This window comes from Myripristis murdjan, chromosome 8 (genome assembly GCF_902150065.1).
Source record: "Myripristis murdjan chromosome 8, fMyrMur1.1, whole genome shotgun sequence".
Classification (NCBI taxonomy): Eukaryota; Metazoa; Chordata; class Actinopteri; order Holocentriformes; family Holocentridae; genus Myripristis; species Myripristis murdjan.
Genome location: NC_043987.1, coordinates 27,652,940 through 27,776,614, shown reverse-complemented (window position 1 = coordinate 27,776,614; position 123,675 = coordinate 27,652,940). Strand labels below are relative to the sequence as shown.

General features: G+C 42.5%; 4 protein-coding genes and 1 pseudogene across 4 annotated transcripts; 2 read left to right on the top strand and 3 right to left on the bottom strand.

The window, feature by feature from the left end:
* Nucleotides 1-10,333: 10,333 nt before the first annotated feature.
* On the bottom strand, nucleotides 10,334-16,061 carry LOC115363972 (uncharacterized; annotated as a pseudogene).
* A 3,447-nt stretch (nucleotides 16,062-19,508) lies between these two features.
* Nucleotides 19,509-27,482, bottom strand: LOC115363658 (apolipoprotein L4-like). Its single transcript, XM_030057936.1, has 5 exons — nucleotides 27,421-27,482; nucleotides 22,032-22,499; nucleotides 21,824-21,943; nucleotides 19,931-20,493; nucleotides 19,509-19,885 (listed from the first exon to the last, which is right to left on the bottom strand). The coding sequence occupies exons 1-5, from the start codon at nucleotides 27,480-27,482 to the stop codon at nucleotides 19,509-19,511; spliced, it is 1,590 nt and encodes a 529-aa protein (XP_029913796.1).
* A 3,823-nt stretch (nucleotides 27,483-31,305) lies between these two features.
* LOC115363929 (amine sulfotransferase-like) lies at nucleotides 31,306-36,423 on the top strand. The gene is made up of 7 exons (XM_030058280.1): nucleotides 31,306-31,503; nucleotides 32,543-32,702; nucleotides 32,857-33,062; nucleotides 35,328-35,454; nucleotides 35,708-35,802; nucleotides 35,963-36,134; nucleotides 36,214-36,423. Exons 2-7 carry the CDS (start codon nucleotides 32,558-32,560, stop codon nucleotides 36,342-36,344), a joined length of 876 nt encoding a protein of 291 aa, XP_029914140.1. The 5' UTR covers nucleotides 31,306-31,503; nucleotides 32,543-32,557; the 3' UTR covers nucleotides 36,345-36,423.
* Nucleotides 36,424-39,972: 3,549 nt separating this feature from the next.
* LOC115363657 (uncharacterized) lies at nucleotides 39,973-43,963 on the bottom strand. Its single transcript, XM_030057935.1, has 4 exons — nucleotides 43,908-43,963; nucleotides 41,861-42,328; nucleotides 41,639-41,758; nucleotides 39,973-40,960 (listed from the first exon to the last, which is right to left on the bottom strand). The coding sequence occupies exons 1-4, from the start codon at nucleotides 43,961-43,963 to the stop codon at nucleotides 39,973-39,975; spliced, it is 1,632 nt and encodes a 543-aa protein (XP_029913795.1).
* A 10,577-nt stretch (nucleotides 43,964-54,540) lies between these two features.
* cacng2a (calcium channel, voltage-dependent, gamma subunit 2a) lies at nucleotides 54,541-119,931 on the top strand. Its single transcript, XM_030058264.1, has 4 exons — nucleotides 54,541-55,811; nucleotides 98,046-98,129; nucleotides 117,868-118,008; nucleotides 119,396-119,931. Exons 1-4 carry the CDS (start codon nucleotides 55,586-55,588, stop codon nucleotides 119,929-119,931), a joined length of 987 nt encoding a protein of 328 aa, XP_029914124.1. The 5' UTR covers nucleotides 54,541-55,585.
* Nucleotides 119,932-123,675: the final 3,744 nt, after the last annotated feature.

The following is a 123,675-nucleotide window of genomic DNA, read 5'->3' as shown; positions in this document are numbered from 1 at the left end:
CTGTCAATTGATTGGTGAGCATTGTTGCACATGGATCCCTGACAGTATAAGTAATCTAACCTAACTACACTCACATCTATTAGCTTTACAAAAATGCATGCAAGATCAGACTGATACAGGAGTGGGATTTAACTTGTGGAAGTGGCTTACTGATGGTTCATGGTTCTCTGTGGCCGTGAAGGTGCTTACACCTGTTTTGCTGGTCTTGGCTTTGCTGTTTCTCTTTGTTGTCTGTTATATACCTTGTTTCCAGGCGCTGATCCGGAGGCTAGTCAGCGGAATAGTCAGAGACACACTGTACACCGAGCACGGGGAGGTGTACGTCCGGCTGCTCGTCGGAGGAGACAACAGCAGCATTTCTAACAACACTGAAGACGCAGCTGTTTGAAATTTATGTGTTGATCTCTATGACGTCATTACAGAAAATCGAGAGAAGTTGTAACTGACTGACTTGATGATCTTGTGCATATTTTTTCTATTTGTATGTAAATAATGATAAACAGGAGGGAAATGTTATAAAAATTGCATTTTAATCTTATAAAATTACATTATATTACCATTATTTCCATGACACTATATAAAAGTGTGTAGACAGTAGTTTTCCACTCTTCACCCAAGTGAGAGTGTAATATGACCTTGTATCCTTGTATTGTAGCTGGATTGTTGAATATTACCATATAAGGATTCATTTCCTGTTAGAATAGAATAGATAACTGTTGATGTGTGAACAAGTGCCTCAGTGAGAGGTCGCTGCCCAACGGGGTAAGCTACTCACTCCTTGCAAGTAAAAATTTACTACTCAACTGGGCATTGTCTGTCTCCTTTGTCAGTAGGTGATCTCAGAATTTTAGTAACACTAACTACACTGACCCGACCTCTGTTGCTCATTTTAAGGTGTGAAGAGAAACATTTCAGGTGACAGATCTGCTCTACTCTGCTGTTTATGCACCTCTTGTGAGCTGAACTATCACTTAGACGTAGACTTACCAACCGCTGTTTAGAAAATGGAATAACAGTGTTTTTTTTTCCTAACCACCGTATTTTAAGTTTTAAGTTGAATAAAAGTTGCCATATTATTGAAGAAAAACAATCATCTATGTCTGATCTATTATCATACTTACCACATACATCATGTGCTTTTACCTCTTCAAATGATGGGTAAAATTTAAAGCACTGGCTACACTTAAATACTACCTTGGAAGCCATAATGGAGCACTGTCGTTTTAAATCACGGAGGCTTGAATACAGGCTGATGCTGATTGGATAACACCTGTGACACGCCCACAAAACGGAGGAAAACAACCTCAGAGGCATGTTGCTCTCTGTTACAAAACGTTACGACCAAACAGATCATTCAATGAGACAACGTCACACAACATTATGTCGTTGAATACACCCGAGCATAAAGATCCGTGTGCCCAAACACCTGACAGTCAGTAACCTATCAGCAGCCAATAACTTTAGACAATGTGAAACATCGTATACCCACATTTTGTCGCAGATTACACATTTTACAAACTGGTTACTAATAACAATAGGGCTTCGCACTGTTCCAGTGCTCGGGCCCTAACTATATAATATTTAACTTACTGGATTGGGCATTTAAAATATACTACAGGAAAGGATATATTTCAAAGTAGTTTTTATTCAGATCTACTGCAGTTTGTTGGGAGTGGGCCATTGTTCTTTGAGTAACTTCCACTTTGACTTCTAAAGAAACTTCTTATGTCCACTTTTCTTTTTCGGGACCCATCCTGGCTGTGCCTTATTACCAAACACACACACACACACACACACACACACACACACACACACACACACACAAATGTGAATGTAAATGCAACCACTGATATTATACTCTGTCTAGCTGACATGACTTAGGCAGAATAAGCTCCAACAGATGCACATGGACTGTAGCTGCTGGCCAACCAGCAAACAAACTCCGCTGTCCTCACGCGCTTTTTACAACCAGATGGAGTGACAGCGGGGACGGCCAATCACACATTAGCAAGAAATGGCACAGCCAATCGATGAGTGATATTACGTTAGAGGCGGGACTTCAAGCAGAGACTGACTGTTAACCCTTTGTGTACCATAAGCATTGACTGAACACTGACGGTATACTGGTAGGGACTATACAGAAGTGGCTAGTACGGACGTGTCCTTGACATCCCTACCCAGTTCTACGCCCCTGCTGTATATGCATGGAATGAAAAAAAAAAAACGAAAAAAAAAAAAAAAAAAAAAAAAAAAAAACGCGATGTGTGTGTGTGTGTGTGTGTGTGTGTGTGTGAGAGAGAGAGAGAGAAAGAGAGTGTGAGAGAGAGAGAGTCATAAACATGCATGTTACGGGCCTAATAATGTAATTTCATTGTTTTATCTTACTCATACATTGAATTGTTACTACATTTTGTCAAATTATTTATCATTATCGATATTATCACACATTAACAAAGATAACTCTTAATCTTTTCAGCCCATTCTTCCTCTCCAGTCAGCATGTCGCCTTCAGGCCTACAGAGTGCGTGTACCTTTCGAGAAACACCCGTTCGTCTGGTTTCCTCTCGTCAGCTTCCTGTGGTTCCATCTTAGTAGTTGCCAGGAGGGGAAAAAACAAGTCAAATGTAAAAATCTGAGGCCGTACAGGCTGGAAAACTCTTCGTCTCAGCTGAAAAAATCTTAGGACGGAAATAAAACTTTGCCGTGCGCAGCGCCGCGGTGTGTTGGGTTTAGTTTTCCTGCATCCACGTCTCAAGCTCGAGCCACGCCCCATTTCTACCGCCTGTTTGTGTTTTTAGGTGTTCAGCTCTCAGCTCTCAGACTGACTGACAGCTCCTACACAAAGACAGGAAACAGAACCGAGAAGAGCCGAGGGAATTAAGAAAACCTACTGCACCTTTAGAGGTCCAGCAACATTAATGAGGCCGTTTCTTATACTGCCTTCAAGTGATGTCGGAAATATTAAGCGGGGCGCTCATGAGCCGGTTCTCCAATACTTTTGACATTTGTTGAGCGGAGGGTATGGACTTTTCTAGTTTATGGCAAAGGTATTTGTATTAGTGCGTAAATAATTAATGTTTCTATACTGTTCAGTTTTCTTTTTTTTTTTTTTTGTTAGGATTAGGGTTTTTTAATGAACCCATTAGACTGACAGGTATCCCCCATCTGCATTTCTTCTGTATATTATTTTTTATTATTGCTGACCAAAAGCACTTTTAATGGACAGATGAGTCCTCGCACTTTAAAGCAGCATTAACTCGGGAAGCAGGGAAAGCAGCCAACACACACATGCACGCACGCAAATAATGATGATGTATAGATATATAAATGTATGATTAAAAAAAAAAAAAAAAACTTGTGTAGTGTGAAGAGCTGTAAAACGCATAATTTTATAGTTCTGTTTTAGAATATATGTGTAACTAAATTCTGATCGTTTTGTCATTTATAAACAGCACACACGTTTGTGACTGAAAAGGAAATATGACCTTAATTAAGTAAGACCTTCATTTTAAATCACAATCACTAATAATAATAATAATAATAATAATAATGAATGAATGAATGAATGAGTTTATTTGTCATTGCACAACAAGTTACAACGAAAATGAGGATTGCTACTTCAGAACAATGTATAAAATTAATAAATAAGAGAAATAAATAAATAGTTAAAAAAAAAAGACAGTATAAAACAAAACAGTGACAACAGCAGCAACAACAGGGACAGTTAAAGGTGCATCAGTATAAAGTGCAAACTGGCAGTGTAAAGTGCATGTGATGATGAGAGAGGCAGTTCATGTGTGACTGTTAAGTGTTCTAATGGCTGTGGGAAAGAAACTGTCTCTGAGTCTGGATGTGCGGGTTTTGATCTGTCTGTATCTCCTTCCTGAGGGGAGTAGGTGAAAAAGTTCATGACCTGGGTGTGAGAAGTCCTTGATTATTTTATTTGCTCTGCTGAGGTACCGGGTGGAGGCAATACTGTTCAGTGAGGGCAGGGGGCATCCAATGATCTTTTCCGCAGAGCAGATCACTCTCTGCAGTGCCTTTTTCTCTGCCTCAGTGCAGTTTGCATACCATGCCGTGATGCAATATGTTAAGATACTTTCTATAGCAGAGCTATAGAAAGTCACCAGCAGCTTCTGCTCCAGGTTGTTCCTTTTCAGCAGCCTCAGGAAGTGGAGACGCTGCTGGGTTTTCTTGATGATGGCAGTGGTGTTAAAAGTCCATGTGAGTTCGTCGGAGATGTGGACGCCCAGGAATCTGAAGGTGTTGACTCTTTCCACACAGGTCCCATTGATCAGGAGTGGCAGAGGTTCTGTCTTCTGCTTCTTCCTGAAGTCAATGATCATCTCCTTGGTTTTTGTGGTGTTCAGTCCCAGGTTGTTAATTTGACACCACGCTGTCAGTCCCTCAATCTCCTCCCTGTAGTGCCCTTCATCACCCTCAGTAATGAGACCGATGACTGTCGTATCATTGGCAAACTTAATGATGGTGTTGGACGGGTGAGCTGGAGTACAATCGTAGGTGTAGAGGGAGTAGAGTAGAGGGCTGAGAACGCACCCTTGTGGTGCGCCGGTGCTGAGCCTGATGGTGGAGGAGAGGTGGGGTCCCAGTCGGACTACCTGTGAGCGGTTGGTGAGGAAGTCTTTGATCCATGAGCAGATGGAGGTGGAGAGGCCCAGGTGAAGCAGCTTGTCTGTGAGGATGTCTGGGATGATGGTATTGAATGCGGAGCTGAAGTCCACAAAGAGCATCCTCACGTAGGTGCTGCGGTGCTCCAGATGACTCAGAGCAGTGTGTGTTGCTGTGACGATGGCGTCCTCAGTGGACTTGTTTGACCTGTATGCATATTGATGAGAGTCAAAAGTGGCAGGGAGGCTGGATTTGATGTGCTGTGAGATCAGTTTCTCGAAGCATTTCATAACGACCGGTGTCAGCGCTACTGGCCTGTAGCTGTTGAGGTCGTTTGAAGCCGTCTTCTTTCGCACCGGGATGATGGTGCTGGATTTCAGGCAGGATGGTACAGTGGCCTGTTGCAGGGAGGTGTTAAAAATCCTGGTGAAAACCCCAGTGAGCTGGTCAGCACAGGAGCTAAGGACCCTGCCTGGCACTCCATCAGGTCCAGTTGCCTTCCGAGGGTTGACTGCCTTCAGCACACGTCTCACCTGATGTTCCTGCAGGGTGAGTGTGTGGCTGGTGGAAGCTTGGAGAGCAGGTGGCGAGTCTGTCGCAGGTCTCTCAGCCTCAAACCTGGAGAAGAAGTGGTTTAACTTCTCTGCCAGTGAGGCGTCGGCGTGGCTGGTGCTGCTGACAGTGTTGCCTTTGTAGTTCGTCAGCTGTTGTATTCCCTGCCACATTCTGCGAGGGTCTTTATTCGCCAGGTGCTCCTCCACTGTCTTCTTGTAAGCCTCCTTCGCCTTCCTGATGCTCCTCCTCAGGTCGGCTCTAGCAGAGCTGTACAGTTCTTTATCCCCCAATCTGAAGGCAGAGTTACATTTCCTCAGCAGTCTTTTAACCTCATTTGTCATCCAGGGTTTCTGATTTGGGAATGTTCTCACCCGTTTTTTGACTGTGACATTGCTAATGCAATATGTGATGTTATCCAGCACAGTCTCTGTGTGGCCATCCAAGTCATTCTGTGAGAATATGTCCCATTCAGTGTGTTGAAAACAATCCTGCAACTGAGCAAGGGCAGATTCTGGTCAGACTGTGACATTTTTAGTGCAAGGTCTGGTTTTCCTTCTCAGGGGGATGTATGCAGGGATCAGAAACAGTTGAATGTGGTCGGACTTGCCCAGATGTGGGAGGGGGATTGCTCTGTATGCCTGCTTGATGTTAGAATAAACATGGTCCAGCGTTTTTTCCCCTCTGGTGGCACATTTGACATGCTGATAGAAGCAGGGTAGGACAGTTTTTAAAGATGCCTTGTTAAAGTCCCCGGCTACAATGTGAGCACCTTCTGGGTGGTCGTGCTGCAGTTTGTTGATAATAATAACGAATTTATTGAATTTATTTAGCACTCCTGATGAATGCAATTTGCTGCATATTGTTAATTTATTCACGTTAATTTATTATGTTCTGCCCCTTTGGAGACTATATTCCAAACCCTTTGCTCTAAATATTGTTTGAAATATAAAATGATACGTATATTTCACTTAAAAAAAAAAAAAAAATCACTAACATAATGAAATGGGTCTAAATTGTGACGTTTCTCATAGGAGCTAGTGTTAGATTGGACTGACCTCACACACACACACACACACACACACACACACACACACACACACACACACACACAGATAGCCCAAAACACATCTTTAAATGTTGTCCCTTTGTCTTACTGATGTCATTATCTGTACTGGTCAGTCTGTCATGTTTATTTTTCTGTCGTACTAAAAAAATGAGTAAATAAGGTAAACCATGGGTACATGTGGTCAATGTAACAATAACCATAATGCATTTTATTATGATAAGTGGTGGTAATACCATGATAATACTGTAACACTCAGCCTATGGTTCATTGTAAAAATGGTAAGACACACTGATACCATCCATGGCCTGTACTCTTTAAATCGTTGCTGGCTATGGTAAAACCATGCTTAGCAGCAGTTATCATGAAACCATGGTAAACTGTGGTCATTTTTTTTTTTTTTTTTTTAATTTGCATTAATGTGAAACCAAGTAAAACAGAGCTGTAATCGCCAAAAAACAAACAAACAAACAAACAAACAAAAAAAAAAACAGTGATGCAAATGGTTTTTACACAGGCCCATTTCACATTTGAACTGCAGGTGGAAAAACAACTACAATTGCTGAAAGAGACAAACTATTTGAGCTAAACTGATGTATTCCTCTCATATTACTCACACTTTGCTTAGAGCGAATATGACTGGGTGAAATTATATTAATTACCTTGGAAAGGAAGGAAAGATTCACGCTGAGATCAAAACTACTACTTTTTGATACATAAAGAGTGATTTATTTCTATGATTTTTGAGGCCACTGTTGACAAATTATTTCAACTCATTAAATGTAAATTTGCAGCTATACTTTATGTAATTGTGTTGCAAAAATAGACTTTACATAATTTTAAGACACATTGGGCTCTAGTTTCCCGGCGCAGCGCAGGGTGGCGCAGTGAGGCGCACCCCGCGCAAAGCTATTTTCGACCAGTGCAACCCGTTGGGCGCAGGTTCATATTTTCGCAGACCGAGGTGCGCTGAGATGGGAGTGGCGGCGCAGCAGGGGGAGGTGTCAACAGATTCAGCTTGGCGCAGTGACATTTTCGTGCCAAAAGGCTTCGCCGAGGTGCGCCAAAAACTCGCCTCCTGAAACCACGTCTACTTTCAGCGCGAGGCGCAGCGGGGCCGGCGCAGTGGAATTTTGGCTGGCAGGCGGGCAGTGCGCACACGTCACCACAACCTCACAGATTGTCAGGCACAGTAACAATGCAATAAATACCCACAAAAAACACTATTTAATGCTATTATCTCAATCAGCACATAAATGTATCTCCATATCGACTGTCCCATCACAACTGATGTCAGATCAAAGGAGATTGGCACCATTTGTCATGCACAATGGAAACCCAACCTGATCACCTGTCAGTCAAACAGTCTGCCCAGTACGGTGATGTCTTTTTTCCAGTCATGGTGTCTGGTGCTGCTCGTGTTAACTACACAGTTCTTCTTCCATATATATAAATATTCCACACTGGATTTCCGTTATCCAGTAATCACCGGACTATGACTGGTAGCCTAAAATCAGCCAAAGTCCGGTAATTTTTAAATGCCTGGTGAAAATATTCCCTCTAAGCACAATTGGAATTTTATTAAAACAGTCAATTTTCACGTAATTTTATTTATTTATTTATTTATTTGAAAAAAAAAAAAATAGCCCGCGTGATCCCTGTCTCCAGTGTACCTGAGGGAGAGAGAGAGAGAGAGAGAGAGAGAGAGAGAGAGAGAGGTTTCTCTCTGCAGAACTGGATCAAAACAGCGCGGCAAAGTCGCCTGGGGGAGAACAAGGTCACAAGACTGATGCGCATTGCAAGTTGCCGAGAGACACTTGAGACTTTCGATTTTAATTCAGCTGCTGAATTAAGTTTTTATTCCATCAATTTGATTTCAAGTTGGCAGCACGCAGCGTTATTAAAATGGTATGAGCCAGTTTTTTTGTTTGCAAATTGTAGTTGCAATTGTTTGCAATGTTCATGTTAAAAGAGCACAGGCTTGTGCAATATTTATTTATTTATTTATTTTAGACGTTACGCACGTGAGTCAATTGACGGCACTCATTTTATTTGATATAGCTTACTTTTCAATAAAAAGATTACGCTATAAATTGACATGCCTTGATATCATTCTTATGTAGCCTGCATATAATTTTAAGCTCAATAAATTCAGATAATATTTTACCAGAATTTCAAACATTTGTCCAGTAAATTGAAAACCTGTCGGTCACGTTGTCCGGTGCCAATTTCTTTTCTAACGGAAACCCTGATTCCACACATATCGAAAATGTAAAATGCATCAATTCCTTGTCCGACACTGGGCATTTAGAACAGCAAATGTAAAAGCTTTCATGAACCAGATTTTGTTTTAATCTCTAGTGTGTTGTTGCATCAGTAAGTGATGGAGTCGAAAGTTGCAAAACAAACATGTATTTATATGAATACGGCGAGGATTATTCTTTGAGGTAAAAACATTAATCAAAAATGGGGGCTTCACAGTTAAATTTATGTTTGCTTGTAAAAATCAATAACTTTAACAGACGGTGACAGAGCTGGAAAAAGAGAGATGCGAGGCAGGCAGGTAATGGAAAGACAGGGGAATGAAGAAGACGAATGTAAGGATAAATGCATGGATGGATGGATGGATGGATGGATGTACAGATGGATGGCAGGTAGCTCCAGCAACATTCCATCAGCCAAGACTGGCCTCTTTGTCCTTAGTGTGTGTTGCGGCTGCTCTCTTTCTCCATGCCAGTTGTGTGAACGTTCATTACGTCTTCACGCATCGCATTTTAAAGGCGAGGACAGGGGCTCATTTGATTGGTTTAAAGTGAATCGGCTGTGTCAAACCCACTCCACGCCTTCTCTCCTCCCTTGCGCCAGTAGGAGGAACGGCGCAGTAGTTGTGCCAAGGCGCACGGCGTGCCAAACTTGCAAAATCCACTTGGCCACACCCAGTTGGCGCAGCGCAGCTACACTGCGCCTCCGACTCACCTGGTCTGCGAAAATAGAGCCCATTATGTCACTCTTTCGCTAAAATATGTACTAACAATAACAAAAGTGTGTACAGTTTTCATTGTGAATCAGAAGAATTAAGACATCACAGCAGCTAATTCCTTTAAAAGGCATTGTCGGTGATTTGCAAAGTCATTGGGCTCTAGTTTCCCGGCGCAGCGCGGGGTGGCGCAGTGAGGCGAACCCCGCGCAGAGCTAGTTTCGACCGGCGAAACGGCAGAGGCGGACAGTGTCCAAGTTTCGCAGGCGGAGGTTCGCCGAAATGGGAGTGGCGGCGCAGCGGGGGGAGGTGCCGACAGATTCAGCTTGGCGCAGTGACAGTTTCGTGCCAAAAGGCTTCGCCGAGGTGCGCCAAAAGCTCGCCATCTGAAACCACGTCTACTTTCAGCGCAAGGCGGAGCGGAGCCGGCGCAGTGGAAGTTTGGCTGCCTGGCGCACATCACCAAAACCTCACAATCAGCACAAACGGTGCCAATCTCCTTTGATCTGACATCAGCTGTGACAGGACAGTTGATATGGAGATATATGTATGTGCTGATTGTGATCGTAGCATTGAATAGTGTTTTTTTCGGTATTTATTGCATTGTTCATGTGTCTGACATTCCGGAAGCCTGCCTGTGAGGTTTTGGTGACGTGTCCGCACTGCTCGCCGGTCTCCGCTCCGCGCCTGTCTCCTGAGCTCCGCTCCGCCTGCGGCAATAGACCTCCATGTCAGCTGTGTAAACTTTCATTACGCCTTCACGCAGCGCATTTTAAAGGCGAGGACAGGGGCTCGTTTGATTGGTTACATGTGAATCGGCTGTGTCTAACCCACTCCACGCCTTCTCTCCTCCCCTCCGCCGGTAGGAGGGACGGCGGAGTACTTGCGCCACCGAGAACGGCGTGCCAAACTTGGAAAATCCGCCTGGCCACACCCAGTTGGCGAAGCGCATCTGCGCTACGCCCCCGCCTCGCCTGGTCTGCGAAACTAGAGCCCCTTATCATTAACATCTGAACTTCAACCAGTCACTACAGTAAAATCCACTGAATTTATGATATGAAGCACAGAATAAAAATAGTCTGTGCATATAGTGAAACATCAACATTTACAGTTAAATGATAAACAGTATAAATTTCTTAGATGAGGAAAAAACTTAATTTCCATATGATCAGCAGAGTAAGACGAGTCAACTGATTAATGCCATTATAGAACCACAGTTAATTAAAAATTAATCAAAGATGCACTTTGATGATAAAAGATGATCTTCAACAATCTCTTGCCAATCACATCTGATGGGCCTGACATGATTTTAGACTTAGCACAGAGGAAAGATGTGATTGTTGTCACCAACATTGTCCAATCACCGACTCTGGCCTACTGTATAATGCAAGTCAGGTTTTCTTTTGGTGTCTGATCCAGTGGAGGTTTCTTCTCCACTGGAAAAGATTCAACCTTTTTTTCTTCATCTTCCTCTGGATAAAATGGCATCTCCAGGATAGTTTTGGTCTTCTCTGATGTCTCCAGGCCTTGACACAGGGAGTCATGGATCCTCTGCCATGAGTCCACCTCTGAACACCAAAGTGCAGCTCTGGCTCTGATGAACTCTGAGACGTCACTCTCGCTGCCTTTGGCCAGACTCCTGCTGTCTTTACAGATGAAGAAGATGTCCAAGCCAATAAATAGGGCATTAAGTGTGATGAAACCAGCTCTGGCTGACTTGGTAAGAGCAAGAGGCCCTCTGGCAGCTGCCTGTCCTATATCTGGGATGTCTGAGGCCACCCTGGGTATGTTACGTAATGCCTTACCTTGCTGGCCAGCCACCTTACCAGCAGTTAGGATCGGGTCATCACTTTTTACAATCACAGCTGAGGCAGCATCAACAATGGAATCAATGCTTTTTCCAACAGCGCCAACTTTAGCAAGCACTTTGCCAACACCCAGGGCCATGTCGAATTTATTCACCTCGATTCCGGTGAACGCCTGACTGGACACTTCCTCTAGACATGCCTGGAGACTCTCCACATCCTCCATAAATTTCTGGAAGAGTTCATTAGCTTTGTTTTTATTTTTGTGGTTGATCCCAGTCTCTGTGGCTGCTGTGACTAAACTGTTGACTCCGCTGGTCACTCCCAGCCCGACCCCAGTAAAGATCAGAGCTAAAGACACTCCAGCTGTGACAGGAGCTAAGGCCAAACCAACAATAGAAAGCACACCTCCAACTGCCCCCATTGAGCTGCCGGCCACACTAGAAATCTTTGCCCCTGTCTTCATCCTGTCGAGGCTGGACAACAGTCTCCTCCAGGTCGGACAGAAACTGCAGCATCCTGGGTTTTCGCTCTCTGAACTCACTGATGAACTTTGAACATGACATTTCCTGGAACAAGAACACCAGCCTGAAGTGCTGGTCCATCCTGATGAAAAGAGAATAGATTCAAGAAAATGTTAGATTCTTATCACTTGATTGAAGGTTATCACACCACTGAATGGATGTTATCAGTCATAATCACCCCCATGGGTATGGGTTAGGTTTACGTCCCTGCTGCATATTCTGGTGGGTCAGAATGTGCAGCAGGGACTGTTCTTATCAGTCAACCAATCAAACTTTAGTTTTAGCCACTTTTGTTAGCCTTCATTTGTTCAGCTTTTTTTATCTACTTGATTAAGGGTAGGAAAAGGTCTCTGTTATGGTTAGGAAAGGGTTTGTCATAATGATTACGTTTAGGAAAAAGTAATGGCTAAGGGTAGGAAACTTTGAAAGTGAAACAGTAAAGTGAAGGAGTAAAGGTCTGTGTGATTGGCCCATCCGGCACCCCACCTTCTTCCATGACCAGCTCTGTTGGTCTGTATACCACATCATGGTTGCTCTGGCTCCAGGGTCCCATTTGACTGGTCAAGACAGACTTATGATAGAAATAGATGATAATAGCCTTCTGACCAACTAGAAAGTGCAGCGGGGACCTACTAACCTATAACTGTGGGAGTGATTACAACTGATAACAGCTTTTCAATGGTGTGATAACAGTCGAATCAGGTGATTCTTAAATACACTTCACAATACCTTGATATCATCTCCACATTTAATGTAATAAGTCAGTACCAGTGGTTAACATACGTAACGTTAACTGATAGATAAGTTATCTGTTTAATGCTATTTAATGTCCATCTAACATAATGCCATTGACCACGAGGGGTGTCTAATGCTCAGAACAAGGCATGTTCAAAACATCTAAACATATCAAGATTTTCAAGAGGCTGCCTAATTTGTTTCTCATAGTTCCTCTCCACAATGATACTAGCTTAAGTACAATGCAAATTCCAGGTTGTTATGAAATGAATGAGAATGCTTAAGCCCCTGTTTATGGCCACAAACCCTTCCAGTGACCCTTTCCTTAAATTCATTAAAGTTAGCCTGGCTTTAGACTCAGTCATTCTAAGTAAATTGACTCAGGAGGCTTAAAGGAAGTCTCTTTAATGTCCCCAGAACCTGACAGCCAGAGCTTATGGCTCCCTTCTTTCTGCTATTAGCCTCTAAACTGGGATCTAGGAAATTAAGTCACAGCAACAATGGGCAAGCGTACAGTCCAAAAATGGGGAGGTTTGTTTACTTAAACCATGTCACTGAGAGATGATATGGTGTCACTGAGTAGTCAGGGCATCCCAGCCAACTGCCCCTGTAAATGTTGCATTCATCTCAAGCTGTTCATGTGAGGGGGGTCTATTTGATGCGTCCAGTGCCAGAATGCAAAGGGCTGCACACGCAGGGTGTCTGAACCTCCTACATGTTCCTGACTACACATTCCAGCACTCCCAAGGTGAATACTCTGGTCCTGTCAGGGCACAGGCATAGAGCTTGAATCCTCAAAGGAAGAGGTGAAACACAGACCTCCCTGCCTCGAAAACTCACCTGTGGTAAAGCAATGCTAGTGGAGCCGCCTGAAACACCAAGTGTTTGAGTAGCAGGGACACACATGCCAGTCACACTGCTCCACCATATCAGTGCAAATTAGCCTGTCATTTTTATAACTGGAGAGAGAGCTACCTTTATACAAGTGGTGTTCGCAGAGCCACGTGGATGAATCAAGTGGTGTGAGCTGTGCGTTACATAACCCTCAACACTAAAGCCACGTCTGTCTTTCATAACATTCACCTCCAGTTTACAGTGGTATAGTTTAAAATGATACCACTGGGATTTCAAAGTACTTTATTACCTTATTGCCAAAATACCGTCTAAGCCTGCTTGGGTGGCCATAATTTTGTACAGGCTGATAGCATGGGGCTTCGTAAGAAATGGGACAAAAACAAACTACAGGCCAGTATTTTGCACTGATTGTCTTCATATTTAGTACACAGATGCATTTGGGTAAGATCTTCATGCCAGTTGGTTTTGAGGGAGTTTGCTCCACATTTGGACATACGATGGTTCAAGAACAAAATAAAATATGAAACAAAATAAAAGTGTAGTCAACATTTTTGCAATCTCTTCGTGCTTAGCTTGCACCTATGTATGGAAATATGTCGAAGCCTACTGATTTTAAGGGAGGTTACTCCCCATTTGAGCAGGTGGGAGTGCCCTGAGAGGTCAGGATAAACTTTTTGATATGGTGCCTTATCTCACACTGACAGTATGACACCAGATTGGTGGTATGAGGTGTTTGGGGATACCTGATGCAACAAAACATTTCTAATTCTTTAACTGAAATGGATGGCATTAAGCTGATAGTGAAGCTCAGTGAATGTTTATTTTTGTAATAATTTTTAAGATATGGTGAACTGTGCTGAAACAACATCTGCACCAAACCATATCATTCATTAAAAATACTTACCTGATATCAATAAGCTGTCTGATATGACAAAGCATAGCTTGTATGTTGTCCTCAGACAAATCCAGAGTAAGATCAGCCACCGTTTCTTTAACCATCTTCTCTGAAAACCCACTTATAGCGCTGTGAATGAGAACATTATAATCAATTTTAATGTATGGTGCCTTTCATGCAACTGTACAGTGTATTTTTTGGGAGGATGAAGATGAACTGTCCATTTACCTTTTCTCCAACCTCTCACAGATTTCCTGGGTGATGCATATGTATTTGTCCAAAGAAGCTGCCAGCACTTCCACATTGTGGATGCTGGGAAGGAAGAAGGCACTTGCATCTCTCTTAAACTCAAGGAGCAGTGGGCAGACCAGCCTTGCAGCAGTAATGACAGCCTGAACTCTCTCAGGGCTGATCCCTTGGGGCAGCTCTAACACCTGGTTCTCCTCCATGAACACCTGCAGCGAGGTGACCGCCAGCCGCTCCACAGCATCCAGGAAGGAGTCCAGCTTCTCCAAGCCTTCCAGAGAGTTCTTCAGCACAGTGGCCAGCTCCTTCTTCAGCTCCTCACGCCTGCTGTCTGCATTGAGGCTCAGCTTGCTCTTTGTGAGTTCAAACAGGGCCTGGGCTTTGTTCTCAGATTTAGTGAAATGGCTGAAGTTCAGGTTGATTTTGTCAGCCCTGTCTTTGATGTCCATCATCATAGACACCTCTGTCTCTCTCTCAAGCATCCATTTTGAATGCCTATAACAGAACTCTTTCACCGTGTCCATGTAGCTGAAGGTATCTGAGATGTAACGGCATAAAGCCTCCTGCAGTTCCTCTCTGTAACACAAAACAACACTGTGAGGTTTCCTCTTGAAAACAACACTTGAAAACACATCTCCAGCCACTTTCAACCTTGGCCTTGTTTTATCGCCTGTTTCTATCTTAATTGTTACCTAAATCTTGTGAATTATTTGCCAATACAGTTCTGCAGAACCAATGAACTCTCCAAAAATCCACCCCAAAAACACCTGGAGTATTTTTTAGTTTTCATAATATTAATTGCTCTGTCCTATCATGTCACAACATTTTATTACTACATAATTACTGTGTGGACAAATATTTAATGGAATGTTTAATGCATCTAATGAATTTATAGTTAATTAAAATTAAATTAACAAAAGAGGACTTCCAAATTCCAGTGCACTGATTCATTCTATGAATCAATACACTGCTGTGAGGATGAAAACACACACATGTTCACATATTCCAAAATATTTTTAAACTGAATTAAAGCACTACTACTACTACTACTACAACTACCACTACTACTAATAGTAATACTATTAATACTACTATTAATACTAAAATTACGGCTACCGACAATAACAACAACAACAACAACAACAACAACAACAACAATAATAATAATAATAATAATAATAATAACTTAAAACAATAATACATTTTAAATATATTTGAACTTTGATAACATATATGTGAAATTCTTTGAGCAATGTGCGTGCGTGTGTGTGTGCGCGCGCGCCTGTGTGTGTCTGTGTGTGTGTGTGTGTGTGTGTGAGAGAGAGAGAGAGAGAGAGAGAGAGAGTTGTTACTTTCGCCTTACTTAACCATTACTTTGTTTTGTTTTATTGGATAAAGTCGACACTAAAGGCACAGAAGTTACTTGAAAGACATTTAACGTAACACAGAGACGAACAAGCAACAAATCTAATCAACACAAACTAGTCCTATGTATGACTCTTCGCCAGATTTACTCATTTGCTCAGTTTTCTTCCTCCGGCCTATCCAATCTATTCAAGCGTACCTGAGCAGAAACACCTGTTTGTCCGGTTCCTCCTCGTCGGCTTCTTGCGGCTCCATCTTATTCACTGCGCGGATAAATAAAATCAAGTTCAGAAATCTGAAGCCATATAGGCTGGAAAACACTTCACTTGTATATCGTGACCTGGAAAAAACTGGACAAAGTGTGAAGAGTAAAAATGTCGACGTGACCAGCGCATCGGTATGTTGGGTTTCGATTTCCTCAATCCACGTCCAAAACCTGAACCACTCCCCTGTCTACAACCTGTTCAACTCGCTCGCTCGCTCTCTCTCTCTCTCTCTCTCTCTCTCTCTCTCACACACACACACACACACACACACACAGAAAACAAAATCAAGAATTTATTCCATTAAGTCTTGGCAGCGCACATTTATTAAAGATGTGTGTTATGTTTCTGTGAAAATAATTGTGTTTGACAAATATATGTTTACATTTACTCTAATATCTTCTAATATCTTTGAGCTCCCTGTCGATATCACATCCATGTTTGTAAGCTGAGGAAGAAAACTAATTAATTAATTGATTAACTGATCCAGTCGGCCTTTAAGTCGGCCAAAAATGTAGGCCTACATGTTCCTACTCTTTATTTATTTTTTGGCACATTTATGCCCATTTAGTGCTCCTAATTCATGTTATTGCCTCATACCTTATACCCTAATTAGTTACCCATCTTAGCCTATTTTTTCACACTTTCCCACGCCTCCAGTAGGCTACTAAGTAATAAATACCCTCTGATCTTAGCATTGTTTGAGGGAAAATACAATACAATGTTTACTGTAGCCTATTGAGGATACTAACGGAGCTACATACATTTTATCTTATTTGAGGTTTGGGATTTCATTGTCTCAGGAACTAAGGGCTGAAAGTTGTTGAGGAGTCAGTAGGAGCAAGCATCGCATTTATTGAGCTGCCGGACTGGACTACGAGCTGTGGACTCGCTTACCCAGAATGCCTGTGCGATCGTGTGCAAGTGGTAACAACTGCACTGTAAGAAAAAGCACTCTAAAAGCCATCAGAGGCTCCGCGCACGGAATCCTTCCACATTTCTTCACACTTCAACCGGTGCTTGTTAGAACTAGCCACCAACAATGTGCTGAGAATGTGCACCAAGACCCTGTTTCCAGATGCGTCTTTGGTGATCCCATCACAGGTGGACAACAGCTCTCAGGCCGTCCGTTCACACCTGACATGAGCAACCATTTCCACATGAGGCTCACCTGGCAACTTGATCTCGCTTTCGTGCTCTGTAAGCAAATAAATATGCCTCATTTCCATTTGCCAAGACCAAATACCTAAGTGTTTTGTTTTGTTTTGTTTTGTTTTGTTTTGTTTTGTTTTGTTTTGTTTTGTTTTGTTTTGTTTTGTTTTGTTGGGGGGTATTGTTATAAGTACATTGAAATCCTCACTTTGCTGCTCCTCCTGACGCGCAAAAAATATATATAAATAAATAAAGCTAAGAATAAAATGACATACAGCTGGCAGTTAACAAAGGGAGACATTCTTGCTCACCCCAGCCTCATTTTAATGCGCCGTTAATCAATAATAATGTTATATACCTGTAAGTTATTACAGGCTCGAGCCGATCACGTCAGTTCAGGCTCAGATTATTTAATTATTCATGCGGGTGTGAGAGGGCATCAGTGGAAGATGAGATGCGGCTGAGATTTGACTGGAAATGCGAAGAACTCTGCTGTGTATAGAGCCCAACCTGTTATGTGTTTCTTAAAGCTGGAAAATTCAGTTTCCTTTCCTGCATCAAAAGTTTTGTCACCCTTTTTCTCATCAAAATCCAACAACAGGAAATACTTAGACCTGTCAAGTTTATGCATTTTTCCATTAATTCAAAGATAGCTTAGTGTGGAGATGATGACTAATTATCTCTCTCACATTATTATTACTATTATTATTATTATTGTTATTATTATTGTTGTTGTTGTCGTCATCATCGTCATTATTATTATTATTAATTCATTTCTTTATTTTAATTGAGATATCATATTAACTCAGTTACCTGCACAATCAGGGGAATAAAAACACTGCAGTGTCCAGTGTTACCACTTTGACACAATTATTTTATTTTATTTTTTAATTATTTTTCCTGAATCTGTACAGGTGTTTGTTTGGATTTGGAGAAAGCCAAAGGAAACCCTCGACACACACGGCGCCTAACAAACTGTTGAACATGGTGGTGGGTGTGTAGCGCCCTCTGCTGGGCATAATTAGCTCTGACGATCAGAGGTCTCTTGATCCTTCACTTCATTCGGTAACAAATTACTGAAACTTTTACATGAGGTGGCATTTCACCCTGAAATAAAAGAAAATCACATTCACTTAAATCATCCTGCACATTAGTTGTAGCAGATTTTGTCCTATATAGCACTTTGCTGCAAATAAAGAATTCACATGCAGTGCAAGAACGTCAGACATACGATGAATACTAGGGCTTAAGAACACATTTAAGTCTGCACAAAAGGAGCATATTTGTAGCTGTATTCCACATATTATACAGAATGCATGCTGGACAGCACCTGTTCAACCTGCTGCCCTCAGGGAGGTGCTTCAGGTGCAGAAGCCACACTAATAGGCTTAAGACCAGTTTCTTACCCCAGGCCATCAGATGTCAGTTTTTTACTCCTCTAGTACCACTAAATACAAAATGACATGTATATAATGAACCACACCTTCTGAATTCAAAGTCCCTTTTTATTTTTATGTATTGATCTTTATCGACTCATGTGTTGACTCCCCAGAAAGAGAAGAGAAATCTGCCACAACAAGGATGCAATAGAGGGTCAAAGGCAAGTTTTATTTCAATCAATCAGTAAAAGCAAACCAACACCACCAAACACAGTTTTACTACAGTCCAACTGTTAAACACTGTCATTTATAATTGGAAAATATGACAAAAACAAAAATAGCTGTAAATCTCTGGACAAGAAATAAGTCATTGTTGAATACAGTTTTAAAAGTTTTAAAATTAAACGATTGTAGAGCATGACTTTGAAATTGGAAAGGGTTGCCATGATTAATGTTGAGAGAAAAACAAAACAAAATCTGTGAACTATCTATCTACCTCCAATGTTTGAAATATAAATGCAATTATGTATGAGTGTAATGCTTTAGCACTCATAATAATTAAATGCAGGTTGTTCATTAGCATGACAAGTAATCTCTACTAAAGCCAGCAGTTCATGTCTGACCCATTCTACTTATTTCAGAGCAAATGAAAAGCTTCCTGCACTATCAGACAAAGTAAAAAATGACAGTTGTCTCAGGACAGAGGAGCCACACCACTGACACACTGCTGGAAACTTTAGTTATATGTGATATTTGCAGATTATAGTGAACTGTGAAGTGACACATGAATCAAGGCGAGGCAAGGCAGACATTCGAGGTTAGGCACAGGAATAACATCATTTACCATGTTAGCATGTTAGGAAGAGTTAGTTTTGAGGTGCATGTGGTATTAGGCTACACATCAGTATATAATATAATGTAAATTGCATCAGTTAACAATATTTAAGTAAACCTATGTGATTCTATTATGTATTTATTAACTCCTTCTACTACATGATGCAAACTAGTTTTGTTTTGGTTCTGACCCAGTGGATCAAATGGAACTTTAATTTTTATCTATTTATCTCACTCTGGATAAAATGGCTTCTGCAGGATTTTTTTGTTTTTCTCTGATGTCTCCAAGCCTTGACGCAGGGAGTCATGGATCTTCTGCCATGAGTCCAGCTCTGAACGCCAAAGTGCAGATCTGGCTCTGATGAACTCTGAGGCTTCACTCTTGCTGCCATGGTGCAGACTGGTGCTGTCTTTACAGATGTTATAGATATCCAAGCCAAGGAAAAGTCCATTGAGGACGCCGAAACCAGCTCTGACTGGCATGCTGAGGGCAGCAGCCCCTCTGGCAGCTGCCTGTCCTGTACCTGCGGCCACCCTGGGCATCTGAGCAATTGCTTCAGCTCCCTGGGCCACCTCCTCAACCTCATTTGCAATCTGCACCTCATTAGCTGTTGTTTCAGCTCCCTGGACCACCATCTCAATCTCATTTGCACTCTGCATGGGTTTTGGCTCTCGCAGGTCAATGATAAAAGAAATAATATCTTTTGCAATCTCACCAGATCCACACACTCCTGTTACTACTGTGTCGGCCACATCTGATTTACCCACTCCATCTCTAGTGACTGGATGAAAGGATGCTTTCTCCAAACAATGCTGGATAATCTCCATATTCCCCATAAGGTTTTGGAAGAGTTCATTGGCTTTATTTTGATTTTTACGATTGACTTCACTCTCTGTGGTTGTGGTGACTACAGCAGTGACTCCACTGGTAATTCCCAGCCCTGCTCCAGTCATGGTCAGACCTAAAGATGCTCCAGCTGTAAAGGGGGCTAAGATCAGACCAATGATGGAAAGCACACTTCCAACTGCCCCCACCGAGCTGCTGGTCACACCTGAGATGTCCGCCCCCAGCTTCATCTCGTCGAGTTTGACAGCTGTCTTCTCTAGGTCAGACAGAAACTGCAGGACCCTGGGTTTTCGCTCGCTGTACTCACTGATGAACTCTGAACACGACACATCCTGGAACAAGAACACCAGCCTGAAGTGCTGGTCCATCCTGATAAAGAGAGAGGAGATTGCAGGAAAAGTTTGGTTATTATTGCTATGCTTGATGTTAACTTAACGGTACCCATTGTAGTTTGTGATCACTAGTTACAATGCTATAACGCAAACCGGGTCCCTGTTTTGATTATGAAACATGTAACTTTCAAAGTACTGTAAAACTTCAACTGATATTGGACTTTTAAATAAACTCGAACTTAAACTTGAACCATCATATCATATTTTTGGGGGGAAAAAAAGAAAAAACGTGTGGCCATACCCGGTCATTAAAAGGGTTCTGGTATTAAACTGGGACTTGGCTTTTACTTGACGTTTTACCATATTCCAAAATGAGGCTTTACAGGTTCAAAAAGAAATGTTGCAAAGACACTCCGTTTAGAAAAAAAAATATCAAAAAGCCTTTAATTTTCACAGGGAAAACAGGTTAAAAACACATGGGCCTACGCGTTGCGGCTATTTTGGCCTTCATCAGTGCATTGCAACAGGAAGTTGAACAGTTTTAAATGGGCACTCTTAGGAGTTCAGTAGGTGGGGCCTTCCCATTATATCACAAATCATGTGACTAACAACAAGTAGGTAACCAAACATAGTCCATTAAAAACACACTGACAGAGACACATAGTACATATACTAGAAAGACAAAAAGCTAGAAAAGGTATCCATTTGAAAACATACATGCAGAGTCCACACTTCACAGGAAAGGGGAGAAGTCACATTCTTCATTCAATCAGGGGAATGTTGTGGCCTTGAGCATACTGATCCAAAAAGTCTCCCATTGGAGAAGGGTCCTGAGTTGGTCTCCTCATCTTGGGGGTTTGGGGATCACTTCTATGAATATCACCTTGAGGGAGGAAGAGGAAAGGTGTCCTGCCCGCTGGTAATGTACCGCCATGGGTTAGGCTGGATGTGTTGTCCATATTGAATTCTTGTGTTCTGCCACTCTGTCCTCTTTGCAACATTTCTTTTTAAAGTGTAACTGTTGTTGGAAACAAACATCTGAAGTCTCCAAGTACCTTGAGCCCCTTTGTGTATTGTAAGGCTTTGCAGGCTTAGGGCCATGTCTTAGGCTAAACGCCTAAGCCTTTGGTTCTTGGGTTTTCATAATTTTATACAGGTAAGTTTTATATCTATTTATTAAAAATAAAAATGAAGCTCAATCAAGTTTTCCTTACGTTTATATTTTTACATTCATTTTTGAAGTAAAAAAAAAAAAAAATGTCTCAAAAAGTGCCAGCTGTCCTGCATCACAATAGGTGGACAGAACAACTGATAATAAGTTCTGGGTCCAAAAGATCCTACATTAATAATGCTTACCTGATACTGACCTGATACTGACCAGCTGACGTATATGACCAAACATATTTTGTATGTTTTCTTCAGACACATCCACAGCAAGATGAACCATTTTTGGTTCAATCCTCTTCTGTCCTAAGTCATGTACAGAGCTGTGAATAGGAAATAAAAATACATTTTGAGATATTGTGTCAATTTGTGTATTATTTCAGGGAAAGCACTGAAAAACTGCAAGCTTACCTTTTCTTAATCATGCGACAGAGTTTCTGGGTGATCCATAGGTATCTTCCCAATTGAGCTGCAAACACTTCCACATTTTTAATGTTTGGGCGGAAGAAGGTCCTGTCATCTCTCTTAAACTCAAGAAGAAATGGGCAGACATTCTTTGAATCGTTAATGACAGCCTGAACTTTTTCAAGGCTGATCTCTTGGGGCAGCTGTAAGACCTTGTTCTTCATGAACACCTGCAGCGAGGTGACCGCCAGCCGCTCCACAGCATCCAGGAAGGAGTCAAGCTTCTCCAAGCCTCCTAGAGCCTTCTTCAACACCGAGTTCAGGTCAGCCTCATCTTTGATTTTGTTCAGCTCGGTGACCTCTGTCTTCCTCTCTTGCTCCCATTCAGAGAGAGTGTCAAAGAATTTCCCCACTGTGTCAATGCAGCTGAGGGTATCTGAGATGTAATCACATAATTTCCTCTGTAGTTCCTCTCTGTAACACAAAGCAACATTAAGAAATTTACTTTTGAAAACACAGCATCACGCTAGCTATTTTAACCTTGACACTGTTTTTTGATCTTTTTCCATTTTAATGACTGATTGTGACCCAATTTTCTTGTTGTTAGAGCCATTTACATCATATAAACATAGCTTTAAATACTTTTTCTGTATTTGACTTTCTAATGATAATAACCAGCTCAGTACTTGCACTGCAGTGTGCCTAATTAGGAATAATGACTAATAATAATAATAATAATAATAATAAAAACTTCGATTTATATAGCGCCTTTCAAAACACCCAAGGTCTAGTCAGCCCTAGAAACCAGGGCTGACTGCAGTCAGCCCTGGTTTCTGATTGGTTAACATGTCACATTTGGCATGTGCTTGTTACATAGTTTAAATTTAGCGCACACTAGTCTTTGACTGTGTTTGTTGTGTTAATCATGCTTTTGTTGTATGTTTGAAGTATTTTCTTGCAAGATTTTATTTTGTACTTAAATAATAAGGTTTTCAGTAAAGTGTTGAAATGAAGAATTTGGACTACAGAGTTTTAATGAGGCACGCATCAACTACCTGCTTGGACTCTACAGCTTTAGTGGGCATTTTCAAGAAATAGATGGAACCACACTCCTATTGAAAAATGATACTTGAACCTGAACAGAGAGAGTGTCAAAGAATTTCCCCACTGTGTCAATGCATCTGAGGGTATCTGAGATGTAATGGCATAATTCCCTCTGTAGTTCCTCTCTGTAACACAAAACAGCATTAAGAAATCTACTTTTGAAAACACAGCATCACTTCAGCTTTTTTTTTTAACCTTGACCCTGTTTTTTGATCTTTTTCCATCTTAATGACTGATTGTGACACAATATTCTTGTTAGAGCCATTTACATAGCTTTAAATAATTCAGATTTTGCTGTATTTGACTTTCTAAGGATAATAAGCAGTTTGATAGTTGCACGGCAGTGTGCTTAATTAGGACCAAGCCCTGGCTTCTGATTGGTTAACATGTCACATTTGGCATGTGCTTGTTACATAGTTTAAATTTAGCACACACTAGTCTTTGACTGTGTTTGTCGCATTAATCATGCTTTTGTTGTATGTTTAAAGTATTTTCTTGCAATTTTTTATTTTGTACTTTAATAATGAAATTTTCAGTAAAGTGCTGAAATGAAGAATTTGGACTACAGAGTTTTAATGAAGCATGCATCAACTACTTGCTTGGACTCTACAGCTTTAGTGGGCATTTTCAAGAAATAGATGGAACCACACTTCAATGTATACTATCATTAAGCTGGATACCAGGAATATATGTGAAATAAAACGTACAACAAACCAGGATTCATCTGATGATACTCATTACTCACTGGCATTACAACATAGCGTTTATAAATTAACAGGTGTCCAATGAAGGAAATTAAACAGATGCTAGTGATGCTGCCAATACATCAGTTAAACATAATTCACAATAAAGAGCCCAAACACTCATGTTGCATCAAAGCAATCCAAGTCCAACTTAAGTTTGGTGTGCTCTTCTCTGCTTGTTCTGCAGGTGTATGGTGATTAACCTAATCGAGGAAGTGCAGTCCCAGCCAACATTTGTATGTGGGGCCCATGTGGGTACTAAGTGGGCTAAAAAACGGGCCCCATATGGGATTGTCCGATGGGCCCCATATGGGATTGTCCGCGGGTTCCATGGTGGCCCCATTCCAATTGCCCATGTGGGTTTCAAGCAGGATTAGGACTGGGTGTTAAGTGGGCCCCAACTGGGCAACATACGCAAGGCCCATCTTGGTCCCACCTCAAGTTCTATGCAGGTACTATATGGGCAAAACATGGGCTGAAATATGGGTTGCAAGTGGGTTTGTCAACAAGTTCTATAATGGGCCCGTTTCACTTTAACCCAATGAATTTCAAGCAGAATTACACTGGGAGTTAGCGAATGCTGTTGACCTCATGCAAATTGCACACAATTGGGTTTCACACTGGACAGTAGATGTACACATTTACATAGGTGTAACTAAAACCCCATCTAGTAAATTCTAGTGCAAAATAGATACGGCACAATCGGTCAAAAATAAATTCACATGAAAAGAATGTTTGTGTCTATTCCAGGGGTCCAGTGTGAGTGCAGGTTTTCATTGCAACCAAGCAGGAGGAAACCAGTCTTGACAATCACAGTGGATTGGTCATATCAGGTGTGATCTTGCTTGGTGGGAATGAAACCTGCAGTGACACTGGACCCCTGAAATAGACTAACATTTTTTCTTGTAAATTTATGAACTATAAACCCATATAGTCAGCTCACATGGGAGTCCCATGTCGGGCCCATGTTACTGAAACCATATGGGTCCCATATAATGTTACCTGGTTCCTGCCTATGTCCTCTTAGCCCGCATGCATCCCTTATGGGGTCCATATAGTCTGAACACATAGGCTTCCCATATGGGACCCATATTACTTAAACCATATGGGACACAAAGAGTGTTACCCAGATGAAGCCCATGCCCATTCAGCCCACATATATCCCTTATGGGGCCCACAGATTGTTACCCAGTTACAGCCCATGCCCACTTAGATTGCATTTATCCCACATTGGGCCTATATAGCCTGCTCACATGGGCGTCACATGTGGGCCGCAAGTTACTGAAACCATATGGGTCCCAGATAATGTAACCAGGTCCATGCCCATGCCCTTTTAGCCTACATATATCCCTTATCGGGCCCATATAGTCAGGACACATGGGCTTCCCATATAAGACCCATATTACTTAAACCATATGGGACACACACAGTGTGACCCATATGAAGCCCATGCCCATTCAGCACACATATATCCCTTATGGGGCCCACAGATTGTTACCCAGTCACAGCCCATGCCCACTTAGACCGCATATATCCCACAATGGGCCTATATAGCCTGCTCACATGGGCGTCACATGTGGGGCTCAAGTTACTGAAACCATATGGGTCCCAGATAATGTAACCAGGTCCATGCCCATGTCCTCTTAGCCCACATACATCCCTTATGGGGCCCATATAGTCAGCTCACATGGGCTTTCCATATGGGACCTGTATTACTTAAACCATATGGGACACACACAGTGTGACCCATATGAAGCCCATGCCCATTCAGCACACATATATCCCTTATGGGGCCCACAGATTGTTACCCAGTCACAGCCCATGCCCACTTAGACCGCATATATCCCACAATGGGCCTATATAGCCTGCTCACATGGGCGTCTCATGTGGGGCTCAAGTTACTGAAACCATGTGGGTCCCATATAATGTTACCTGGTTCATGCCCATGCCCTTTTAGCCCGCATGCATCCCTTATAGGGCCCATATAGTCAGGACACATAGGCTTCCCATATGAGACCCATATTACTTAAACCATATGGGACACAAAGAGTGTTACCCAGATGAAGCCCATGCCCATTCAGCCCACATACATCCCTTATAGGGCCCACATAGTGAGCCCTCATGGGCTTCCCATGTGGGCCCATGTTATTGAAACCATATGAGTCCTATATAATTTTACCCACTTCCACCTCATGCCCACTTAGCCCACTCAAATCCCTTATGGGGCCCATATAGTCAGCCCACATGGGCTTCCCATTGGGGGCCCATGTCACTAAAACCGCATGGGGGCCACACAGTTTGCCCAGTTCAAGCCCATGCCCACTTGGCTCCCATGTAGCCCACTTTTAACCCATGTGGGGCCCACAGGGACATGTTGGCTGGGGTGTGTGACTGCCACAGTGCTCCAACATGATGACTACATCACCAGACTTCATATGATTTTTAACAGCCACCTCTCATGTATGAGTAACATATTTGATATCCTGACAGAATTCCTTAAGGGGCAGTATTTGGGGTTCCAGCAATATAATCTTTTACTAGGCCTGGCATTCAGTGAGCTGACGGGGCTCACACGGGGGAGGGGGGGGGTTGCCTTGTGACTACTCTGACTCAAACAGACACCGAATACTGGCAGATTCAGGAGGTGGATGTCAACAGACGATCGTCTGACTGAAACAGAAAGGGCATCATTGTGAAAGTGAAAGTTGGTGTGTGGGTGATAGAGATGCCCAAACACACAGAGAGAGGGGGGGGGGGTTGTAAATGGCCGAAAGTTGCCTTGTGACTACTCTGACACAAACAGACACCGAATACTGGCAGATTGCGGGAGCCAGGAGGTGGATGTCAACAGACGATCGTCTGACTGAAACAGAAAGGGCATCATTGTGAAAGTGAAAGTTGCTGTGTGGGTGATAGAGACGCCCAAACACACACACACACACACACAGAGAGAGAGAGAGAGAGAGAGAGAGAGAGAGAGAGAGAGAGAGAGAGAGATGCACACTGCATCATACGCTCTCTGGAGTTTGGAGCTCTGATTCATAGGTATTTTGATTATGCTGCCATCTCCTGGTCCACCGGATTATCACAACAACTCAAAAAAAAAAAAAAAAAAAACAAATGTGAAATTGTCTCTGGCTCATCTCCACAAAAAGTACACATTTCTTCCACATCAGCAAAACTGGAAATCGACTTATTACAAGGATAAATATTATGTAAAAATTTTAAATGAACCTCTCTGATCTTATTTGAGAGACAGAATTGGAAGGGACACAATCACGTTCTACGCCAGGGTATTCCACTCAATTGTGAACCCCAAACAAACTTTCCTCTTGGTGAAATCTTATTATGTCTCTATAAAAAAAATTCTGACATGTTTGTTTGTGCATTTGTTATCCATTGTATCACTCCCACCAATCATTAGAGAAGGTATTTCAATATTAACTTTTTGATAATTTAAATGACATTTTATTAACTCAATCATACCAGTGGGGATAGCCTTTACTTAATCCTAGCTATTGCGCAATTGCATTAAATTCAAAATGTACCTTGCCACAGACGTCTGCCTGTCTCCATTTGGTTTCCTGTTGTCATTTCTTTGCCGTGACATCGTATGGCAGCGTAGATAAATAAATTTAAAAAAAAATTGTCAAGATTATAATTGTGAAGCAGCACCAGCCGAAAACCTCTTCCTCACTGTGGTTGATGAAAGTGAAGTGGGCACTCTCCGGGTGAGAAATATTTTATGCTGCTCTCAGTTTCGTTTTCCAAATTTAACAGCTTAATCACATTTTAACCTGTTATTGTCAATCAGCCTAAATCCTGGTGTGTATTTGCTCACCACTGAGACTGAGAGTAAGAGGGCCTAGAAATGTGAACTGTGTGAGATGTTTTTAATCGTTGATTCAGAGGATTTTAAGGACAATTTTATCTGCACTAAATGCGACTAAATCAAAGAACTGCAGGAGAAACACTCAATCAGAGATGTTGAAAATCCAGGAAACTTTCAACTCCATGGTTTTAGTCCGCTCTGCTGGCACGGGGGCACAGTCAGCGCTGATGCAACAACTCTCCCCGTTTTAGACCCATGAATGGAGGCACTGGCCGACAACTGATAACAAGTCCTGGGTCCAAAAGATCCTACATGAATAATGCTTAGCCTTCCTGATACTGACCAGCTAACGTAATATGACCAAGCATATTTTGTATGTTTTCTTCAGACAAATCCACAGCAAGATGAATCATTTTTGGTTCAATCCTCTTCTGTTGTAAGTCACGTACAGAGCTGTGAATAGGAAAATAAAAATACATTTTGAGATACTGTAAAGTTCCTGTGTTTTTTTTTTATGAAGTCCATCACTCTGTTTTTTTTTTTGTGTGTGTGTGTGTGTGCACTCTCAAAACAGATGTGTTGAAAATAACACATCATGTGTTAATTTTTAACACACCTGTGTGTCTAGTTAAGGACAACACACTTCGTGTTGTTTTCTACACAAACAGTGTGTTAGCACATTTAACACATGTTGTGTGTTAAATATTTCAACACAAAGTTGTGTTAAAAATAACAGATATGTGTTGTTTATATTTTTTCTAAAATCATCCTTAAATGGAATTTGTATGCTTAAAATCCACTGAAACGCTCACAAAATAAACATTTGCATTAAATTCAGGTAACATTTATTAAAATAATTCATAGCAGGTAGCAATTTTTCATTCTCAGTGGCAATCAGTGAATGACTACATATAATACCATGAATATACAGTTATAAAAATATTCACACAAAATTGTATGCAAACTGTAGTCAAAAGCAAGATCATTTGAATTTTCTACAAAGCTAACCAAACCAACCAACAAAAAAAAAATCCCCAAACTGAATTCATTTTTAATCTCTTAAAATTGGGGTTGAACAAAACAATTCAGGGCAAAGTCACAGAAATTCAATAGAAACAGTCACAGAAATTCAGTAGAAATCCTTTAAGAATGGCTGTGGCTGTGGCTGGGGCTTTGGTGCTGGTGGAGCCCGGAGGTCCTGGGCCCTTGGAGAGGTGCTTGTGGCTGGGGCTGGGCCTTTGGCTGGCTGGGGTTGGGGCTGGGGCTGGCTGGGGTTGGGCCTTTGGCTGGGGCTAGGGCTGGGATTAGGGCTGGGGTTGGGGCTGGGGCTGGGGCTGGCTGGGGTTGGGCCTTTGGCTGGGGCTAGGGCTGGGATTAGGGCTGGGGCTGGGCCTTTGGCTGGCTGTGACTGGGGCTAGGGCTGGGATTAGGGCTGGGGCTGGGGCTGGGGCTGTGGCTGTGGCTGGGCCTTTGGCTGGCTCGGGTTGGGGCTGAGGCTTTGGCTGGTGGATCCCGGAGGTGCTGGGCCCCAGAGAGGTGCTTATGGCTGTGGCTGTAGCTGGGGCCGGGGCCGGGTCTTTGGCTGGCTGTGGCTGGTGCTGGTGGAGCCCAGAGGTCCTGGTCCCCGGAGAGGTGCCTGGGGCTGGGCCTGGGGCCGGGGCCGGGACTTTGGCTGGTAGAGGCCGTAGAGGAGGCCTGGCAACCCGTTCAAGAGGGTACTCCAACTATAACTTGCAATTCAAAAAAGAATATGGTTTGAGTTAATACTGCATTAAAATAATGCCTCAAACACACAACAAAGCATGTTTTTAAGATAATGAACACTAATTAAAACCGAAACTACCCGGCGGAAAAGCAGTAAAAGTACCATTAAAAACACACCGATGGGTAGCTGAAGGAATGGTCGCCGACAACCCCCACAACACCGGGAAGAGCTAACGCAGGTGAGATAACGAACCCGGCGGAAAAGCAGTAAAAGTACCGTTACAACACACCGATGGGTAGCTGAGGGGACGGTGACCTGCCAACCGCCTGCCACGCACACACACGCGCACACACCGCGTCGGGGAGAGCTTACCGGTAAGGTCAGGGAGATAACCAGCCGCAAAGCCCAACAACCCGGAGGAAAACCAGTACATCACCGTTAAAACACACTGACCTGTGCTTGCTAGCTCAGTGGCGTGATAACATCCAAAACGAGTGGTTTCTAGCGCAGACAGACGCTTGCCCGTTTAAAACACAACAGCCCTGACTGTAACGCTAATGTTAAAACACTACAGCCAAATGGCTTCAGTCCCAAACGTTGGTCGTAATTTAATCACGACAGGAAACATGTTTGTTAAAATGCAATAAGACCTAACGTAATGGGTTTATACACCCAGTAAGTAACTGAAGTCTAACCGTCTCTCCCTTCCCAACCCAAACTCCGCGGTGCACCTGCCGCAAAATGGCGCAAAAAACCTTAATATTTAACCTTCATCAGGTTTCATGACGAGTTTAAAGGAGTGACTCCTTATACTGTCCCAAACTGAATTTAAGGTGGTGTAATTTAGGTAATAAGGCAGAAATGAACTTCTAAACCACAATGGAGGTCCGCCGTGTGGTAGCTAGCTCACAAGCTGAACAGGACGTAACATTTCTCATGAATTCTCTTAAAGATATAAAGATTTAGTTGTGGATTATATACATGCCGAATCTACCCTGACATTTAACGGTTGATAAAATACATGAAGTTAACTAGTAATGGATACTTACTGAAGGGTCTGGGAACACACCAGGCGATGCAGCCTCCATCTCTGTCTCCTTTGTCTCTGAGTGGCGCGAATGGCGAACAATGAAGAAAATGCGCCCCCTTCCCGCCGTAAAATAACACACAGATTGTGTTAAATTGTCAAACATATTAAGTGTGTTAAAATTTTTGTGCCTCTTTACACATTTTGTGTTGAAATCAACACAAAATGTGTTAAACATGTGACAACACATTTTTTGTGTTATTTTTTAACACATCCATTCTAAGAGTGTGTGTTTTGTTTTTGTTTGTTTGTTTTTCAAAAACTGTAAAACATATTAAACCTATCTCCTACCACAATGTTTGCTCAACTGACACCAAACTTGCTACAGAGCTACTTCAGACTGTCCTACACAAACTTTGTTTCTCAGATTTTTGAGAAACAAAGTTTATCAAAAATTGAGCCTACAGTGCATCAAAATGTTTGACTGTAAACGGTACTGTAAACATATACCTGCAAATTCTTGGTAAATAAATCTTCAATGTTCATGAAAAAAATGGACAAAATTCTAGAGTCATGGTGGATGACGAGTGGCAAATTTCAGAATTGTATCTCAAAAACTCAATTTTTGACAGCATTTTGAATTTTGCTCTCATGTGCATGTGAACATGTTGCAGCTGTAATCAAGACATTATACAGGTGCCGTGCCCCCTTTAAGGGATAGTACAGTGCGCTATGTGCTGCGCAGTGGCTGCGCAGTTGGGAGTGTGTGTGTGTGTGTGTGTGTGTGTGTGTGTGTGTGTGTGTGTGTGTGTGTGTGTGTGTGTGTGTGTGTGTGTGTGTGTGCGCGCGCGCGCGCGCGCGCTGTGACCGTGTTGTAAAAGTAGCTGCAAACGAGAAGAAATAAGGTGTGTGCCCTTAGAGCTTATGTCAGAAAAATAAATGCGGGAACTCCTCAAGACTCAAGCCCGGTCTGTGTGTGTTACTTGGCCGCTCGGACATAAAGAAAGGGGGTTAGCCCTGAAGTTTGGTACCAACTTCAGCCCTGCAGCAGAAAATAAGTCTCCCCGGTGCGTTCCGACTACGGTCTTAGCGCGGATGCAGGAAAGGTTAACGAAGGCTTAATTAGCAGCATTTATTTAGCCCTCGTGCAGCCTTGAGGGGTTGTGTGTCCGCGAGTCCGTTTTCCAGGGTCCCGCGGCGCGTTCGGGGCCGAGGCCGGGGAGTCTGGGGGATCCGGGAGCATGGGTGAGCGCTGGAGGCCGCGACCGCCGCCGCGGAGCCGAGGGCGAGGCATGGGCGCGCCGCGGGACCCCGGACAACGGACTCGCGGACGCTCGGGGCGTTTTGACCCCTTAAGGCTGCATGAGGGTTTTAACAGCCACAACACGGACTTTATTTGTAAAAGTCCGACACTGCAGTGTTTGTTAGCGTATATTTATACAGTCTATGGTAAGAGTACAAACACAGAATCACAGTGAGTGTGTGGCCCTAAACAACCAGCCGTTTATGCCACGAGCGGCTCTGCGCCTGTAACTAAAGGGATTAAAAGTGAAGCTGGATGACGGTGGATGCTCCTCTGGATCACAAGGGAGGCACACACGCCACGTATGAGCTCAATAATAGCAGCATAAAATAACGGCCAATCAGCGTTTGGTCAGAGAAAAAAAAACAACAAAAAAACACTCAAAAACACTCAGTCAAACTGCACACCATTGTAAAAGTCATCACCAGTCCATTTCCCTTTGTCCTTTTCCACATCGTTTCTCATTAATTCAGGCCTGTTTCACTCTCTCCTGTTGTGTTGCCAGCTTGATCCTGTTATGACCCTTTCCTGTATATGCTTGCTTCTGCCTTTTGATTTGTTATTATTTTTTTTGCTTGAAATGATTTGTGTTTTGGACTCCAGACAGTACTGGAGTTTGTTGTGCCTGCTGCTTCAAGTAAAGTTGCTGCTTTTCCTCGACTCCTGCCTGCCATCTGTGATTTGACATTTGAGTCTATGTGGAATTTCTATGACCCTTCTCCCCATCCTGCATGAATACCTTTAACTGTACGGACTGATCGACATGATTAACTCCTTCAAAGAAAGCCCCATGTATCTCACAGAACTCACAGAGATCCATGATGGAGCAGATCAGCGACTACCTCTTCAGGTACAAGAACCACAACTTTACCAAGAGAACCACCAGTGCTGAGCACATTGATTCTCTTCAAAGCTTTGAGATCCGTGACAGTGACATATTCCTGGTCACTTATCCAAAGTCAGGTGAGCATTAGTCTGCAGATATTCATAATCTTTTGAAATGCAAATTTATGGCTTAGAGTCCCATCATTTATTTTTGTATGCCTTTCTTGACTTGATGCACTGTTATTATAAGGTACAAGCCATTTCTATTTGTCTCTGCACATTTTACACTCAGGCACTATATGGGCTCAAAACATCATCATCTCCGTTTTGGAGCGAGACAGTGGTCTACAGGCGTATCCCTGCAACTGGAAGCACATGCCATGGATAGAGCATACGGTCAATGAGGAGGACATCTCTCTGCGACCTTCTCCGCGACTCTTTACGTCTCACCTCAGGCCCGCTCTCATGCCTCCAGGCCTGAAGAATAAGAGGGCAAAGGTAACAGATTGAGCAATAGACTGCTGGATAAAAATCACAAGGTGTTTGGAGTTTAATTGCCTGGCTTGTATGGAAATTTTAAGAACGTGAAGTGGAATCGATTATTTTCTGAATCAGAGACACCAGTTCATTAATTTGGCAAACACCCAGTATAGCAAGCAGCACTCATTTCAGTTCATCAAAATACACGGTAGATAGGGTTAGTCTGTGTGCCCGACCAGATTCCACTCAAGGTGTCAAAACGTAGAATTTTTGAAAAAATATGTGTGTGTAGATAACATTTTGATATGATAAGTATATGATAAGTGACGGCTTTGTCGCAGTAGTCAACTCGTGAAGTTGCAACCACACCCAGCACTATAAATGTTGGTGCATATCCTGGTTTAGACTCATCTTCAAGACTTTTAACAATGGGTGATATCATTTTCAAGAGTACTTTCTTTCATTCAAGCCCACTTTTAAATCTTTCTGACAAATATAGCCGAGGAAATTCAAGGATCAGACCTTTAGGGGGGCTCAGCCCTTAATGACCATGTGACATGCACACAGCTGCATTGCAAAAATGTTCAACTCCTCGCTAAAGTCACCGATTTCATTGAGTGGCAATTCATATATTGCTATTTTTCACATAGGGTATTTTAATTTACAGTAAATACGTTACTAGTTGGTAAGATGAGTTTTACACCACAAACTGTATTTTAAGAAAATGAAAAATGGAATATGCTGTTTGCAAAAGTATTCAACCTCTTCTGGTAAACCTCAACTCAATTGAGTACACAGTTTTACCTTTAGACGCAACCTAATTAGTTGAGATCATGTTATAATAGAGCAGATTTGAGGAATGCTCACAACATTGTTTCGGACTTTGATCCACATGAGGGCAGTCCACCCTATCATCAAGCAATTAAAGAAACATCACACAGTACAGATACTGTCAAATCCAGTCATCCCCTCTTAAGCCTCCATAAATCAAACCAACAAATACACCTCTACTGTTCCACTGTATTTCAACAGCAGCTCATAAACTTGCAGCTTCTCCGGCTTATAAAACCTATTTTTGCTCAGAAACTTCCACTATCATTTGTATTTCACTTGTGCTTTCTCAGGCTGCTGCTAACAGGGTTTTCCTAATCACATTCACAAACAAATCAGTTTGCTGTGGCTAATTTTCCATATCAGTAATGCTGATTTTATAATGACCCATCATCAGTACATAATAACATAATAATTCAACCTGTGATCAAGTCATGGAAAAGAGTGGGGGGTGTGACGTTAGTCTGCCAAACATAAGGGCTATACAAATTATCAACATCAAAGAAGGTAATTGTTGGATGAGCTATGATTAGAGAATATTCTTAACTTAGCTGGGTTCTTTCTTACACTTTGGTTCTTCTTCAGAAAGGACCTGATGTCCTGCACCCTTGTCCTCTTCTTGGATGATGTTAAAGCTGAAAGAAGCTAGCGAACATCTAACACCTGAAATGTGAATATAAAATTGACTTACCAGTATATTAACTTAATCCAGACATAAGGACATCATTTTAAACGTTGTGCAATGCAATCCTTTAACACCATTTTTTTTTAAACCATGAATGCTAGCCGTTTGATTCATATCTCCTGCCACTCACTTTACCTCACAGAACAGAAGCTACTGTCAGTGCTGCTGCGAGCCAATGGCTGCGTAGGCTGGTACAAACTGTGGGTTTCCAGATAATCATGTCAGATATCCCCCATACTGTATTTATGCTTTCCCTCTCTTAAACAAATAAATAAAAATTAAAAAAAAAAAAAAAAAAAAAAAAACAGCCGCTTCTCACTCTATGTGGAGTTAAAATGACAAAATTGGTTGACATCATTAAAAAATATTGTCAGGGAGAATTCATTAGCACCTTGACTTTGGCAGGGATACATCCCTATCCAATTCTATACCCATGTAATAATTAGTAATGATATTATTTTTTAGGGCTGCTGAGATTAAATTTAGCAGTGCTTGGGCAACCACAAAAACTGTCTAAAATCACCTGTCTTCAAACTGTCAGAAAACCATTTTTTACCTGTACATTCCTTTAAAATAATATCAAACACGGTATTGTAGCCTAAGCACTGGCAAAGGTCATGAGCCTAAACCACGATATGTACCAGCCTTAAAAATACAACTCCCTGTAGGCGGTGGTTAACTTCATGAGCTGATTAATAGTCTTTGTCATACATTTTTCCCCCATCGGAGACTGACTCTGAGTTGATTGTTGTACATTTTCATGGCAGATTATCTATGTGATGCGGAACCCAAAGGACAACGCCGTGTCCTATTACCACTTCAACTGTGATTTTGCCGCCTGGGAGACCCCCAAGAGCTTTGAGGATTTTCTGGAGAAATATCTGGTGGGAAACGGTAAGTCAATAAAAAGATATACTGATTATCAAAGATGCTGAAAATGAAGCGAGCCATTCTGATGTTCGTATAGGTGATCAATTAAGGGAAGAGCATTTTTTTATTAAAGTTATTTAGCCTGCTAGCCTACTATCATTTTTACCGTATTTCCTCACTTGCATTTGTTTTTGTTTTTTTTTTAGAATATATTTAATAAAGATTTGATTTGAGTAAAACATTAAAACAAAGAGCATGAATGCTTGTCCTCTCCCAGTTGCTGGATCATCCTGGTTTGATCACATCAGGGAGTGGCACTCTGAGAGAGACCAGTACAACATCCTTTTCCTGACATATGAGGAGATGGTTTTGGTAAGATTTAACTCTGCAGGGCTCATGGTTTCCCCTGGGGATTTTGATGATTTGCATGAAGTGAATCATGGTCATCAATATTAACCATCAAACCAGTAATTTCTTGATCATTGTTCAGAATTTCTTTTCTCTTCTCTGCTTGATTTTGTTTCTCTTTCAGGACTTGAAGGCAGCAATAATTAAGATTTGTGAATTCTTAGGGAAAAGCATCAGTGAGGCAATGATTGATCAAATTGTTGAGAAAACTACTTTCAAGAACATGAAGAATGACCCAAAGGCCAATTATCAGTTCCTGCCAAAAGACTTATTCACAGGACAATTCATGCGCAAAGGTAATTTATCACCTGAGCTGCAGATCCTGTTCAGGTTCATGTAAACAGACAGCAGGCATACACATTTATTTTCTTGCAGGTAAGATTGGTGACTGGAAGAACAACTTTACTGTGGCCCAGAGTGAGAGGTTTGATCAGATCCTTCAGGAGCGACTGGGTGATATGGGACTGAAGTTCATCTGGGACACTGAGCTGCCACCACAACCTTAGAAGATGTGTGTCACAGTTTTCTCAGTCCAAGAAATAAGCAGCTCAAACATTCATGGGCCTTGTGGCACCACATGTCTGTATATGTGAATGAATGAATGAATGAATGAATGAATTTATTTCGAACATGTCTAAAAGAAAAAGAAAGAAAGAGAGAGATAATATAAAAAAGTGTATGTACATATACATACATACATACATACATATGTAAAACAAAACAAAACAAAAATAATAATACAAGCATCATCAAATCATAAACACAAGTTCGAAACAGGAGTGGGAAGAAGTATGCACTTTGTTAGAATTCCCACCCCTTCCATAGCCATTATAGTTTATATAACTATTACATCTTTATCCATATCAATATATATATACTACATATTTATCCATATCACTGTATATATGCTACATAGATATCCATATCAATAAACATGTTTACCACATCCATTAAATTATATAATCATTGGTCTATACTACATAATTACCCCTATCTGCCTATCCCCTATCAGTTTAGCAATTTATTTTATCCCTCATCTTCCATATACCTATTTATAAATAATTTTTTTGTACTTCTTTTTAAATATATTTATATTTGTACTTTGTTTTATCTCTTGCTCCAAACTGTTCTACAAAGTCAACCCACAGCTTGATGCACATGCTTGTCATTGTTGTTCCTACTTTATGTTTTGTTTTGGGTTTTTTTTGTTTTTTTTTTTAATTCAGTTCTCCTCTTAGATTATAACCTCCTTCTCTTTCTGTGAATATTCCCCGGATATTTTTTGGCTGTAGATTCCCAGACTATATCTCAGAGATGTTTTTATTACATGAACCAGGAAGGCTCCTCCGATCCTCCGGCTCTTCTCTTTTAGCTGTTCCACAGAGTAGAATTAAAACATTTGGCGATGCTGCTTTCAGCCACTATGCACCAAAACTCTGGAACAGTCTTCCAGAGGATCTTAGAGGAGCTGGAAACCCTGACACTTTTAAACATAGACTAAAAACTCATCTCTTTGGTCTGGCTTTTATGTAGTGTGTTATAATTTTATAGTTTCATAGGTACTCTATTTATTATTTTTATCTGTTTTTGTTTTATTATTTTACTGATTGTTTCTATTGTTTCTATTCTACATTTTTATTGTTTTTATGTTTTATTCAGTATTCTTATCTTTTATTATTGCTGTATTTTATTATTGTTTTAAAACTTTTTATCACTCCTCTGTCTGATTATTTTTATTTTTTAATTCTTGATCTTTTATTTTTTAACTAACCATATTTTATGAGTGTGCATTGGTCTTTACTTCTTATTTTATGTTTATTGTCAATCAAGATGTAAAGCACTTTGAATGTCATATTTGTTTGAAAGGTGCTAAATAAAGTTTGATTGATTGAAAGCAGTGCTATGATGTCAGATATATTTGATATATTTATTGTGTGTTTGTTTGTATGCAAAAGCAGCCATTGGAAATCTGATGCATAACACTTTCTTTATTTTCAACCAAAAAAGGACAATTGATATTTGATATTTAACTGGTTTTGATGCTATTATGAAAAGTTTATGGAAATGTGTCCTATTGGTGTCATTAGGCAAAGACAATTCAGAGATCTGAGGTTGTTTCAGAGAGGCAGGGACAGTCAGAGCCACAGAGTCTCAGGTAAGTTGGCTGAGCAGTTGTTTATCAATATTATGAAATAGAAAAGAGCCTCCTCATATTTGGGCTTGTAAAAAAAAAAAAAAAAAAAAAAAGTAAAGAATAATTTTGGGGTTGCATTATTATTATATTATATTATAACCCAGTCAGTGCACATTATCCAGTGCATAGGGGAAACAGCAGGAGTTGGCTAGACATAGCTTAATGAAGGTTGTGGGTTCTGTATGGCATGTGTCAAGACAGAAACAAGCCTTAAGAGGTCACACTTATGAAAGTCGTCATTTATATCAGCTGTTGAGACTTAGGGCAGAAGAGGATGATCCCATTTTACTGAAATGAGCGTAATAAAATGTACACGGGCCCCAAATCACAGAATGATACTCCGAACATAACAGCCAATAGAATAATTAAAAACATTACAAGTGAAATTAGGTGTCTTCCTTTTGTTCAGTTTTCAGTTATTGTTGATGGTACTCAGGATATCTCTGGTACTGAACAGGAAAGTGTTTGTCTGCTGTATGCGGACCATGAGCTTGTCCCACAGGAGGAGCGTCTTGGGCTCTATCAGGTGTCTGAGACAGCAGGCCAAGGCAATGCAAAGGTGATAGCTAATGTGTTGTTGAGGCCCAGTATCCCAATGTCTTGCTTATGAGGACAGACTTATGATGGTGCCTCAAACATGGCAGGGAAGTACACTGGTGCACAGGCACCTCTGAAAAGGCAGCAGCCATTAGCCTTCAATTTGCATTGTGGTGCACATTGCATCAACCTGATTACTCAGGCTGGCGGCTTGGCATCCCCCATGATCCAGGACTGCCTCTCTTGGGTCCATCAGTTAGGCATCAGATTTGTCCAGTCAGGGAAGAGCATGTTTGAAAGCATTACTCTGTCTGAAAATACATTAATTTATAGGGGTGAGATGTATATAGGGGTTAGGGTTAGGGGTGAGATATATACATACATTTTTTACTTCTCTAGACAAATTTTACTTCTCTAGACAAATAAATAAATACGAAATGACATGCATACAATGTACCACATCACACTTTCTGAATTCAAAGTCCCTTTGTCATTTTTATTTATTTATTGATCTTTATCGACTCATCTGTTGACTCCCCAGAAAGAGAACAAGAACAAAGTTAAAGTTTTAAAATAAAATAATTGACAAAAAATCAAATTGGAGAGTGTGACTTTCCAATTGGAAATGGTTGTCATGATTAATGGTGAGAGAAAAACAAATATATCCGTGCACAGTGTAAGCAAAATGGCAGCGAAGGTGAGGAACACTTCCTCTCACACTGACCTAGACTTCCTGTGTAAATATTTCCTCAAATTCAGGATCACATTATGAGTAATCCTCTAGACATCAGCCAAGGAAAAATAAATCTATACCCATAAATCTATCTACCTCCAATATTTAAAATATGAATGTAATTATGTATGAGTGTAACGCTTTAGCACTCATAGTAATTGAATGCAGGTTGTTCATTAGCATGACAAGTAATCTCTACTAAAGCCAGCAGTTCATGTCTGACCCATTTTACTTATTTCAGAGCAAATGAAAAGCTTCCTGCACTACCAGACAAAGAAAAGGTGACAGTTGTCTCAGGACAGAGGAGCCACACCACTGACTCACTGCTGGAAACTTTAGTTATATGTGATATTTGCAGATTATATTTGTGCAGTGAACTGACACATGAATCAAGGCGAGGCAAGGCAGACACTCGAGGTTAGGCATAGGAATAACATCATTAACCATGTTAGCATGTTAAGAAGAGTTAGTTTTGAAGTGCATGTGGTGGTATGTGGTATTACAGATTAGTATGTAATTTAGTGTAAACTGCATTAGTTAACATTATTTAAGTAAACCTTTGTGATTCTATTATGTATTTATTAACTCTTTCTACTACAGGATGCAAACTAGTTTTGTTTTGGTTCTGATCCAGTGGATCAAATGGAACTTTAGTTTTTATCTATTTATCTCACTCTGGATAAAATGGCTTCTGCAGGATTTTTTTGTTTTTCTCTGATGTCTCCAGGCCTTGACACAGGGAGTCATGGATCTTCTGCCATGAGTCCAGCTCTGAACGCCAAAGTGCAGATCTGGCTCTGATGAACTCTGAGGCTTCACTCTTGCTGCCATGGTGCAGACTGATGCTGTCTTTACAGATGTTATAGATATCCAAGCCAAGGAAAAGTCCATTGAGGACGCCTAAACCAGCCCTGACTGGCATGCTGAGGGCAGCAACCCCTCTGGCAGCTGCCTGTCCTGTACCTGCGGCCACCCTGGGCATCTGAGCAATTGCTTCAGCTCCCTGGGCCACCTCCTCAACCTCATTTGCAATCTGCAGCTCATTAGCTGTTGTTTCAGCTCCCTGGACCACCAGCTGATTCATATTTGCACTCTGCAGGGTAGGTTTTGCCTCTTGCAGGTCAATGATAAAAGAAATAATATCTTTTAGAATCTCACCAGCTCCACACACTCCTGTTACTGCTGTGTCGGCCACATCTGATTTACCCACTCCATCTCTAGTGACTGGATGAAAGGATGCTTTCTCCAAACAATGCTGGATAATCTGCATATTCTCCATAAGGTTTTGGAGGAGTTCATTGGCTTTGTTTTGATTTTTACGATTGACTTCACTCTCTGTGGTTGTAGTGACTACAGCAGTGACTCCACTGGTAATTCCCAGCCCTGCTCCAGTTAGGGTCAGACCTAAAGATGCTCCAGCTGTAAAGGGGGCTAAGATCAGACCAATGATGGAAAGCACACCTCCAACTGCCCCCACCGAGCTGCTGGTCACACCTGAGATGTCCGCCCCCAGCTTCATCTCGTCGAGTTTGACAGCTGTCTCCTCCAGGTCAGACAGAAACCGCAGGATCCTGGGTTTTCGCTCGCTGTACTCACTGATGAACTCTGAACACGGCACGTCCTGGAACAAGAACACCAGCCTGAAGTGCTGGTCCATCCTGATAAAGAGAGAGGAGATCACAGGAAAAGTTAGGTTATTATTGCTATACTTGATGTTAACTTAAAGGTACCCATTGTAGTTTGTGATCACTAGTTACAATGCTATAACGCATACCAGGTCCCTGTTTTGATTATGAAACATGCAACTTTCAAAATACCATAAAAATTCCACTGATATTGATAATGGACTGTTAAATAAACTTGAACTTAAACTTTAGCCATTGTATCATTTTTTGACAAAAAAAGAAAAAAAATGTGCGGCCACACCAGGCCAATAAAAGTGTTCTGGTATTAAACTGGGACTTGGCTTTTCCTCAGCCTTTATCGTATTTCAAAATGAGGCTTTGCAGGCTTCGGGCCATGTCTTAGGCTAAACGCACTTCTCAGCCCTTCTCAAACAATCTCGCTTCATTTGGCTTACCCCCCACAGCTAAAGGAGACTTGAGTTCTTGGGTTTCCGTAATTTTATACAGGTAAGTTTTATATTTATTTACTGAAAATAAAAATGAAGCTCAATCAAGTTTTCCTTATATTTATATTTTTACATTCATTTTCGAAGTAAAAAAAAATGTCTCAGAAAGTGCCAGCTGTCCTGGCAAGACCCGCATCACAAAACCTGAACAGAACAACTGATAACAAGTCCTGGGTCCAAAAGATCCTACATGAATAATGCTTACCTGATACTCACCAGCTGACGTATATGACCAAGCATATTTTGTATGTTTTCTTCAGACAAATCCACAGCAAGATGAACCATTTTTAGTTCAGTCCTTATCTGCCATAAGTCATTAACAGAGCTGTGAATAGGAAAATAAAAATACATTTTGAGATATTCTATAGTTCCTCTCAAGCAATTTGTATATTATTTCAGGGAAAGCACTGATAAACTGCCAGCTTACCTTTTCTCTATCATGCTACAGAGTTTCTGGGTGATCCATAGGTATCTTCCCAAATGAACTGCAAACACTTCCGCATTTTTAATGTTTGGGCGGAAGAAGGTACTGTCATCTCTCTTAAACTCAAGAAGAAATGGGCAGGAACGGCTTGAATCGTTAATGACAGCCTGAACTTTTTCAAGGCTGATCTCTTGGGGCAGCTGTAAGACCTTGTTCTTCATGAACACCTGCAGCGAGGTGACCGCCAGCCGCTCCACAGCATCCAGGAAGGAGTCAAGCTTCTCCAAGCCTCCTAGAGCCTTCTTTAACACCGAGTTCAGGTCAGCCTCATCTTTGATTTTGTTCAACTCGGTGACCTCTATCTTCCTCTCTTGCTCCCATTCAGAGAGAGAGTCAAAGAATTTCCCCACTGTGTCAATGCAGCTGAAGGTATCTGAGATGTAATGCCATAATTCCCTCTGTAGTTCTTCTCTGTAACACAAAACAACATTAAGAAATTTACTTTTGAAAACACAGCATCACTTCAGCTTTTTTTTTTTTTTTTTTTTTAACCTTGACCCTGCTTTTTTTATTTATTTATTTATTTTTCTTCTTAATGATTGATTGTGACCCCAAGTTGTACTGTTGAAAAATCTTGCTTGAACTTGAACAGTGGACTGTATCTTCCTAACTGGATTCTGGCTCCAGGTAGTGAGCAACACAATGGGGCATCAGTTACAAAACAGGTCAAAGGGCAACAGCTGAAGTTTCTTCCAATTATTTATCAGACATGTAATTTCAGGCTTGTACAGGGTTTGGAAATGAACTGGTTATTTAGAAACATAATTACATAAAATACAGAAAAAAAAAAAACTCAAATCAGTAAAGGCTACAGCAGTTAATATCTCAGAATAGTAAGTAAATTCAAGTGATATTACTCTTATATCATTAACCATCACTCTTATTCTGAAAGCATTTGAAGAAAATACCTTGGCTACTCCTATCCTACTTCTCCTATCCATCTTGCTGAGAGAGAGAGAGAGAGAGAGAGAGAGAGAGAGAGAGAGAGAGAGGAAATACTGATGTCTGCATTTCTTACTGAGGCATCATAGTGAAAGTTAAAGTTGGTGTATGGGTGATAGGGACGCGCACACACACTGGGTCTATAACAATGTTTAGGCAGGTATTAAATGTCAAATTAACATCCACATGAATGACAGGCAGCTTGCCTTCTTCTCATAATGCATCTCAGTGCCATGTCTTCCCCAGGAAAACCACGCACGCGCACCAGGCCATCCCCATGATGTAAAAGAAACCATGATTCATCTGACTGGGCCACCTTCTTCCACTGGTCCAGTTCTGACGCTCATGTGCCCGTAGGCGCTTTGTAGGCGCTTTCGGCGGTGGACAGGGGGTCAGTATTCACTTTTCCAGCAGTTTGAGCTACACCTCAACACCTCACAAGACGTGCAGTTTTGGACACTGTTCTAACCCAGTCGTCTAGCCATCGAAATCTGGCCCTTTTCAAAGTCGCTCACGTCCTCAAGCTTGCCCATTTTTCCCGTTTTCCACACAGCAAGTTCCAGGACCAAATATTCACTTGCTGCCCAATATATCCCACCTACTGACAGGTGCGTCTGTAAGCGCCTAATCAATGTTACTCACTCCACCGATCAGTGGTCATAATGCTATGGCTGATTGTTGTGTACATAGCCTAACACTATAGCCTACACCAGTCTGCAAAGAATACTCAATGCCATATATATGTATTTCTGTGATCATCGCTTTTACTCTCATATTTACCTTGATATGATTAATTTTATTTATATTCCAATTACTGTAAATTGTTTGTTTTATTACATGAATGTTACACTGAGTAACCTATAGGCCAATTCAGTTGAATGAACTGCTTATTAGAAATTGAAGATCACTCTAAATTTGATCTAAGAATTTATATCTATCTATCCACACACACACACACACACACACACACACACACACACACACACACACATATATATATATATATATATATAAGTTACCTAAAATTTCAAAATGTAGGCTAGCCTACCTTGCCAACGTCTGTCTGTCTCTATTTGGTTTCCTGTCATTTTCTTGCCGTGACATCTTATGGCCGCGTAGATAAATAAAAAATTGTCAAGATTAGAAGTGTGAAGCTGCATCGGCTGAAAACCTCTTACTCACTGTGGACAGTGAAAGTGAAGTGAGCTTATTGGAGGCAGGGAGGGTCCCGTATTGCTTTCGGTTTCGTTTTCCAAATGTAAAAGTTGAACCGCACGTATACTTTTATTGTGTTTAAGATTAAGATTCAGAGTGAGTAACATCTCCTGCAGAGAGAAGAAACTGTGTAAATTGTGCTGGTATGAAGTCTGATACATGTGCTCGGACATCCCAAGATAAGCCTGCATTATAATCTGGCTGTGGCTGTGTAATGGTATGGCGCCATCTGCTGGAATGTAATTTATTTATTTTAAATACCGTGAGTGATACCTCAAATGGCAAAGGTATACGAATCTCAGGAAAAAATATAATTGCCATAAGACTATCAGAGGAAGATGAGAAGACTGATTGACATTATGTTTTATTATAAATGATGATTTAGCTGACATCCCGGGGTGCATTTCCTCCTTTTCATTCCTCTACTGATGCCCAAAGCAGCTCTGGGTCATTTACTGGAAACTCCCACAAGATATATTTTTCATTTCAGACTGTTGCACTCATGAGCTTGTATCTGGAAAGCCTGGATTTAAGACAGACACAGCTGGAGTTATTTGCCCGACAATATCTACTATATGTTTAACTCATATAACTTTGACCTTTCTGTAACTGAACTAAAAATGCATGCTTGTTGCTGGAAAGTCAGTAAGACTGTTTATGTTGTTAATAAATGTATTCATTTACAATCACTTAAATGAATGAAAAAAAAATGTGTCTAAAAGGAGAAAAAAGTCCAGGGCAATGTCCCAGTCTGTTTTCTAATTGAATTTTTTCTTCATTTAAGATATTTTCATTTTCTGCTTTGTGCCATTTTGTAACTTACACATCATATTTCCCACCTTGTGCTCTAAATTTTGAAATCTAAAAAGTCCACTGTCTTGCTTTATAGGCCTTTATTTCCTTCTTCCTTTTCCTTCTCTTAAAAAGAGTCATTTTTAAAATACGTTTTAAAAATGTAGCAAATTATGGTTCATCCTATTAAACATTTCATATTTCATTTATTCTAAATTGTTGAGTCAAAAATAGAAACTGATGCAGTGACATGACTGGACCATGAGCTGTGGACTCACTTACCCAGAATGCCTCTGCAATATATGCAAGTAGTGGCAAAAAAAAAAAAAAAAAAACCTGCACTGCTGGAATTAGCAACCGAGGCTAAATTCAGTCCATGTTGGTATTGCACTTCTGACCCTACAAAGTAATGAGTAATGCATGATGTGATACTCTTTCCAAAATTTTTATTACATTAGTTGGTTCTCTCTGGGAGCCATAATTCACTGTATTGCTGATATTATACAAACCCTAAAATTGACTGTATGCTTTGATGTTTCTCATACCTGGACAAAGCAGTTTCCTCTCCTGTGTCCAAAGTTTTTGTCACCCTTTAGCTCTATAAAGTCTACAGCAGGGCTGGGTAATTTATCGATTTTATATCAATATTGTGATATGAGATTAGATATCGTCTGAGATTTTAGATATCGTAATATTGGTAGTATTGTTTTTTTTCCTGGTTTAAAAGGATGCATTACAGTAAGTGATGTCATTTTCTGAATTTACCATGCTGTTTTTGCAGTACAATTATTAGCTGTTACCCACTTAGTTATTAGGCATTTATATAGGCATTACTGATGACTAATGATTATTTATCAGAAATCTCATTGGGTAAATATTTTGTGAACGTGCCAATAGACATCCCAAGAATCCTGCCGCAGTATCAGTATCAATGTATTTGGTCAAAAATATTGTGGTATTTGATTTTTTCCATATCAACCAGCCCTAGTCAGAAGAGGGAATACTTTCTGCAATTTTGTTTTATCAAAACTATCACACAGTGACAGGATCATGATGGAAAAAACAAAATTACAGTCTCATTCTTCAAACAGTGTTGTGGTGTCAAATGTTCTTGTCGGCTTTTTGTCCCTTTACTTGATAGAATTGAAAGTTGGGGGAATATTTTGTTTCCAGTGCAACATGAGGCAACTGACAGAGATCCAAAGAAACCAATATAGTGACGATCTGAACTGCAGGTGAGTCACTCAGCGTGGAGAAAAAATGCAAATGAATGTGATGTGGTGAGTGGAACACTTTGGAGTCATGCCAAAATATGTTAAAAAAAAAAAAAAAAAAAAAACTTCCACTTGCACCAACACAGAAGAGCAGTCACATTTTAGCACTCAACAGCAGAGATGGACATTTTAAAGAAAACCACACCCAGACTGTGAACAGTTTCTGTCATCAGAGGTACAGCCAGAGGGCCAAATTTTACCTTTCATCTTGCCCTAAGATGTTTTGGAGGGAATTTTAAAAAGAGGGAAATTTAAAAAGAATAATAATAATTGAAATATTTGCATTGAGTTATTATGAACCATGTATTATAGGCAAAATAAGATGTGTCTATGATAAATTGTTAAATGAATGATAAATGCTAAATTAGGATAAATTAAGTACAATCAGCTGGAAGTAAAGGAAAAACCTGAAGTCTAGCTGCTGCACTGAGCGGTGCTGCATGTTAGTGTAACAAACACACTATCAAAAAACCAAAAGGTTGACATGGAATGGAGAATATTTTATGAAAGTTTCTGGGAGGTAAATGGCAAACCTGTATTTTATATATTTGTTGCATTTCTCTCATCTGCTTTCTGTAATTCTACATTATGTGTTATTCATTATGTTAATACATTATGTGTTATTTTATGTTTTTCATTAATTGACTGGTAGGCTACAAATTGATTGATTTGAAAGAATAAATCAGAAAAAAGCCTAAATATGTTGACTCCAGTTATATTGATGGTAGCAAAAAAAAAAAAAAAAAAAAAAAATCCAGCCTTCTTGAGGTCTCTTTTGAATGACTGCAGCCCACTTGCCTGATGAGTCTGACAGAAATAAACCCTGTTTTCCTCTGCAGTAAATAGTAGATTAATATAGTTTATAACACAAATGAGAGATCAAATACCTCCACTGAACCTGACTGTAAGAAAGGGCTTGATTGGCTGGAAGGACCCCTAATTATCTGACCCATATGAAAGCACTGCAAATGTCAGCAGACATATTAAAACATTACGCGCACACACACACACACACACACACACATACACACAGGCACACACATGGGTATGTGAACAGTGGTGTGTACAAGCTACAGGGGGTAAGGCGGGCTCTGTGCTGTTTCCATGGAAACAGGGCATCTAGCACATCTGTATTTCTTCCCCACTGATCTCGGTTCGCTCCTCACACAATCCTTCGAGCCAGACACTGTGGTGGAGCGCTCACTGACAGCAGGTCCCAGATCAGAGCCCAGTCAGATGTAATAATGAACAGTTCGAGGCTGTGTGAATGCAAACTTAAGATCTGATAAAGCCAACCAGCTTCCCAATACAGACCCTAAAGCATTAGGGTCTGTTAGAATACAGGTCGTTAACCTATATTCTCCGTCTGTCCCTCTGTCTTCTGTGGACTTAGAGAGGCAAGAACTTCTAATTACTGTAAAATGTAAAGGTGCGAGTGGCTGCTGCAAACATATTGAAGACATAGTGATTCGCAGTGCTGTGCTGTGCTCTCCAGTGAATGTGCACCTGGCTCTGAGGTGAAAGGGAATAGTGAATTACAGGCAAAGGAGTAGTAAAATTAGTTATGCTGACATTATGCTGTTAGATTTGTGCAGCTCTGTAAGTCTTGCATCTTTCACACAGAGACACAGACTGAGTGGAAGAACTGCAGAGCCTTGACATCAGTGAGTAATAAGACGAGACATCTCAAAGCGACCTTTGCATTCACTACATCCATCTAATCCCTATAAAAAGAGGAGTAAGGACGTGCGATTTGTTAGCACTGATCACTCTCTTCTCGAGCCTGTTTGCCTGTTGGAAGCAGGAACCTGAGCAGAAATAAAATGGAAAAAGACAGATGGTAAGTCAGAAGTGAGTAGCTGTCAGCTCGAGTCACACACTTACCTGTGTTTGTACCCTGGGGCAATACAACGGCATCCTCAGTCTGCTCAGCACTGTCTCTCTACAGCATGGCACCAATAATAACAGCCCTGAGCAGCACCGTGAACTAAACTCACACTCTGCGATACTGAGAGCCGCGCTGACTCCTCTGGCTATCCCAGCTGACAAGCACACAGCTGTCACACACACACAGCAGGCCTGCCTCCAGGTTGGAGCAGCAGCCTTCTGACTGGGAGGTCACTGCTTTGGACCCTCAGCTGACTGAAAATCTGGGTGGGAAGTAACACACCCCACTCACTCAACAATCACTACCAACACAGCTGAAAAAAAAAATCCATCTCAACCAGTCGTTTAGTTATACAGTACATTCAGTTTTATGCAATCTCATTTATCTTGAAAAGAAATACAAACTGCCAATAGGATGAGATAACTTGTTTTACAGTGCAGTTTCACTTGTTTCAGGCATTTTTTCTGCTGGTGTAAAAATGCAGAGAGGAGGCAGAATAAGGAAGGTGAGCCTAACAGTGTCAAGAAAATGACTGACGATCACTGATGATGAAACTAAATGATTTATGAAGGAGATCCTTTTTTGCAGTTAAAGTGCCTGTGAGCAAGGCATTTAACCACCCGAACTGTGGCCAGTAAAAGCCTTTATTATCTCATGTAGGAATATAGGAAACTAAAACATGTAATTTTTCATTAAGATTAATTTTACTGTAATTCTGACGTGTCTTCACAAGTAAAATGACTGGTTTTGCCGGGATTAAAAGCTACTTTCACACGTAAGACTGTAACACTACCTCAGTTTTTATTCCTCCTAACCCTGTTTGATTGACAGCTTTCAACTGCGCCTGTTATCCTAGGCTCGTCAAAACGTATTGAGTAACAGCGACTGTTGCTTGTGCTGTTCCTGGGTATAAATCCACAATTTTACTGGGATAATTTGAAGAATCTAATACATCAGAAGAAGTGAGGGCCGGCAGAACTGTTGAGAGTCTGAGAGATGGAGCTGTGTCTCTTTAGCTGGCAATGACATCTGACATTTTCTAAGGTGCTCTGTACCTTTGTTTGTACAAAAGCGCTATTCAATTAAAGCTTTTTTATTATTATTATTATATGCTTATACTGGGCAGCAGGAAAATGTATGTAGTGTTGTTGCATAATATTTTGGCCTTCATTTTAAAAAGTCGATATTTACCTTTCAACGTCATTCACTGCCAATATGAAGGGAGTTCCCTGACCACAGTTTTGGATTTAGTCTACTCAGTCGCACTTAAGTCAATTGATTTTGATTAAGTCTATTGACTGTTAAGTGAGCTAAATATCTCATTGTTTTAGTTTACCCAGAGTCATGTTGATTCAGTAATAATCCAGTCATTCCATTTATAGGCCTAACATCTTAATGCTCACATGTATTACACATGATACTCTTCCCTTTAACATTCATAGATTTGCAAACAGGCAGCTTATAGTTTGTTCTGAAATTTTAGGAAATGTAATTCCATTCTTGCTTGAATAAGACAATCCCTGGGAAAGATAGTGAAGCCAATGACTTTAAACTTTTATTCATTGCACTTGAATAGGATTGGACTGTTTTTGTCTCATCAGTCTTCACAAAATGTACTTTTAGTTTTAGTCGTCATTTGTTTCAAGGTGTTTTATTCAGACCGCTGTTATCATTCTCTTGACAGAACGGGGTGTTTGACAAATATTTTGGTCACAGTTTTAGTTGACTACATTAACACTGTATTATTAGAGAACAAAATGCAACAATACCTCAGACCCCAGGCCAGGTGACCTGTGGATGGGGTGGGGGGAGGGGTCAGTGGGGGGAGGTCCTATGAATTGTCCACTGAGGCTCTTGGACACCCACAGGGCATCTTTGAACCAGAGCTGAACCTTGGGCTGTCACCCATGTGGTGCGTGGCCGTGGATCAGGGAGCAGCAGCAGCATGCATGGTGATGGTGCTGGGGGGGGTGGCTGGGTGAAAGGATATGCATGCTTGAGTGTGAGTGTGAGTGTGTGTGTGTGGGTGTGTGTGGGCGTGAGTGAGTGGGCAGATGGGGGGCAGTGCAGAGACAGCCATGTCAAAACGCTCACTCAGCTCCACTCAGCTCAGAGCAGGCACTCGGGGATCAGGGTGGAAACGCTGCTGACGTGGCAGTGTCCTCACACACGCATGACAGCAGCAAAACATCGGCCTAACACACACCGACACCGCGTAACACAGCTGTGGGAAGAGGGTAGAGACCAGCTCTGTGGGCCAGACCGGGAGGGAGGGACATATATGGCATTCAGAGAGAGAGAGAAAGAGAGAGAGGGAATGATGGAAAGGGAGAATGTGTAAAAGGACATTTTTAGTGCCCCATCATGGTAGAAATGTTGTCACAGAGGCATTTTGCCCTGGCAGGATTACAAATCTGTGAGAGACACTGAGACTCTGTCACATTGGCATGAAAGTGGTCCAATTTGAAAAAAATACTATCACCACAAAAGTTTTAACCAACGATATCTATATCGTTATTGTCCATCTGTATTGTTAAAAACCCATACTGGTCAAATCTTACTTTCCATTCCATCTATCCTCTGTGCAATCCGACTTGCCTTGCCACGAAAATCCCACAGAGACGCCTATGAGAAACTCTCGGTCTTCTCAGAGAGTAGAGGGAAGAATACACCAAACCCCGGGGACCACAGAGCCCATGGGTGCATTCTCACCCGGAGGCTCGCACTAATCAGGCTCAATTACTGGGGATAGACACAACTGTTCAAAGGGCTACCACCTTTAAGAGGGCCTCCATTTTTCCCTCCTTCTCCCATCTTTTACTCCAGAGTACAATTTACTCTAAGTATTCCTTAAGCCAATGCTCAAGGGTGCTTTAACAAGACCCCGATTAGGGCTGGATTTGCAGCTTGCTGAGTTAATGTCAGATTGACATAAAGAGCCCACATGGGACCAGTGTGGGTGCGGGCCTGGGACCTGATTTGTGCACCCTTGCCTGTCAGGGATAATTGTTTAATGAAAGCAAAGGGTGTCCCAAATCCTGGCAGCGAGGAAAAATCAGAAAGGTCTTTAGTCAGAGCTCAAGTTCTCTCTTCAGGGAGCAGGACTGGTGTTTGAAGGAGAGATTCTGGATCACAGCTGGATCATTTTCAAGTCGAGGTGGCACTAGGTTTTTTGTGTAAATTGTTAAGGCAGAGCTCATGAGGAAGTAAGGACTGTTGCTTGACGTAGTATCAATAATAATAATAATAATAAACTATCCAGTCACATGCATGCTTAAGCATACTGCGACACAGTATAGAGACAATAAATGCTGAACTAAGAGCAACAGAAATTACCTTGTCCAAACATGTCTCTGACCGGAGCCGCTCTGACCATCTGACATATGCCCTGCGGCTTCAGAAGAATGTGATGATGACTTTTCTCACAAGGAGCTGTCCAGCCTGCACAGGCACATTGACCACGCTGGTTATATGAGCAGCCAAGCAACATTTTTAACACCTTATAGAGTGGCTCTCAGCAGCGTCAAACGACAATTAAGCCTTAGTTACATGTGAAACTTGGACACAGTTGTAATTATGGACAATCGCAAGGCTCAATGCCAAATTATTTTTTTCTGCTTCCATTTTATTAAATCAATATTGGAAGAAACCTGTACATGATAAGTATTCATTATGTCACAAGCACAAAACAACATGATGACGTAATTAGTGACCATAATGTGATTCAAAAACACTGAAGTCAATATATTTTTTGATCTGTTTGGGGCTGTTTGCTGGTTCAGGAGTCTGTTACGTACCTGGACGGCCTCAGGTTTGATCCCAGTGTCCTTGTCCTTGAGCAAGACACTGAACCCTCTAACTGCTCACTCAAATTAATGAAAGAACAAAGTGTCAGCTAAATAACTAAAGCTGTAAATCAGCAACACCTGTGAATGTGCCACGATGCCCTGGGGAGCATAGTAGATGGAATTGGTTCATGTATAGTACGGCATGTGAGCTTTTCTGTTAATGAAACAAACAATACTTTCAATAAGAGAGTACAGAAACCCAGTAATTTTAGTTTCGACAACTGGTTCCAAGATAATCTGGACTTGGCAACAATTGAGGAAGGTGCTGATAAGGAACCCAGTGGTGACTTTGAAGGCCTTGTGTTCGTGGAACCTCACCCTTCTTTGTTTACCCCCTGTTTTAACGAGAGCGCCTGAGATTGTGTTTGTGGGTTGGGTGGATGTCTGAGGGAGGAGGTTCAAAGTTCAAGAATTGTATTTATCATTTGCACAGACTCTAGGTCAGACCTGGAATTGAAAATCTTAGGACAAGGCTGCTTCAAAAGTTGGACATAAAATCAAACAAAAACAGTGAAAACAAAACCAGATAATTAGGTTCAATAAATAAATAAAAGTGCAGATTAACCTGAATGCAATGTGGTTATAAAAAGTTCTCCATAATATAACTGGTGGAGTACAGCAGTACAGAAGGGGACTGATGCACTTTGTTCTTTTTGTTGCATTTATATATGTCACACTGTGTACATTTGAAAAGAAAGAAAGAAAGAAAGAAAGAAAGAAAGAAAGAAAGAAAGAAAGAAAGAAAATAATTGAAACCAAAAATGTTCTGGTTGTTCATTGCCCAGAAAAGAAGCCAACGTGATATGTCTGACTTTGTCCTATGTGTACTCGGGCAGATCAGCCGCGACAACCGAAACTGATCTGTGCAAGGAAGGTTAACGGGATAAAAATGGGGAATTTGTGGCCACAAGGGCGTCAGGGTTATGAGATTTTCTTTAGATGGACATGAATCTTTCCGGTGTGTGTTCCAAATACATTTGGAGGACTGGATAATCTGTTGCGACAAAGACATTTGAGCGCCAGGGGGCGACAAACTCCACTGAGGGGAAGCAGAGGGACCGTGGAGGGAGCTGTCCTTTCAGCACCACAGCCATCCAGCCTAAACACGCTGGCTCTGTGCTTTGTGTGCTATTGCAGTTAGCATGTGCCTAAACAGATAGGACCCCGCATTTGATTTTTTTTTTTTTTTTTTTTTAATAAGAAAGTAATGAATATAATGGCGAAAATCAAATGTGGACCCGATTTTTAAAAACCCTGAATTCTGTCCAGCTTGTTAATTGTCACTGATTGAAATTAATGATAATAGGTAATAACATCTAATCAATGACGGGAGCACAAAAATTACAATATATCTGCACCTGAAAGCTGTGAGATGTAGCCTACAACTGCATTACTTTCCGTAAGATGACAAGAATAAGAGACCTGAGAAAATAGATCCAATAATGTGTGTGCGTTTAGTAAGAGCACCTTAGGGAAGAGTGGCGGCGGTCGTGAGAAAAAGCTACAATAATTGCATAGGACAAGAATGACTAAATATCTAAATCTCAGCCTATATGCACAAATGCAGCTCTGTAATCCGCCATCCAGCTCTTACCACCACCAGTGAGAGAGAGCGAGAGCGAGAGAGAGAGAGAGAGAGAGAGAGAGAGAGAGAGAGAGAGAGAGAGAGAGAGAGAGAGAGAGAGAGAGAGAGAGAGAGAGAGAGAGTCCTCACCATCCCAACACCCCCTCCTTCCGCCCCCTCCACTCACAGAAACGGAATTAAAAATCTTTAATATCTTTCCAGCAACGAGCCTCCATTGCTGCAGCACGGAGCACACACACACACACACACATACATACACTCACACACGCACGCACACACACATACACATACAGTACAGGCCTGTCCCCGTCGCCAGAGAGGAGAAAAACTCTACTGCAGAATCAAGATCCGCTTCCATACACTGACATACCCATCACCCAAAAACGGAGGAGAGGCTAAACTGAATGTATTGAATGTATAGCGCCGCTGACACTGACATCGTGACAACACAAGCTCTGTGTGGATCTGTGCAAGTCGCTCTCTTGATTGTGTAATATTCCTTTTTCTCCCTTCCTGCAAGCAGCCAAAATCTGCATCCAAGAGCGCTCGGAGAAAAAAGAAGAAGAGGCGGAGGGGAAAAAAAAGGCGACTGCAACATTCATCAAATTTAATTTTTTCCTCTATTACATGGCGCAAGGGCTATACAAACGGGACCGTCCTGGGTGTGATACTGCCACGGTGAATTTGGATATTCAAGCAGCAGCATCAGCAGCATCCGCTTCCACCATCCCGGGAAGCATCGGCTCCGGCGGCGCCTCCACCGACTCCTCGTTCTCCTCCTGCCGGCTCTATGTCGAGTGATGGTCGGCTTGCCTTGCTGGATGCTCCCCTCTCTCTCCGGATCGTCGACGACGGAACCTCCTCTGACCGCAGACCCCCATTTTCGGCGGAAACCTTCCCAGAGCTATAGGGCTACATATGGAAACTGGGGATCAAAATTTTAGGAAAAAGGAAAATCTAAGCGGTTAATTTCATTTTTTATTATTTTATCGACTTTGTGTTTTTTCCCCCCCTTTTTTTATCGGTTGCGTGTGTGTGTGTTTTTTAAAGCCTGCTAATTAATTAATTTATTCGTTGAGCCTTGATTTCTTCATTCCATCGTATAGGCTATAGGGTTGATTTTTGAAAACTGATAGCCCCCCTCCACCGTAATATTCTTTTACTTCATAAGCGGTCGATATAAAACAGCCCCAAGTATTGCTTTCATTTCCTCTAGACAGGACTTGAATTGGTCCATTTGTTTACTCTTTTCTGTCTCCACTAATATGATAGATCTCCCCGCTTGTCCTTCGTTTCCCTTCCCGGTGTCTCTCCTTGCTTTTGCCCACTCTTGACTAACAAAACACCATAGAGTAATACTAGTCTTTAGGATAGCTTTGAGTATATAATTCTAAATTCTTACTAGCACATATAAACGCAATGTTATAGCCTCTGACTAAAGTAACAGTAACTCATTACAACAGACATATTGAACTGTTGTACTGTAAGCCTGCCATACTCTAACGCCTCCCCCCCAACCATCTTTTTTCTCCATTTGAGCTCATGTTAATTCAACTCTGACCGTATACAACAGTGTTTATCTGTAACCTTACAAGTCAAGAAACAGGTTGCCTATTTTTGCAGGCCTTTAGGGAATAAACCTTGCCTCACTTAGGCTATCTCAGTTCCATTTTTAGGCTCGGCTCTGCCACTACAGGCTTTAGGATATTATTAATCCCTTATAGCTCAGCGTTATATTCACGTTTGTAGCTTTTGTGCTGCAAGTAGCTGAAGTATAGTGGGCTACATCTGCAGCTGAAGGCACAGGCCCATAGCGCTACTGAGGTGCTCTTACCCTCTCTGCATACCGGAATTTCTATTATTTGGATACAAAAATTAAAAAAAAACAAACCGAGAGGGGAGACATAACTGTCTACCCTCCACCCCCTCCAATCCTCCAAGTAGCCTCCCCAGTTTTTCTCTTGTTTCGGTCCTCACCCAAACGCAACCATAAGGTTCCTACCGCATCCTCCTCCTTCCCCCTCCTCTCGCACGAGTATATCCCGTTTTTTCAGTTTGATTTGGTCCCGCAAATTTTCAAATATTTATTTCCTATACATCAAGAGGAAAGGGGGTCCCCCTTTCATGGAATGCGGAAACATGGGTCTGTTCGACCGCGGAGTCCAGATGCTGCTGACCACGGTGGGAGCCTTCGCGGCCTTCAGCCTCATGACCATCGCGGTCGGCACGGACTACTGGCTGTACTCCCGCGGCGTCTGCAAGACCAAGTCCAGCAGCGAGAACGAGACCAGCAAGAAGAACGAGGAGGTGATGACCCACTCGGGCCTGTGGAGAACCTGCTGCTTGGAAGGTGAGTGAGCCACAGAAAAGTCATGTTTCCTCAGCTCTGCTCTGGCCATGCAGGCTGCAGCATGCAAAAAAAAAAAATCCACTCTCCCCACTAGATTTAATTTGTGGGTTTATTCTCAGGAGGAGTGTCCATCCATTAGACATGTTTAACCTTCTTTCGCCCAACATGAGGTGCCGCTTCACATGCTACCAATATGTTTATATGAAAGCTGCCTGTAGCTGAAAATCTGTCCACTTTCATGCTCCCAAGTTACAAGGATTCAGAGTTTCCCCAATAATTTTATTCTCATGAGGGTGGGAAAACTTTTCAAACAGCATTCAGATCATCACAGGACACAAAAAATTCTCCACTGAAATCTATGAGCTACCGATGAAATTCTTCCAGATTGGTCAGCACCTCCTCAGGAAACAGGAGGAGGCAGGTTTCACTGCAAGTTTTACACACTGGCACCCATGAAACTGAGTCAAAACCCTCTCACACCACAATGGAATGGTTTCTCTGGTCAGAACCTTCATAACATCAGAGATGGATGGCACTGACCACTAGCTGATGTTCAGTTTGTACAAAATGGCCAATATTATTAACAGGTAAATTAACTGTTAATCAAATTAATCAAATTAGTTGAAATAACTGGTCAAACCCGAACTGGTAGGTGCTGCAGCAGAAGGGCGCTGCGAGGAATTCAAGGCCCCTCCCTGACAAATATGTGACTCTTGACGCCCCCGCCCCCCCCCAAACACACACACACACACACACACACACACACACACTCACCTTATGGTGCGTATGGTGGTATGGTAAAGTATGTACCACTTATCATACAACTGATAAAAGTAGGTTTGGAGGTTTTGGTGACCAATAGCAGATGAGGGGATTTTTCCATACTTTGGCATTTAATGAACTGCCATCTCCCAGTTGACAAAATTTAATGTGTAGGTTTGTACATGGGAGCCATTGCATTTTCTCTCCCTTTCCCAGCATTAAGAGTTACTGCTGCATAGTTGCACTGCTTGGAAACAAAGTTCTCGTGACAACATGTAAAACTGGATACCCACTCCAGTGCATCTAGTCAGTGCAGTATCACCTTGCCTGTTTGAGGGTCCTACTTTTGTCTGGGGCGGCCTCAAAGTACCATCTCCCCACCCACCCCACACTAGCGACACCCCGTGCTGCAGCATCACACACCCTATTTTTGCCCCAGGAATGTTGTGGGCCAACATGGTGAAGCACCAAGGTACATGTACATGGAAATTTGTGTTTACACGGTTCTTGCTTCCTCCCCAGTGATATATTCTTTTCCACTTTCTGTTTTATTCAAGTAGTGGATTGTGTCGCTGCAGTTCTGATAGGGTGCTTATTTTCATATGAAGACTGTATTATAGCTATTGTCATCACAAGACATCCATGATAGCAGAAGGGCAGCCATTTCTGTCAGCAGATCTGACCTCCCTGACAACTTTGATGACGGTGGGCCTTAACAGTGCTTGTCATGTAACCTTTGACCTGGCGGCGCTCGGTACATTCTGAAATGTCAAACACTCTCACATCCTGAGCGCAGGTTCGAGACGACCTCCCACGTCTGCCATGTCAAACAGAGGCGGCTTGTTTCCTGTCATGCCTCAGTGGAGGCGCTGGGTGCTGACTTGGAGTGCTGCACTGTAACCTTGTGAGGGCACAGAGCGTTACAAATCTGCTCATCTTCTTAGCTGTGAGATCCTGAAAGGCCGCAGTGTCTGGCTTCATGCTCCCTGGCTTCTATGATAAGCAGCTAGACTCGGGGTATGCATTTAAAGCTTAATAATTGAGAAAGATCTGAAGAAACAAGCCCAAATGGAGGCATTTTGCCACACTGATATAAAGAATTGCTGGATTCCTGAAGTGTTGAGGTTAAAGTACATCGACGCCATCATTACCAGTGAAACAGTGACAACACTGATATCTTCTGAGTGGTGGGCTGATGTTGTTTCAGTTTTTTTTTATTCAAGCTCAAGTTTGTCCTGTAATTTCTGCAGCTGTTAATTCTCCCCGTGCACAGGAACAGGGGCTACTTGCATGATGCGCTCGTGACAGCCATGACACAGATCAGGATATGCACAACTGCTTGAACGCCAGAAAACTGTGGTTGTAGTGGGCAGATCCCAGCGGCAAACAGCAGAAAACTGTGGCTGTGCTGGACAGTTTCCAGGATTAGTGTGTGCAACTTCGTGAATGTGAAGCAAGGTGTTTCTGGGAAAATTGCTGGTATGCTCAGGCTACATTCCATGGCCATGAATAAACTGGTCCTGCAATTATTATATTAATGTACATATGATTAATAAGAGCTGAAGTGTAATTGTGACAGTGACTGGCCCGTATTCCTGCCAGACCATTATTTAATTGGCAAACAGAATGGCCCAGAGTCAAGACGACATCAAAACATCACACTCTTAGCTCATGCAGCACTGAGTGCCTCTATGTAGCTTTTGTATCGGCACAATAAGCCTCTTTCTTTGAATCCTGGATCAAAATGGCAGGAAATAAACTGATATTTGTCATGTGCGATTCATGAATGATCGTAGGCCCAGAAGAGGCAAGGGAGTGTAAAAAGGGGTGTCACAGCATTTACTTACTGGGGTCAGATTCATTTAGATTCAAATTCAAATGACTTCCTGCTGGGGAAATTGGGTCTTAAAAAGCGAGTACATTTAATTATAGGTAGTTTGCACAATTTAAACCAAAATCGGAGATATTGGAAAATAGAAAAGTGCAGAGCCGGATGCAGCTGGAGAGAGACAGAGATAAGCACCCTGCCTGCTGGAAACCCATAGACTCTCTACAGTAAGAAGGAGTGATATCAAGTTTAACATTTCAGATGTTAATTAGGCTACATCATGCAGCTTAGCTCAATTAATTCAAAGCGCCGAGATGACTCGTATTCATCTTTCCCCTAGCTCGCCTTAACTGAAGTCTTATTGGTAATCAGGCAGCAACTAAGGCTGCAAATGGTTGAAGCACTCCCTCTGTCCTTATCACAGCACAAAACACAGACTGTGGTCTGCTGTAACCCTGGCAGCGAGGGCCCACACATCCAGCTCACAAAGTGGACACAGGTGGGCGAGAGTTTCTGTTTGTGTAACCAGCTCCTGGAGAGGAGAACCTGTGAAAAAGCGAAAGGGGAATACCCGCATTGGGCTCCTCATCACCCCAGCCTCCGCTTTGCTAACTCCTTGTCAGAGAAACACAATATAGTTTCACTTGGGGAAAAGATGCGTGTGTCTGTGTGTGTGTGTGTGTGTGTGTGTGTGTGTGTGTGTGTGTGTGTGTGTGTGTGTGTGTGTGTGTGTGTGTGTGTTTTAGGGGGGGATACACAGTGTGTCTGCCAAATTCCTATAGGTAAATCACATCAGTAAAAGCCAATGCATTTCTGCCTCTCTAGTTTGAAAATGAGTGTAGAGCTTCCTGATGGTTTTGTGAAATACAGAACAGCCCACATCAATTTTGTAGATTTACATTTGTCTTCACCCCCAGCCTTAGTTATAAGTCATGCTGAAAGTGCTGTAGAAGATGCAAAAACTGCAAAAGCATGGGATTCATTTATCAAATCTCTCAGTTGCTTTTAGAGCCGGTTCATATACAGTTGCTGTTTTATTGCAGTTTTTGTATTCGCCTCAATAGAAAACAATGCTTTGTGTGTCGATAATGTTCCTTGGATGATTGCCAGACAAACCCCAACAAGTGCAATGGTTATTATAACGTAGAAAAGGTCAAATGATCCAGTTGGGGAAATATTACGCTGCCTCTGTCAAAAGCTCTCCAGGGAGGGATCGCATGTCCCAGGACCTGAAGGGTTCTAATAATACCAGGTTATGTTCACTGGAACCCACACTAGAACAGGAGCAACATCTTTTAGTATTCAGCATAGTATTGAGCTGGTAGCTATTATATATCATGGCATCTAGACAACCAGTGCATGTACTACTGCGGTCACAATACCAGAATAATAACTCTGTACAAATACTAAAGTTCAGTATGAAAAACAAGAAAAAATCAAACAAAGACTCCTGGCAAGGAGGACCATGACGTCCTGGGGCACCAACCTTATGTGGGGCCCCCATGTAAACAAACAAAACCAGATATCTAGCCCAGTAACTCAAAAAAAAAAAAAAAAAAAAAAAAACTTTTCCTACAAGAAATAAAAGGAGGCCACTTCTTTTACTTCTGTCTTCGTACAATGCATGCCAAAAAGAACAACAAAATTTTATAATGCAGCAGACCTTCATTGAATCTAAAAAGTCATCCTCCTAACTGGCTGCTGTATTTTCTACACACATTCAGGCAAATATTTCCTCTCCAGTGTAAATGAAATAATGCTCGCTGCTTAGTGCCTAACACACACTAACAAAACATGAAGAGTTTAGAACAGTTGAGGAATAGCTGCTTTGCGTTCGCTTTATCAAAGTAATTTAGATATCTGTGACTGTGATGAGACAGTTCTTTAATATTTGACTTTATTTTTCCCATTTGGCGTCGAGCTCTCCATTATATAGTAACAGTCCACATGGATACAACTACATACGAATCAATTCTGCACCAAATTTTGAAGAGACCGAGGAGAAGATGAAACAAACCACATCCGGGGGCTCCATTAACATCACAGAGAAAATTCATCTGGGCCTGTATGTTCTTTAATGAGTCAATTTTGCATTTAGGATTTATTCACAAAAAACAAAATAACGATAATGAATGATTGGGACCTCTGCTGACGGATGGTGCAGGGTCCTGGGGCCTGTACCGCATGTGCATCATCACAAATCTGCCTAGCATGGCCCTAGTTTTGTCAACCAGTTTAAGTGAACTGGGATTCAGTTATAGACGCAGCAAACTGTTTGCCGTGTTTTCAGCTGTTTGAATCCATCCACTGCTGAGAATAAGACTGTGGCTTATTCCAACCGCTTTCTTCTTCTTTTAACCGCACACACACATAGATGCATTCTGTAAGTGAAATGCCATTCAGTCCTTTGCAGTGGTATTGAAGTAGCACGGAAATTTCAGCTATCATGACAGCGCTGACACAGATGATGCTAGATGTGGTTGATGCAGACAGCGGGGGTGCAGAATGGGATTCGGCAGGTGCTTCACGCCGGCGAGGCATGAGCGGTGCATGCCGTAAACGTGTGTTGCTGATGGATTGGCCCCCGGAGGCAGGCGCTCGCCACCTCGGTCCTCGATAGGACGTCTGCAGGAGCGTCCGCCCTGCCTCCCCACGCTCTCGGCCAGGTGTGCCATGCTGCGATCGCTGCTAATCTGAGGCATTCATCTTCATTACAGCGCCGCCCTCATGCTCCACAACGGCTATAGGATGAGAGAGAGGGAGAGTTAGAGTCAGCGAGGAGGTACAAAAGAGAAATGGTGATGCCTGTGATGAAAGAGGACCACCATGGTGTCTGATTTTTTTTTTTTTTTTTTTTTTTTTGTCTTTTGTTACCCTGTTGTATGAGGCGAGATACCCATTAAGACTCATAATTCATCTCATCTTTCCACCTTGCTTGTTCTCCCTCCTCACTGGGTCCAGATAATGAGGAAATATCAATAATAAACAGAGTGCATCTGTTTTCTTTACATCCTCCATGTTAGAGCTGTTCCAACCTTTGAAGTTCCCTATGGATATGAATGCATTCGAGGTACACACTCCCCACTGTTTTAGGTTTGTGAACTTTATTCATTGGCTTCCGAGTGCCTGGATCAGGATGCATTTGCTGAATTCATTAACTACATTTTTTGTTTCATTTTGAGGTGTAGCCATGGCAGAAGTTCCTCTGTGTACATCTGTTGTAGTTCAATTTGGGGTAATTTGTTCTGGTAGATGCACGGTGTAGGGGCATCTAAAATGGCTAACACTGTAGTATGGCCTCCCTCAGGTCCTGTCAGTCACCATGAGAATACTATGGATCAGAGTGCATGGATTTTGCCTCATGATTTTATGCATGAGCATGTGGGCGTATTATTGTAGTGCACATTCATGCATTAGCAAACATGTGGGAGTATGTTGTGTGCATGCATTCACATGCGTGTACTCCTACATGTTTGCATCGTTACATTTGTAAATGTGTACAGTATTCTTACCAATGTGCATGATAGAGCAGCCAAAGATTAAAGCAGATAGCAGAGCAGAGCAGCAGTGAAGAGCAGGATTAGTCTCATAGTCCAATCAGATAAGGATTACCCAGCTGGAGTATGCCCACCCAGGCTAATGTCCCGGCCCTAAAGTGGCATTACACTGTATTATGACACCGATCCACTGTACATCCAGCTGCATGGGCCGGATTACAGACAGCCGGTCTATCGGACAGAAGTTCAGAGCAGCCGTGGGTAGAAAGCAGTGGCCTATATTCACAGGGGTTCGCAGGACACTTGTTGAGCTGAACCCTAAACTGTTTTTGCTGTCCACCATCAGACTAGTGCCGCCACATCTGGGCCACTTCTCCCCTTCGGTTGATAGCCGGCCTGTGTAAAGAGACTGGGCTGTATTGCATTGCACTGTCACTCTGCCCAGCAGCCGGCGATTGATGGGATTCATTTTGCCCTCGCCTGCCTTTCATTGGAGCTCCGCTGAGACTGCAGACAGTCACTGCCGTCCGCGACTGTTTTATTGGTCTCCTCTTTGCCCTCTCTATTGCCCACTGAGGCCAAATTACGGGCCAGACATTACTGGATTAGGCTGCGGTGGGAGACAGTCTAAGAACAGTGCAGGACTCTAGTATCATTGTTGAGCTCGCCATTTACTATAATTCTGCTGTTACAGAGAGGAACATCAACAGACTCTAGTATCAGGACATCAGTGTAGAGTGTGTTTATTATGGTGGGGTGCAGCCTCAGGTCTATGGCAGTGTGAAATAGGTATTATACCATCGCAATTACGGTGAAGTGTTGGGAAACCACAGACTGGAGGGCTACACTACAATAATCAGTACTTATATTTATGTCATAATTGCTTTACTGCCTGATGTCCCATTATTAGGTTCGATTTCTCCCCAGCTGACTTTCAAACCACTGCCATTTTCAGTTAATGCAATGTTACACGCAGGGTTGAAACCTCTACCTGGAAAATTGGCGTAGCAAAATTGTGAGGACTTTGGGTAGCTCTGACACGTCAGCAAGTTCGCTAACAATCTCTGGAAGCAGATTGAAATCAGAAGGGGAGTTAACTAGCTGTCTAGGCCAGAAAAAAAAGAGAATTTCAAAGTCAAAGACATAACTTCCTATATTCTTATGTATAATGAAAATATAGTGCAAAAACTATATCTATTTCTCCTAATTTCTTCCTGTTCAACTATTAAAATAGACTGTGTTTTGGACTATTTTTAATGAACACATTCTGAATTTGATCAAAATACGGGAGAAAACAGGGGGAAAGAAGACAGATGACGAAAATCATGAGTTTGCTATGGAAATGAGGGTTATTAGCAAATGAGCAAACATAATGTGAACCTATATGTTTCCAGATTATTGAAAACAAACACTTTTCGGTGTGGGGGAATCTTTGAAATAATGAATGTGTGTCTGATATCCAACATTTTTATAACATACATCTTTACTACACAACAGGACATATGGCTGGGCTGCACCTGCTCTTCATAGTTGTTTTCCCACCTCAGGGGTTATGTAAGTTCATGCCAAGTTCATACCAAGAGAGTAAGAGTTCTGATTTCCTCCTTGTGTATAAATAGTAGTGCAGTCAGACAGCTCTGTCGTGGAAGCTTTGCGAAGCAGCGTTCAGTCGTCCCGAGCGAGTCTGTGAGATGAGATGGACAGTGGAGGGGGGTGATGGCATGGTAATTGGTTTAGCGTATGATTAATGGCTCCGATGGCTTTGATCGATGGGAGACGTGCTGTAAACTTCGGTGGCGCTCTCCCATAAACGCTGTCACCCGCTATACGTGGGGACGCAGACTACACCCCCGTTCCAGAGAGTAAAAGCCTCGGCCATAAATTAGAAAAATAAAATAAGAGAACAGGCATTAAAGATGGGACATGCGTCAAAGCGGGGCAGCGTCTCAGTTACCACATAATAATTATCCCCTCCGACCCCTGACACATCATCATCATCACAGCCAGTGGTGCGGTGTGTGTGTGTGTGTGTGTGTTTGTGTGTTTGTGGCAATAGCCTTGATTTACATGTGTTATTTTTAGCCGCAGTTGGTACCATTGGGGGGTCTATCTTTATCCTACATGACCAGAGAACAAATCAATACAGCATATACCCAGGACCAGTCTGTGTATGAGCATACTGTGAGGCCATTACACTGCACAAATTAGGCAGGGCGCCGCGCCTCACCGCTACACATCAACACACTGTTGACTGTTGACTGCTACGTGTTCAGCAAGACCCATCAAAACACAAAGATTATGCCACTGAATTCATTAGGAAACTGCATTTCCATGGTGACGCTTTTGTAGTTTCCAGTTGAAACAGGATGTTTGGGTGGGACGTAACACGGGCAGTGTTCAGATATGTTCATTCATTCATTGTGCATAATCACTCTGTCCCAAATTTGGGGTTCTTCAGAATGAACATGAATAAATCCCAGCTATCTTAGATAAAAATGAAGCAGGGCTTTCAGAGGATGAGCTTCCAAATTGCTCTGTACAGTAGGACCATGTTGCCACTCATGTTTCTTATATCAAAGTTTATATCAAAGGTGCCGGTTGATCTGATGGGATGGTTGGAGAGGATCATTGCTCAAAAGTCTGTGATAATATATGGACATTTAGTCTGCAATAAAGAATAAAGAAAAGGAAAAAAAAAGAATATTATTTTAATTTTTATGTGTTCCTATTGTTACATGGCAAAGCAACCACTAAAATAAAAATTAAAAAAAAAAATAATTATAATAATTTAAAAAGTAACTCTGAAAATAAAATCATAATAAATAGAAAAAAAAAGGTAATTTTTTGACAGTTATTGTTAAATAAGTGAATGTTATGATATAGAGACTTGGCTAAAAAGGTGAAGAGGTCTTTTTTTTTTTTTTAATGACTGTGACTTTAATATTGTAGAATAGAATATTATAGAATATATTATAAAAGTAGAATATTAGGCAGACTTTACACATTGTAATTATTTACAGGATGCAAACCCAGATACACACAGGATATTACAAATGACGCTACAAACTGAATTACTGATTTTCATTAGATGGTTCCCCTGTAATACAACTTGTACAGATATAATCCAGTACAAGTTGCACACATCTGAAGTTGTATATGAGTTGCACCGTGTAAAGGAAGCTTTAGATGTGACTAAGCAGCCCAAGTCAACACGATGGTCAAAAGGTCAAGAGACTTACTAGTTACACTACAAGGCAGGAGTCTAGGACAACCACTTTCCATCGACCACGCTCTTGTGTTTGCCTGCTCTCTGCTGCTGTTTATCAAACCAAATGTGGTTCTTTGCAAATGTAAAGTTTCCATGTTAAAGTGGCTTGAATAACCACTCGATTTTCAGTGAGATTGTGTTCTGATTACATAGAATTGATCCTCTTACAATGAAAGTGTAATTACCAGCAGGCCAATCTCTGGCTCCATCGCGGCAGAGCTTCTCTCCGTTCCACTTCACAGGCCGTATCCTTAAGCTGTGGAAACATCCCAAAGAGACCCTGTAGTAAATGATAATTAACTGCAGATACAATCCATTCATTTTAAGGAGGTGCGATTCACTCCTTTTTTTTCCCCCTGCAACAGCAAGGAGAAAGTACGGCAATCTGCCTTTTGATTAATTGGTGGTGTCCGTGGTGCAGTTCATTTGCAATCTATTACGCCGTATTTGCTTTGTGTCAGAACGCAGCCCAAACACACTGCATCATCTTCCCGTTGGGGGAGGGGATGGGGCATAGTTAGAGTCTGTCTGGTTGCTTACCCCAGCTGTGCTGTACATTATACGACTCCGTAGCCAAGCAGCACCTGGATCCTACAGCGAGGCCCTGCTCCTTTTGCAGGTTATGACTAAGGTCTGCGGCCCAGCAGGCCCTTAACAGAGCTGAGGAGAGGGGACAGAGATGTTCCCACCTCTGCAAAGCCCTCTTAGCACCTAGTGGGAGAGGTGCTGACAGCTATGCTCTGTCGTCCAGAAGGAAGTGGAAGCCAAAACCATCCCAGGCCGAGAGTCTCTGGCCCGGACAGAGGCAAGGGGAGGGCCGGAGGTTCATCTAGCCAGGCTGGGGTCGCCGTCCGGGGCAGGGTGGAGGAGAGGGGAGGGCACTGGAGGTAACGCCAACGGGGCAGACACTGAGTATGACAGATGGAGGAGAGAGCGCAGGGCAGATATAGAGGGCAAGGGGGCGGGAGAGAGATAGCATGATGTGCCTATACAGTAATGTAACACGGCCAATCTGGGAGGATGAAGGTGATCTGGACCAGATGGCCGAGGATAAAATAAATGTTTGCCTGTGTTTGAAATGCATACACAAAGGCATTACTGTGTATTTAGATATCAGGTGTCTTTCTAGTTTTACACACAATAGGATCGATTTGTTTTCTGTGCAACAGTGCAAGGAACCCAGACAGTCTTGCAATATGAGACACACAGACTTCTGTAGTGATTGATTTTTTTTTTTCACAGTTTAAAAGTTGGGACCCTTTTGCAGGGAGGGCAGAGGCGGTAACATTTTTTTTTTTTGGTATCACCGCCACGTTTTTACAGTTTTGCCAATCATCCAATTCAACTAAGAAAAGGTACAAATTCATCTCACCAGCTGCTATATTCAGACGTAATATTTTGCGCATCTCACAATCCACACATTTTCGGCTCAGTGTCTTCAGAGCGATGGCACGTCCTTGGGTGGCCATGTTGATCGGGGAGCACTACAGGGGCCAAACCGGCCTGTCTGCCCGCCTGTCTGTCTCTGAGGACGTCAGAGCTGCCTGTCAGTGTGACGCTGCTCAGATGGCCATGTTTACCGCACTCTCGAGTGAGTATTTACTGCAATCGGCAGGGCTGGCAGACCCCACTGTCACAGCAAATGGTGCTGTTGGAAAAACAAACAGTTGTAATGAGCGTGTATCTGTCAAACGAGACCACTGAAAAAAAAACGCTTAAATACAAAATGAAGATAATAAGAACGAGAAAAAGATTAGAGGTTGTTATGTCAGAGTGTTAGCTTTATTGTTATTAATGACAAAGGTCAATGCAAGAACACTGGCACTTTGTAATATACCAGCAGAACCAACATTTCACTTGATTGATTCCGGTTTATACTTCAGGGTTATACTGTGCCCAGTGATTACAGTGCACTGCTCGGTCAAAAAGGTGAATTTTGATTTTACTAAATGCTGAATGTGAGCAAACTTTAGGTGAGTTAGGCTATTTTTTTCTGTATTGTTTGTTCTATGTGTCTAGCCTAAGCAGTTTGATAGAGTGAATCGGGGGGCTAACCTGAAGGATGATGATTTAATAGGTTTCCTACAGGAAATGATGTAAACCCGGTGTCCGGGAATGGCTGACACTCGATTATTCATGTCTGTAGAGGTACGTTCTCTGACTCTAATGCTTAGACAAAGCGTCAGCCAAACTGCTGACGCTGCTGCTGATTTTCACCAGGATAAAAAGACAATGTGACGCTAATCTCCAGATCAGAGTGAATCAGGGAATTTGTCAAAATGAAGTTGCCACTGTTATCATCGCTACATATTGATGTAGCCGAGGATAAGGTGTCCACGGAGGAGGATGATGCAATTTCCAATCAAGCATGCCGCTTTTGTCTTCCTCCTCTACTGTTGTGCGTGTGTGTGTGTGTGTGTGTGTGTGTGTGTGTGGACATTCATTGCCTCTGTCTTTCGAGTGCAGTGAGGAACAGGATGAATTTTTAATGAGGAGCAGCGTGGCTTCCCTTTGCTCTCTCAGATCGCTTTCCAGGACAGGGAGTCTCTCATGATCATAGCAGCATGCACAGAGGCAGCTCTGGGTGAGACAAAGCCATGCATGTACTCACATACACACACATACACACACACATTTTCACTTGCAAATGATTGCAGACGTCATGCAGACCTGAGCCACACATGCATGTGTCCTTTTTTGCAATAACGCGGATCTGAGCGATTCTGACAGTGGTGTTGCTGTGACCTTTCCCGAGCCTCACAGTTGTGTATCTGGAGTACCCAGCACCGTGTGCATGTAATGTGTCATGCCTTTACGTCACCACCGCCGTGATGGGCTGCGATGTGCCTGTCTTTAGGATGACTGCATGAACAACTTGTGAAAATGAATCTTTTATTTACCCACAGTGCTTTTCATACCACTCTTTGTCTGCCGGTGCTGCGGCTGCCGGCAGACAAAGAGTCAGAGCGCGGCGCCGTGGCACTGGAGGCCAAGTGCCTGCAAGCCGAAATAAACAGGAAATAGCATGCTAGTGGAGTTCAGACTCGTAGGCCCTGTTCTCATTAGCATCTCAGGGCTTGACAACTGAAGTTATTAGCATGAGGTGCTCATGTTCTGCGTCTGTACACACACACACACACACACACACACACACACACACACACATATTAAGAATATTCAGAACACTGCATGTATGAAGGAGTCTAGTCTCACTCCTGTGATAAAGTATGTACTCAGGAAATGTTTGCTCTCACTGAAATACTGCATTACAAATAACACATGGTTGTAAAAAGTGATCTCCATTCATTCGATGCATTCTCTCACACACAGCCGAGCTTATTTGCATAGCAGCTGGAGTCAACTAGGGTTGCCCTTTCCTGTCTCGATGCTAAAGGGGTGTCACTCTCGTTAGCACTTGTACTGAGTGCAGAAGCAAATGACATGGATCAAAGCAGGAGCGACAACTGTGTTTAGCTCCAGTTTGAGCACAACCACAGATTCCAACCTAAACTGCATTAGTAAATCACTGGTAAACAATACCTAGTCATCTGCTGTCAGGCAAGTAAAACCAGCTTCGGTTAATGAGGCTAAAGGAATAGTTCACTCAAAATACAAAATGCAGGTTTCCAGTCTCGAAACCTCACCAAAGCTTGCTCTCCCTGGTCTCTTGCCACCCCAGCAGGGCTGGATCGGTACTGTTTGGTGGAGCTTAACCCTATAAAGCCTGAACTATGAAAGAATTGGCAGAAAATTCCAATTTTTTGAAACTGAACCCTTTATTTAGTCCTATAACAAAATATATATAAAAAAAGAAAAATCAAAAAATATGTTATTACACAACCTTTCTGGTGTATGATATATGATATGTAGGGGAGAGTGGGGTAATTTGTGCCAAGGGGCAAGTAGTGCCACCCCTGTTATCTAGAAAACTATAGAAGAAGTTGGTTATGTGACCACATATTTTTGAAGTGGCATCCATTTCACTCATCCTGCAAAGAAGGGAGACACATGGCCTGAGAGGTAAGCACATTTAAGTTCAAAAAACCTTTTTTTGCCCTCCAAAGTAAAATTTCCATAATCAAGGTTTTTTGATTGCTGTGTTTGAACAATTATAGAAAACTTTGAAAACAGTTCACACAGGTTTTAGTACTTTAGTAAGCTACACCATGAGTCTATACAGTTAGCATGATGTTAGCTCAAAACAGCTGGGGGATGCATTTTTTTCAAAATGGTGGGCTTGGGGTAATTTGTGCCAAAGGGCCTTGGGGTAAGTTGTGCCAGTAGCACAACCTGTGATTATATACTATATATTACTTTATTGTATTTTATTGTTATTGTACATTGTCTTCTTACCTTTGATCACTACAACTATTCAGATTCAGATGAAGATGATTTGCAGGTGCTCATTTTGGAATTTTTATTTTGTTCTGGGTATGTGTTCATGTGGCGCTCGGCCTCGTTATAGAAAAGTGGCCTGTGATCTTGTTAAAATAATAAATAAAGGTTAAATAAATAATTTTGTATTGAATTTGTTTTGCTTTTATATAGCATTATCATTTGTGAGGTTAAAATGATCTGTTTTACTTCAATTATCAATGGCACAATTTACCCCAGTGTATTCTCTCTAATGGCACAATTTACCCCACATCGGGGGCAAGTTGTGCCACAAAACCACTTTTTTTTCGAAAGCTATATTTCTCAAACAGTTTATATAAGATCCAAAGTGATTGTTCCCAGGGATGCACAACATCCTAAACTATATGTACATATTTTAGTTGGAGGCATTACTGTAATCCCCTCTCTTTAAAGGCACTTTAAGTAAAAACTGGCACTACTTACCCCACTCTCCCCTACTTGAAGTGCCAATGGTATGGTCCAGGGTGAACAGGGGAAGGGTTCAAAGGTATACAACAGCATTTTGGTCAAGTATTGATTAAACTGAAAACGAAAAACGGAATTGAAAATGTGTGTCATATATGATATAAATGGCTTTATAGGGTTAAATGGTCCAAAATGTACCTGTGAAAAACGCAGCAGCAGCAGCAGTAGCTCTCTCCACAGACAATGTCATGCATACCTGGAATAATCCGCGGGCCTCGGGGGTAAAGAGATTTGTTTGGAACTATTTCTTTCAGAAGAATACCACCAAATAGTTTCTCTTTGCCTCCAAAGAGTATGAATTCAATATACAGTTTGTGCAAGAATACAACAAAATGTCCAACCCCATTCCGTTGCAAAGGGGTTGAGGGAAAATGGATGCATAGATTGCACTAGTGGTATGGGCAGGGGGTATCTTTTAAAAAAAAAAAAAAAAAAATTGTGTTTTTGGGTGAACTGTTCCTTCAAAGTTATGGTAATGTTTTAGTCATGGTCAAGTAAGAAAAACTGAAAGACCTGAAAGTGAAAACTCAGGTTGGAGTTGACATTCATGTTTTGCCAATCCACCAGCCTGACCTCCACAAAAAATTCTTTCCATCGCAATATTTCAACGTCAAACTTCTCCATGTTTCTAGTCATGCCTCCTTTGTTCACTGTTTGATTGGCGGGGAAATGTGTTTCTCTCACCTTTCATGCGCAGAGAAAATTATTTGCATTATAAGACGTCGTGCTTTTTCCACCAAATTCCCTGAGACCAGACCGCAGTCAATCAGTTTGAAAATGCACTTGCACCAAACATAAAGACAGATGGCTAGCATTGTTCGCACCTCTGCTGTCTCCTGCAGGTGTCTGGACTTGCCAATGTGTTTTCTACGCCTTTTTTCAGCACTTATCACACAGCACAGGTTTGATGAAACACCGTAGCTGTCAGACGGCTCTTTTTTTTTTTTTTTTATGAAACCTTTCAATAGATTTTTTTTTTTTTCAGCACAGAAAGTCCATCATAAAGAATAATTTGTCATTTTCTCTCACTTAGATTGCAGCCTGAAATGTAATTGGTGGTGCAAACTGCGGTGAAAACTGATATGAATTTCCTGCGGTGTGTTTGCTCAGCTTTGTGAGGCCAGGTTAAAGGAAACAATATCAGTAGGAGCCTTGTTTATCCACGCCGCTCATCTCGAAAACTTCAGCTCACTGGTGGGGGAAAAAATGGCATTCTGTATATGAAAAGTACACAGTGCTATGCTCCAAAATGGGATACAAAAGATAATTTTGTGATTTGACAAGGTTTCCAGACGGCCATGATATTCTCTGTCTCCTGACACCAAGAAACAACGCAGCAGGATCAACTGTGTGGGTAACACTTTACAATAAGAGTACAACAATTAACTTTAGTTAATCCTGTAATAAACATTAAGTAACAGGTAATAAACATTAAGTAACAGTTAACTAACCATGAACTAATGTGTCTAAGAATAATTTACTAATGCTGTTCATGCTAAGGTATTAATTTATATGCTATTTAAGGGTTATTGTAGATATTATTAACATTAGTAAATGCCATGATAATCATTAACTAACAGTTAATTGACCATTATGGCATTAACTAACATTGTTAATGTACAGCAATTAACATGTTAATTGTTGTACTGTTACTGTAAAGTGTTACCACTGTGTCTGTGTGTATGTGTATAGATTCAAACTTGAATACTTTCAATGTAAGATAAGGCAAAGAGGAGGCCATAACTGCATTTTTTTTTTATTATCATTTTTTGTCTCCACATAATTTGCACCATGGTTGATTGGTGGATTTGCTTCAGTGCTGCTCATGAAAACACACAGAAAACACAATTTCAGACGACACCCAAACCACCAACACAGTCGAGGGTCCTCACTTGAGCCGACCCTCTGTAGTTTCGCGCCGTGTGAGGATTCATGTATGAAACAGTGCCACAAACCTGTGAGCGTCTGTTGCACAATTCGCATTCACTTCATCAACCATCGCGCCACTGCTGTGCCCTTGAAAGGTCACCTCGCTGATCACCGTGCATGCTTCATTTTTCTTATCAACTATATGGAGTCCGAGATGATTGGGGGGGGAGGATGTGGATTTTTAAAGCGCATATGCAGATCGTACGCCAAACGTCGTCCGTCAGAAATGTCAAAAACAACAAGACAGGCTAGTCGCTAGGAGCACTAACTAGATCGAGGCTTAATTAAAGTGATTACTCAACAGAATCAAGCGGCCCCCGAACCTCAGCTTTGCTACCTTCCATTTATTTTGTCTTTTTCTTGAAGCTACCGGTAACAATATTACATTTCTTTGGGGATTCATCTGAGGAGAGAGACAGAGGGCGGGACGGATGAGGAGACAAATCAAAAGAGGCAGTGAGGACTTGGCAGCGAGGAGCCGACTCGATGTTTGTCTTGTATCACATCATGAGGAGAGGGGCGGGCGGGTGGAAACACACACCCAGCAGCATTTACATACATGTAATGAAACCAGGAAATGGATGAATGCATGCCTCCATCCATCTAGCCATCTTGCCTCCTGCTTTAACTCCCGTTTTCCCCTCCTCCCCGCCTCCTCCTCCTCCTCCTCCACGCCTCGCTCCTCACCGCTGCAGCAGGGCAAGAGATGACATGTGGACACTCAGTGAATTGCCAATCGCCACCGAGAGGGGGAAGGAGAGAGAGAGAGAGAGAGAGAGAGAGAGAGAGAGAGAGAGAGAGAGAGGGGAGGTGGTTTGACGCATCCAGACTGCAACCATTGGCTTTTTTTCCTACATTAAAGATTAGAAAAAAAGAACTGCAGAGAAGCACTACACTGAATACTGGATGTGCCCCCCCCCCCCCTACACCCCCCCATACCACAACCTCTCCCTTACTCTCTCTCTCTCTCTCTCTCTCTCTCTCTCTCTCTCTCTCTCTCGCCCTCTCTCTCTCTCCCCTAACATATAGAGACACAGACTCCTTCACTCTCTTTCACCCTCCCTCTCTCCAAGTCTCACTTTCTCTGATACTCGTTCACTCCTCTATGGCTCTCTCTCTCTCTCTCTCTCTCTCTCTTTCTCTCTCTCTCTCTCTCTCTCTCACTCTCACACACACACACACACACACACACACACACACACACACACACATACTTTCAGCTCAGGAAGAGAAATCAATAGCCACAAATTAATCATTCTGCCTTGGGCAGTCCAAGAGAGAGGGGGAGGGGATGAGTGGGGGCGCCAGAGAGCGGGACGTTTAGAGAGCTACATAAAGGTATTAGGAGAGATTTCTCAAGACGTTAAGAATTTGGGGATTTTGGGACCACACACACACACACACAGACTTGGGAGAGAGTACCTTGAAACACTGCAATTGGTGTTTGAAACAACGAAAGTCAGCGCAAAAAAAGCTGTTAACTTGAGTTTGGGGGGAATCAGCCCCTTGAACTTTCCTTTATTTTTCTCCTTAAGTAACCTCCATGCTTAGGAGTAGTTAGAAAAAAATTCCTATTGTGTGACAATGGCACATCCATATTCTGTGTCTTCTGGTTGCAGAGCTTCATTGAAGCTACAAAACACATAGAATGAATGAAATATTAAAAGCCAAGATGCCATAGTTTTATGAGTGCAGCTTTACACCAAATACAAAAGACTTAAATATCTTGTGCATCATTTTATACACATTTCCCTCTAATTCAGCAACACATATTTGGCATCTTTGGAGACCTTGGGATCTCTGCAAGAATTTAAAGTAAGTTCCTTGGGTTTGAACTTGTTCAGCCGTGCAGCGTGCATTTATAATAACAAACCCACTGATGGGACCAGCGGGGCTGAAGAGTTTGAACAGATAAGCGATAGCGAAGGAAACCAAATCGCAGAGGTGTTGCTCCCATAAATGCATTCTGTATTTTGCTTCTTTTGGATTTGGGTTTAAAAGTTTCAGTGGACTATTTGGCTTTTACAGGGAAACCTGATGTGCAGGGCATGCACAGCTGCAAGTCTGGGCTCAAATTGTTTGACGCCTCAATGGATCATTTTGTATCTCAAACTGCTCACCACACGATAACCTAACAAACCTCATGAGGAAACATTTTGAAACTCAAACCACAGCTCCAGCAAAACAATGAAAAATGTAATAGAGTGGGGAGAAGTTAGTTTATTATTTATTTAATTATTGTGTCGTAGTAAATGTGGCAAGCCTGTTTCCTGTGGACTGTTAAAGCTGCAAAAGAGTCAGAGCAGAAACTTTCCCTAAGAAAACTGTTACCACCTTTAGAGTTTTGTCTTTAGTATGTTTTTTGGTTTGTTTTTGTTTTAGGCACTTGCTTTTACATTGCACAGCTGAGCATATTTTAAGATTAAGGTTCAGACTTTATTAAAAAAAAAAAAAAAAGAAGAAGAAGAAAAGAAAGAAAGAAAGAAAAAAGAAGTAAATATCTCCAACTGTGTTTTAGGATTCAGATGTTATATGTCCTCAGACAAGAGAGAGCACAGTATGAAAACTTGAAAAATTATAATGATCATTGTTGTGACATTGTTAAAATGCACTGAATATGGAAAATAAATACACAGTGAAATCATTTCTGCATGTTTTGAATTGCAAATCACAAATTATCAGTAGCGCGAACTGTGCATATGAACAATATCATATGATGATATGTAAAATACACAAAACAAATGTACCATTTACATAATGAGCCGTCTTGAGAAGACATGCCAAGTGTCTCTGCAACGGGAAAACATATTTTCCATGGAATTTATGGTTCAGCAGCTAATCCACTGTTTTAGACATGGCATTTTGAAGGTTGTCATGATAAAAGTAGAGGTGCAATTACTTCAACCCTGGCATGCTAAGAAGAAGAGGATGCTGAAAAATTATTATGTACCTCGTGCATATTTGTTTAAATGTTTGAGGACAAATACAGAACTAAGCGTTGGCGTGTGTGTGGTCAAAGCTGCAAACAACACCTGCCTTGAGCATGACGTAGCCAAATTTTTAGGGTCGTATCGTCAAAAGTTGATGTTCAATTCAATTTAGCAGAAAACAGTTAACATTTTTGATGTATGATAATGCGTTTGTGTAAAAACACAGGAACAAACAGAGAAATAAAGAGACATTTAAAGCAAGTGTGTGCTGGAAAAGCCTGATTTTGACATGGTAGATTCGCCCCTACCAAGACTGTCCTGGGAAAAGTAGATTCAGATTTCTTTGTCCCTGGTTTCATTAGATTCAGCAGGAGCTTCAGCAGAATCTGGTGGTTAAATTTTGTCACTTGCCATTTTGCCATTGTCACACTGCATTGTTGCTGTAACAACAGGAAAAGCTACAGTGCAGCTCTGTTTGCCACCACCTCCAAGTTCACTGGACAGACAGACAGGATCCACTGGGCGGTGTTGCCGACTCCTCTGTAAGGAGATTTGCTATTGGCTGTCCTAAAAGTCACAATAAGGGGCGAGATGACATCATCTAATTTGCATACCAGACTGCATGACTGCATGATTAACAAATACATACAGTATATAAAAAAACGTGACAAAGGTGAAATTTATGATTGGCTATAAGGGATGTTAAACTGCGTATGTGCCATTCATTTGCACTTTTGCAGCTCTGGTGGTGTGAGACCAGCTGTCCCAGTGACGCTGACCCACAGAGGCGCTGTGGGCCCGGGGAACGAGGCTCACGGTGGTCCCCTCTCACAACACTGGATTCTTGTTGGCATGCTGGGAGTGTGAAGTGTGGAATGGACTATGTTATGTGTTATAACATCATGTTGTCACTAATTTGCATGAGTGTGTGGACACAGATATTCTCCCAAAGATCAAAAAAGTATAGATTTGTCGCTAGCTGCTTTTGAGGAACAGAGGGGAATAGTCAACACTGCTACCAGGTAACTCGAGTGCATGCAAAGTTAAATTTTCAACATTTCTGCTTGAAGTGTGCGTATAAAACACTAAATGCGAGGTGTAGTCATGGGGGTTGCGAGGAGCATGGTCTCAGTGAAAAGCATTTAAAGCAGCGATGTGTACACGCATTGGGCAAAGCATCTGAATGCACCACAAGAAAAACTGTTTGATTCTGACTTGATGGTTAAAAACAGTATACACTGTAAAAAAAGAAAAAAAAAAGACTTCTTATGAACTCATCAAAACCATGCTGATTAAAATTTAAAACTTTCTAACTAAACATCCTATTTTATCGCGGCTTAAGGTAAAGCCGGTGATAGCTCCATCCCCACCTCAGACAATTCAATTTGTATTACTGGGCATAAAGCAGCTGTCTCTCAGCGGCAGAGTTTGTCTCCCCTGCTGATCTGTAATGTCGGGCCGAGCTACAGTACAGCACCTCAGAGAGCTACTGTAACTGGCAGAGATGGAAAAGGTGACTTTGACAGGAGGGGATCTTCTGGGGATGAAGGTGCATTTTCTGATTCCTGGCTGTTATCGCCGCTTTAAAATGAAGCTCATTCTGCTGGAAAAGGCTCAGAAAGTACGTTTTCTCCACAGTCCACAAAGTCAGTCTGCGGGTCGCTGCCAGTGAAGAAGCTCCAGGCTGTACATCTGGATGACATCAGAGTCTGTGGCTTGGAGAGAGAGAGAGCGGGTCATGATCAGAAATATTGATTAGGCTGTCCGGAGCTGTAGGAATCATGTGAATTTGTAAATTGAGCAGTGTTTCCACTCGAGAGGCATGCAATAATATCAGAGATGGCATAAGATTTGTAATGAGGGTATGAGATATTGTGTTTACAGTAAACCAGCATTAGTCACTCACACACGCAAGCTCCTTTCCCCCCAAGCTGCCTGCATCCCTGCCTTCACATATTCATCACTACCCGAATATGACTGCATTTACCTCACTTCACCTTATTGGAAATAGCTGCTCTCAGGTTCGCGGCGCCTTTTTTTCGGAGGGTTCTGTCTTTCTGCAAAGACTTTGTTATCGCTCCTCAATAACCTTATCTACCAAACTATTCAAGTGTTGCTGAGGTATGCAGTTTTCGGGAACAAGAGGGATGGTGATGGAATTATTTAAATTCAACGAGACTTTTATTCAAATCACTTTCTGACACAAGAGTATGAAGTGCTTAGACGGAGCGGAGCGCACCAGGCATAAACAGCGATACACGTGTTCATACAAGTGTGCATGCGGCAATCCATAAAGGATCTCTCCCTCTCTCTCTCTCTCTCACACACACACACACACACACACACACACACACACACACACACACACACACAAACAAACAGGGAAATACACTACACATAATCACTATTGTTGATCACTGCTGACCTGTTGGCCATTGTGAGAAAATTACACTAATCTTTCTGGTTGATAGATTAATTCTTTAATAATTCTTTGGGTCAAGACGCATCGGCCCATACAGGAAACACCCATTTCTATCATTTTCATCATTTTGAATTTTGTTGAACACACATATTTTACCTCTCCGGCTCCAAATTTGGTCCAGCCTTCGCCAAATTTTGGCTCACCGCTTAAGAAATAACTCCTGAACTCACTGTGTGATCTGAGATGTGAAGGTGGTAAGCCCGAGGCAACGTGGAAAATTATGTTGTACTTTGCCTACCGGTGTCACTACAGCAATATTATCATTTGAAATGGCTGTTGATTCTGTTACATTCTGACATTTATCCACTTTTTTTTTTTTAGATAATTTAGTAAGCAGCCAGAATATGTGTTTGATATCTGAAGTAATGTGAGTGTGTGGTTTGGTCTTGTCTGTATGCAGTTTTAGTGAGGATATGGCACATGGTTTCAGATGCTTAAAAAAAAGAAAAAAAGAAAAAAGAAAACACTAAACAAAAAAAAAAATACACAACATAAAATAAACGCCTTTCAAGATTTAAATCTTGCCTTTGCAAAAAAAAACAAAACATTTCCACAACTAGACCTTAAGCCTACGTTAAAAAAAGGGAGTATGTTCCCCATCTGCCAGTTCTCACTCCACTCAAAATGACAAGTACTTCATTTGCCTGAGGAAACGCCTCTCCCTCTCTCTTTCTCTCTCCCTCTCTCTTTCTCTCTCTCTCTCTCTCTCTCTCTCTCTCTCTCACACACACACACACACACACACACACACACACACACACACACAGGCACAGTGGTGGGAGTGATCTTTTACTAGACGCTTTTGAGAAGGGAAAAAAGAGAAAAGGAGATGAGGGCATTGTGCAAGAGAAGAAGAGGAGGAGGAGGAGGAGGAGGAGGAGGGGTGAAGATTAATATCATATGCTTGGAGAAAGGAATATCAGAGAGGAGGCTAAAGAAAAGAGGGCAGAGACACAAGGAAAACCTTACAGACGGTTCCATGAGAGCTTGAGGAGGTACAGCGAGCTGAATACTGAAGAAAATGCCGGCAGGACTGAGTCCGTCACAGTCCTCGTGCTTCACCTTCACACTTGGAGCTCATAGGGCTGAAAACAGTGGACCGAAAACATCTTTAAAATAAGTTTTTGGGAGGTCGGCCCATTGGTCAACTAATCTGCAAAGTAATGAGAACGTAGACACCAAAAGCAGCCAGGACTTCTGCTTTTACCAGAGTCATAATTCTGCTTGGACATCTCTGCTTATGCTTTTAATAACAGATCTGCGTATTTCTTCCACCTCTGGGCCCATGAAGGATAGAAATGTCATCCTTTATATTTAGAGATCTTTAGAAAACATTTCAGGTTAGACTGATTAATTGGTTTATCAATATCTATCTATTGATAATATTAGATATTTAATTCTTCCCTCACCAATATACAGTAAAAGAGTTTATTCTCCAGCTCTTTCTGCTCATTGTTTGACTAGGTTCTCATCTTTTAATTTTGCATTTAATTTGTTCCTCTTGTTCATTTGCTTCATTCAAACATTTCATTACTGTAAAAAAATATTTAGTGAAGGCCAAAATATCAACTATCAGTAGCTTCATTGGTAACACTTTACAGTAAGAGTACAACAATTAACGTTAGTTAGTGCCATAACAAAGTAACAGGTAATAAACATTAAGTAACAGTTAACTAACCATTAACTAATGTGTCTAAGAATCATTTACTAATGCTGTTCATGCTAAGGTATTAATTTATATGTTATTTAAGGGTTATTGTAGATATTATTAACATTAGTAAATGCCATAATAATCATTAACTAACAGTTAATTAACCATTACGGCGTTAAGTAACGTTAACTAACGTTAATTGTTGTACTCTTATTGTAAAGTGTTACCGCTTCATTTTTAAAAAGAGTTATGTTTTATTTAAAGGGCTACTTAGGTCGTCAACAAAGAAACATGAAGTACCTGACACATAAACTTTGGTAACAATTTTAATTATAATAATTTTGTGGAGGTTTAAACTTCTGGGGTCAAACTGACACCAAACATAAAAGATGTTTGCACATAACAGGAGGGTAAAAAGATGTGTTGTAACTGAGCGGCTTCAAGTCGATGATGACTTATTATTATTCCATGTGTTATTAGCAAAGGATGGAATACAAAAAAAATACAAAACATCCTATTTCACTGCCACGCAAAGACTGACATATGAACACAGAGTGAGTCATAATCACGGCCAATGCAGCCAACTGTAAAACTATATATCTCACTCCCACACTCGCTGAATATGATTATGGCTCTAATATTCAGGAGGGTTTCAACGATGGCCTGATGGCCTGATGGATGGATGGATGGATGGATGGATGGATGGATGGATGGATGAACTGATGCCCTGCATAATATTTCTAGCCCTCGTTATGTGTCCCAGATAGACGTGATCGTAACCAAGACCTCAACACAGAGGCTCTTCTCCAGCTTTCCTTGCTTTGTAAATCCGTTAATTTTATTGCATCGAGTAGCTGCTGCACACACTACACCCAGAACAAGTTAACCACTCAAATGCCTCCTCTACAATGCGAAGCCTGAAGAGCTGCGCTAACCCGACACAGCGTTGGTGCCGGCGCTGGAAGAGGCCCGGCTGAGCGTTACGTACGGCACTCCAGGACCTCCTGACACGGCTTTAGACGGACAGAGAGAGCAAACGCTATACCACTCCACAAACTGCACGGCTTACAATGAGAGCAGCAGCAGAAATCAGCTTCGGTTCAAATAGAGTTTGACTAGTGTGAGGTTTTCAAGGCTGATATCGCCAGCGTTGGATGTGAAGATGAGATGAGCACAGTGGATGTTTTATGCGGATATTCAGTATCTTCCACTGATTTCCTGCCAAATAATTAAAAAAAAAATGTATGTATAGTTCACTGTGTTCACCAAAATGTTATTCTTGCCCGAGTGTAAAAGCTTCAGAAACGAGATGAAGAATACAGGAGACTAAAACTCTCCATGAACATCAAGCATAACATAATGATAATAAAACAGTAGCACTTGTATGGCGTCCAATCACAAAGTTGGATTAGGATCAGTTTAGTTACAGTACAGGCTTCCCACAGGCAGTTGATCCATTTGGCAGTAAATATATAATCGATCAAACTGCACCGAGTTTTTGTTTAAAAAGCCGATAACGTTCTGGTATATCAGCGAAATCTAAACTTAACAAGGGCCTCGGGATCCTTGCAGTTTTTTTGTATGATCACGTAAAAGCAAAAGCAAAAGCAAAAGGCAGAGAAGAAGAGCTACATAGAGATGGGAGAGATTATTTTCATACGCTGTGCAGCAGAGGAGAAAACCTGAGAGCATGTGGTGATTTTCGTGCCTGTGTAAGATGATGAAGGGCTGAGTGGGCGGGTGGCTGGATATATAGCATATTTGGGTCGAGCGTGTCGCTGGGAGCAGCGCTGAAGTGTATTTAACAGGCTGGGAGGGCGATCGGGACCCCAAAGACCCACAAGCACAAGAGTGACTCACCCTGCGATAAAAGCCCATGGACCCTGTGCGGTCTCAGGACCACACACACACACACACATTTCAACACACAAACACACGCATTTCACAGAGCGTACAGTCAAGTGGGCTGCACAAGCCTGCAGCGAGCAAACATGCTAACAGAGAGTCCACGGACGCACACACACACACACACATGCACACACCCACCCAAAATACCATCACACGATGCTATCTGCAGGAATAAAGGGAATGTTTAATGTGACAGCCTCGTAGCAAAATGCAGTAAAATTCATGAGTCAGAAAACCTGATATTTCATCTTCTTTTTCTTATTTTTATAAATGACTACATTATGAGGGGTGTGACGTTCTAATTATTACAATATCGGTTCGAAGTTGTTATTGCATGAACAGGTTTTATAACGTTCTCGCCAACTTTGATAGAGACATTTTATTACATTCTGACAGGTTATTGCTTTATCTGGCAGTTATTACATCATCAGGCACTGCACCTATCACTGTGCCTCTGCTGGAGTTGTTGTAATGTGCCGCTGTCACTGTGTTCCTCTTATTACAGTAGAATCAGCTCTGATTACACTGATGTGGCCTGCAGAGCAGCGATGCCGTCTGATATACAGGCAACAAGGCGCACAGGCTGTTCAGCCGCCCCAACAAATCGCACATTTCCTGTTTCTGGATTATTCGGCTCGGTTTGCTCTCTCTCTCTCTCTCTCTCTCTGTGCCTTGTCCTCTTTCTTTCTCGCCGTCTCTCTGCCTTTTTCTCTGCGTTCACATTTAGGCTTTTAATTCACGCTGGTATCCAAAGTGACTTGCGCTTGCGAGTGAGCAGGTGGAGGTTCAGGGCAATTTTGTTCAGTTCAGTTTGATTCAGTTCAGTTCAACTCATTTTGACTCAATTCAGTTAATTTCTTTCGGTTTGATTTTGTTTGGTTTGTCTTGTTTGGTGCAGCTCAGTTCATTGACTTCAGTTTGATTCAGTTCGGTTCAAATGAATTGAGCTCATTTCAATTCAGTCTAATTCAGTTGAGTTAAATTCACTTCCCCTTCACTTCAATAGGCTTTATTGGCATGACAGGAAAGACACCTATGTTTTCCAAGGACTATATTATCTACTGAAATTATTAAAAAACAGATTAAGTGGCAGATTAGCACATAACCGGTTGACAAAAAAAAAAAAATCATACAACATTTGTTTCTCACCACTGCGATTAGAGGTATTTGGCAAGCGCTTACAGTCACAATATACAAACTTCTACTTTATAACGGCATGCTATACAAATTTGACTTAACTTTTACTTCCTTTTTTTGCACTGAATGACAAAAGTGTTTAATGTCTGATTGTAACAATGTCGTAAACGCCATGTAAACGCAGTAACACACTCAAGGTCGTACTGTATTGCGGTGATGTAGTGGCGTCACTAACCGCATTACAGCGATCCCTCTTGTTCGCTGCTGCTGAATATCAACGCCGTGAGGGAGAATAAAACAAATAAGAGTGATAAGAGGAAAATTATTCAATAATAAATCAAAACCACAATTCGGTTCGTGGCAGCAAAGGGTAGGAAAGGTAACCCAAGAACAGGGAGGGCGCGAGGCGGTGGTGAAAGTGGAACCAGGCGATACTATCTGCACCGGCGTCTCGTCCGTAAACATTTACAATCTTTTCAGCGTTTACATTCGTCATGAGTCTGGTGTCATTAAGTCACGCCGCTGCCTGATTTACGGTGTTTTCCTGATTCACCGTTTATATATTTCCACAACAGTATGCCCCTCTAAAATCACCTCTAAAATATATAAATCTCTCCGTTTCTCTCTATCTTTCCATTGCTGTATCCCTGCAGCTCTCTATCATTGCATCTGTGTGTGTGTGTGTGTGGGTCACTGCTCATACAGTAATCTTTATAATCTAGTGAAACAGCTGTATCGACCACCTTTGATTTGTGATCTTTTATAGTCGCCAGTAAAAGAAACCTCCCCCCCTTCTCTCCCCTCCACCCCTCCTAGATCCATCCTCAAGTGTTCCCGCTGTTATTAATGGTGGTAGGGAATCCAATTGATTTAAATAAGAGTGCTGCATGCTCATAAGATCAATGGGCAGCTGTTTTAAGAGGGAATTTATGATGCTCAGCCGCTGTCCCGCTGTGCTCACTGTGCAGATTTTGCGCTGATACCATGAGCTCACATCCAGGCCCTGCGATGTAAATCATAGGAAAAGGGTGACAGAGGGGTCAGATCATTTAGGTTTTCATTACAGCGTATGAGCGCCGGCGGCAACTTCATCATCAGCCCGGGGCGGCGAACAATCCACCACACGGATACCGCGGTCGTATTTTCAGTTTTGCTAAACCGAACTGAATTGAGCGTGATGTTTTCCAGGATGTGGCTGTAAACCTGCGTGAGGCCGACATCAGACACGATCAGCTTTTTTTTTTTTCCTCCCATTCAAACACAGAACCAGTCGAAGTAACTAATTACATTTACCCACATTACCGTAATTGAGTCGCTTTTTGTGTACTTGTGTACTTTTGCGTATTTCTTTAAAGCCAGTCGTTTTACTTTTACTTAATTTTTGCTCGAGTATTGCGCTTCACCACATCTTAAATCACATCCATCTACTTATTTGTACTTTTTGTACTTTTTGTACCTTTTGTATATTGTTGCAGATTGTATATAGTCGTTCATTGTATATAGGAATGTCATATATTCTTTCTATTTTATCTTTATTTCTATCTTATTTTCTTTTATTTTTTATTATTATTACCGTTATTATTATTATTTGTATTTTTATTTTTATTTTATTTTTATTTTTTACTTCCACAGTGCCGGAGTTGTTGCAATTACATTTCACTGCTGCTGTACCTGTACATTCATGCATGTGACGAGTAAACTTTGAATCTTGAATCTTGAATCTTGAGAACAAGTGATCAGCGACAGATCGGGGAGCCTTTCACAATAAAACTCTCAGTTCGCAAAGACAAGAGGAGCAATCTGCTTCTACTGTCGGTTCTACTTTCTTCTCGTTTTCAACTTTCCAACAAACAATGAAAACCCGCAGATGGCTGATGGAAGCGAGGACCGTTTAGACTCAGCTGACAAAAATGTGGAATAAGTGTGGGAAAATATCAGTGAGCTGGCCTGACGATGAGAACCATGTAGACTCAGCCATCTGTGCTCATACCGGTTGAGTCTACAGGGTCCTCACTTCAATCACCACTTGGCAGTTGAGCGTAATGCCCCTTTAAAAGAATGTAATTTGAAGCGTGTTCTCTCTTTCTTTTCTAACTGCATGGAAAAGATGACAGCTAACACAGTTACTGTTCGGAAAAGGAAGTCCCTCCTCAGGACAGAGTACATTTTAAATGAACTACTATTTGCTTTTACTAAAGTGTATTTTTATAGCAGTACTTCTACTTGTACTGAAGTAAAATTCCAGCAGAGTAACTGTACTTAATTTTAGAGGCAATTTGTAGTACTCTTTTCACCGCTGCAGAACTCAGCCGTGAGGTTTGCTAGAAACAGAGAAAAGAGCAAAGAGCATTACGATGGAGGTTTCCTATCACTGTAGTTATTAGGAACGCTTCTCATCAGGATTCCTAATCAATTCCACATTGTCTCCAGTTTCCATGGCAATCAAGCCTGTCATAACATAATGTAATGTAACCCACTGTACAGCCGGCTAGCCAACACTGAAGTTACTTCAGGCTACACCAGGCAAGTTACGTTATGGTCCAACCAAGAAAAAACAAAACAGAAATTAAAAGTTCAGCCAGAGAAAGAACTTATAACTGGGCCTAACTAATAGATTAACTACCTCAGTCTATCTATTGATTAATTGAATTCAAAATGTTCAAGAGCAGGTCTCATATATTTCCATGTAAGAAACTTTAAGGGACCATACATGCATGTTTAGCCTAATATCTACAGATCTACACAGCGAATTATCAATTCCATGCTTTATAAATGGCCAGGTGGGTGTTTCAGCCAAAAATCAAATTTGAAAATCAAGGGATTTTATTATAAATTGTGAAATAGCACCTCCGCATGGTTGCAAAATGGTTGGGTAAATTTAATTCCAAACCTTTGCTATAGGCCTACATCCCTCTGTAAGTAGACAGGCACCCATATTTCCTAAAAATGTTACCTAACGAGGAAGCTTCCATGCCCGTGAGACACACCGATCATTTATCAACAACTTGCCACAACCAAACCACTGGAAAAAAAAGCGGAGGAAAGGTGCAGGTTTGTTCACGTAACCTGCTGCAGCTGACGTCGCCTTGTTTCACGGACTGTGCTTCATGGTTTCTAGAATATTTAAATGGGAAATGCAAACTTACTTCCACCATCTAAAAAATATTTGCTGCTGGAGATTAGAGTGAAAATCCAAATGTTCATTTACTGATCATTGCTAAAGTTAGTTGGTTAGTATCCCTTGGTGTATGATGCAGGCTGAAAATCTGAAATATTTCATTATGTGCTCGTATCCTGCTGCTCCACATACCAAATGAGGGTGGTACTGGCATGCCCAGATGTTTTTTTTGTTTGTTTGTTTGTTTGTTTGTTTGTTTGTTTGTTTTAGTTGAGACTGTTTTGTGTAAGCCACAGGATAGGCTACAGGATACAGGATACCGGTTACACATAAATACAGATATGCATGCAAAACATACCGCCAAAATCAAAGATGTCAACTGTAGCTGCCCAAAGCTGCTATCGCCTTTGTTTTGCGTAGTCAGGATCTGAAAATCTTTCTGATATCAACTCAAAGCAGTTTATAAAGCTGTTTTAATATTAATATTTACTGTGCCATAATATCATGTCGTGAAAATGTGCTCATTTGGGTTCTTGTCGAACCTGGCCACCTCCTGCACGTCGCCATCTGTCAGTGCTTGCTGGTTATAGCTCGTCATTTATTCAGTTTGGAGGGAGAAATACAGCCTATTAAGCATCACTTATCAGGAATATTTGTTTTGTTTTGTTTTGTTTTTTTTTTTCCACTGTAAACTGTGTTTCTCAGGCTGCAGGCAGTGGGCTGTACTGGAGTATGCTGGACAAAGCGTCTCCGGTCCATGCCAGTCCATTAATGTAGGGCTAAGGGATTAGGCTGGGATTGTTTGAGTGTGGCGCTGTGCTCCAGGCAGGAGTCAGTCCGGTCCTGCAGAGAGGACGGCTCAGGTCCTACAGCGGCATAGATAGGAAGGACCAACGCTTAGTTTAGTCCCATCTCGGAGCTCTACCTCCTGCCCACGGACATTAACATTATACGAACTGTTCATTCCTGCTCTTTCCTCTTCTCCTCGCTCTTTCCCTTCACCTTGCAGAAAAGCCTGAAGATGCAATTGAATGTACGTTAGTCATCTGCTCTCTCTCTCTCTCTCCCTCTCTCTCTCTCTCTCTCGCCTCTTTTTTCTTACCGCTGCTCTAAATGTGTTGAAGATGGGCTGTGAACGTGAAGCATCCCAAAAAAGTCTCCTCTGAAGTTCCTTCTGTAGTTGTTTGATTTAAATTGTTTTGCCTGATAAAGACTGGCATTCTACTTTGGTGTAGAAATGACTAAGGCAAGAGACACACAGCACTCTGTGACTTTTAGGCCATGATTTCATCATCATCATCATCATGAGTGATTTTCAGATAAATCACTTGTCTCCTGATTGGATTATTTCAAGTATTTTTGAGTGCTGCAGCTTGGATGTGTTTCTGTGGTGTGACCTGGTCAAATGAGTAACTGTGTTGTCTGAAAAACCAAAAAGAGCAGAACACGACTGAGGGAAACACACACACACACACACACACACACACACACACACAGACACACAAAAAAAATGATGTTCCACTGCCATGTTTGTTTTGCTTCAATTAGGACTCAGGTAGTCGGCGATCCTGCTGTTCAGTTCAGTGTGCAACTCTACCGTTGAAAAAAAAAATCCTCAATATCTGCCAGCGGTGAAGTGTCTGATATCTGTCTTTTCACAGTCTGCTCAGTCATGTAGCGCGCACCCATACCAAACCTACAGCCTGAGCATGTGACTGTGCATTTGCTCACAGAGGGGACTAAGTATCAAAAATGCTGCGATGACACACTGCAGGCTGATGACACAACAGAAAGCAGGTAACACTCCCATCCGTTATGTTTCGACATTTTAATTGGCAACTTTTTTTTTTTTTTTTTTTTTTAAAGGTGACAAATAATGAGACAACATATTTGTCAATGTTACTGGTCACAAACCGATGGACATTTTTATTGTAGTTATCAGTTGACTTGCACTTTACAGCACAAGGTGTAAAAGTAAAGATTTGCAACCACTTGGGTCGATTCCTCGTTGCCCGGCTCTCTCTCGTTACCGTATCCAGTGATTTTCTCACTCAAAATTTAAACTGCACCAAATTTCTTTGCAAAATTGCATCTAATCTCACTCCATTCGCCTTGTTCTATCTACTTTACCTGTGTTTGCACCAGCTCTAAACTTCTTCTGCCAGTTGGTCTGAGCATAGAATAAGAATGGAAACGTCACTATGAGTGATGAATGGTATTCTCCAGTGATAAGCCAAAACGTGCCACGGAGGGTTGAGAGTGTGGAGGTTTTCATCCCAATCAAAGACGGCAGCAGATGATTTCACTGGTTAGTTCCTTTTCTCTGGCTGAGGGTGTGCTCATCAGTGAAATCACTCTTAGGTTGCAAGCAAAACCTGCAGACTACTGGTCCTCCATAGACTTTATTAGTGACATAATAAATTATAATGTAGGCTCCATAAGCAGTTTCTAGATGGGGGAAATTAATAGGTTTTCAAATAAACGCCAAGGCATTGCTATGGAGCCATAAGACAATGCAGATGTCACTTACAGTGTTTATATGGCATGGTCGCGTGTTCCTGCAACATATCCATAGTCCAACATGGTGAGCTCATGTCCGACTGGTGTCCTATTTGTGCATGATTATGAAGTCTCAGAGCACAGCATTGCAAATTGATGCAAACATGTGTCCCCTTGCAGAGCTGATTGCATGACTGTGACTGGCGTAGGTGAGCTGTTGTTGTGGTTTGTCATTAGTGAGAGGTGTTTACTTCCACTGTGTTCTGGGAATGTCTTTTTCTGTGGGCACCGAGGGACTCTTCTGAGAAGTGGATGGCTTTTGCCCCATCTGACCAGAAGGCAGTGACGCACTCCAGATTAGACACAGCTGACTCACTGGCTTCCTGTTCCTGGATCTATGAAATCTCATCCCTCCCCTTCCTCGCAGCGTCGGCCCTGCCCCGCGAACCTCACCTCTCACAGTTTGTCCGCACGTCTCAGCTCAGTCATGCAGTCGGTCCACAGGCGGGAGAAAATCCCACCCACTAACTCTGACATCCCTGAGGCCCTTTGCCAGTGTGAAGGAGGTGCTGCTTGTCTCGTCTTTTTTTTTTTTTTTTTTTTTCCATAAAATACAGCAGGTACTTGACACTTTGCGGAAGTAGACAGAGGAGAGCTGCTGTTAAAAATCAAAAGCAAAAGGGGGAGAACTTTGACGAGTGGGGCTGAGAGACAGAGAGATGGAGCAAGGGAGTTAACACACGAAAACAAGAGACTACAGTGTGAATAAAGTGTGGGCTGAGTGTCAGGAAACAGAGAACAGAGGAGTCACGGGAGTAGCGGGGGGGAACGAATATGATGGAGAGGGTCTGGCCTCCCTGCAGGATCCAAACTCCTTTGGTGGTGGATCACAGGAGATCTCTGCCGTCCCTCTGATTTTACTTCCTTCAAGACATCAACGCACGAATAAACAGGCCCAAGCGGTGCTGCCACAGGCCTCTGCAGCCGCTCTCCATCTCTCAGCTTAAGGCCAGCTGAGAGAGAGAGAGAGAGAGATGTAGATGTGGCGAGCGCCGCATTCGCATCAGAAACAGTGGGCATCCCACAGCTGAGGGCAGAGAGCAACAGCTTAGCTTCGAAGCACATTCAGAGCTGAGCCGTGGGAGGTCAAATGACTGCCTAACATCTGTCAGTCATCCTCCAACGGGTTGAACCTGACGGCACCGCGCTGCCTCCGTCAGTCTACCTCCCACATCACCTGCAGCCACAGCCGCTGTGTTACCTGCCAACTTCACTGGGGCCTGGAAGATGCATCTTTATATGGAAAAATGCTAATATCACACTCCTCTTGCACCCCGGCGTTCTCTTTCACTCTGCATTTACATTCACAGATAGGATGCGCCTGCATTCGCCCGAATAAGCTCTTGCACTCCAGCACTGACATGAAGGAAAGCATGTTTTCACACCCTGAGATGCCCTTCTACATCTCTGCTGTGTGTGTGTGTGTGTGTGTGTGCAAGAGAAAGAGAGAGAGGGAGAGAGAGAGACGGCATGCATGGGCCTCCCTGCCTTAGCGGGGTCATTATCAAGATGAATATAGTGATTATAAGGATGAATAAGGTGTGATTATGAAGATGAATAAGGCGATTAGGGCTCTTGTCCCTGCTGCTCGGGCTGCTGTTCATTACGAGGGAGAGGATGTCAGTGTGTAACATGCATGAACCCATTACCTTTTCATCCTTGAGGGATACACACACCCACACACACACACACACACACACACACACACGCCCCGTGCATACACACACATCAGTTTTGGAATGTCATTGCTCTGTAACACAGGGCCAAGGGAGACCATTTGTGGCCACTTGTGCGGTTAAATGGCCTCCGTGTGCAATATATCTCTGTTCTCCTGTGTTCAGAAGCATAAATCCCAGTCCTGTACGTTTATGTGTGTGACCCGAACGGACACGAGCACATACCTGGCGCTCACAGGTTGCCATGCAGGACGCCCGCTAGCTTCTAGGCTGCTCTGCTGGTCCTGTAGCAGCTGACTAATGTGAATGCTGTGTCACTGAAGCTGATGCTGTGTGTGTGTGTGTGTGTGTGTCCAGGGGTTAAAGACACATCACTGGCTCCATCCATGTGATCTTCCCTGAGTAGGGACCCAGATATCTATATCCATGGCAACCAAAGTGAATGGTTCTGATGTCCACATGGCAACGGCTGCCGTAGGGACCGAGGAGGGAGGTGGGAGGAGGAGGGAGGGGAGGGGAGGGAGGGGGGTGTTCTGGATGCTGACGCATTCGGTGGCTGCCTGGAAAGTTTTTTGAGAATGCCGCCCACTAGCACATCAGAAGTGGGCACTCTCGGGCTCGAATCTGGTTTGAAGCCACGCTTGCGCTCTCTCTCGCTCTCTGTATCTCTCTCTCTCTCTCTCTCTCTCTCTCTCTCCCTCTCTCTTAAACAGCACCTCCTACTCAGTCGAGAGTCCTTCTGACCCCCCTCCCCTCCCCATCCCATCGTACACCTCCTCCGTGTTTGTGTCTCATCAAACCTTTGTCTCTGTCTGTGGAGCTGTGGCAACTGTGATTGTGTTTGATTACCGTTGGAGGGTTTTGTGTGTGGGCAGGCCCGACCCGGATGTCTGTCTCCTTGGGCATCCAGAATGCATCGACCGGTTCTCCTCGCTTCCTTCTGTTCTCTTCCTTCCTGCAGAGAAGATTTGAATGCAGGTCCAATCCGATCATAGCCGATGCAAATGTAATGAGGAATTGATTGATTTAACATTGATTAAATTTGAGTCAATTCACTAGCTGGTAAATAAATTTAACAACGATTTTTAGTTTTTTTGAATGATTCAGTTAAATTTAGGTTTTTATAACATTGATTTGAGTCAGTTTTATTCAAATTTTATTCATATCCATTAATAAACACATGCAATAACATAAGACTGTCCCCTTTTTTTAAGAATCATGAATGAATCGATTCAGTCTGACATCAGAGTGATGCATGCTATTTACTTTCTTATCAGATCAGTTCAGTTGAATCAGAAGAATTTATAATCAATGCATTCATGCAGAAAGTCAATCATGACACCATTATACTGGAAGCTAGAATGCACTACATACAAGGTTACACACATGGAATGAAGAAGAAAAGGACATTATTTCATTGGCTCCAAGTGTAGAGACTTTCACTGTGGTTGACCAAGTGCTGAATGGGATGGCTCACATTTCATTTATTGGTTTATGCTGATTCATTTTGGGTGTTGTTAACATTAACATTGTGTTTGTTAAAGCTAGCTAGAGCTGGGTTTTGCAGCTGCTGGACAGACTCCCGATGTTTTGAGACCAAAAAATACGGATGACTAATGCTGGATAAACAAGCATGTTACTTCTAACGCAGACGCCCCGCTGTGCCTGCTGGTGGCTCTAAAGGGAAGGTCATAGGTTCACCAAAATGGACAGATGTCATGCTGTAGGCAACATGAAAGATGTCACCTAAATTCATGGCAATCTGCCAAACACAATTGGAGATCAGGTCCTCTGAGCCTGACTGCTGACTGATCGACCAGCAGGGTGATGTATGGCCAGTCGTGAAAAAATAACAGTCTGCAGGTAACGCATGGTTTGTTACATAGTTGAATCTCTGTCCTGTGAAAAGGCTGTAGTGGTTTATAGCAGGATTTTTTATGCCTGTAGCATTTTTTTTTTATTTTTTTTTTTCAGTATTACTGGCACCAAAGTTTGGCACCAGTGCAAATCTGGAATGCTGTTGCTCTGACGTGATGTCCTTTCCTTCTTTTATATGTTCCTTGATAAAACACACAGTGACATCTGAGGCACAGTCAGGGTGTGACGTGACTGTGACAATAACCGCAGGCAACAATGGCGGGGCAATAATAGCAGATTTCACATGAGTTGGAGAAAGTCTTAAGGGGGATAGCAATTCAGCGCTCCCAGTTATCTCCAATAATCCCTCAGTAATCTCTGGCTGTGTGTGAATGGAAATTGTGTGGACGGAAAATGTGCTGCAAATCAAAACGTTACAATTAAATAAAAATCAAAAAATTATTATGCTCCACTCTGCCTCTGTTGTACCTACTTGGCAGCTCCTGGCTTTGTGGCATGGCCAGTTCCAGCTGCTGGGCACAGAGAAATGAGGGGCAGCAAAGAAGAGAATAATAGAGCGGGAGTACAGCAGAGGCAAAGGCGCAGTAGTCGGTGTGAGAGAGCAACAGCAGCCCTAAAACCTGGAGGAAATCCACATCAGCAGGCCAGGAAATTCTCCTGCTGCTCGGAGAAAGAGGGAAAAGGAGGCAATGTAGGTATTTTTCCGCTCTTTCTATCTTTCAGCGATAACCAGGAGGCAGAGGTTGTGTTTGTGGTGTCAATACCATTTGAAAAATTCTCTCAGCAGCAACGTTGACTTCTTTTAACCGGTCGACACCCAAACCTTGGAGTGCCTCCACATTAAGCAAAGTGCTGCCTTGGCTGGAACCGGTCCAAAACCATACCCCGAGTTTGAACATCCGCCTGCGAAGCTTCACGGGGCTGAGCTGCTCTTTATAAACAAGTTTAATGAAAAGTGTGATGGCTCAGAAATAGATGCTCCGTGCGGAGACGTGGTCGCGCCAACATCGCTGATCTCCGCGGGTTGAAAACCAGCACGCCGCTGACCAGAAAAACCTCAATCCCTTAGGACCAGGCCCAGAGCCTCACTGAGGTGGGCAACTATAAATCTACATCTGTCCACCCCCCCTCCGTTCTCCACAATAACCCCTCCACTCCACTCTTAAGTGGTTCTTTGTCTCACTGGGCTCTGAGGTAATGAAGTGCTTTATGGCCACAGAGGACAGGAGGGGGCGCAGGGGGCATGGGATTAGCCCATAGCTCATTCCTACTATAGGGGGCATGGTGGCCAGCAGTGATTGGGGTGATTGAGTAAGTCTGGAGGTTACCCGTCCAACAGAAGGAGGTAGAACGAAGGGCTAAGCAACGGGTCAATCCCCGCCCGGGATCCCAGCAAACCTCCTTTCTCATTTATTGATAGCAGCTCTTCAAATGATTCGCTTTTTTTTTTTTTTTTTTAGTTACCATCTGGATGGTGACGAGAGACCGCTACCTGGTCCAAGGTTCGGGGAGTGGCGTTATTTATTTGTTGTGTGATGTGCCGGGTCATGTGAATCCCTTTGAGATAGCAACTGTGATTAAGGGTGATGAAATGAAATGAACCTGACTTTACTCACTGCCCTTAAAGGAACAGCTCACTCAAAATACAGAAGATATTTTCCCATTCACCTGTAAAATGCAATCCATCCATCCAGATAGTTACTGTGTGATTTGGTGAGGTTTCCGGTCTGGAGCAGTGTTCCCTGGGACTGGACGGGTTGTCAACAATTTACATGTAAAAAAAACTCAATAGCAACATCTCTTTCCAAAAAAATGACTTACCGGGTATAATCCCTCAGGCTCTCAGGGGCAAAGACTTTCATTATGAACTGCCTCCTGCGAAAGAAGCAAACCGTATTCATCCACCTTTAATTTGTTCTCACTAGGGGTGGATAGATACAGTTTGCCGCTGTTCTCCTGCAGAAGGAAACTGGTCACCAACCATTTCTGACGGTTTGAGCTGGAAACCTCACCAAATCACACAGAAACTCCGGATGGACACAGTGCTTTAGGGGTGAACGGGATTTCCTTGTGAACTGTTCCTTTAAAGTCGAAACAAAGCAAAATCATCTTGTTCACCTTGTTGGCTACTTTTCCATATCATCACGTACAACTTTTAAACTTTTCCTTTATTCTATTACTTCCACCTCCTGGAAAGTTGTGTTTTCTTTTTTTTTTTTTAGTAGTTATTTCATGTGTATGAGAAGTCACAGATACAAATCACAACCAACAAAACAAAACATATTTTTTTAACAATCAAGGCACTGAGGTACCATCAAAATGCTGTCACTTCAACTGTAAGCCGGCCTATTGCGCCGAAGATGCAGGCGTCGCTCAGTGAAAACAGGTGTTTCTGTGTGAGTGATGGGTGCAGTGACCCATCACACACCTGAACTTGAGGCGGCCCCTCTCCTTCGAACAGCGGCTCCCCTGCCAAAGCGCTTAATGGCCAGTTACGTAGGTCTCTCCAGCCCCCCTCCGCCCTGCGCTCACACTCTCGCGGGTAGGTCTCTGAAATGAAAATGCCATTATAAAACATTTACCAGCCTGCTGAGTTTACATGTCTTACAAGAAAAGGACCGTTTGGAGCGGTTAAGTGTCACATAAATCTTTCAGAACGCTAATTGAAGTGGTTCCCCCAATAGGCCGCTCTCCACAGCTGCTATTACAAATCACACAACTGCGGATGGCGCGGCCAGCTGCAAACCAAATCCACACACACACACGGTAACATTGTTAAGACACACACAGTGCTCCGTGGGTTGTTGCCGCTACTAGTTTGTTCAGACATCTCCACTGGGAGCGTGCCGTGTAGTTATATGTAAACACGAGTCATCTTTCACTGGAATATGCTCCGAGTGAAATGCACAAGCGTGTTCTCCCCACCCTTTCAATGCACCCTTTATTTAAAGCTGACTTTACTGGGCGAGTTGACAGAGAACATATTGTTGTTTCCAGCAGCAGCCTGGGGGAGTAGCTGCAGGAGGCGGCGGGGTCACACCTATGCACCGACTCACATCAGAAAGCTGGAGTGCAACAGTCTTGTACTGCCGGCTGCCGAGCATCTCCACTGAAGCAAGTTGAGGATTAAGTGCCTCGAGCTTTTCACTAACCGTGGTGGTTCGGGGTGGGGAGAGCACCTTCCAACGTCCAGCTGATTGGAACAAGCCCGGTTCTAACCTTCAGTCTGCCGCTGAAAAAAAAAAAGGGAGCTTTATGTTGTATATCAAAAGCATCAAGTTCAAAACTGTGGAGGTCCATTGAACTTTGGAGGGCTTTTTCATGGCTCAGCAATTACCGGGGCCGAATATGTGACACTCAAACTTGATGTATTCCACCTCCCACTCCATCTTCTCTCTCTGTGTCCTTCAAAACCGCTCTCTGTTCCCTGTCCTTCCTATATTTATCTCTCTTTCTTTCCCATTACATTCTTTTTCTCCATACTTCTCCCTGTCTCTCTCTCTCTCTGCCGCTCCCTTTTCTTAATTGCCACAGAGCTTGTTGATGGAAATCAGTAAGTGTTTTTTGATTATGGGCCAGAACTGAGAAGGTGAGAGAAAGCAGTAGACAAGAGTGTGCGCATACACACACACACACATACAGACACACATACACATTCAGTCAGCACATTGGACTCTGTCCACCAAGGATTAGTGGGTATTTCATGCTGAGGTTCCCACACTCGCCCACCTCCGCTGCTGAAAAAAAAACCCTCCTGTTTGCCATCCAATTCTCTGGATCTAAACTCAATGACATTGAGACAATCAAAACAAAGATTTTCCCCATCTAAATACAGCCATCCCGAGCTGAGTCTCGAACAGACGGCGACTGTTGCCAGCCGACAGGTAGCCCCAGCACAAACACCGCACACAGGAGGGAAAGCAGATCTAGGACTCTTTGATCGCTCTTTCTTCAGATGACACTCTCTCTAATGTCTGAGTGGTCATCACTGGGGGTCTCTCTCTCTTCATTGCATGTGGTCCGTTCACAAAGTAATGACCGCACCCCGCTGTTCCCATCATGCCTCATTGCCAAGACCTCCCCGGCAACACCTGGCACCGCGGTAACAAACACCTGTTCACCTAATTAGAGGGACACTGGAGGGAGAAGAGATGAAGAAGTTAATGAAACGCTAATCTGGTCCAATCGCACGCCCAGGCATCTGCCTCCTCATTGCAGCAGCAGGCCGCCGTAATGGCTGCCTTATGGGGGTGCCTCCCCCGCCATGCGACCTTGAGTGATCTCATCAAGGCAAAAACTCCTTTGAGGGGCCGCAGCTAGAGGAGGGGAGACAGGAGGACGTGGGAGGGCTGGAAAAAGAGAGGAGACGCGAGCCAGCAGCCTGCTTCTTGGATGGACAGAGGAGTTGGACAGCAAGGTGTCAGCCAAATGAAGGAGCATTAAGAGATGAGGTTCCCGTTGCACAGCAGTTGGAGCGGCTCCAGGTCTCGCCAGCTGCACCACTCTTGTTTACAAGCCACCACCTGCTGCTGGAGAAGCCTGGTGCTCGGGCTGCCTTTCTAAAGAGCATCCTCTGGTCCGAATGAGTGCCACAACCCGGCCAGCGCTGGGCGTCGGCGCTCAGGATGTGGCTCCGAAGGCCTGTGCTGATATTCTGAGACTGCTCGTCACTGATGCCCGCGCTGATACTCAATATTTAACCATTGTGATCCCCAAAATAAGTGCAGCCGCTCTACTACTGATGCCTCACTAGATGTGGTGTGTGTGTGTGTGTGTGTGTGTCGAGCAAATAAAAGTGATGGGAGAAGGGGCATTGTACATGTTGGCCTGACGGTGGCACTAGAGGGAAGGTCATGAGGTCAGCAAACTTGTCAGCTGATGTACTTGAGGATGGTTGATCGTGTGAGAGGGAATGATAGAACAGCATGCAGGTGTTGATTGTTCAGATAATAATAAAAAAAAAGAAAAATCAGACGCACTTTAACCCGAGTAGCATCCGTCTCCCCTCATTTAGAGCTACATGGTATTCAATTATACTTTGCAGCTATGGCTATTAATCAATTTTACTCTGTCAAGAGGCATAATCAAAACATAGGTATTGTTGGTGATGTTGTTGTCTTCTTTGAAATTGACTAATATTACAGAAACAAAATGGCACACAAAAACAGTTTAAAGGGGAAATGCTCTCCTTCTTCTTAAAGGGCCAGACAGGTCAGGGAATTAAAGTTCACGCCACAAGTTCACAGCTAATATATCATAAATGTCGATCAGATGAGTGAGAGGAATGTGCACTCTCCTCTCAGCATACACACCAAACAATGCCTCAAGGAAATTATACAGTGGGAATGGAAAAAGTAGGGTTCATCCTCATGGGGAACATGAAAGGGCTTTCCAAATGTCCTGGTAACCCACCTGATAGATGATCAGATAACAAAGGAAAGGTAATGGTGACACCAAAGCTGGTCGAGGTCATTCCCTGTGAAGCCTGAGTACGCTCAACACAGCAGTACAAGTCAAATGTTTGGCGGTGGTGCTAGAGGAAAGGCCACAGGGTCACAACAATCTCACAAAAGGATTCTTCATTTGAGGAGCATGAACTCACCTAATAAAGATAATGGAAATACACCTATTACACTGATATTATGGCCTGAGAGTGGAGCTACAGTGAAGGTCACAAGGTCACCAAAACTGACAGGGTTCATCCTCTGAGGTGCATGAATATGCTCAGCAAATTTCATGTCAATCCATAGAGTCGAATTTTAAGATACGTTCATTCGTAAAGTGTGGAACTGACACACGGACCAACACGGCCATCCTTTCGAAAAACAAACAAACAGTGTTTCTGTGTTTATTCTCATCTCCACTGAAATCCAGGATAATAATAAATGCATCTGTGGAATCAGATCAGACAAATACGTTTGAATAAAGTTAGGTTAATGTCTTCATGAACGCGCCCACCTTCCCATGCAACCAGAATCAAACGGATCTTAAACACTGCAAAAAGTCCAAATCTTACCAAGAATATTTGTCTTATTTCAAGTAAAAATGTCTTATTTCTAGTCAAAATATCTCATTACACTTAAAATAAGACATGATCACCTCAGCAAATAACTTGTTTTTAGATGATTTTCACTTGTTTCAAGCTAATTTTAACTTAAAACAAGTGAAAATTAGCTTGAAACAAGAAGCAAATTTTGCCAATGAAACAAGTAAATTTTCACTTGTTCACTTGTGTCACAAGTGAAAATTTGAAACACACTTTACGATTTTCACTTGAAACAAGTGAAAATCATCTAAAAACAAGTTATTTCTGAGGTGATCATGTCTTATTTTAAGTGTAATGAGATATTTTGACTAGAAATAAGACATTTTTACTTGAAATAAGACAAATATTCTTGGTAAGATTTGGACTTTTTGCAGTGAATATGCAATCAAACAAACTGGATCATGTCTTATCAGAGGTGGAGGACAGTGACGGTCAGATGGGCTCTCGATGTGGGAGAGTTTGGGTTTGAATGATTTGGGCTGCAGACACTAACACCAATATACGGTATATTTAGCTGGATAACTCCGTGAACATAACTGCAAAGTGCCCTCAGTGTTGTGTTGGTGAGAACTGAGAGAGAAACTGTAAGAAAAAGAGGAAGATAACTTCACATTGGATTTTTTTCCCTCCTCTGTAGCCTCTTCCCTGAACTTTAGTGAACTCTGTTTCTGTTGTTCCCAACAGGAAACTTCAAAGGGATGTGTAAACAGATAGACCACTTTCCTGAAGACACGGATTACGAAGCGGACCCCTCTGAGTATTTCCTACGTGAGTATCCTTTTTCCCATTTTTCACAAGGAGAAATCGAACGTGGCTGTGGTGTGTGTGTGCGTGCCTGTGTGTCCGTATGTGTGTGTGCAAGATGTTGGATTGGTGATCTACTGCTGCTCTGTGTGTGTGTCACAGTCTGTTTTGCTGAAAATGACCTGAAGCAAAAATCACATTAGACAAATCTCCCCATGTTCGCTTGACATTTACTTTCGGTTTTGGTTTTGTCCCACTTTTCTCGATCTCAGACTCGAGCGCGGTGCCAGTAAACGCTGTTGGCCCGTGTGTCACTGCTGTCTCTGAGCTGTAGCCTGCTTCAGCGAGAGCCTGGCCAAGCTGAACCCTGCCAAGCAGCTTGTCTGTTTTTACTGCTTGGCTGTGTGTAACATAACGTGCAGTGTTACAGTCGGCTGTGTACCCTGTAAACACAGCCCATTGATTTCTGCTCTCTTTTCTTCTGTGCAAGCAAGACAGAGATTGTTGTCAAACTAGCTCGCCCGCTAATCCCAAAAATCACAACAGTGACTCGGAACTCATGATGTAGTACAAGCCTCGTTAACTCAGGGTGATATTTACTTCATAGGTTTGGTTTTATGATTTTCATCAATCCTGCATCAGTGACAAACTGAAAAAAAAAAACATTTGGTAAGAAAATCACATGCTGCGGCCGGGTTGAGGTTAGTTAAAATTCAGGCAAAAAGCAAGGCTGTTTGTGTTTATTTTTAATCAAATTACAAAGCGAGCCCTTATGCATAAAAGATGCTCCTCCTTGGTGACTGCAAACAATTGGCTGACCACTTGGCTAACATGGAGGACTATTAACAATGATCAGATCATTTAGAGAGCACATTGCCATGGTTACCGTTCTGTCACGGTGTAGCCATGGATGCTAGCTATAGGCCGTGGTTACAGTCCTGCTTCACAAGCTTTTATCAGAGGCTTGTGAATCAATTTAACATGTTTTAAAATCACTGAAAGCTAATATGTGGTGTCAAATGATTCATGTCTTCAGTGAGTAGCAAGTGGGGTAAAGCACAGGGAGCCTCCACTCTGTGGCTCGTGTTGTGGTGATGATAGGTCGCTGTACATCATTACATAATGCCAACCAAGGGTAATAAAAACAATAGCAGGGCTGCAGCAGTTCAATAAACCCACAATTCGGTTTACTGATATATCAATGTATTGTTTGTTTTTTGGTGGGGGACACAATTTTGGTTTGGTTTCTTTTGAACAGAAAAAAAAACACTGCCATTTTCAGTATTTTATGTATTTTGTCTAATTTGCAAAAAAAACTTTTTTCATTCAGAGATTTGGGATATTCATCAGTGAAGTATGTTAGGGTTAGGGTTAGTGGATGTGTTTGCAACACTGCACTTTGTGTGTGTGTTTTTTTTTTTTAACATTTTGTTTTTTTACAGTGGTTGCGGTGCAGTTTTACACCCCTGAGCAGTAGCAAGCTACCATAATAACCGGATATGATGACTTTTGTGCTAAATTGCATTAATAAAGAAACTTTCCTGGTTGTCTATAGCCGACAGAGGAGTACTGCCTCTGGCGGTCATTGGCCGTCCGTGGGCCGAGGCACTCAAACTGCCATTTTCATTATAGAATGTATTTTCTACACTATATTGGATTAAGAATATGGCAGATTAGGATTAACTGATCTGTCATGCCACATAAACACACCAATGTCCCATGTCCCTCTTGACCTGTGGTGTGGTGACCCCCCACCCCCAGCCCTGCAGCCTGCAGGGGTTTGAAACTCGCAGTCAAAATGTGTCCATCTCCTCGTCTCCATCAGGACGGACGGTAATTGAGGCCTCTCAGAGAGCCGAGCAGTGCGTGCCAGTGCTGGAGATTAAGCCCAGCCAATTAGGCTGTGTTTGACTTAGCGCTCTGAGCGGTTGTTCCCATCCGTATGTGCCAGGGAGAGCGGTTATGATAACAGCTCTGGTAATGATTCTAACGATGCCGGAGCCTTAACGAAGGCAGATCAGTCTTAACTCGGCATCTCTGACGCTTGGGATGACAGGGTCACGGGGTGGAGGCCACAGGCCCTCGGCCCAAACGCACCAATGTGTGTGTGTGTGTGTACATGTGTGTGTGTATACGTGTGTGTGTGTGTGTGTGTGTGAGCGAGCATGTGTGTGAGTGTGTTAACCTCTTCCCAGACTGTGATTGGAGGAGAAGGCCGCAGTGCTCCCAGTGGCTTGCCAATTAGGACACTCACATCCATAAATATTTCAGCCTCCTTCCTATATAGGTCAGGCCTCTCTCTATCATTCTCTCACTCTCTCTCTCTCTGCCTCTCTTTCCCCTCGTACCCGTAATATTTTGTGTCAGGAGTTGTACAGTACCTATTGTCGTTTCTCTGCTGAGACAGTAAGCCATGGTGATTCAGAGCATTAGGTGCCTCTGTGTGTGTGTGTGTGTGTGTGTGTACATGCGAGCAGCTTCTCCTGCATGCATGAATGTGCGCAGGGACGTGTGTGTGTGTACGCACGGTGCGGCGTGAGGAGGTCGCGGGGGACAGAGTAGGTGTCACCGCTGAGGAGTGCGGCGACTGCCCTCCGTGTTAAACCAGGTAATGCAGTTAAACATCTATCCATTTTCATTTTAGTGGACACACACACACCTGGCATTTCCATAATGAGGCGTTTCACGGCGCCTCCGGGCGGCCGGAGAGACGGAGAGAAAGCCGCCTGCCTCTCGCATGGAGGACAGGGAGAGCGGGGTGGTTATGCAACACGAGTGATGTCACTTCAGGTGAAAGCCGGGCAGAAGTGACGTCACCGGGGAGCTCACACTCCAAATCAAGGGGACACGCTGGTGATGTCATCGCGCGGCGCAGAGAGAAAGGGAGGGAAATATTTGACGCCTCGGTTGCTGAGCAAAAAAAAAACAAAAACAGGGGAAAGCGTTTACTGCACCGAATGTTATTTTAAACACTCGACCCCCTCCCCATCCATCACACACACACACACACACACTCTCAGGCCGACATTGATACACCGTCCTTATGCCCACATGTACACACACACACACACACACACACACAAGCACCCCATGTATCAGTATCAGGCTGTGTGTGTGTGTGTGTGTGTGTGTGTGTGTGTGTGTGTGTGTGTCCGTGCCGTGAGTCCTCAGCTCTCCCAATAGCAACGCAGCTCGCACATCCACACAGGGTTATATAAGCCAGCTGAGGCACACTAAAAGCGCCAGTGGGTTTTTAGATCACGCAGTGTCGGAGCTCCCATCATCCACTGCTCTACTGGGCGCTAAGCAGCTGAGAGAAGAGGGAGAGAGAGAAGAGAGAGAGAGAGAGAGAGAGAGAGAGAGAGAGAAAGAGAAAAGAGAGAAAACGCCCAGTTATGCAAGCTGCTAATACACTGAAACACATCAATTCACTGTAAAAGAGAGAAAGGATAGATTACATGAGAGTAGCAGTGTGTGTGTGTGTGTGTGTGTGTGTGTGTGTGTGTGTGTGCACGCGTGCATGTGTCTGTTAGTGTGCACTGTCACCCATGTAAAGAGAGAGTGTTTTGTACACTTACAATCTGACTTTTCGGGACTTGTTGTTCCTTTATTGTATTGATCAATGATGTAATACATATTCATAATGATACATTTGGTTTATAGCAAGAGTTTCTTTGCAAAACATGCATCTCCCTTTGTATTCATCTCTGTAAACCATATTCATTTACAGGTAGAGTCAATCACAAAATCATTCTGATAATATATTGGGTTATTTTTTTCAATAATTTATCTGTTAATTTATCTTGCAACCCTATATTGTTGACATTTTTTTAAGATAATTGCTGGGTTTTTTTGTTTTTTTTTTTAATTGATATTGTAGTTTGTGTGGTTGGCATCTTCTTCTCTCGTCCTTTGCTGGCTCGATAATGCCAACATTTTCTCCTCCTTCAGGCTGTGTACTCGTTTTCTGATAAAAAAAAAAAAAAAAAAAAAAAAAAAAAAAAACTGCTCCATTTGTTTGGCCCATTATGAACTGGAAAGGATCGCCTGGTCCCATGAAACACCTATGGTGGTTTATGAGGGGCAATAGTTGGCGTTCATGCATGAATAATTCATAACACAACAACAACAACAACAAAAAATTGTGAGCAGCATAAAATGCAAAAACCGGTATATTCCTACTAATAAGCAGCATTTCTTTTTTTTTTTTTTTTTTTTTGCCCTGAGATTTGCATATTCCCATGAACTTTGAGGGGGGTTTTTGCCCCGAGCGCCTGTTAATTTCTATGCATGTGTTCATCTGCGACTATTCACTGGCATCGATGACAGAAGAGCAGGCCTGTCACTGATGGAGGATCACAGCCTGTGTCACCCTGAGGCCCCGCTGCAGACTGGACGCTGGCCTGAACTGGCTTTGGCCTCGCCCGATAAAATCAATGGGTCTGGGGCAGGACGTGGAGGAGGGGGGGCTTGTGGGGCGGCACGGGTGGGGCAGAGCAGCGGGTGAGATCTTTAATTTGTTTTGCATGGGGTAGAGTCTTCTGTAGCCGTGTGTATCTGAGGAGAAGGTGGGGGGTGTTGGCTCAAACGTTTTAACGCCGGTGGACTCACGTGACCTGAGAGGGGCCGTGTGTTCGACGCACTTGACGGCAAGGTTGATGTTCATCCATTCGCAGGTGTCCCGGTCGGTGGAGAAGTCATTGAGAGCGTTTGAATCGAGGCGACGGACGAGGCAACAAATAAGGAATCCATCGACCCAAACGTAAAACACACGGCACACAGACATGGGCCAATAAATTAAAAGCTAATCATTTTTGTCCTAGTTGACCGAGTGAGCGCTATCACTCTAACTTTATACCTTATTAACGGGGGAACGTGGAGGCAGTGCAGCTTGTAAAACACAGAGGTGAGAGAGTGTGTCCTCATGATAAAGCAAGATTTGAGCACACGGGACAGGCCGCCCGGGACTCTGAGATCACCAAAAAAAAGAGCATCACCCTCTCAGATCTGCTCCTATTTAATAAACACCATACGGGCGCTATAGGCGGACATACTGTTGTGTTTCTATTGCATTTATTCATCAAGGGTTGGATACCGCGACAAGAAAATTCCCCTTGCTTGTGTCCATTTTGCCTCTGAACAAAGAAGCAGCAAAGCTTTTGAATGTAAGTGAATCTGTCTGGGTGAAGTACAGTTCTGTGTTACGGGTCATCAAGGATTTTCTGTTATATACTTTCTTTTTAAATATTTAAAATCACATTAAAACACTGAAGAATAAGTGGATGAATCAAGTTCCGTTAGAAAAAAGAAAAAGAAATTCAGATAGAACTTTCTAATTCCAAGTTCACTTTTGTTTTTCGGGGAATATGTTTGAAAATATGAGCATTTTTTTGATATGACACGCTCCGGGCACATCTGGGGATAAATTGGACCCATGTGCAACCAAAACCCAAATGCCCCCCCCCCCCCCTCTCCCGCCCAGCTGCTAATGCTGCAAAAACAACACAGAGGACAACAACTGGTGAACACAATATATGGCTGGATAGCTGACTTCTGTGGGAGAAACAGCCCGGCGTTGTGCTTCACGAGCCCATTTCTAGGTCACAGACAATCAAAGGTTGCATTCCAGTGACACTATGCAGATTTGAGAAAGGCACAAAGATTTTTTTCCCCCTGTTTTGTTTTGTTTTGTTTTGTTTTGTTTTTTGGTGGTTTTTGCTCTGTAGAGGAAGATCTGACGGCTTGCTGTGTCGTGTTAGTAGATGCAGCTGTAAGTAGAGACATGGCATCACGCTGTGTGACTGGGCCAGCACTTTTATTTATTTATTTTATTACTTTGATTTAACATGTTTTCTGTGTGTTGCAGTTGAGGTTATGATTTTATTCAGCAGCCTCAAAGTGTCAGTCTGTAACCTGCAATGAAACCTGCCTCCTGTATGAAATAGCTTTTTTTTCCTCTTGATTTGGCCTATGAAGATGTTTTTTAATTTATTTGTTTATTTGTTCATTTATTTTTATTTATTTATTTTGGGAATGCACAGATTCCTGGGACACATTTTAAATATTCCACATTTATTTTTATTTTTTTTAATTATTTGTACATATTTTTTACATATATATATATATATATATATTTTTTTTTTTTTTTTATTTAACTGTTCTGATATTTTTTAAAATATCTATTTTTATTGCTATTTTTTCATATATTTATTTATTTTTAGGTAATAGTGTGTTTTCAAAAAAAAAAAAAAAAAAAAAAAAAAAAAAGTATTGGGCCAAAGGAGCAATTTAAAAACATTTTTAGAAGAAATAAAGGGACTTTTGTGCCCCGGTGACATGTTGAGGTATCAGAGGGTTAATTATGGCCTCCAGCAGAGAGCTTTAATAAATACATTTTTCATGATCATCTTAATGTTGTTTCAGAAACGTCTTGGATCCTCGCCTTTTTTTTTTTTTTTCCTTTTTCTTTTTCTTTTTCTTTTTTTTTTTTTTTTTTTTTTTGGCAACTTGGGACGTGGCGTTTAGATCGTGTCGATGTGTGATGCCGGCCATGCTAAGCTACGACAGCTAGTGGAGAGCAGGGCACAGCGCTGTCATGCAGGCGTGCAGCCCTGATCTATGGGGACATCAGCAGTGGAGTGGAGGGTAATTACAGTAATTGAAATGTGGTCTGTGGGGGGAACTTTAATTGTCTGAACAGGCCTGTCATGTGAAGTGACTTCAGTGAGAGGGAATTCTTTCACAGAGTGTTCCACTGACCCGTCTGTATGCTGCATGACTGTGTGTGTGTGTGTGTGTGTGTGTGTGTGTGTGTGTGTGTGTGTGTGTGTGTGGTTGCACAAATGGGTGGAAGTAGTGCCATGTGATATGTTATGTTAATATGACAGAGCAGCATTCAGTGGGAGGACGGCTGCGCTGCTCTCTAATAGTAAGCTGTGTGTGTGTGTGTGTGTGTGTGTGTGTGTGTGTGTAAGGATATGCAGGGATTAGCCGTTTACACCTTTTTTACATGTACAGGCTGGTGTTTGTGTTAGCGTGTGTATGGGTGGATGCTGAAATGGGTGGCTTGATGTCAGATCCTGGCCCACGTGAAGGTCTTAATCGCTTCCCATTAAAATACATAAGGAGGCTGATTACATGCAGTGAATGTAAGTTGGTGAAGTTTGAATCCTCCTCCCCTTTCCCGGTTGATTTTTGTTTGCTTGACGGCCTCCACAAACATCCCCGCAGCACGAGATTGATCTGAGTTTACACTAAACATCATAACACATCATGGATCTTGACCTTGAGTTTACAAATTCATGTTAAAAAGATCTTTACGGCCTTAAAGTGCTAGGATTACCTGATCCAGGAGACAGTTTCCAAGGTAATTTGACATTTTATGAAACTCTGAAAAAACATAGTGGTATATTTTGAACTTTTTGATAAAAAAAAAAAATCCTATTTAGAAATTGCTGCCTTTGCCATGAGCCTAAATTTGCCAAAGAATAGACAAACAAGCTTTTTCTGGAGAGCTGAGGCCAGTGGACACAGGTTTTTGTCACATTGTCAACACTGGGCGGTTAAATAGATAATAATTCAGTAATTATTATCCATGTAATCAGTAATTCTTGCATGAATCTAAAACTATGGCAGCCATAATGCAGTAATACTTCTGTAGTGCTGACAATAACCCAAATGTTTTTAGTTTTGTGGCGCTCGCAGTGGGTTTATGCAGCTCTGATATATGATCTGGAGTATTACTAAGTAGATTTGTTGATTTTTAGGACCTATTTTTATATGGAGCCTCTAGCAACTTGAATCTTTGACATCATTTTGACCTGAAACGTCTATAATGATGTAAAAAGTGTGTAGTAGAAACAGCCCCCAGACAAAATGGCAGAAAGAAGAGAGGAAACAGAGCCAAACGTGGCACCATTATCCACTGTAGGACGCCAAATAATTCAATGAAGAAGTCCCCAAAAGTTGTACTGAAAGGCTTTGGGAGTAAAATAAGTGTTTCCACATCCGCTTCTTTACACACACAGTGACAGCAGGACAAATGTGAACAGCTCATGTGACGTGTCTCAGGTCTCAGTGCAGAGAGGAAGCTCGCTCATCTCGGTGTTTACGTCCCGATCATTTCAAAGTCAAATTGTGTTTCGCCTTGGCGTCGGCTTGTCGGGACGCGCAGGCTTTTAGATACGGGCTGAAAAGCTGTGCAAGCGTTCTCTCTCTCAATTTTGAATTTACAGAGCCATGCTAATTTCCTCTGTGTATGCACGTTGTTTCACACTGCGTACCCTAACAGGTGCTCGTCCCACTCAGTAGTCTTTTTTTGATGTTTTTTTTTGTTGTTGTTGTTTTTTTTTTTGTTTTTTTGGTGGGGATAGGTTGAGGGAGGACAGGGGTGAGAGCAAGCCTCTTGGTCCGGACGAGGACGGAGCAAGGGCTCGGTATCGGGGAGGAGGAGGAGGTGCAGGTGGAGGAGGAGCCGGTGTGGAGGGGATTAATAAGCGTTTGTAGTATTAAATCAATGTGCCTGGGAGCTGAGGCACCTGATTAGCATGACCCCGTCCTGCACATCAGCACATTCAGGGCTGGGGGAGGCTGATTAAGAGCCAATGCTAATTTCCTCTCAGCCCTGTCAATGAAAGAGAGAGAGAGAGAAAGAGAGAGAGAGGGAGAGGGAGAGAGAAGAAAGGAAAAGAAGGATGGAAGCTTCAAACAGACGCCTTTTCGAAGGGAACACTGTACATGTTTATTTTCGTGTCTTGTGTGTTTCTGCGTGCATGTGTGTGTGTGTCGGTGTGTATATTGTATGCTCACATGTGCCCACTTGTGTGTCGTGGGTGGCAAGGTGAGGCACTCGCTATACCTTTCCAAAAACTGAGCTCAGATTTGATCTTGTACTTTTTATCTTTATAAAGGTGAGCAGAGTTCTGGAGAAAGAAATTTACAGTATTTGGATGATATAAAAAAAAAAAAAAAAAAACATTAGAGGAGCATTCAGAACCCGTGATCACTGTAAAATGTCAGTTTAGGGTCCTGTGTCTAATAATTTGTTATGATGACAGAATAAAGTCAATAATGTCTTGTTAGTCATCAGTTATTGGTCCACTGTGTCCTCAGAAATTTAGTCTAAATGAGCATAAATAAACGACGCAGTGGCTTAAAGTTTAAGGACGCCCTTGGTGTCGTTTAGGTCGTAGATCTAAGATCATAAATCAGCTGAAAGTCAGAAAAATCATCCCTGCCAATGTAGGTCCGACATAGACATCCCGTCAGAGTTTCTTTAAAGTGGTTTTACGACATCGGGGCGACGTAGGGAGGAAATCTGACATGGATACACCAGTCTGACGTTGTGCCAATCAAGAAAACTTCTCAGGGGCAACATGAATATGATTTACGTGGGGCGTCCCAGTGGGGAGCCCCATGTAGCCCTGATCGTAGCATCCCAGGTTTGAATCCGACCTCAAGCCATTCGTTGTCCCCTCTCTCTCTCTCTCTCTCTCTCTCTCTCTCTCTCTCTACCATGACTGCCGAATAAAGCAGAAATACCAAAAAAAAAAAAAAAAGATTATCTTTAAAAAAATATAATTTAATCAACAGTTTGATGCCGGGTAGATGAGAGTGTGATGAGAGTGTGCTGTACAATCCAATACGTATCATGATACATGAGTAAGGATATGATTTGTATCATGATACATCACAACACACGATACATCACACACACACCAACATGTTTTTGAGGGAAAGGGGTGAAAACACAAACAAACAAACATTGGCTAGTATTAAATCAATTTTTAAAAACAGAAATGGTTGCATCCAGTTTTTATCAGCTGTGTGTAATAAGCACAATAAGAAGTGTCTATGATAAACTGATGAGTATTAATGATAAATTATGACAAATTAAGTAGAATTGGCCAGAGGTGAAGGAGAAACCACCAGACTCGTTGCTGCGCTGAGCACTGTTAGTTTTGTTAGTTTAACAAACTAAACTTAAAAAAAAAAAAAAAACTAAACTAAACTAAACAAGCCCACTCCCTAAACTGAGTCTGACTCCGCAGCTTTATATGACTAAAAAAACAACTTAAAATGTAGAAATTCGGCCTGTGCACAACACTTGAACAGAGTGACTCAAAACAATTTAATTCAAAATTCAAACTGAGTTCAAGTCAGTTAACAGAAACAGAATTAGCACAATGCATTTACTTAACACAGTGCTCTAAAATGTCATAAGGTCATGTGAAAATGAAATGCAGATACAAGGGCCTGGAGAATCAATACAGAATTATGAAAAATAACATAACTACACTCGGTGGTATCACTTTTTTGCACAGGTAGTGTCGATATGTGTGCACGTGAGTTTTGCCAGCATTATCAGAAACTGTTACATGAGGTTCCTCCGTTGCATTAAACTCCACACATTCAGATTATTCACCACATAGACTCCAAATGAAACCACATTCAGTTTGCATGTGGGCTAAAAAAAAACACACGCGGCGACCACGAGGCCGGGCTAAGAGTGAGGCCGCTGAGTCTCATTAAGCTGTTTGTGTCAGCCGGTGCTGAGGGGTGCCAGCGCTCGGACAGCGGCCCGAGCTGCAGATCGATACAGAACACAGCATCCGCTCTCAGCCTGCGTCTCTGTGAGCCGGCTGGCACGCACGGCGGCGGGACAGCAGGGCAGCACGGCACTAATGAGCCTCCATCACTCATTAATACAGCTCGGGTCGCAGGGCGCCCACCAACGGGCCGGGGCGCAGGGAGGCACCCCGAGCGTCTGCACCCACTCACACAGATTTGAGCGTCATGTTACCGGCATGTTTCGACTGATAGGCTCCAAATAAAAGCTATGTATGACTTACTAGTTGTTATGCAAGGGATAATCCACGATCAGGTGTGTGTTACTACCTTTAACACACACCTTACCGTGGATTATCCTGCCTATTATACCATGGTCACTTGCAAACAATAAAAAAACAGGGACTTATAATTAATTTAGGGAGCCAAATGCCCTGAAAATAAAGATTTTCTGCTCACATTTTTTATGTACAGGTGCTAATGTGATTTAGTTTGAACAACAACACTGTAGACATCATGGATTTGTCAAACTGGATTAAATAGAGCACATTTCTACACAAAAAAGGCTCAGTCAGCTCATTGTTGGTGTTAACGTGACGCTGGAAAATGATCACAATGATCACAATGATCAAATGATCGTCGAGATCAGTGATAAAACTTGAGCTGGGCTAAATGTGCATCACACAGTTTGAATGTGGACCCTCCAGCCCATGGGCACCACCAGGAATTTTGGGCCCCATGAAAACAAAAATATATCTATTTACTCGATGATGGTTTAATAATTTTATATTAGTTTTTACCTATTTTTTGGGGCCCCTGTCAGGCAAGGGCCCTTGGAATTGTCCTAACTTTTCCCCCATATACGACGCCCCTGCTCCAGCCAATCAGAGACAAGCATTCCCCCCGGACCACGGCGTAGTCTCACATGGCTCTGGGTCCTCGGAGCCGGAGACGCTTCCTAACTGGGTGCTGGGTGTCACAGGGAAGGAAGGAGCGCCGCTCTTTGTGAACGTGACCTCGACCCAAATCAAAAACGGCGACCTCGGTGCTAATCACAGGCCTCCCAAGCGCATCCCTGATTAGCGCTGCGCCTTTCATGTGGGCCGCGGCGAGGACTTCAAGAAACACAAGACGCCGTGGAGGTCGCCGCTGTCATTAGCTATTAGCAGCGAGGTCAAAGCTTTCATTTGGACAGGGTCGCCGCTCCCCAGCCGCAGCGGCAGCAGCCAGAGATTGACGGCTTTTCACCGCACAGGAGAGTCGCCATCACAGCAGCCCTCTGTCAGAATAATGACATCCTGAGCGAGATAACAGCCGTTTACCGCCCCGCACCTACACGCTGGGTCGCTGTGATAGTTGGACAGTTAATGGGTGGACAGTTTCGGTGCATCGCAGCGTCTTTTCCTCTGTTCTACGGGCTGTCAGCTTGACAAGATTATGATTATGATGATGCTGATAATTCAAGCTCCGGTGCGGTATATACTGCACATACACAGAAATAAATCACACACTGCAGGGCTAAGATTCAGCGAATATGGGAATTTGAAGGTGGACACCTCCTAAGACCAAAGTCCCCAATTAGAACCCTTAAATTTGACCATATTGATGCCAAAAATGACACGGATCTAGTATTTCCCGCAGAAATTTACTCTCGTCTTCTCTGAAGCAGAACTTAGACCAACATGGGAAAATTATCTACTGAAATTCTTTTAAAGTTGAACGTTTCTTAGGGCAAGGTGACACAACATTTCTGTCGTCTCCTCTTCAGCTACAAGGCAAGATTATTATAGTTTTTCATTTAATTTTTCATGAGCTTTCATTAGTTTCATTAGTTTTTATTTTTATATCATTCTGAGTTTTTGTTTTGAATTTCAGTTTAGTTTTAATTTGGTTTTAAAGTATGCTTGCTAGTGTAGTTTTTTTTTTTTTTTTTTTTTGAAAGTGCCTAGTTTCAGTTTAGTTTTTGTAAGTTTCAGTTTCAAGTTTTTTTTGTAATGTGGGGTATGTGTCAGCAGCGAGATTCAAAAAGATCAGAAAAGGATTGTGTAATAAAACTCAACACGACATCATACCATTTTTAAAAAATGTATTCGCTACGGACAGATGAACGACAAAATAAACTGACTAAAATGAAAACTAAACACACTTTGTCTACAGTTTTAGGTTATTTTAGTTTTGCAAACATACAATTCAGATTCAGTGATCGTTTTTTTTTTTTTGCAAAGCCTCGTTTTCATTTTTATTTCGGTTAACAAAAAATGTTGTTTCACATCTAGTTTTCGTTATTTTGTTAGTTTTCATTAATAATAATAACCTTGCTATAGGGAATCTATTAGGCCTTTAAAAATTATGTAATATAACACATCGATGAGTAATTAAACGAGCAGAAAATCCAGTTTCAGACTCTGGATGTAGCTGTGAACCTGCGTCGGAGGTGGACAATACGTCTTGCTGGTATTTTGATATTTGATAAAAGGCGGTGATAGTTTATCTAACCGTGTATCCATCTCACCCCACACAGGATCGACCCGTGCACATGGCGTATCATAGACCTGTCCTTTTTCCTGCACTAACCTCTCCACAGCAGAGGCTCGTCCCTGTCTATCTGTCAGCCTGTCAGTCTCTCCGCCTGCCTCCCCCCCAGGGGTGCTGCCAGGCTTAAACATCCCTCCAGGCAGGACCCAAAACTCTGACAGGGGCTCAGCCGAGTCCTTGAAAGATGGAAAGTGAAGATGTGAAGCCTGTATTTGCGAAGGAAGGATTGCTTTTAAATAGGTGGTCTCTCAGATAGGAGCTGGAGCGGCCCCGGCTGCCTTGGGGCATAGTTATCGCCCCGACTTCCCTCAGCAATTCCCAGCTTCGGTCCCTCGCAGCGGGGAACAAGCCGCTCACAGGCACGGCTATCTGACTTTCATACGTGAGCACTGACATACTCAATATTATGAGCAGACTAGAGTGCATTCTGGCATAAAAAATCTACAGGGACTTCAGCCTTTTCTTCCGAGGTGGAGCGCGGCTAGCCAAACCCAGAGGCACTTTGGCGCAGCAAACTGCAGTCCGATCCCAGGGCAGGCACGGTGCATGCTGGGAGGTCACTGTGAAGGTCACTGCACTTTGAGTGCGCTGCTAAGCGTGGATGTTAATACAGGCAATGCATAGGAATGGAGAGGCACTGTAGGCTTTGCTGATCCTCGCAGCCATGCAAACTAGTTGGATCTCTTGCCCCTGGAAAGCTCCTACATCAGAGGACTTATCGTTGCTTTCAAGATTTCTCCGCTGCTCTCTAATCCTGAAGGGGTTTTGCCATGGAGACGCACTGTTGTACAGCCCAGTACACAGTTTTTTTTGTATCTTTCACTTTTATTTTAAGGCAGTTTAAAGTGGGATTTGAGCAATATGGGTTTTTCAAAGCTGATACCGATGCTTTTATTTTTGTGCTGAAGCTGATGATAGTCGATATTTTATGCCAAGACTCAATATGTTTGAATTTAACCGCATGCAGGCCAAAAAAAAAAAAAAAAAAACAAGGCTTCAGTGTTTCCCTCTGAAGTTTTTCTTGTCAGGGTGGAAAAGCCTCTGCAGCAGCATTTAGACCATCACAGGACGCTAAAACTCTCCACTGTAACCCAGGATAGTAAAATTCATGTAGGACTGGCAGCTCTTTAAGGCAGTTTGACGCTGGAAAATCAAGGATACATTTGGCCTTGATGAACAGTGAAGACATATAATTTACAAAAAATCATTTTAAACAGTTAAATACACCATGCAAGAATATACAATGTCATTGCAGGTATTTACAGGCTGTTTTTCGGTAGCTGTGGCCAGGGAGGGAGGAGGGACCTCCATCATATTGACCAGTTTACATCCTATATTTAATAAAAAGACAGTTTTAGCCCAGTATGTTTGCAGATGGATAACTTTAGTTTGAAGTCATATAACTGAAACTAGACATTGTTTTACACTGCTGAACCCTTATGGTGGGGACCAAGGTTATTTTATCTTTAACTAAAACTAAACCAAAAACTAGGTGTGGGAAAACATTTTAGTTAACTGAAATAAAAATAAAAAACTAGACTTTAGAACAAAATGAAAACTTACTGAAAAGATGTTGTGCACTTAGAAAACCAACTGAAATAAAATAAACATATTCAGAAAATGTCATTAGTTTTAGTCTTCACACAACACAGGCATAAGGAGGCATCGACATGACCGGGGGTCACTGCCTTCACAAAGTGTTGGGTTTGTGTTGGAAAACCTAAATGCCCCAAATTATGATGAAAACAAACAAACTAATACTGAAATTAATAAAAAAAAATAAAAATAAAAATAAAAACTAAGCTAAAACGTAACATTTTTAAACAATAAAAACTAAACTGAACTGAAAACAAAAATGAAAAACAAACTAAAAATAAAAACTGAATAAAAATGAAAAATGATATCTTAACTCTGGAGCGGACACTTAAAAATGTTAAAGAGGTGAAGAAGCGGTACAGAGGTGAATAGTTTTTACGCCTCTCTCTCTCTTTCTGTGTGTGTGTGTGTGTGTGTGTGTGTGTGTGTGTGGGCTTTATTTGCCGGCAGCCGGGCCTTTCTGAGGTTTCTTCAACTTTCATGTCACCTTGAGATCCTGCACTATTAAACACCCCCACTGTCAACAATCAATAAATTTGGCTGGCCCTCTATCCCTCTTTTGTCTTTGCAAATGAAGCTGATGGATGAGAAGGAGCCCCGGTGCCCTCTCCCAGGTAATGTGCTGTGACTGGCCATGTCAATACACTCAGGGTTAAAGGGAGGGAGGAGAGAGGAGGGAGAGACGGGGAGGGGGTGGAGGAAGAGCGATGTGTTTAGAAGGGGACAGAGGAGCAGGGTCAACTCTCAGGACAGCTTAATATTTAATCAACCCACCCCACCTGTAACTCTAAACCCCACAATCCCCTCTGGTCTGGCAAGGAGATGAGGAGGAGGAGGAGGAGGAGGGAGAAATGGAGAGAGAGGAGGGGGGAAGGGGGAGACAGCACTTTATCTCTCAAATTGTCTTGTGCTCCAACTGAGTGGGAATTAAGTGAGAGAGAGAGAGAGAGAAATGGGTAAGAGAGCAAGAAAAGAAGAGATAGGGGCGAAGTTTGACAAAGACGGCGAGATGACCGTGTGCAGCAGACGGAGACGGGCAGATGAAAGAAAAATGGAAAAGAGCGAATGTCGGCGTTAAAGTGCGCTTAATCACGCAGAGCGGGGCTCCGTCGGCGGGCGGTGTCAGACAGGGTCACAGGCGACAGGCGAGAGGCGCATCGCGATGTTGAATCATGATGTAGCAAGTGCAGGTGGGCCCGGGACCCGAGGCACAACAACAGCGACGGCTCACGATGAAAAAACACACACATCAGTGCTCGCTTGTGACATGAAAAAGTTTTGAGGCCTGTGCAGAAGCTTCAGTCATTTTCATCCGGTTTGTCATAAACCAGATTTCTCCTGTCCTCCCTCACAGTCAAAGCTGCTGCACCTGATAAATGCACAATACTTTATTTGTGATTTATTGCTGTAAAAATGCACACACTGCAAAAACTCAAAATCTTACTTATTTGTCTTATTTCAAGTCAAAAATGTCTTATTTCTAGTCAAAATATCTCATTTCACTTAAAATAAGACATGATCACCTCAGACGTAACTTGTTTTTATTAGACAATTGTCTCTTGTTTCAAGTGAAAATTTGCTTGTTTCATTGGCAAAATTTGTTTCTTGTTTCTAGCTCAAATAATCTTGGTAAGATTTTGCGTTTTTGCAGTGCACCTTTAATCACATAACAGCTAATTTAACTATTCATGTGCCAGCCAAAATGATCTTTCATTCATTCACCAGTGGCCTAGGTGTGACAAAGTGACACATCTGGTTAGCTACTATATGCAAAAATAATATCTGAGGCTTTGATTTCACAATGGTTTTACAACAGCTTTCATTTCATTGTAATCCCAATATTTTTGATGAAGCAAAAATTCTGTGAGGATTAAATATCGTCAAAGCCACAGGGAAGCACAGGGGCTTTTACATGTGAATAAATGTTTGTTACATTCAATCTACCGCTAAATGAGTTCACCCAGTGATAATTAAATATATCATCATCGTCCTCCCTGCATTTTGTGTCGTCACAGGCATTACAGAGCTGTTGTCTGTGGTGACGTTCCTGCAAATTTCTGGCTAATTTCCTTCTCAGATTTGTCTGATTTTTTTTTTTTTTTTTTTTTTTTGTCTTTGCAAATAAAGACCAAAAAGCAATACGCTGCAATTTTTAATTTACTGCCATGAACAAATTATACAGACCTTTAAAGTTCCATACTGCAGGTTTAGATCCGGCCATATTTACACCGTGTGGGCATTCTTCATTTAAAAATGGAAAATGGTGTGTTAGAATGAGTTCAAGTTAAGGGTTTAATTAAAAGCACTGGTTATTAAATAGCACTGATGTGTTCTCCCCATCAGAACAGGATCCAACACTGGTTTGATGCTGCTGTGGTGGTCGGCCTACCTCCTTGTTTCTGATGGTTACAAACATCTTTATCTAGTCCTTTGTCCACACACACGCACACACACAAACATTCACATCCACACACACACACAGACACACACACACACACACACACACACACACACACACACACACCACTGTTGTTGTCTTACAGAAAGTTGTTTCATTGATGATCCAACCATGTGAAAAAATATTTTTTTTCAGTGAATCTTTTATTTACACTAATATTGTTCATGTGAAGCTATTTAGAAGTTATTTCTCAGCGCTCTCTCTCTCTCTCTCTCTCTCTCTCTGCCATGTATTTGATAAATTCATTTTGAGCGAGCAACAGCCAATAGGGAAAGTCAGGCCAGTAATTACCACACGTGGCTGATCACTCACTCACTCACTCACTCACTCACTCACTCACTCACTCACACACTCACTCACTCACTCACTCACTCACTCACTCACTCACTCACTCACTCACTCAGACATATGGGAGCTGGTTGACACTGAGCAGCTGATATTTGATTTTTAATAACTTCTTAGCTGCTCTAAAATCACTGTAAAACACGACCTCCTTTCACAGTCTGCAACTGTTTGCTGATTGTTTGTTAATTCAAGTGTTTAAAGGATTTCTGCATTCAGATGCATGCAGCACAACAACAGGCGCCGCATGAGGCCGCAGCACAGAGCCTCATCTGTGGCCGGTCCTGCTGTAGTTACTGCTGAGAGCCCAGCGGAGGGTGAGCGATGAGCGCCCAGCCAGCCGTGGCCACCGCTTGGCGCTCTCCTCCGCTGCAGCTGTTGACTGCCGCCCATCAGGCCGCCTGTGGGCGCGGGGCGGCTTTCCCACTGAGCCGGGCGCCGTGGGGCCTCAGGGTGCTGAGGGGAGAGGGGGTAGAGGCTGGAGAGACGGGAGAGAGAAAGAGCGGAGGGGTGGAGGAGGGAGGTTGCACGGCAGCAGGTAGGAAGGCAGATGGGCCGCCAGGAGCCCAGGGTCCCCGTGGAGGTGCAGGCGGCCGAGTTCAGCACACAGCCACCCAGCCAGGCGTCAGCACTTTGGGGAGAAGCCGGGGAAAGTGCTGAGGCGGCAGCCCCATAGAGAGATGAGGTGAAGTGGTGAAAATTTAACCAGTCTGATGAAAGTTTTAAGTGTGCATGTTAAACAGGAGGGAGAGGGCTGAGCGAGGGAAGGAGGAGGGGTGGGAGCCGAGGTGTGAGGCTGGCAGAAGGTGACTGGGGGAAAAAAAAAAAAAAAAAAACAAACAGGTTGCAAGACGTCCTCATGACAGCACAAGTAATTTAGTAAAAATAATTTTAAAAAAATAACAATACATTTTATTTATATAGCACCTTTCGTGTCTTAAAGTGCAACTCAACGTGCTCGACAAGAGACACAATTGAAAATGATAGAAGAGGTATTAAAAAAAGCCAAAACAAGTAACACCATGTACAAAGGAAAATAAAAACGACGAGACAAAAAAATCCTAAAAAGATTAAAAAGAGAAAAAAATTCAATCTTCAATCAAGTGAAAAAATCAGCAGCGGCAGTGGGATGAGATAATCTGGGAATTTTCTTGAATCCAGTGTCATTTTCTTTATACGAGTGGGCTGTTATTCTGCCTTGTTGTAACATATTTATACTCATTCCCAGAAAAATTAAGATAAGATAAGATAAGATAAGATAAGATAAGATAAGATATTCCTTTATTAGTCCCACAGTGGGGAAATTTCCAGCATTACAGTAGCAAAGTGGATAGCAAAATATGAAGCAAATTTACATTATAAACAGATAATTACCGAAACTGTGTTGGAAACAAGTGGGATTATTTCATCCCACTGGATTTTTTTTTTTTTTTTTTTTTTTTTTTTGCAAAGTATCAAAAACGCCTCTCCACTACCGTATGTCTCTAACTTCACCCGACACCTGAGGGCCGCACACGGCTCCTTCCTCACCTCCAGCAGGTGAGGCGGGGGGGGCAGGATGGCGGCGTGATGAGAGGGAGGCGACCCTGGCTTCACCCCAACAATAATATCATACACCCCACCACTCCTTCCCTCCCTCCCTCCCCCCCTTCCTCCTTCCTTCCTTCCAGTGCTCGTTTCATGATAATTAGCTGCAAGGACGCCGGCTTGTTTTCAAGGGCACGGGCTGCATCCCCCTGCACTGCGGCCTCGCCGTTGCACATGCCAGAGCCCCGTAGCACTTTTGTTGACTGCCATTCACATGATGCTACATAATGCAGCCACTTAGCTCTACGGTCTGTGGAGATGTGTGCAGGGAGAGAGAGGGAGAGGGAGAGGGAGAGGGAGAGGGAGAGGGAGAGGGAGAGCCAGGCAGAGTGATTACATAAGGTTGGGTAACAGGCTCACGGTGGGGATACACACTCACTAGACAGTGTTGATGGAGTTTTTCACAAGCCTGATGGGGTGTTGATTAGGATGTGTTCACACAGAAGGAGCAGATGCTGAAATGGATTCTAATGTGCTTTTCCCTTTTGTTGTTTCTCACGCCCTCTCCTTTATTGTCGCCACTTTCATTCCTCCGCTTGCCGCTGCCATCACCCCCTCTCTTTTCTTTTTGTTTGTTTGTTTGTTTGTTTGTTTCTGCCCTTTTGTCCACTCGTCTTCACACCCCGCCTCATCCCGACCTCCCTCCGCTCTCCGCTCCGTCCCTCTGGCGATCTCCAGGTGCGGTGCGAGCTTCCAGCATCTTCCCCATCCTCAGCGTCATCCTGCTCTTCATGGGAGGCCTGTGCATAGCTGCCAGTGAGTTCTACAAGTCACGCCACAACATCATCCTCAGCGCAGGGATCTTCTTCGTGTCTGCAGGTGAGTCAAAACGCCCACAGGGGGGGAAGGCGAGGACGAATACAGTCAGCATCCAAGACGTTAGGAGGAAGTGAGCGGCATCTTCATCGCCGGCTCAGAGGAAAAATCCATCCTCTTGCTTGGCCTCATCTACCTCTCATTAGTGATTTCCCTCACTGCAAAAAAGAAACCTTATTCTTATCATTCTTAATCTGGTTTTCCTTCTAATAAGGTAATAAGAATCTGCCAGTGGGATGAGATAATCCCACTTGTTTCCAATGCAGTTTTGCTTTTTTCAGGATTTATAAATATGTTGAATCAAGGAAGAATACGGCAGATCAGCCCACTAGGATCCACAAAATGACCCTTGATTCAAGAAAAATTCTGGAGACAAGTCGATTAGCACCGGAAATGAGATTTTCTCATCCCGCTGGCAGATTTTTTTTATTATTTTTTTTTCACTTGTGTCAAGGAAAACAAGAATTTAACGCCGAATGTGAGACTAAATGACTTGTTAACATGGAGATTTTTTTGCACTGCTTCCCTGAATCGAGAGGTGTAAACTCATTTCTTTCAATCAAAAGTGGGTGCCTGGACATGTAAATATCACCAGCAGGCTGATTATTTTTGCACTGTCAGTGGAGAAATTGGTGTCTGCCTCCTCGATGATGGATTTCTCCTCGTATGATGAACAAGAAACCAAATAATAAACGGGCCCAGGAATCTGCAGGCCTATTAAAATGTCTCAGGCCGGATTTTTCCTTAAAGTAGTTTGTGCCGGTCATTATTTTAATGTGCATCGTTGCACCGTCACGTGAACCCAAAAGGCCATTTGGTCTATCTTGGGCGGCCGAGCTACAAGTCACTCATCCCGCTCTTCCCTTCTTTCTCTTCCCTCTTTCCTCCTGATCCTGTTGCTAGGCTAAAAGCTACCCTTTGGGACTCATCTCTAAAAATACGGTGTCCCTGACATACTTTCCCGACGATCCATCTTCCCGGATATACCATGTCAAACACTTCTCCGCGTGTGACTAAACTGAACAGTCAAAGCCTATATGCGGATATATGATCGGCTCCACCACAGAACGCGGCCCCATTGTGAATCATTTTATGCTCTGTCCCGTATGATCTGCATCAAAACCCGAAGCCGCTCTGTTTCTCGCCGCGAGGCCAAAGGCTACGGCGACTAGTATCCGTCATGTTAGACAGATAGTTGGACGGGATTAGGACGCGGTGTACGCTGCGTAAATCAGTTTGGCATGACACTGGACGGTTTCTGAGTTTAACACACTCCTAATGGTTGAGGTCCGTGAACTCCTCCTGAGTGATGATTATTAATCGAATGCTGTTGTCTTGTCCTTTTCTTCACCTTCTTGTTCCCATGAACCCATCACCCGGCACCCTTCAGGCCTGAGCAACATCATCGGGATCATCGTGTACATATCAGCCAACGCGGGGGACCCCTCCAAAAGCGACTCCAAGAAGAACAGCTACTCATACGGCTGGTCGTTCTACTTCGGCGCCCTCTCCTTCATCATGGCCGAGATGGTGGGCGTCCTGGCCGTGCACATGTTCATCGACCGCCATCGACAGCTCCGGGTAGGGGCGCGCGCGGCCGACTACCTCCAAGGCTCCGCCATAACGCGAATCCCCAGCTACCGCTACCGATACCGGCGCCGCTCGCGTTCCTCCTCCCGCTCCACGGACCCATCACACTCCCGCGACGCCTCGCCGGTGGGCCTCAAGGGCTTCAGCGCGCTGCCGTCCACGGAGATCTCCATGTACACGCTCCCCCGGGACACCCTCAAGTCCTCCGGCACGCCCACCGCCACCTACAACTCGGAGAGGGACCACAACTTCCTGCAAGTCCACAACTGCATCCAGAAGGACCTGAAAGACTCGGCCCACACCAACACAGCCAACCGCCGCACCACGCCCGTATGAGGCGGGCGTCGACAGAGACCCGCCGCGCCCAGCCCGGCCCGGCCCGGCCGAGCGGAGAGGGGGGGGGCCCAGGAGACACACGGGGAGCCTCTGTGGCTCCGACAGGCCACAGGAGACGATTGGCTTTCCATGTTTATAGACATTCGTTTCTTTTGTTCAGCTGCATGACTTTTCCATTACCATTGTTGAGAGAGTTTCAACAGGTTTTGCTGTGTTCCTGGAGCGAATGGCAGACGAGTGGGTCAGGCTGTCCAGAGAGAGTGAGATATGTGTCTTTTTTTTTTTTTTTTTTTTTTTTTTTTTTGGTTGGTAGGAAGGCGGGGGTTCGGGTGGTAATGAGGTTTGGGACACTGAAGGGGACGAGGGGGGGGCATTTGTGAGATACCGATTTGATTTCATGATTTCATAAGCCCTTTGGTTTGACCATTATTGCCCCACCGTTTGGCTGGAGTGACAGATCAAGCTCCCCCTCTCCCTGCCTACACACCTCTTTTATTTACCGACATTTATTCAATTGTTCATTTTTTGCATTAAAACTGTGAATCGTTGCAGCTTGGGGTTCAGTAAGAATTAGCCCAATCTGTAAACTCTAACAAAGGTACTATATATATGTATTACTTTTATAAATAAATTATTACGTTAATAATCAAGAGGTACAGACTTTACTGAAGCAAAAAAGAAAAAAAAAAAACAACAACAACAACAACCAAGTAAACTAAACCAAGTACTGTTGGTAACATGAGAAAAGACTCTTTTAGTATCTGTTCGTTTGAAGGTTGAGAACAAGAGAGGACGCTGTAGGTAGAGACACCAGGCAGGCAGACAGGCAACAGTAGAAAAAAAAAAATCTATTCTTTTAATAGAACCTTCTCGTCTTTTTCTCAGTCCCTGTTCGCTTTCTTTTTTGGGGGGGGGTCGTAAACGAGAGAGTTGAACCCCTTAACAGAAAGAGCCGACAGAGGGGGGTCGGAGTCTCACACAGAAGAGACTCCAAACGCGACTTCTGCAAAATAAAAAGGAAGGAGGAGAGGGGAAGGAAAAGAAGAGGACGCCAAACACAAAATAAACAACTTGCCAAGAGAGCAAGCAACAACTTAAATATGAAATAGTACAAGAGAAGCTAAGTGACTCACAATTTCAGAAATTAAATGCATGCTATAAAATTACAGCAAATCTGCTCTTGAGAAACTTAAGTTTTAAAGGTTAATAATTATAAGGGGAAAAAAGCAAAGACGCTAAAGTTAAAAGTATTACTGTTTTCATGTGTATTTTTTCTTATTGTTTTTTTTTCTCTCTTTTTTATTTGTTTAGTTCATTTTATCTTATTGCTTTTGTGAGACAAACCAAACAATCTACATTGAACAAAACTGCTTTTTTAAATGGTTTGGTTTATTTCTTTATAAATATATAAATATATGTATGTATGTATGTATGTATTTTATTTTTAAAACTCACACAGCCTTAGTCATTTCTTTGTTTCTTTTGATTTTTAATGTGTTGTTCAAATTGAAAATGAAATCTTTAAAGGTGCCAAAACCGAATGATCCTATACTTGGATGCATCAAGTCCTGATGAATAAAATACGAACCCTAGGGGGAACAAATCATCCTGTTTCACTGCGTGTCTCTCACACACTCGTGTGTTTGTCAGTGCTAACACTTTGCTGTGTCTGCTCCCCGAACATGAACCCAGATCAGATGACACACACGACCTCCTCACCGCACACACCAACTAGCAAAATGATACTTGGAAGCAACTTTTTTATTCATGTTAATGAGGGCTACACCAATATATTGACTTGCCAATATTGGCTTTTTTATTAAAAATCCAATATCAGCCCGTCAGCGTCGTCCGTCTCTGATATGATGCCGTTTGATTGATTACATATTTATCATATAATTGATCAACCTCTCTCAGTCTTTACCACCTCAACGCCCACTTTCTTCTCTCAGAGATGAGTTACGGCCCACAAGATGAACTTTCCCGTAATTTTTTTTTTGTCTTTGATGAAAAAAATGCCAATGTTACACCAAGCCATCACTGTTGTACATACAAATTTGTTGTTAAAAGTTCATTTAAAAAAAAAAAAGTGAACCAAAAATCACAGGATTTAACTACACAAAAAACTAACTCCAGCTTTCACTCCGAGCTGCTGTGACGTTTATGATGTTACTGAATCACCTCCCCCTGGCGAATCTATGGGCTGCTTGATATGGTTTATATCGACAAGAAAATCCCTCATTCTACCCTCTTGAAATTTCCTTACATCTGATTAAATTTGAAACTTATCTCATATCCATGAGGCGGCATCATGACTTGACTGACACACCACGTAAGACACACACATCATGATTGTGATTACACACTCATAAGTATTGCAGTGGTTTGTTTTTTGACATTCAGGGGTTTATATGTACGCCACAGAAAGAAAACCACACTAACTTTGACTCAGGAACAAGTGCAACTCTCTCTCTCTCTCTCTCTCTCTCTCTCTCTCTCTCTCTCTCTCTCTCTCTCTCCGTCAAGCCGTTAAGGTGACAGTACATAAGACACGTATTTCTGGGACATGGCATTCCTGGAAAAAGAAACACAGGTTTGCAATATCAGCGGGTCTGTCTCACCAGCACCTCTCTACCTTTCTACACCGCTGCCATAAAAGCATAATGCTGTGTGTGTGTGTGTGTGTGTGTGTGTGTGTGTGTGTGTGTGTGTGTCGAGGTGCCCACATGTGTTGTTCAAGCAGATATCCAAAGCAAATCTATTTGTGAGACAAAAAGGATTCATTCTCCCTCACTGTGGTCTGTGTTTTATGTGTGTGTGTGTGTGTGTGTGTGTGTGCAGCTAAGTGGGAGTTGAGGTGGGAGAGATGTCTTTCGCAGAAAAAAACCCTGCAAAAACAAGTGATTCACAGCACAAATAGAGTCCTGTATGATGTGTGTTCCTCCTTAAATGTTCTCCTTGCTCCGCGTTCAACTTCGGAGGCCAGCAGGTTCATCATCACAGAAGGACGGGCGGGGAATTTTTTTTTTTTTTTTCTTCTTTCGATTAGACAAAGTGCTGAGATCCTGATTTGCCGTTATCTGAGTCCACTGACACAAGCTGCTCTCCATCAGTTTTAGGGAAAAATGTGTCAACGAAGCACTCTTAATGAATAGGGCTTTTATGTACAGCCATCTTTATGCAAAATTCATAAGCAGCAGCTTTACAAGCTTAGATTACATTAAAGGGGGCGTGTGTGTGTGTGTGTGTGTGTGTGTTGGGGAAGGGGGGTTTAGAGATACTGGCTTTCTCATAAAGCAACACCTGGCCCCGGTAGCCACCTGAATGTCAAATTTTAATCTTTTTTAGGAATGAATCTGTCACTCTTTCATCTCTTTAATCTTCTCTGCTCCTCCTTTTATACACACCTATATTTTTCAGCCCTTCCCCATCTGCTTCTCTTCCTCTGCCGCTTGCCGCCGCTCACTCAGAAGCAATGAGCATCACCCTAATGAAAAGCCCCCATAATATTCCTGTAATATTCCTACAGGGACTTACAATGTGTCTGTGGCACTCAGCGGTGACGTTACGGGGACTGCATCTCGCTCAGTGGTGTGCTCTTTTATTTCCAGTGTTATTACCAAAAGAGCTTCTGTGTTGTATTTATTTTGATTTATTTAGTTTAGTTTAGCTTTTTTTATTTACTGATTGATATCGGTCTATCATATCTGCATGATATTTTCAAGTGCAGTGATATAGCCTGAT

Coding starts and splice junctions, on each gene's coding strand:
- cacng2a (XM_030058264.1), top strand. CDS start 55,586: ATGGAATGCGGAAACATGGGTCTGTTCGACCGCGGAGTCCAGATGCTG. Junction 98,130..117,867: donor CCCCTCTGAGTATTTCCTAC/GTGAGTATCCTT, acceptor GGCGATCTCCAG/GTGCGGTGCGAGCTTCCAGC. Junction 118,009..119,395: donor GATCTTCTTCGTGTCTGCAG/GTGAGTCAAAAC, acceptor GGCACCCTTCAG/GCCTGAGCAACATCATCGGG.
- LOC115363658 (XM_030057936.1), bottom strand. CDS start 27,482: ATGTCACGGCAAAGAAATGACAACAGGAAACCAAATGGAGACAGGCAG. Junction 22,500..27,420: donor AGGCAGACGTCTGTGGCAAG/GTACATTTTGAA, acceptor TTTGTGTTACAG/AGAGGAACTACAGAGGAAAT. Junction 20,494..21,823: donor CGTCAGCTGGTCAGTATCAG/GTCAGTATCAGG, acceptor TCTCTTTATCAG/GATGGACCAGCACTTCAGGC.
- LOC115363657 (XM_030057935.1), bottom strand. CDS start 43,963: ATGTCACGGCAAGAAAATGACAGGAAACCAAATAGAGACAGACAGACG. Junction 42,329..43,907: donor GACAGACAGACGTTGGCAAG/GTAGGCTAGCCT, acceptor TTTGTGTTACAG/AGAAGAACTACAGAGGGAAT. Junction 41,759..41,860: donor TGTAGCATGATAGAGAAAAG/GTAAGCTGGCAG, acceptor TCCTATTCACAG/CTCTGTTAATGACTTATGGC.
- LOC115363929 (XM_030058280.1), top strand. CDS start 32,558: ATGATGGAGCAGATCAGCGACTACCTCTTCAGGTACAAGAACCACAAC. Junction 33,063..35,327: donor TGAAGAATAAGAGGGCAAAG/GTAACAGATTGA, acceptor TTTTCATGGCAG/ATTATCTATGTGATGCGGAA. Junction 35,803..35,962: donor CATATGAGGAGATGGTTTTG/GTAAGATTTAAC, acceptor TTTCTCTTTCAG/GACTTGAAGGCAGCAATAAT.